Source organism: Phascolarctos cinereus, unplaced genomic scaffold (genome assembly GCF_003287225.1).
Source record: "Phascolarctos cinereus isolate Bilbo 61053 unplaced genomic scaffold, phaCin_HiC Scaffold_726;HRSCAF=1367, whole genome shotgun sequence".
Taxonomy (NCBI): domain Eukaryota; kingdom Metazoa; phylum Chordata; class Mammalia; order Diprotodontia; family Phascolarctidae; genus Phascolarctos; species Phascolarctos cinereus.
Window position 1 is genome coordinate 51,816,904 of NW_027556098.1, and position 144,179 is coordinate 51,961,082.

At 37.8% G+C, this 144,179-nt stretch overlaps 1 protein-coding gene across 3 annotated transcripts; it reads left to right on the top strand.

The window, feature by feature from the left end:
* Nucleotides 1-3,243: 3,243 nt before the first annotated feature.
* RCAN1 (regulator of calcineurin 1) lies at nucleotides 3,244-111,320 on the top strand. Of its 3 annotated transcripts, none has more exons than XM_020995890.2 (4): nucleotides 3,244-3,913; nucleotides 102,848-103,021; nucleotides 107,598-107,757; nucleotides 109,590-111,320. In XM_020995890.2, exons 1-4 carry the CDS (start codon nucleotides 3,629-3,631, stop codon nucleotides 109,760-109,762), a joined length of 792 nt encoding a protein of 263 aa, XP_020851549.1. In that variant the 5' UTR covers nucleotides 3,244-3,628; the 3' UTR covers nucleotides 109,763-111,320. The 3 variants fall into 3 exon arrangements, with proteins under 3 accessions (XP_020851549.1, XP_020851552.1, XP_020851551.1); XM_020995893.2 differs by lacking the exon at nucleotides 3,244-3,913 and adding an exon at nucleotides 46,534-46,622; XM_020995892.2 differs by lacking the exon at nucleotides 3,244-3,913 and adding an exon at nucleotides 95,006-95,309.
* Nucleotides 111,321-144,179: the final 32,859 nt, after the last annotated feature.

The following is a 144,179-nucleotide window of genomic DNA, read 5'->3' on the forward strand; positions in this document are numbered from 1 at the left end:
ACCTAGCATAGTGCCTAGTCTAGCACTCGGATGACATGTAATAAATGCTTGTTGATTGAGAGTCAAATTCACCTCTACCTCTTTGATGAGGTACTGAGTAGGACTGTATGGAGATGCTTAATAAAAGCTTTTTTTTAAAAAAAAGTTCTTTTTTTTAATGTCTGAAATGCAAGAAGGTTAGGAGGGAAAGTCTTCCAGATATTTTTGGTGATAGAGTGGCTCCCCAATTTTAGATATAAGTCAACTACTTTAGAGCATACTTCCTATGCTCTGTTCTTTCTTCTCTTTTCTCTATATTTCCCTTCCCTTCCAGCTCAAACCTAAACTGAATGTCTGTAAGGGGTGGGGTACAGCTGGGGGAAAATAGAAGCATTTATGTTTTATTTATCCCATGTCATATACTGCTCTGTATAGCTGAACAGGGAACACTTCATCCTAATTCTTAAGTAGCTAATCTATTTTGCAGGCTATCTTTAGAGTTTCAAGAGAGATGGCCTCCTTTCCTCTAGCTCTTATCTTCTCCCCTATTTCCCAGGCTAGCTTGACCTTATTTTTAGTAAACTTGGTTGTAGAAGATAAATAAAAATGTAGTTCAGTCATGTCTGACTCTTTGTGACCCCTTTTAGGGTTTTCTTGGCAAAGGTACTGGAGCGGTTTGCCATTTCCTTCTCTAACTCATTTTATAATGAGGAAACTGAGGAAAAGAGTGTTACGTGACTTGCCCAGGGTCACACAGCTAGGACATAGCTGAGGTTGAATTTGAACTGAGGCCTTCCTGCCCAAAAAAATAGAAATAATTCTGTATTATTTGTTTTGACAGGTTTTTTTTGCTATTGCCAATAATTTACTGGTATATTTTTATGTTTGCTATCACTATATCCTTATCATTTATATTTGAGCCTTCCCTTGTTTATCCTCTCCAACAACTGGCCTTCAGTAGATGAATGTACAATCTTAAGGATGATTATGCTTTTGATTTATCATTACTACATGTTTGGTTTGGAACTACTTTTCTAATCATGAGTTGCATTTGTTTTGATTCCAACTCATACTATCTTGTCTTCTCTCCACTATTAACAATATATATTTTCAAAATGGCTCACTGAAATTAAATTGTTATTATTGCTATCAAATACTAGCAGTGACTAATAGGGAACACCCCCCCACCTCACCCCCACGACTAACTTTGGCCTTTCTAACTCTATGCATGACTTAACCTTCTCTGCTAGACCAATAATGATAGCTGCTGCCTGATTCATCTAGGTTGTAATGTGTATCCCCCCCCCAACGGCACATCAGAAATGTATTTTTGGCATTTGGCTTTATCCAAATTAGCACTTTATTATAACTCGTACTGTATGTTCTACCACAGCCTTAAATCTGACTTTCATTACATGTGTTTGTTCATCCTCTTCATCACTTAGCATAGTGCCCATTCCATCGCAAACACTTAAATACTTGGAATCATAGAACTTTCTGAGAAATGTCATAATGTATGTAAAAACATTTTGAAAAACTGGCTACAAGTAGAATTATCATGGTGATTTAGTTCAAAGCCTCTCCCATTGTCATTTTCAAATGAGAAAACTGAGCCCTAAGCAATGGCAGTTCCCCATCTGAATCCCCAGTCACACAGTTTTTGTAATAAGTCTGGGAATCAGTACATAGCAAACCTATCTCCTTGCTTCTGAATGAATAAAACAGAGATTTTAAATACAAAAGTCAGGGAATTCTCGAGGAATCACATCTTGAAGAGGAAGGAAGGGGGCCTGATCACTGAGGGTCAAAGATAGGAGGCCAAACTGCTGTCAGAAAAATGTATTAACATGATATAGAAGACTGTTTGCTGACAGCAGTTTCAGCTTCGAGGATATAGGTTTTTTAAACTTTTCAGGCTCACTTAAGAGTATACAGACAAATCAGCAGCATTCTGTAGCAGCTTAGGATAGAAAAATTAACAATTCTCAAGTGAGAGAGAAGAAAAAAGGAGAATCAGCTAAGGTAAAAGAGGGGTTTTGGAAGAATATTTGCCATGAAGCTGGCAAGATTTGTTATCAGAATGAGAAAACATTCCTTTTGAAGGGCAGGGTTCTGAGGAGGTGACCAACTACTTACATAATTGTTAAGGAAGTCCACTTAGACAAAACTCAGGTGTCTCTTATCCAAAGACAACAAATATTTGTCACAACAGTGACCAAGACTATTTGCTTTACATTGTCCTTGCAATTCTTTGTTATATTTTATTTCTCCTTCAGTAGTGGTTGAAGAATTTCTACTATCAGGCCACCAGGTTGGGGGGGGGGTGTTCCACATTGCTAGTCCATCAATGTTTTGAAATGATTGTGGGTGCTATTTTTCCCCTCATACCAAACAATGTATCAGGAAGAAGTGTTAGAGATCACCTGGTCCAACTTCCTCATTTAGACCTGAGGTCCAGAGAAGTTAAGTCACTTGCCTCAGGACACACTAGTGACAGGACACAGAGAGAGACAGGATCTGAATCCCCGTGCAGCTCTTCCCACCATGCCCGTCTGCTTAGTATAGCTGAATTTCCCGCAGCTTGTTATCACGGTGTATTTTACAAGTTAACGTACAAATAGTACAACTATTCTTACAAGGATAATCTCTGCAAGAATTTTTCCGAATTAAAAATCAGTCCTCATAACTTAGTACCAGTCAAGTTGGGATCTAGAGCCAGGAAGTCAATTGTTAAATTGTATGTACATTTACACCTCCTAAAACTACAAACCAAGGTTTGGTTTATTATACCGTTTATTATCTAGACTTAAGAAAGTAATAAAGAAAGTATTAGTAATGCAAATTAAATCTAAGATTGTGAGTGTGCAATTCCCACCCCACCCTCCACGAAAAGAGTGGGTTGTTGAAACGTTTACCAGCACACCGCTGAGCCAGGGTCTCTTGCCCACTTTCACACCTCGGCTCACTATCTAACTCTAGGGCTTGTGGCATGGAAGAACTCGGAAATCTGAGGACGCGAGTGAAATAGAGCAAGGGCAGTCAGAAGCAGCGTCACCTCCCCACCGCGCCCGGTCTCTGTCCAGCGTTCTTCAGAGGGACCATTAGCACCTTTGCCGAGACTCCAATAAGAGGCCTCCGCCCAAATCCAACATGGCAGCGCCAGCGGCTTCACAGAAGCGGCGCGAGTTCTCTGTCACGTGACGAGAACCTTTGTATCTTATTGGCTCTCGGTGGGGAACGGCCTAGAAGAAAGCGTTAACTCCCGCCCTGACTTAAAGAATCCGCAAGCAAATTCGCCGTTCTCGGGCTTCGGGGAAGGGGATGGCCCGGGCTCCGGGAAAGCTGGAGTGACTGCGCTCGGGAGGCAGCTTGTTCTCGGGAACGAGGGGGTTAACGGCGAGCCGGCCTGAGGCGGTAACCGTGGGAAGGAACCGGAGCTCGGAGCGGCGCTCGCGCCCTGCCTGAATGTCTAGGTGCGGAGGCTCGCGCTCGCCAGCCTCCGTCCTCCCCCCGCCCCCAGCTCTCGAGCCGGGCTCGCATCCTCCGCTCCCCGCGCTCCTGCTCGCCAGCCTCCGCTCCCCCCTACTTGGGGAGGACTCGCCGCGGCCCCGCCTCGTCCTGCCCGGCTTGGCGTCCCGGTCTGCCCGAGATGGAGGGCGGCGTGCTGGGGTCCCGGAGCGAGGCGGCGGTTGTTACCGTCGCCGGCGCGGCGTCGGTGGAAGGGGAGGAGGCAGGGGAGGAGGCGGTGCCACCGGGCTTGGAGGCGACGCGGCAGCGCTTCTCCCCGTTCGAGGGGGCGGAGGCCCGGGACGAGGGCGGGGGGGACTGGAGCTTCATTGACTGTGAGATGGAGGAGATCGACCTGCAGGACCTGCCCAGCGCCATCATCGCCTGCCACCTGGACCCGCGCGTCTTTGTGGACAGCCCGTGCCGGGTGAGGCTCGAGCGGGGCACCCGCGGGGGCTGGGAGGGCGTCGGGCCGCCTGCGCCCCTCGGGCCGCACGCTCCGCAGCCCCTCTGGCCGGGCTCCCGGAGGGATGGCGGCCGCAGCTGGCCGCGCAGGGGCGGGGCCGGGAGGGACACTTGTTGCCCTGCGGCCTCGGGGTGACGGGACCCGGGAGCACCGGGTGCGGTCGGGGCGACGGGCTTGGCTGGGCTGGGGCGGGTGAGGAGCGCAGAGAGCGGGAGGATGGGGCGGGGGGAGCCTCCGACCGGCTAGTGAACGATGCCACCGGGGGGGCGGGGGTCCCTGGTTTGTCCGGGGGGCTTTCAGTGGCACCTCCGCAAGCCTTGCAAATCTGGGTCCGAGCAGGAAGCTGTCCAGGGGCTTGCGCTTCTTCCCGGTTCGGCTCTAGGGCCGCTAGCCGCTTCCCACGTCTGATCGTACGGGGCCCGAAACCGTGCTGGTTAAAGACGCTCAGGGAGCCGCCCGCCTGTTGCTGTCCAGCCCAGGACCCGGGCACACCCAAAGCGGGGTTACCTGGACAGCCACAGGAGCTTTTTATAATATGACAGGAGGCCTCATCAATAAGAAACGAGCGTTCCTCTATTGAGGGGACACACGCTACTGGAAATGTTAGGAAATCGGCTAATCAGCTGTCCATAAATATTAATTAAGCTTTCACTAGGTGTGGGGTCTGTGCTAAGACCTGAAAGAGATAAACAAACTCTGCCCTCAAAGAACTTGTGTTCTAATGGGGAAATCAACTTGTGTAAAGGTAATAATAATAGCTCACATTTGTGTGTCATTTTAAGACCTTCAGAATGCTTTCCTTACCACAGTCCAATGAGTTAGTGCAAATATTATCTCCATTTTACAGATGAGGTAAGAATCTCAAGAAAGTGACTTTTCCAGGATTATCTACCTAATATGTGCTACCAGAACAAAAAGAATCATGATAATGAGCTAGTATTTATTTATGGCGGTTTCATATGTTATATTATTTGAGGACCATTGTGAAATTTGTTATGGAACTCTTTTCCAAATTTACATACAAGGAAAGCAAGTCTTGAACAGTTTAAGGAACCTGTGGTCAAACAATGGTTGAGCAAGAACTCAACAGGTCTTCTGATATTCTTTCCACTCTTTCCACTGATAAAAATCACAAGATGGTTCTCTGCCTTCTTTTAGTGCTAAGTGGCAGTGGATACAGTGCCTTAAGAAGACTTGAAATCAAATCTAGCCTCAAAAGCTTACTAGCTGTGCAACCCTGGGCAAGTCACTTAACCTCTTTCTGTTTAAGTTTCCTCAGCTGTAAAATAAGAATAATAATAGAGCCTATCTGCCTGGGTTGTTGTGAAGATAAAATGAGATATTTGTAAAGTACTTTGCAAACCTTAAAGGGCTATGTAAATGCTAGCTATTATTATTAGTGCCATATTGTCCTGTAAAGTGTGTTTGTCTAATAATTTGTGTAATCTTTCTCCTTATGGAATAGGCAATTATTTTTATTGGTCAGGAAACTGAGGCCCTGGGCAGTAAAGTGATTGTTGATGAGAAAAACAGCTCACATTTGTATTGCACTTTAAGAGTTGCAAATGCTTTCCCTGCAACAATGATATGAGGTAGACTGTGAAAGTATTATTTTTATTTTACAGATGAGAAAACTGAGGGTCAAAAATGATAGCTGACTTGTCCATGGCCACATTAAATCAGATTGGAGCTCAAATCTAGTTATCTGGTTTGGTTGACTGGGTGGAAAGAAGCAAATTTCTAAAATGCTTTTGTATTTAGTCTATTCAGGAACTAATCCTAGGGAACTAATTACTGTGTTAGAGTGATGTCAGTAACAAGCAGAATACTGAGAAAATTGATTGTGGTACTTAATATATCAGAACTTCATTTTAAAAAACCCTGCCACCAATGGGGAGAAAAGGAGGTTTTAATAATGAATGGTACTAGTTAATTTTTCATCTAAAATTTGCATCTACATGTATTCTGCTAGATAGAATTCAGGCACTAGAATTCTGTAATCGGCATTGTAGAAAGAAATTTGCCTTTGGGACTTTTTCTTTTAAAAGTGCTGGAGTTTTGTCAGCATGGATTTTAGATTACATTAACTATCCAGAGTTTATATCTGAAGGTTGCTTTCTAATATATACCCATGGAATACCTTTTATTCCATCTATACTCTGAATTTTTAGAGTAAGTCATCAATGCTTAACTTCTGTTGGCCCCATAGGTGTCTTGCTACATGAGCAAAATCGTGCTTTGCACAATGGATTTTACAATGTAGATAGCCTATGATAGACCACAAAAGCATTGCCCTTTTCCCAGCGAGAGAGAAGACACACCTAGAATCTCATCGTGATGAGTCATGAAAATGCCAGTTACCCATCCTGTGTAAATTAAGGAAGTTAGACTAAAGAATCTTTGAGGTATTTTTCAGTTCTGACATTCCATGAAAGATGAAATTGCCTTGTCCCTTTTGTAAAGGCAGTCCCACCTCCTCAGTTCTGGCTTTAGTCAAAATTAACAAGATCTTCAGAATCTCTCAGAATGGAATACTAGAACCTTTTACCCCAGTGTGTAGAGCTTATCCATTGGCTAAAATCACCATGGGCAGTCCCATGGCTTTTGTTTGTTTCAAAATTGGAGATCCTGGGTGTGGGTATCAGTCAGTGTAAGGTAGGTGTGTGTGTGTGGGTATAACTAATCCTCTCTGTTTGGGTAATGTATTTTAGGTAATTAAAGCTAACAGATCCAGTTTTAGATGGTATAAATGTAGTATGATTACATGAAGAAACTGTAAAGTCAGCAAGCATTTATTGAGTTCCTACTATGTGCCAAGCACTGTGTTAAGCACTTAAGAAAGAAAAGTCTCTGTTCTCAAAGAGCTCAGGAGGGAGAGAGTTTTAGGCGTGCCTGGGGTTGGGAGGTGAGTGACTTGTCCAAGGAACAGCAAGGAGGCAAGTGTCACTGGATGGCAAAGTAAATAGAGGGGAATAAGGTGTAAGAAGACTAGAAAGGTAGAAAAGGACAAGATTATGATGGGCTTTAAAAGCCAAACTAGAAGGTTTTATATTTGATTCTGGAGGTAATAGGAAAGCTCTGGATTTTATTGAATAAAGGACTGAGGTTTACATGGTCAGACTTGTGCTTTAGGAAGATCTATTTAACAGCTAATTGGAGGATGGACTGGAGTGAGGAGAAATTCAAGGCAGGAAGACCAACCAGAAGATTATTGCCATAGGCCAGGCATGGTAACGAGGGCCCATTTCAGAGAGACATTGAGAGTTGAAGATAGAAGAGTTGAGGTTAGAGGATGACACTTAGGTTTTGAGCCTGGAAGACTCAGAGGATAATGGTACTCTCATTAGTACTAGGGAAGTATGGAAGAGGGGAGAGTTTGGGAGACAAAATTAAGATTTTTATTTTGAATTTAAGGTGTCTACAGGACAACCCGTTTGAGATGTCCAATAGACAGTTGAAGATTTGAGACTGGAGGTCAGGAGAGAGGTTAGGGAAGGTGAGACAATAAATATTAGGTGCTTACTATGGGCCAGGTACTCAGCAAAGTGCTGAGGGTACAAAAAGGAACTCTTTGCCTTCAAGGAGTTTACATTCTAATGGAGGAAAACAACACATGAAAGGGAATTGAAAAGAAGTGGGAGGAGAAAAGTACCTGAAAGCCAGCTGTTAAAGTCTGGAAAGTCCAAAACAGAGTTAGAAGAATGAAAGTTGTCCAGCCTACATAACTCCCCAAAAAGGAGGCCTTGGGAAGGAACTTAACAATGGTTAAAAGAGGCCAGCATCATGGGGAGATGTTCCAGGGCAAGAAGACCTCAGGAGAAGATGAATGTTCCAGGGTCAAGGGATCCTAGGCATTAAGGGAAGTTCCAGAAAGAGAATATAGCTGAGGCATGGTATTGAAGTCCAGAAAGTCAGAAGCAGAGTTGGGAGTGGAATGAAGGTTGGCTGGCTTGGGCCTCTCCCCAAAAAGGAGGCCCGAGAAGTGAAGATGGGAGGGGATGCTTGAAGAGGGATACAAAGGTTTGGAAAAGGTGCAGTGGTCAGTGGAGCAGTGACTTGAATAAGGATCGCCTTGCCCCAGCACAGGCCCAGTTGAGATTATGTACCATACATTTGTAGTGGGTCCACCCACTCAACGGTTTTGTGATTTTCTTCAGCTTTATTCAGCAGCAGGTGAGTAGGAGTAAAAGCATGGACGGTGGGAGTAATCTAATGCTGAAACTTGGTAGGGTGAGATCTGAATTTGTCTGAGTCTTAAAACATAGGCCGCCAACAGTGTTAGTTTGAGGCCTAACATTGTCCACCTGTTGTTTAAGTCTTCCAATTGTTTTTCCTGTATATTGGTCCTTTGTACTGTACAATGAAACCAATCAATTAAAAAGAATTTATTAAACACATATAATGTTCTAATAGTACATACTGGGGATACAACTATAAGACCATCCCTGTCCTCAAGGAGCTTATATACCAATAGAAATGTATGGAATATGTCAACTCCTTCCTCCCCGCACCCTTTTTTCCATTGATTGTATCCTCTAATTTTAGCTGTGAAGGAAAGAAGAGCCTTGGTTTGAATTTCTCATTCATTTAAGCATTTTAAAGGTATGAATGAGTTTTGTAACTGTAACAGTTTAGCCCCAATGTAAAATCTCATTTTTCTTTATTGCCTGAATCCTAGATAGAGGATTCTAGCTAGGTGGTACAGTTGATAGATTTGCTGGGCTTGGAGTCAGGAAAGCCTTAGTTAGAATCTGGTCTCAGGCTAGCTAGTTACTAGCTATATAACTCTGGGCAAGTCATCTAGGTTTGCAACAAATATAGTAATTAAACACAGTTATATAAATGATTATATAAAAGCCATCCATTTAAAATGATTCAATTTTATTGACTTGTAACATAAATTAAGAAAAAATTAATTCCTGTCTGGACAAATACTTTATGCATATTCTATAATTGCATCTTATTGTTCACAATGATACTTAGAAAAGGAAAAAATACCAACCAATGTATTTTAAAATAAACAAATGGTTGCCTACATCTCTTAGTAAAGATTGATTATCTTTCCTAGAATTAGCAAGTAGTGTATAACTATTTGGTCACCCTTAATTAGAAAGACTAAATAACTCTGTAAATCAAAATCACATTAACTTTCTATGCCTTAGATGCATGTTAGAAGCTTATTTTTTCTTGACTAGAACATAAATTATTATATTTTACTAGTATAATTGTAGTGGTTAAATAAAAAAAATCTTGCTTTCTGACAGAATATTGAAATTTTTTAATTAATAAGAAAAGAATGCATACATTAACTTGGGAATTCTTAGAACTAAATTAGGTAAACAAAATGTTAAAATACCAAATAAGTTATAATAAATAAAGGCGTGTGGGGGGTGTTAAGGTAGGATTAGCACCTCTGGTGTGAGGGCTTGCTGAGTTCTTTTCAGGGCTGCTCATCCACCTTTGGAGTCCACCTTCACCCAGCTCTCAGCTGTGGCTCCAAGAATCTGTAGCACTTACAGTGGTCCCACCCAGGTAGAACTGTCTCAGCAGGTGGACTAGGTTGAAGGTAATCAATAGGCCTCATACCTATTGGTGAATTAGGGGGTTGTCTACCCCAAGCATATAAAGACTTCCCCCAGTGAAATGGGCAGATGAAAACAATTTGTTCCAGCATCGTGAAATCGGCTGAAGCAAGAGCTGTGGAGTTCACAGAGCTTGGTCATACATCAAAGATGCAAAGGTCATCCACCACTGCATCCCAGGCCATTGCCAGTCATGCTGACTTTTGTCTTGCCACTAGACTTCAACGACTAGAAAAAGAGAGTTAGGCTGATATTTGTGCAACTCTGCCTCATTTAAATTCAGTTCATCCACAAGTCAAGACATCACCCCATAATGTCATTGGTCCTCTTCAGAATGAATGAAAAACAGTAAATACAACAGTATAAATACAAATCCCGACCCTTAACATTTTAAGCTCTGTAATCATTTCCCAGGTTTCCTCTCCATTCAATCTTACCTATTCAATAGTGACCCTTGATAGAACAGCTGTCCAAACCTCTGCCCTGGGGCAAATGATGCTATAAGAACAGTATTAAGCTTGACTACCTTCTGATATTGATCTGTCTTTTCATTTAGCATGCAAGATGAAATGAGTATCAACATCTAATAACCATCAATGTACACTGCTCACTGAACCAAAATTCAGTACATTTATTTGCTTACCACAACTTTTGGGGGAAAGAATTGAAACTATTTCATTGTTTTCCTGCTGGGAAGAATTTTGAGATACAAAATAACATGATTAACATAATAAATACATAATTCCAGTTTTATGAGCTCTTTTATAGCTGCTTTCTATCTATGCATGTTACAATTAAATTTGTGACATAAAATCCTGAAATTCTAGTAGCATGTTACAGTTGAGTTATATTATGGTGCAAAATCCAGACATTCTTAGATTATTTTTACTTTATACCTAGGTATCATAAACACATGGGTTATGAGGCCCAGATTATGTATGAAATATCTAGAAGATGCTAGTTTTCCTCCTACACTTTTTATTTGGGGAAAATAGGTAGAAAAGATAAAAGTGTGTTCTTTCCCATTATCATAGGGCTCCAGAATTCAGCTGAAAATTTACAGTATCTTTCACATTAAAGTCTACATATAGAGGTACCTGCTTTCATACCATTGTTGTGAGGATCAAATGAAATGACCATTATGGAAAGTACTCTGGACACCTTAAAACACCAAAGAAATATTGAGTTATTATTGTTATTACCTAATTTCAAAATTTCTTAGTGAAGAAGTAAAATGTTCTTTTCTTTCATGAATTTTTCCCCTTCCTAAATATTGTTTCATTTTTTGGCATATCCTGCTTCTGCAATAAATAGATTAATACATTAAAAAAGAAACAAGAAAGTAGCAGTGGCTTAATATGTTGTTGGCTATCATTAGGCTGTCTGAGTGCTAAGACAATTATAAAGGGAAACAAAAAGTAGTCTGAAAAGACTGAAAAGTCAAATACAATAGCTAAAGCAGAGGATGTTGATTCCAGTGTTTATATTTCTGGCTGTATTTTTTTTTAATGTAGTCAAATGACACACTTTACACTCTTTTTCTCACACATCATTGAGGAGCCTGTTCTCCTGCCCTTTAAATGTGTCACTGAGTACAGTAATTGTCATTATGTGTATATCAGTGGAAGCAAAATAGACCCTTTGGTGTACAATTTTTATGCTTGTTTGTGTAGAAAGCATGTTAAGTGACAGGGATAGTGCCAGACACTTGAAATGTATTTTATATGTGAAAATGAAGAATTACCTTCAGTTTTTTTCTTTATAAATACTAATAACCATCAATACAGGGAGGCTGTTGCTTAATGAGATAGTAAATGCTCTCTGCTGTGGTCCTTGAATAGGGCATATGGTAGGGATAGAAAATAAAAATAGCTTTTTATGCCCTTCCTAGCAAGAAAGAAGCATTTTTTCTTTCAAAATATCATATCACCAGGACAACATTAATTAACTTTAAGACAAGTTTTGACATTGTCAAAGACCAAAATTATATTCCTTGGGTAATATTTTATTGAGAAATTACAATGTATTTTTAAAGTACTTTTATCTACATTGTTTTCTCTTTCCTCTTCCCTGAATCCTGATTGAAATTAATGTTAGATTGACTACATCATAGTTAAAATGCCGTTAGCTTTTTCATTGAAATTTATAATTTGATGATTAGCATTTTTGCTTCAGACCCAAGTTTTCTTCATGAACTTATTTTCCATTTCTTTTTAGTATTTAATTTTCAGGCTGTTCTAAAGAAATCAAGTGTTGTGCTGAAATTGCAGAGAAAGTATCTAATTTTCATGAAGATAGTCTCCCAATCTGGGATCTTACAGGCTTCAGCTCACTAAGGGTAATATGTTTAAAGCACTATCCAGTAGCATTTATGGACAGTTAGACTGTACCTAAAGTAATAAAGCTACCAGAAAGGATTGTAGGAAATGTATGTCAAAGCAACAAAAAGCAAATTTTGAAATTTGAGCCTTGAACAAGCCTAATATTTTTCTGTAGTGATTTCAGCAGATACAGTATGATATTCCCATGTAGAATCATTTTCTAAAGTCACTTTTACAATAGGAAAGGAAGTATTGAAACTAAGCAGTGCTTTCACATTTAAGGATTTCTTCCTCCTGCAGAGGTTATTTTGTTCCCTTTGTGATTGTAGATATATTTAGACTATTAAGACTGAAGTTAAGTTTTGTTTGGTTAAACTAACAGTCATTTAATTCAAATAACTCATTTGGAGTTTTCTTGACAAAAATACTGGAGTGGTTTGCCATTTCTTTCTTTAGCTCATTTTACAGATGAGGAAACTGGGCAAACAGGGTTAAGTGACTTGGCCAGGGTCACATAGCTAGTAAGTGTCTTGGGACAGATTTGAACTCAGGTAGAGGAATCTTCCTGACTCCAGGCCTGGTGCTCTATCCGCTGCACCTCCTAGAGGCCCTGAATTTATGATCAACATAAGAACTTCGCACTTCCTCTTTTATTATAGATTTATTTTTCCAACTGATAAATTCATAAAATATTAAGAGCTAGAGGGAATCTCAGGCAGCATCCAATTCAACTCCTTTAAATTATGGGTGAGTAAACTAGAGAGCTAAAATAATAATCCCAACAATAACATTTGCTTTAAGCACTGTAAGTTTTAAAAATGCAGTTTTTGATCTGTTCTGTCACCCTGGGAGATAGATACTAGAAGCAAGAAATTTAAGGCAAAGAGAAATACAGATTAAAATTGAAAAGATTAAGGAACATATCATACAACAGCCAGCTCAAGAAAGGCAGATATGGCAGCTGTGATATCCAGTCAAGTCGAATTTAGTCTGGGAAAACATTGAAAGAAATAAACAATGTTATTTATATCGTGATAAAAGGAATTTAAAAAATAATGAAAATCAAATACTGAATTTATATGCCCTAAATAATTAATACTTAAACTAATCAAAGAAAAACTGACAGAAATCTAGTAATGAATTATAATAGATATTAATACTTCATTATCAGAATATGATACATTAAGCAAAAAGATAATCTGTTGAATTCTGTGATTTTTTAATGGTTTATTTAGCAAGTGAAATGAACAGATATTTGAGTTAAATAACTTTTTTGAGCTTCTTTAATAGGGCAATTATTTTTTAAAATGTATTTGAATGATAAGACTCTGTGTGTATGTACATTTATCTGGACCTATTGGGACAAATTTCCCATTGAGAAACTCCCTCTTGAAGTATAGATTGGCACCTGATCTATAATATATAATCTTAGTTGCCCGAGGCACTAAGAGGTTAAGTGGTTTGCCCAGGGTCACATATACAGCCAGTTTATGGCAAAGGAAAGACTTAAACTTTAGTCTTCCTGACTGAGGTCAGCACTGGATCCATTGTTCCGTATTGCTTCTTTGAGCGTGTTTGTGGTATGAGGACGCCCATGTGTCATTGTCAGACAAGAAAAACTTTGATGTATGGGCATCATCCTTTGAAATAGAGGCCCAGATTAGCGTTCTGGATCTAGTATAGTAAAAGGCAAGTCTACCCAATGCAAAATATCTCAATGTAAAGTTAAAGAAAATCAGTCAATTATCTGCATTTACCAAGTTATCCAGCTCATCTGGTCTCTTGCCAGCTGAACCTTAAGATGTTTCAATATGAATTTCATTTTTTTATCTATTGTTTTGGTGTTCTGTTGACATTTTATGTATCCATTTAGTGATCTAAAATGAGCTTGTATTCTAAACTAGTACCGTCCTTGGTTGTTATGTCTTTCTCTGTAGTAAGGCAAAACAAGAATCAGCCCTGTCTAAGGAGGTTGGAAATTTGACAAACATGACAGAGAAGGAAAGGAAGAAGGACCACTTCATCACTGCAGCAATAATACAGGGCTTCCTCCAATTGGGTGGAAGTGGGCTCTGTGAGAAGTAGCAGGAAGCAATTTCTCACATTCTTCAGAATAATAATAAAGATTCACCAGTGCCAACAAGACAGAAGTCATAGGAAAGATGAGCAGGTTCCTAGTCACATGGGCAATCCAGGTATGGAAAGCCTCCTAGATTTTGTCAAACTTGATGTTTCTTAAACAGCACTGAATAATTTTGATGATCATAGTTTGAAATCTAGCCCCACTTCCTTCCTACTTTTTTTAAATTTCTCTTGAGATTCTGATCTTTTGTTCATCCACAAAAGTAGTTATCAAAATTTTTGGTCTCAGGATCCCTTTTTACACTTAAAAATTATAGGAGGACACTCTGTCAAAGAGCCTTTGTTTATGTGGGTTATAGTTATCAATATATACCATATTCAAAAATAAAACATCTTAGTATAAAAATAATTTTAACTTAGAGGATCCTCTGAAAAAATCTTGGGGACCCTATGCTCCACATTCTGGAACACTTGCTCTCTATGAATTTTATTATTTAATAAACTTTTACATAATAACTTCAGCACAGTAGCAGGATATAAACAAACCCACAAAACCATCAGTCTTTCTGTATACTACTAACAAAACTGAGCAGGAAGAGAAAGAAAAATTCCATTCAAAACAATTAGAGAATATATAAAATATTTGGGAGCCCACCTACCAAGAAATACACACAAAAATCATATGAATACAACTACAAAACACTTTTTTGCTTTAATGGAGACCTAAACAATTGGAGATCTTAATCATTCATAGGTGGGCAATGTCAATATATAAATCAATATAAAAATGACAATGCTGCCTAAATCAAATTGTTCATTCATTGCCATGTCAGTCAGATTATCAAAGGATTACTTTATAGAGCTAAAATAATAATAATAATATCCTAATGCAAGGATAGCATAATCTTTGAGAATCTCCCCCAACAGTCTTTGAGCTAGAAGAGACTTCCTTCTCAGTAATGTAAGGAATAAGGTCACCTTATAGGTAGATACATCCATTTGTAGTTACCTTCCATTTGTACTGTATGCATCTTTTATGTACATAGTTATTTGCATGTTTTCTTCTTTTAAGAATATGAGCAGGGGCAGCACTGGCCTTGGAGTCAGGAGGACCTGAGTTCAAATCTGCTGTCAGACACTTGATACTTAACTAGCTGTGTGACCCTACACAAATCACTTAACCCCATTGCCTAGCACAAAAACAAAAAACAAAAACAAAAATAAAGAATGTGAGCATCTTAAGAACAGGGACTGTGTTTTTGCCTTTCTTTTAAAGTGCTTAGTACCTGACACATAATAAGCACTTGTCAAATGATTATTGCCTAACCTCTGAATTAAGCTTAAAACTTTTAGTCTGTATCTTTATTTGGTGTATGCTAAGAATTTTATACTTGTGGAGTCTAAATGGCATTTTGATTTCATTAGAGAAGGTTCCATAAGATGAAAGAGCTGCTTAATGTGTTTTCTGGGGGAGTCAGTATAGTTTGATGAACATCCATGTAATCAAGGTATTGATGAGATGTTTTATTTGACTCCCTCTTTATTTTGGAAGCCATACTTAGTGCTATTTAGGAGAGATGATAGTGCATTAAGACTAAGCGGAACCATGATAGGCTTAAATTATCTCTTTGAAAAATGGCATAATCTGCATTCTTTTCATACTTTACATTGATCACTAAATCAGACTCCTCTATATAACTTCTCTGTAGTTTCTGGTGGCAGAAACTGGTCCTGAATTGTTATCATAAATTCCTTTTCACCTTGTTTTCTACACATAACCTATATTCGAGCCAAATTGGACTGTTTCCCATTTCTTATAAATATTTCCTACTCTCCTAACTCTCTGTACCTCTCGTGCCACTTTTTGTGCTTGCACCCTTTTCTTCTCTTCTCCTTTGTTAAAATCTTGTACGTCCTTCAGGGCTCTGCTTAAGTGCCATCTCTTCCATGATCTCTCCATGTAGATACTACCTTCCTCCCCCTCAGTCTCTCCAATACCTATATAGTTCCTTTTTAGTACCATTTTTATGGCACTCATCACAAACTGCCTTATATTTTAGTAATTTGTGTATTTGCTTTTTTTTCCCTTTAGATTATAAGGTCCCTGTGTAATGGGGCCATGTCTTACTAATCCTTGTATCTCTTATAATGTCCATTTTCATTGAGATATTTAACACAGAAGGCACTTAGCAAAAATTTGTTGAATGAAGCAAAAAGAACTAGGTTATATGTTACCATATAAGGTTATATATAGTAACAAATTAAGGGCCCCCAAAGGACCAACTTAATTACTTTTCTCCATTTTTTCTAACCTTTCCTCTCTAATGTGCATATTCTTTAAGAGTCTTTTTCCAACATATGGCACAAATGATTTGCTCTCTAATTACGCCTTCTTTCATTGTCCTGTTAGAAGTATAGATTATTAATGCAAAACAGGTCCTGTCACAAGTATTCAGCATTAGCTCCAATTGATTATAGCCCCCTGAGTTGAAGAAACTGTATAGAAATTCAGTCCTGTAGCTCCTGTTTTCCCTGTACAGATGGTGCATATCCCTTGCTTCCTCCTGCTTCCCAGTTACTATAGACAGAAGCTATATTCATGGATTGAGGTCCTTGGTGGCTATAATAGTCACACAGGTTAGAAACTTGTACTCTGAAGCTTGACTATTGGGAGTTTAGGAACTCAGGGAATGAACAGGAATCATCTTGTCTTCTTTATGCTTGATGCCACATCTGATGCCAGAGAACTTACAGTCTAGTCGAGGAGATTGAAAATTTAAATACTAATGTGAAAGACGTACATTTAAGTACAACAGCAAGAGGGATATTATAAAACAATGTTCATTGCCAAATGAATACTGATGCTGATATCTTACATTTATATAGTTCTTTTTTTTTTCCTAAGTCAGTTGGGGTTAAGTGACTTGCCCAGGGTCACACAGCTAGTAAGTGTCAGGTGTTTGGTCTGAGGCTGGATTTGAACTGAGAACCTCCTGACTTCAGGGCCAGTGCTCTATCCACTGCCCCACCTCACTCCCCCCACATTTGCACAGTTCTTTATGGTTTATAAGTATTTCATATATCTTGTTTTATGTAGTAATCCTTTGAGGTTGGAAGTATAAGTACAATTATCCCCATTTTATGTGAGGGGGGCAGCTGGATGGCACAGTGGATAGACTACTGGGCCTAGAGTAAGGATGGCCTGAGTTCAAAGCAGGCCTCAAATACTTACTAGTTATGTGACCCTGGGTAAGTCATTTAGCCTCTTTTGCCTCAGTTTCCTTATCTGTAAAATGATAATAATAGTACCTACCTATTAGGGTGGTTGTAAAGATCAAATGAAATAATATCTGTAATGGCACAGTGCCTGGAACATAGTAAGTTCTACATAAACATGAACTCAGATTTCAGAATGAAATCCTGGAGACATATATCCCTCCCTTTCCCCAAAGAAAATAAAAGAAAAATTGTGATGTAGAAAAGAATAGAATCCCATTCTACTGTGTTGAATGTTTATGAATTATGAGTTACTACTGGTAGTTTAGTAAAAACATGAAATGTTAGAACTGCGAGGAACCTTAGAAAACAACTAATCTAAACCTCTAAGTTTGCAGTATTGAGTATGAAGAGGTAGAAGCGACTTGTCCAAGGTTATACAGCTAGTTAATTGCAGAGACTAGACAATAATCCAGACCTCCTGGATTCTGTTCTGCTTTTGTCACTGTATCACCCTTCCTTTTATTTACTATATGCAAAATCATGCTTCCCCTTCTCTCAAAAAGTGAAACAGCAAAAAATGATAAACACCTACCTGCAACAGTAAAAAGCAAAAAAAAAAGTTATGGAACATTGTTAGTGTTTAAGATGAGGGTTAGGCCTATTCCCCAAAACCAGTATTAAGGAATACCACTGTGTCTGACTATTATACATCCCTATCATACATCAAGTACTTTTATAAAATTACAAATAGCTTCCAAGTTAGTGGCCAAACCATATTATCAGTATGGCCATGGGAAAGTCACTTAACTCTGGGTATTAATTTCCTCATTTGTAAAATGGCTTACATGACCTCTAAGGTCCCTTTCAGTAGTAAATATATGATCTTATGCTTTAGTCCATTTATTTCTTGGGGGGGGTGGAGGGGAGAGAGAAGAGAGATGAATAAGAATGAAAGGTCAGCAGTCACCACTAGGGGGCAAAGTAACTTCATTTATGTTCAGTCCTGAGTCCAGTCTGGTAAATGACGTTGATTTTACTTCACCTGGTAGGGAAGAAAAGTATATTTTTGGATGTTAAAGTTATATGGAAGTATGCTCCAAGCAAAGATGTTATCAAAATCTGCTTACAGGTAGAGCTTCAAATTATGTAAGAACCAAAAAGTTAGTGATATGTCAGGAAAAAGGATTCTTCTGAGTTGGGTAGGCTACTCTGTCTGAGGGGATCTAATAAGGGAAAGAATTCTCATGATACTAACAGTGTTGTTAGAAAAGTGAAAGATAAGGTAGTTTCATATATTTAAAAGGAAAGCAAGATAACTAATCTGACTCCAAATATGCCCATGTATAAATTTGTATTCTATTTACTCAGATGTAGTTTTGGTTGTTCTGTGATTTAAATAATTAATTTAGAAAAAAATAAAAGTTCAGATAGAATGAACTCATCTGGTGGAGCAAATACTTTATTCAGGGATAATGAGATTTCCCACAGAAAACCTTTAGGAATTAATCAGGTTTCTACATAGATTGATTTTAAAAGCAAAAAGAACCCCCTTCCTCCAAACAAAACAAAACAAACTAAACTAAACTGCAGGGGCAACGGATTGTAGAGAAACAGTAGGCATTGGTGGAAAGTTTTCTCTCACATGGGAGTCTCTGCCCTCAAATAGTACTGGCATTAACTACTTTCCAGGGCTGCATGCTGTCAATATTTCTCTTTTCTGGAGCCAAGATTCTGGTGAACTAATACAGCTCACCACCACTGTTGTTAGACATCCACTTTTCCAGTAGTTAGTCCAGCCTGTGGCCCTCTAGTGGCAATTGAGTCCTTTTAAGACTTAAGTCAGCAGATAATGTTGCAGCTCTAAAACTAGACTAACCTTTGGAACATTTAACTGGGTTACTGTTCAGGAACTGACCTTAGAAAACCTTTTTTTCTTTTTTAGTTTAGTTTTAGAAGTTATTCAGTCCATATCTATATGTATATATGGAGGCTGTATGGAGTAGTAGAGTCAAAACTGACCTTGAAGCCATAAAGACCTGAGTTCAAGTCACACCTGTAACACATGTTCGCTCTGTGACTTTGGGCACCCTCTTTATGCTCTAGACATCCTTCTAAGGCTTTAAGTTGCAGAGAAGTTCATTGATAGAGGGAGTTTCCTCCTTTGAGTGTTCCCTTTATCATTGAAATTACAAGTCTGCTTCCAACACACTCACACACACATGTCTTGGAACAGATGTATCTTGATCAAATCTTTATTGAACTCAATCAGTTGTATTACTCTATTTACAGAATGACCTTGCTTTGGGAACCAACCATAAACCTGTAGGAAAATACTTCATAAATTTGCCAGGCAGCCATACTTAATTTTTTCCTGTATCCTTCTTCTGCCATCTGTCCAGTTAATCTTCCTTTACATGTACAGCAATACTGTTTATATATCATATGTTATGTATTTGCTTTGGCGGAAATCTGTAGTTTCATTGGTATAGAACAGAGGTATCAAACTCCCCTCCCATGGGCCAGCAGGCAAAACTCCCAAGTGAGATTAAGATGTAATTAGAAAATTCTTAATAAAATAAAAATACAATAAAACATAGACATTTGTTTGACACCACTGGACTATAAAATAACTCTTGGGTAAGGAAATTCTCTCTACCAATGTAGATCAGCAATTGTTATCTAAGTTTATAATTTTAGAGAGTTGCCTGATCCATTGAGACATTAAATGATTTTCTTAAGGTGACATCACATAACGAAGGAGGAAGTTTAACTTTGGTCATTCACACACCAAGGCCGGCTCTTTATCCACTATGCCTTGCTGCCTTTCACTTGTTACCTCATGATTTCTTATTCTTTAATTGCATTTTAGGTATTCTGTTCTGTAAAGCGAGCTATGTCTTTCAGTAGTTTGAATCTATATTTATGTATATTGTATATGTGCATATACATATGTGTATACATACATACATATATGTGTGTGTGTGTGTGTGTGTGTATACACACACACACACACACACACACACACCCCAATAATACTTATCATTGATATGGCACTTATTATGTGCCAGGTACTTTACAAATATTCTCTCATTTAATCCTCACAGCAATCCTGAGAGGTAGGTGTTGATATTATTATCCCTATTTTACAGTTGAGGAAATTGAGGCAAACAAAGGTTAGGGTTTTGTCCAAGTTCACATAACTAATAAGTGTCTGAGGCTGGGTTTGAACCCAGATTTCCTAACCCAGCACTCTATCCACTGCACCTAATTGAATGTGTGTGTGTGTGTGTGTGTGTGTGTGTGTGTGTGTATTTGCAGTGGAAAGGATGGTTGCCATTTTAACTTGCCTTTTAATATCAGTTTCCTTTTAGTAGCCAACATTGCTTATACAGAGTAGAGAGGTCAATTTCTGATTGAGCATTTTTCCTAATTCTTTCTTTTGATAATATGATCTTTGCTCTGTAGCTAGCTCTGTTAGGTCACAGGAACCACACTGACAGTGCTAAATAGCCTTTCTTGCTACAAGTACACAGTGACTAGCAAAATTAGTAGTACTGATACTAATATTATTTATATCTGAAGCCTGATCAAGAAAAAAAGACCAATATGCATGCATAAATAAATGCATATCTTTTTTCCCAAAAAAATGGATCCAAATATTTGACTCAGCTGGAGATTCCATACATTAAAATTCAGATTAAAATAAGCAACATCAAAATAGAAGTGTTGTTTTAAATCTGATCATATTTTCCTAGAAGCAAATAAGGCTTCTTTTAAAGCTATACAAACTCTTTTGGGCCATTAGAATTATATGTTGTCCATTGGCATTGTTTTGTGGAATCTAAGGTCATCTCTTTGACATAAGATATTGGGGTAGGGCTTATTTGAGTTAAACTTTCTTGTAGTTGGCAAGGGTATCTTTTTATTTATTTTGTATATGTGTTGTATGTATATGTAGATATATATACATATGTATATTTATGCGTATGTGATAAAAATGTATATATATGTGTTTGTGGATAGACACGCTTCTCTCTTCAGAATGTAAACTCCTTGAGGGCAGGTACTGTTTTCCTTTTGTCTTTGTGTCCCCAGTGCAAGACACACATAGTAGACAACTAATAAATGAATGCTGATTGATTAAAAAAGAGTCTGTTTCATTGTTGTTTGTCCTCTTTTCCCTTTCCTCCTCCACTTTTGCATTGTGTTTAGGATTCCTTCAAGTGAGAAACAAGTACTTTCATTAGTACTTGGAGATCTGTTAGATGCCTGACATTCTCTGCCTTATCTGGGTAGATCCTTATCTTCTCATCACTTAATGGTACTCTAGTTTTCCATTAGATTGTGCCAGGAAAGATGATCCCCCTCTTGGCTATTCATACTGTCTAGTTCCCTTGGAAATGGCCTGCTGTGCTTTTATTTAAATAAACCCGTTAACAAATCTAGATTTCTACCTCCACTTATTTGTTTTCCAAGTCCAACCAAATAAGAAATAATAAGTAATGGGGCTTTACAGTAGGAATGAGAAATGCTGTGGCATAGTAGATAGAAAGCTGACTTCAAAGTTAACAAGACCTGGATTCAAGTCCATCTGATACATACTGTCCACGTGACCTTTTCACCTCTTAGTATAACAGTGGCTGATCTGCATTGGTAGAGGACATTTCCTAACAGGAGGCTCCCTGTACTAATGAGATCACAATTCTGAACCAAAATCAAAACAAAACAAAAAATGTTGTAGGGATAGGAGTTGAAGGAGGCCAGGACTGGTTTAGTATCTAGGTTCAAGATTAGAATGAATTGAGATATTTATTATCCATCTAATAATAGTTGAAAAGGGGAATAGAATGGAAACATTTATACCATATCTACTATGTACCAGGTGCTGTACAAAGTGCTTTACAAGTATCTCATTTGATCCTCACATCAATTCTACAAGAGAGATATTATTATCCCCATTTCATAGTTGAAGAAACTAAGGCAAACAGGTTAGTTGACTTGCCCAGGTTCACACAGTAAGTGTCTGAGGCTGGATTTGAACTCAAGTCTTCTTGATTCCAGGCCCAGCTCTCTATATGCTCCACCATCTGCCTCAACAGGAGATTTACTTACCATGATAGCACAGAAAAGAAGCATACAGCACTGATGGAGCTAAACACAACATCCCTTCCTATTTGTTGCACATAATGGTTCTCTGTTCAAACCTTGGACCTAGCTACAGCTTCTCCTGGCTTTGTTCTCTGATGACCAGGAAACTATGTAGGCAGCTCCATCATTACCTACCCTCCTCCCCCCACTTCCTCCAAGTCAATTAAGTTCCAAGCACAGTTTCAATGTCTTACCCCTATGGCAGGGGCCCGTCGTAGATATTTTCCACCATAGCGATAAAGAATTTTAGTATCTTCTGATTTTATAAGGTCAGGCTATGTCTTTTTAGAGTAGGACCAGTGACTCATTTCTGGAGAGTACCTTGTTAAGCTCTTGTCATCTTTCACATCAAAAAGACTTACTCATTAGAAAGTATGACTCTACCCAAGTAATACTCTCCAGTTCTGCTTATCTTTGTTATGTTACCAAAGTGAATTTTTACTGGCATTAGGGAAAAATTCTAACATTTCTTGTCTGTTAGAGAATCTGGATTGTTATATGATGTTTAATCTTCCGCCTAGTTCCCTGGTTGAATATCACCATGCTAGCTATTATTATTTTCTTAGTGTAGATATGGACATTCACAGATGGACTCCAAATTAATCTTTTAATTTGTTTTAAGTTCAAGCAGAACATAATATTATATTGATTATCAGTAAACAAGCAAAAAATGAATAGGTCTTCAACATGATTTGAACTTTATTGCTATTGAAGCCTTTTAGAAAGGGATTCAAAAGGGAACTCTGAAGGAGTAAAATCACTACATTATACAGTAGAGTCCCTTGATATATATAACATATCTTCTCCTTAGAACACATTCTATTTCAGTCACAGTTGAGATACCCTTTGGTATCTGTCTGTCTCTGTGTTTTTGCTGTTAGGTGTTCAAATAGTTGGTGGCTTCAGCTCTTTGTAGTGGCCAGAAAGGAATTATTATTTCCTTTATTTTGTGGTTCTGGGGAGTTCTTAAGAGAGAGAACCAAAAGATCAATAACAGATGGGCCTAAGGGACACTTTTAAAGGCTCTCTTTTTCTCAAGAGACAAAATAGAGGAAGAATGATTTCTTGCTTGCTCAATATGACAGCCTGTCTATGCTTTGATTTCCTATATGATGTGTGCTCTGTGGCTGCAGTTATTTATGAGAACACAAGGCACCTTGTTTCAGTTCCATAATGCCTAACAAATGTTTACACTTTTGGTAAAAGTGAATGAGGAGTAAGTACAAAGTGAACAACATACAGAATATATTCTTGTTTTTCTTGTGAGTGCTCAGATCAGTCTGAATAGAGACAGTCTTGATACATTACTTCTTTAGTGCCTACAACTGAGTCCTCTTTTTCTGTTCATGGAGGGATCTTTTGTGTAATAAGAACTTTAGCAAATCTTGTTAGTTTTTTTATTTTTTATTTTTAACATATGTTTTTAAAACTTTGGGTTACAGGTGTTCTCCCTTCCTCCCTCCCCACCCACCCTTATTGAAATGGCAAGTATCTCAATACAGGTTATAGATGTGTAGTCATGCAAAACACTTCCATAGTAGTCCTGTTGCGAAAAACTAAATATATTTCCCTTCATCCTATCCTACCCCCCATTTATTCTATTTTATTCTATTCTCTCTTTTGACCCTGTCCCTCCTCAGAAGTGTTTGCTTTTGATTACCCCTCCCCCAATCTGCCCTCCCCTCTATCAACCCCCTGCTCTCTTGTCTCCTTCCCCCCTTATTTTCCTGTAGGGTAAGACAGATTTCCATACCCCATGCGTACGTTATTCCCTTCTTAAGCCAAATCCTATGAGAATAAGATTCCCTCATTCCCTCTCACCTTCCCCCCTTTCCCCTCCACTGTAAGAGCCTTTCCTTTTCTGTTTTTTTTGTGAGATAATTTACCCCATTCTACTTCTCCCTTTCTCCTTCTCCCAGTATAATCCTCTCTCACCCCTTAATTTTATTCTCCAGATATGACCCCTTCATCTTCAACTCACCCCGTGCCCTCTATCTGTCTATGTATACATACATATAATTTTTTCCCTCCCTCTACCCTAATACTGACAAAGGACTCATGAGCTACAAATATCATCCTTCCCTGCAAGAATGTAAACAGTTCAACCTTAATAAGTCTCTTATGATTTCTCTTTCCTGTTTACCTCTTCCATGTTTCACTTGAGTCTTGTATTTGAAAGTCAAATTTTATATTCAGCTCTGGTCTTTTCCTCAGGAATGCTTGAAAGTCTCCTATTTCATTGAATGACCATTTTTTTACCCTGAAGGATTATACTCAGTTTTGCTGGGTAGGTGATTCTTGGTTGTAGTCCTATCTCCTTTGCCCTCCAGAATATCATACTCCATGCCCTGCAGACCCTTAATGTAGAAACTGCTAAATCTTGTGTTATCCTGATTGTGTTTCCACAATACTTGAATTGTTTCTTTCTGGCTGCTTGCAATATTTTCACCTTGACCTGGGAATTCTGGAATTTGGCTACAGTATTCCTAGGAGTTTTCCTTTGGGGATCTCTTTCAGGAGGTGATCGGTGGATTCTTTCAATTTCTATTTTGCCCTCTGGTTCTAAAATATCAGGGCAATTTTCCTTGATAATTTCTTGAAAGATGATTTCTAGGCTCTTCTTTTGATCATGGCTTTCAGAGAGTCCAGTAATTAATAAATATTTATTAAGCTGCTACTATGTGCCAGGCACTGTGCTAAGTACTAGGGAAACAAAAAGAGGCAAAAGACATTTCCTACTCTCAAATAGCTTATATATTAATGGAGGAGACATAACAAGTATATACAAACTGTATACAGGATTAATAGGAAATAATTGATAACTAAATTTTTCCTAGGTATGATGTATCCCATACCTTGCTCTCTTCTCTGGTACCAGAATTACACTCTTCAAAACTGTCTTCTGTGTTGACTGACTCCTTTGTAAGAATATCTCTCTTTTTGCTTTTAGTTTTGTTACTCTTTTTTGGTCATAGAAGAAATTTGATAGGACCCCTTTTCCTATTTTTCAAACAACTTTTGTAGTGTTAGAATTAATTTTTATTTAAATAGAATAAATAGTATAGATAGAATTCATTTTAATCCATTTAGGCTTAGGATTTTATTTCTTTGGGAGTTCATTTGCGGCTTAAGTTTTTTGTTTTGAGATTGGATTATTTAAGCCCTCTATTTCATGTTTTGTTAATCTGAGTATTTTATATTTTTGTAAATATGCATCTTTTTCATTTAGTCGATAATGTAAGGGGTAGAGTGTGGGTGCAGTATTGTTTTGTTTTTACTTATGTAAGTTGTGTGTTCATGGTTCTGTCTAGATATGAGTGGAAAGGAGGCAAGAAAAGATATGTCCAGCACCTCCTTCCCCACACTTCTCCAAGGAAAGCTTTGATTCCTGCCAGGAGGAAAAGTAGGAGATTGGGGCTGGAGGTTAGCTACTCCTCTCTCATCAGAGTGAGGGGGTACCAGGCTAGAATTTTATTTATCTGCTCCCTTAAATATTGTTAGTCTAAGGAAAGTAATTTTTAGGTTCAAGGTACATTGTGATCACTATTCTTTAATGGGAAAGCAGAGTCCCAAGCTACATATTCAAAGTTTGACTCTCTTCTCACAGCAAGTAGCAAATAAGTCCATTTGTCCAAATAGCAAACAGAAATCAAAGAAAGCATACATAAGAGAATATAAGCCAAAAATTTTAGGTTGAATGAGCTTTCCCTTTGAGAGCCAAAATAACTCAACAAAAAGAGAGCCTCAGATCTCACCCAGTGGGAAATTTCCTAGTGTCTAGTGTAGCAACTTGAAAATAGGGACATGATAGAGGTTTCCACCTTTTCTACATGTCAGCTTCTTTATAGTCTTTCTCCCTTCATGGGCCTGAAGAGAGGTTGGAATTTCTTGTCTTCTGTCTTGGTGCTGGAAGCCCAGACACACAGACTCTCCCCCTCTCCTTTTCTTTCCCTAACTTTGCTCTGGGCATCAAATAATCTCCACCAATGAAGTTCCAATAATTTGCCCTTGAGCCAAGGGTTACACTAATAATTTATTTTATTTCTTTTTTCATTGGTGGTATAGTCACCTTTTTCTCATTTTTGATACTGGTAATATATTTTTCTTTCTGAAAAGCAAATTAGCTAATCAGTTTTATTAAGTCCCTGCTCCCAAAAAAAAAAAGCTCCTAGTTTTATTTATTAATTGTATGGATTTTTTTTTACTTTAAATTTTTAGGAAAAAAATGTCTCTTCTTTGACCATAGGAGGAATTTGTGGGTTTTTTTTTTTAAGCTACCAGGATCATGGCCAATCCCTGGCCTACCAAAGGTTAGCTCTCCCCTAGTTCCATCAATTTTGATTAGAGCTTCTTCATACTTTATAAAGTGGTAATGAAGTATAAACCCTTCTTATTGTACTTCATTTAAGGCCTTAATACTTCATTGTTTCTGTTACCTTCTCCTTTCTGTAATTATAGAAAATGGGGACAATAGGAATCTACTGGGAAGGAAACCAATTGATATAGTGCCAAGATCAACTTCTTCACTACCACCAGTACACAAACAAACAAAAAAATTGGCCATTACCTCATATGGTATCAGTAAGAAGCTTCTCTGATAAAATACCAGTTAATTCTAGTACTATGCAGTTGGCAAACATATGGTTCAGATTCACTGTCAGAAGCAATGGTTTTGGGTAATCTGAATGTTGCACAAAAGTGGCAGAGAGCTCTATCTATTGCAGCATAAGTTTAAAAGGAACTGGGAGCATTCTGAGGAGGGGTCTACCATAATCCTTGGAGCGATCCTGCAAAGTTTACAGAATTTTGAGCTGGGCTTCTTTTTGATCTTATCCAACAAACATTTATTAAGCACCTATTATGTGCCAGGCACTGTGCTAAACTCTAGAGATACAGTGAATAAAAAGAATTATGGTCCCTGCCCTCAAGGAGCTCACAATCAAGAGGGGGGGGAACACCCACCAGGTGAGTACCTGGCACAGGGGCATCTTGTTTTGTGGAGTTGAAACCAATAAGAGCAATAAATGCTAAGTGGGGTAAGCCAAAAAGTCCAGTTTCTGCCCTCTATAAAGGAAGGCATCAGAAGGATTTTGGTATTACAGTCTTCAGCTTTCCAGAGGGGAGGGCAGACTGAGGAAGGTGGTGTCATTTGAGGCTTGAGGTAGCAGAATGGTGATGAGATTAGAAGAGAAGAGCTTATCCTGGGAGGGGCATACCAAGGGGAGTAAGCCACTTTGTTGGGTTATACTGTGTAGTCTGGTTTGTAATAAATGTACTTAGTATCTTTTCAAGTCATTTCCAGGGAACCAGATCATTTCTTGGCTGTGCATTCTTACAAATTTAATTCCTGGATTCTGCATGCAAGTATGTCTAAAATAATGTGATTTTTCTAGGAAAGGAATTTTTTTAAAAATTGAGCACAACATATGCTAATAGCTTATAAGTGGCTTTAATTCCACAGGTATCCCTATTGAACACCCTCTCCACTCTTAGTTCTAGGTAAAAGTGTAGGGTTCTGTCTAATTAATCATGTAATTTGTCATCCTAAGGAATGGGGTCAGGAGGATCTTCTAACCCAGGGGAAAGGAGCCTGTGTCATCCTTGAGGTTACATGTGGCCCTCTAGGTCCTTGGGTACGGCCTTTTGACTGAATTAAGGGGATTTGTTCTGTGAAGTTTGGATTCAGTCGAAGGGCTGGCCCCACTTGAGGACCTAGAGGGCCACATGTTTGTCTTGAGGCTGAATGTTCCCTACCCCTGTTCTAACCCTAAAACTTCTACAAGATTTCAGTGGCACCACATAATCTAGGATCTATAGTGACACTTCCTCTCCCCCCACCCCAAAGAAAAGGTGTATTCTCTAGCTTTTAGGTGATTTGGTACTAAAGGCTAGATCCAAATGTAATAATTGACTCATCCTTATAAGGTCCAAGTTAATTGAAAAATATCCCAGGAAAGCTGTTGATACCTTCTTTAGTAAGACTATTCTAATCAATCAACCAATCAACAAAAACTAACTGTGGACCTACTATGTGCCAGACTGGGGATGCAAGTACATATAAAAATGTAATGGGGGTCTGAAATATGTCTTGATGCCCTGAGATGGCATTTCTCTGCATGGGAGAGAGTAGAGAACTGGTTCCAGAAAATCATTATGATATAGACAGACTGTGGAGCATGCACAGACATTCTGTAACTGATTTCAGTTGGCTAACCGTGTGTTGAAGAGCAGGCTTTTTGATTGTAACGGCATTCAGAAAGTTCTTTCAGCTTCAGTTGTAGTTTCTTGGCCTTAGTACCCCTGGGGAAGCTTAACAACTAGAAAAGGGAGGGGAACCTATAACTGTGTGAGTTCAAAAGGTCCAGAGGACTTCTCAGCACCTCTGTTCCAGAATTCAGTTTTGCTGCATTAATGCCCTTGTTCTCCAGCAAGGAGAAGCTTTTGGAAATGACCATTAGGAGCCCAGCCCTAACCCAGCTGGATTCAAACTTTATGGGACCAATGCTGTGTAACAACTAAGTTAAATTTTGATACTAAATTCCCTTCTCCTCAGCCCCAGACCTAGGTGGTGTAGTGGAAATTATGCCCCTAAAATCTTGGGGAAAATGTTTGTGTGTTTGTGTTTGCATTACCTTTGAAGTAAATATATCTTTGTAAAAGCTAATCTGACCTAAAGTGGTTAAAAGGAAGTAAAGGCCATGGTCACTAGACTAACAAATAGGGTGGGGAACATAGCAAGTGGGGGCTTGAGCCAGCAGCAGACACTTAAGCCAACAGCTGGCAGAAGAGAAACCTCCCAACCTCAGAAAACCCGGAGGGGAAGATATAATAGGCCTGGGTAGAAGAGAGCGGGGCCAGAGTTAGTCAGGTACCCAAATATATGTAGGCATAAATATAAAGTGAATGCAAATTTAGGCAAAGCAGTTAAATATAAGGTAGTTTGGGAAAGTGTACTAGCAGCTAGGGGACCAGGAAAGGCTTTCCTGGGTCATAGAGTAGGTAGAGGAAAGTAAAGTATAAGAAAATTAAAAAGATAGGAAGGTGCCAGGCTGTAGAAGGTTTTAAAAGTCAAACAAGATTTTGTATTTGATCCTGCAAGTAATAGAGAGCTGCTGGAGTTTTTTTTAATGCGGGTAGTCCAATTAAGGCAAATCATCAAGGGTTTTTATTTTTTCCCTTTATGATCTATCATCTGTAATCAACAATCATAAAACTGTGCATAAAATTAGCAAGTTATGTCAAAAAATCTAGCGGGAACTAGACAAGTTATCCAAGATCTATAGGAAGCCAAGTTGACATTGATGTATTTAGCATATATATAACTGACTTACTTTGGGCCAGTAACAAATTCTTTGCCTTTTAGGCACTTAATTCTAATGATTTTAACAGTATTAGGGACAAGTACTTATATCTAAGAAGTTTAATTATATTGTTTTTTTAAGAATATAGGCCCTCAAAGGTGGGGAACCTGAGGCCTCAAGGCCACATGTGAACTTCTAAGTCCTCTAGTGCAGCCCTTTAAATCCAAGGTTTACAGAACAAATCCCCCCCTTTTTTTTCTTTTTTGCAAGGCAGTCAGGGTTAAGTGACTTGCCCAGGGTCACATAGCTAGTGAGTATCATCTGTCTGAGGCCTGATTTGAACTCAGGCCCTTCTGACTCCAAGGCCGGTGCTCTATACACTGTACCACCTAGATTCCCCTCAAATCCCGTTAATAAAAGTATTTGTTCTAAAAAACTTGGACTCAGTCAAAAGGCCACACCCAAGGACCTAGAAGGCCACATGTGGCCTCAAGGCTGCAGGTTCCACACCCCTGGTAGGGTCAGGAATGAGAGACTGCATATGCTTATATGCAGTTTTTTTCCTGGTAGCCTATACATTGGTCACTGAATTAGTTTTCTGATAACAGTTGTAATAAAAAGCAGTACCCTCCCCCAAGATATAATTGCTTGCCCACGGGTATTTATATTCATACAGATAAGAAACAGGAGCATGATGAGTGATTCTTGAGTTTTATAAAAATCTTTTTAAGCACAGCAGATCTCAAACATTTTTGGCAAATTCATATGAGAGTACTGTTGGACAGCATTGTGAATTTGTCACAAAATGTTGAAGTAACTTCACTTTTGTGTGTTGTGTTCTGGTATGATTAGAGAGCCATGTGCAAGTACAGGCTCAAACTATGTTCTTGTGTCTCAGGCTATCAGGTGCTTCAGAATGTCTCAATGTTAAACAAGCTTGCCAAGTGTCTAAGCAACATTGTGTCCCAGAATTTAAGTTAAGTCTTTGTTTCAATTTCAGTATTTTTCTGTTATTCTGCCCTTTTTTAGGCCTTCCTTTACTTTTTCTTTTCTCCTGCTTTCCTATTTAACAAACTTTGTTTAAAAAAAAAAAGGTGATGGCATCTTTGGAGGTCTACATTAACAGCTGAACTTAACAAATGAAAGTAGATGGAACCTTCTCCACTTACATGGATAATGCAGAAATTTGAGTGTTAGACTCCAACTTTGGGATTAATAGCAGAAAAGGCCTAGTTCCTAACCCAGTGTCTTGTATTTAGTAGGTTCTAAATAAAAATTGAATTCTATACCTCATTTGTGTTGGCTCTATTACTTAATTAATGATAGCTTCCAGGACGTGATGCATTCCAACGTAAACAAAAAATGCTTTCATTATTTGCCACTGTCAGTTTGGCAGGATATGTAGGGCTTTTTAGAACTGGTACACTTTTAAGCTATTAAATCTTTTGGGACTTTTTGGACACCCTGTATTATACTCCCCTACAAATAATGAATGGTATCTGTACAGCATTACTTTTTGTTTGGGGATTAATTTAATTATTTCAGCCTTGTTAGCTGTGAAATCAGACTAATGGTTAATAAAATAACTGTTAGGAATTACTTGATCTAACTGGTATAATAGGCCAGATCTCCCCCTAATTACTGGATCTTCAAGTCCTTTATGCTGATAAACTCTTTTTTAAAAAATTATTTTTTCCCAATCACACACAAAAAAAATTTAAGCATATTTTTTAAAGTTTTGAGCTCCAGATTCCATCCTTCTCTCCCTTCTCCCCTCCCTGAGATGGTAAGCAATCTGATTTGGTTATACATGTGCAATCATATAAAACGTTTCCATATTGGTTATTTTGTGCAAGAAGGAAAAGAAAGGAAGAAAAAAATTAGATTAAAATAGTATGCCCCAGTCTCTGTCTAGGCATCAGTTCTTTCTCTGGAGGCAGATAGCACTTTTCATCATGAACCCTTTGGGATTGTCTTGATCATTGCATTGCTGAAAATAGCTAAGGCATCCACAGTTCTTCATCATATAATGTTGCTGTTACCGTATACAATGTTCTCCTGCTTCTGCATACTTCACTTTGTATCAGTTCATGTAAGTCTTTCCAGGCTTTTCTGAAATCATCCTACTTGTCATTTCTTATAGCCCAATAACATTCCGTTACAATCATACACCGCAACTTGTTCAACCATTCCCCAACTGATGGGCATCCTCTCAATTTCCAATTCTTAGCCACCATAAAGTGGTATTGCTGGATAGGTATGTACAGTTTTATAGCCCTTTGGGCATAGTTCCAGATTGCTCTCCAGAATGACTGGATCAAGTCACAACTCCACCAACAGTACATTAGTGTCCTAGTTTTCCCACATCCCCTCCAACATTTATAATTTCCTTTTTTTTGTCATGTTGATAAATTCATTAAACCTCATAGCAACCAAAAGGTATTCAAAGAGCCCTAGTTCTTGAAATATCAACTTAGTTGATAAAAATTCCCTTTGCAATAGATTTGGAGGTGACGGAATTATTTATTTTGAGAGCTATGTTTGTGCTAAGAAAAACAGACTTGGATTTAGTGGCCCTTTCCTCCTTTCTTCACTGCATCAGACCAACCGCTTTCATAAGACTTTACCAGATAGTCCAGCCTAGATCTAGTCATTCCAATCACTCCATCGCCTATATACTATTGGTTAGTTAAGGCAGGGTTTACTGAATATGTTTCTGGTTCAGGAATGCCTTATGCAAAACTATACAAACACTTTCTGGCTATGATTTTGTGAGTTTAAGTACTTCTACTATCAATGCAGTTCACAGACTTTCAGTGTCTTAGTGCATAGTTCCATGAGTTGCTATGCCCCTGCCCCCCACCTCAGAAAACAACCCTACGTTTTCACTCCTTTCCTTCTCACCATTAAAAAAAAAAATCATCGCCTAGTCACAAATCTTCTGGTGATAACTATCCCAAACTTTGCTAGGCTGGCCATCAGAGTAAAAACATAGTCTCTAGCCTCTTCTCTGAAAACCTTTCCAGTGTTTCTGTACTTGATAGCTTAAGTCTTCTGGCACAGCCTTGAAGAAGTAGGTTCATCCCCATGCCTTAAAGAGACAGTGGAGGAAGACTTCAGTAGATGATAAAAGGTTTTCATGAATCAAATCATATTCTTAATGAACATACATTATAATTTCTTAACTACTTTTATTTTCATTTTTGGTTGACCTTGAATTGTCTACATCCATAACACTCTGACTTTCAGTAACTCTGCTTCCTCTAACTCCAGTAGTTATTATTTATAAACAAACACTTAAGTATATAATAATTTTCTTGGTATATCCATATAACAGTATTAAAAAGGTATTGTTTTCAGTGTCATTAAATGGAATTGCAATTAAATAAATATTCCCCTTTCTTCTGGGACTCATTTAATTTATTTATTCTTGGTTTTCAACATTCACTTTCACAAGATTTTGAGTTCCAAATTTTGTCCCCTCCCCACACCCCAAGACAGTGAATTCTGAATACCCCTTCCCCTAATTTACCCTTCCTTCTATCACCTCTCCCCCCTTCTCTTATCCACTTCCCTTTCTATTTTCCTGTGAGGCAGGATAGATTTCTATACCCCATTGCCTATATATCTTATTTCTCAGTTGCATGTGGAAACAATTTTTAAAGTTTGTTTTTGAAGCTTTGGGTTCCAAAGTTTCTCCCTTCCTTCTTCCCACCCACCCTCATTGAGAACTCAAGCAACTCCAAACAGGTTATACATATGTAGTCACGCAAAACACTTCCATTGTAGTCATGTTGTGAAAAACTAACTATATTTGCCTTCATCCTATCCCGCCCCCCCATTTATTTTCTCTTTTAATCCTGTCCCTCCTCAGAAGTGTTTGCTTCTGATTACCCCCTCCCCAAGTCTGCTCTCCCTTCTATCATCCTCCCCTCTCTTATCCCCTACCTCCCTATTTTCCTGTATGGTAAGATAGATTTCCATACCCAATTTAGTGTGTATGTTATTCCCTCCTTAAGCCAAATCAGATGAGAATGAGACTCACTCATTCCCTCTCACCTTCCCCCTCTTCACCTTCACTGTAAAAGCTTTTTCTTGTCTGTTTTATGTGAGATAATTTACCCTATTCTACCTCTCCCTTTCTACTTTTTCCAGTATAATCCTCTCTCACCCCTTAATTTTATTTTTAGATATCACTCCTTCATCTTCAACTCACTCTGTGCCATCTATCTATCTATCTATCTATCTATCTATCTATCTATCTATCTATCTATATCTATCCATGTCTATCTATACATACATACATACATATAATTTTTCCCCTCCAACTACCCTAATACTGACAAAGTTCTCATGAGTTACAAATATCATCCTTCCCTGCAAGAATGTAAACAGTTCAACCTTAATAAGTCTCTTATGATTTCTCTTTCCTGTTTACCTCTTCATGTTCACTTGAGTCTTGTATTTGAAAGTCAAATTTTATATTTAGCTCTGGTCTTTTCATCAAGAATGCTTTAAAGTCCTCTATCTCATTGAATTTCCATTTTTTTCCCTGAAAGATTATACTCAGTTTTGCTGGGTAGGTGATTCTTGGTTTTAATCCTAGCTCCTTTGCCCTCTGGAATATCATACTCCATGCCTTCCAGACCCTTAATGTAGAAACTGCTAAATCTTGTGTTATCCTGATTGTGTTTCCACAATACTTGAATTCTTTTTGGCTGCTTGCAATATTTTCACCTTGACCTGGGAACTCTGGAATTTGGCTATAATATTCCTAGGAGTTTTCCTTTGGTGATCTCTTTCAGGAGGTGATCAGTGGATTCTTTCCATTTCTGTTTTGCCCTCTGGTTCTAGAATATCAGGGCAGTTTTCCTTGATAATTTCTAGAAAGATGATGTCTAAGCTCTTATTTTGATCATGGCTTTCAGATAGTCCAATAATTTTTAAATTCTTTCTCCTGGATCTATTTTCCAGGTTAGTTGTTTTTCCAGTGAGATATTTCACATTGTCTTCTATTTTTTTTTCATACTTTTGGTTTTATTTTACAATTTCTTGATTTCTCATAAAGTCATTAGCTTCCATTTGCTCCATTCTAATTTTTAAGGATATATTTTCTTTAGTGAGCTTTTGGACTTCCTTTTCCATTTGGCCAATTCTGCTTTTGAAGGCATTCTTCTCTTCATTGGCTTTTTGGACCTCTTTTGCCATTTGAATTTTTCATGATTTTCTTGTATCACACTCATTTCTTTTCCCAGTTTTTCTTCCACTTCTCTTACTTGAATTTCAAAATCCCTTTTGAGCTCTTCCATGGCCTGGGACTAATCCATATTTTTCTTGGAGGCTTTGGATGTAGGAACTTTGACTTTGTTGTCTTCTTCTGGTTGTATGTTTTCATCTTCTTTGTCACCAAAGTAAGATTCTGTGGTCTGGCTTTTTTTTTGCACTGTTTGCTCATGTTCCCAGCCAATTACTTGAGTTTTAAAGTCTTTGTTAAAGTAGAGGTCTGCTTCCAGTATGGAGAAGCTTCAGGGGTTTTGTGCAGCTGTTTTCAGAGATACTTCTAGGGACCTGTAAATTTTCAGTTCTTTCAAGGTGGTGTGATCAGAGGCAAGGTGTTTATTCCTTTCCTGGTCTATGAGTGACCACAAGCACTGTTTTCTGCCTTGGAACTGTGAGGAGGATTCTCTCTTCACCATCACAAGCTTCACCACATCAGTGCTCCTCCTTGCCACAGGACTGCCACTCAGTACTACGACCCAGATCCAAGCCCAGGCAAAGCAAGAGAATCTTGCCTCAGCACCAGCAAAGAGATCCCTGCAATCCCCCTCTGATCAGATGCTTGATTCCCCCTCAGTCTGTGGGCCTAGAGCTCAGGAAGCAGCTGCCACCCCAAGGCTGCACCCAGAGGGGGACGGAGACCAAGCTCCTCTCTCACTACAGTCCAACAGACCTTTCCTACTGACCTTCTAAGTTGTCTTTGGTGTTTGTGGGTTGAGAAGTCTGGAAACTACCATAGCTTCCCTTGATTCAGTCCCCTGGGCGTGCTCCAGGTTCACTGAGGCCCTGTCTTTGCCTGCATGGCCCACGCTGAACTGTTCTCCTCTCCCAGCCCAGCACAATAGACCTTTCCACTCAACCATTCAGGTTCTCTTGAGCTGGAAATTTGTTTCACTCTGTCTTTTTGTGAGTTCTGCTGCTCTAGAATTTCATTAGAGCCATTTTTTAAAGGTGTTTGGAGGGGTTTGGGGGAGACCTCAAGCAAGTCACTGCTTTTACTCAGCCATCTTGGCTCTGCCCCCCTGGGACTCATTTATTAAGAGCTCCCCCTCTCCCCCAAGTTTGCCCCCCCAAAATATTTCATTTATCTTTTTAAATATTTCTGTCCCTTTGGGATACCCCCCCCACTTCCTTCCCCAAAGTATCCTCCCCTGTAACAAAAAAGTATAGCTAATGGAAACAAATCAACACATTGGCCATGTCTGACAGTTTATGCCCAATTTTGCACATTACTGTTGAGAGGCCTTAGGTGGGTGTCCTTGTGAGCCCTCTGAAGTTAGAGCTTCCTTTTTTGTATTCAAGTCCAGCCTTGTGTTGGATCCCTTTTTCAGCTGATGTGTCAAGTATTACACTTTCCTCACCAGAGGCAATTTGGTATAGTGGGGAAAGTCCTGGATTTAGAATCAGGAAGACCTGGGTTTAAATAATACTTTAGACTCTTAATAGCTATATGATTCTGGACTTATCTTTTCTCAGCCTTAGTTTCCTCATCTCTAAAATGGAGATGTTACCCTCACTTAGAAGGTATCACCTGTCTCTCAGTGTCTTGAAGAACAAATGAGTTAAAGTTCTATGCAAACCATAAAAGTTACGTAATTATAAACTAGTATGACTGTCATTATCCACATTGTACACTGACACTGGCCTCTGGCTTTTTCACAAACAAGATATTCCATCTCTCAGCTCCAAGGCATTTTCTCTGGTTGTCTCCAATGCCTGGAACATTCTCTCTCCTCTACTCCAACTACTGACCTTTCTGGCTTCTTTTACATCCCAACTAAACTCACACCTTCTACAGAAAGTATTCCCCAATTCCTTTTAATTCCAGAACTTTTCCTCTCTCCATTATTTCCTATTTATATCTTGTTTGTACATATATGTTTATATGTTGTCTCTTCCATTAGATCATAAGCTCCTTTAGGGCAGGGACTGTCTTTTGCCTTTTTTAGTATCCCCAGAACTTAGCACAGTTCCTGAAACATAGTAGGCATTTGATAAATGTTTATTGACTGACTACTCACCCCCTTTCCTGATTTACTTCCACAAAGGAATATATCATTAATTCTCTCCCATGTTCCATTGTCTTCTTCCTGTCACTATTCCTGAATCGGGGGACAGCCACATACTTCCATGTTAGGAGTATGCTGGTAACAGAACTGGGGATTGTGTCTCTGTTTTTATTTTCCCTCATCTACATTAGTAGTAAGAATGATGATACTTCAGGTTGAGAAATTTTGCTTTGTATTTGGGCAATGGGGCAAGGGCAAGTGAGGAAGTAGTGCACTTCACCTCCCAAGTTCTCTATTTCTTCTATAAAGTGAGGAAATTGAGCTAGATCTCCTTTCATCTCCCAATCTTGTGACTATGCTGTTGTGCCAACAATAAGATAAACTCTTTGTAGTAATCTCTATAAGGAATTAAAATCTTTTTTTAAAGCCTTCATCTGGGCTTCAAACCTTTCTGAAGTGTAGTTTTATTAGCTCAAAAAGAGAAAGTTTTGTTGTTGTTTTTAATAAAGGAAGTATTCTAAATTGTTTTGATCAGGATAAATGAAACTGTGGACATTTTTAAAAAATGGTATTTATAGGCATGCTCCTTAAACATTCTGAGATTAAATACTTAACCAAACATACTTCTATAAGTAATTCCAGTTTTTATTTTTACTATTTGATGCCACACATTTAGATCACTCCTATCATGTCATCATGCACTTAATTTGGGAATTTAAATTCATGATGCTTTCATAAGATTTAGTATGACAGAATTCCCCCCCCCAAAGGTGGGTCTAGAAAAGAAAATTCATTGGGGGTGATGGAAGAAGATAGAAGAGGCTCAGTTATCAAGAAAGCAGGTATCTATCTGTATAACATACATGATCAAAATACCATGTTAGCTTTTATTTCTTTGATTGTACACGACCCATATTTAAATACTTAGGATTTTTCTAGCACTTATATTCCCAACTGACATTCTTTGCATCATTTCTAATTTCTTTCCTGGATACCCCTAATTATATCATCTCACCTAGCAATTTGATGAAAGCCATAATAGATGTTAATACTGGAAGGATTGTATTTCTTTAGTGAAATGAAATTTTCCACTGTAGTCATCAAAAGAAAGAGTAGGTAGGTAAGAGAAAATATTTTAAAAGGACATGTTTCAGAGCAAAAGGAAAAATTGTAATTGTGAATTTATAGTTTTTCTTATTTTTAAAGTATAATTATTTTTCTAAAGTAATAATCAGTCTGCTTCTAAAATCCAGAGAGGAAATGTATTTTTATTATCATTTCACATTCTATTTTTAAATCATAGTTTGGGGTTATATATTAATTTTTTTCTAGGATAACTGAGTTTCTATATGCCTTTGGATTATTAAAATCATCTGGGAGCTAAAGAGGAAAATTGGCAGAGGGGAGTACACTAATTGCTTGAAATAAACCATGTCATTTTTCTGCTACTACATACAAATTTATAGTTAATAATAGAATATTTCCAAGAACACAAGCAATTTCCAAGAACATGGGCAAAAGCTTCAAGCCAACAAATGAATCCTTGTAAGTCTATCCTGAAGAGTAACTTAGTCTGATCACCATTCTAAATCAGTGTTCGTCCTGCCTCAGGAAATTCAAATCTGAGCAAGCATTTTCCATGTCCTTAATGGAGTAGGTTCATGGAAGCAAAGTTTCTCTGATTAACAGAAGTAAATGTGATCATCTTTTTCAGGAATTTAATTTGCCTAATCAGTCAACAGGTATTTATTAAGTGCTTACTATGTGCCAGGCATGTGCCCCTAGGTATTAAGGCTAGAAATTCAAAAATCAGATTGAATACAACATATTCACAGCTATATACAAAATAGATATCCAGTAACTGGGGTGAAAGGGGGGGGGATATGGGCATTAACAACTTGAGCTTGAGGAACGACCTTTTGAAAGAGGTGGCACTTGAGCTGAGCCTTAAAGGGGGATGGAGTGCCAAGAGGCTGAGGTGATGAGAAAGAATATTCCAACCTGGGCAAAAGCACTGATGAAGGTGTTGGGGCCAGGAGCAGCAGAATATTGGATATGGGGAACAGCAAGAAGGCCAATGTGGCTAGAATAGAGTGTGCTAGGGGAAATAATAGCTAAATCAGCCTAGGAAGATTAACTAGAGCAAGCTTATGAAGAGCCTCAAATGCTAAATAGAAATTGGCATTTTATCCTACAGTCAATGAGGAGCCACAGAAACTTCTTGAGTAGGTGAGAGACATTATCAGACTTATGATTAGGAATCATAAGAAGACAGAGACTGGATCAGGGGAACTAATTAGGATGACTTTGTGATAGTCAGGGTAAGAGGTTAAGAGGGCCTATGCAAGGAGAGGGTAGAGAGGAAAGGGACAGGTATGAATGATATTGGGGAGGGAAAATCAACAAAATTTTACAATGAATTGGATAGGAAGAACAAGACAAAATGAAGAGTCAAGGATGACTCCTAGGTTCTGAACCTTGCTTCCTAGAAGAATGGCAGTGATCTTGACAGGTATAAGGAAATTAGGAAGGAGTTAGTTTAAGGGGAAAGCTAATGAGTTCTGTTTTGTAGATGTTGAATTTGAGATTCTTATGGGAGATGTCTAGGCAACTGGACATGTGGAATTGGAGCTCAGGAAAGAGACTAGGGCTATATTTATGGGAATCATCTGCATAGAGATGGCAGTTGACTCCATTGTCAGTGATGAGGTCAGCGAGAGAAGATAGAGAAGAAAGAGAAGAAGGCTGAAGACAGAGCCCCCACACATAGGGAGCAGAGCATCTGTGAGGATCCTGCAACGGAGAACCAGAAAGTCTGACAGGTAGGAGGAGAATCATGACAGAGAAATTTCATAAAATTTCAGGGAAGAGAGAGTACCTAAAAGGAGGAGGTGGACAATATTGTCAAATACTTCAGAGAAGTTTTTTTTGGTAACCTTGGAGAGAACAGTTTTCTTCTGGTGGTGGGGACAAAAGCAGCATTGGAACAGGAGTCACATTGCAAAGGAGTGAGATGGTTGGTAAGTGAGAAGGAGGAGGCAATACGAGCATTAACTTTCCCCCCCCCAGACATTTGACTGTGAAAGGAAAAATCTAGAGGATGATTGTTTGAATGGGAGATAAAATTAATGAAAGTTTAAGGATGGGGGACTTCTGAGCATGTTCACAGGCAGCCTGGAAACAGCCAGTGGATAAAAAGAGCATGAACATTAGAAAGAGAGAAGATGATAGAAGGAGCAAGCTCCTCTGGAAAACATGAGGAGGTGGGATCAAGGGCACAAATAGAGGGGTTGGTGTTTACAGGAGGAAGGGCGCTTTCTTCTTCAGAACTAGAGACCATGGGAGAGGGACGAAATTATGCTGAGGTAATTTTAAGTTTGGAATTGAGGAGAGGGAGTTTAGGACAAATGACCTCATTTTTTTTTCAGTGAAGCATAAGGCAGTCATCTGCTTGGAGAAAGGGGGGGAATAGTCGTGTGGGTGACTTAAGAGAAGAGAAAGTTTGAAACAGCCACTGCAAGGAATGCAATGGTCAATCAGAGAACAGTAAGAGGATTGATATGCAACAATGAGAACCAAATTTGGACACTGGAGAGTAGAAATTTGTAGTGGATCCAGTTAGCATTGTCATATGCCTTCCTCCAGTGATATTCAGCAGCACATAAGCAGGAAAGGATGGTGGGAGTAATTTAGGATCAGGGTTTGGAAGGGAAAAAGCAGGCAACAGGACGAGTAGAGAAGAATGTAAAGCTGAACTTTCTAGGAAAAGATTTAAGATTTTGAAGGGAAAAAGTTGAAGCCAGAGCAAAAATGTTAATATGGGAAAGTACTATATCGAGTGAAACAAGAATAGTGAGTGTAGAGGTTAGGGTTTAGAAGGGGTGAGGCAGGGACAGCTAGGTGGCGCAGTGGATAGAACACCAGCCCTGCAGTCAAGAGGACCTGAGTTCAAATCCGGCCTCAGACCAAGCACTTATTAGCTGTGTGACCCTGGCCAAGTCACTTAACCCCAAGTGCCTAAAAAAAAAGAGGAGTGAGGCACAGGGACAACTAGAAGGATAGAAGTTTAATTATGTAGAGGAATTTCAAAGCTATGGATTGTATATGTTGAACACTTGTAAGTGATGAGAAGATTGTAATAAAACCCCCCTATGTGTGGCTGAAGTGAAGATGCAAATGGTACGAGTTGAGGAGACTGATGAAATGGGATATAAAGGCATTTGTTACCTTTAACATATAAGTTAGAAGTCCACAAATGGAAAGGCAGGGTTTGGGATGGAAAGACTGTGAGCCACTGAACTTCTTGAAAAAGGAGGGAGAATGGCACATGAGCTGAGAGCTTGCCTAATTCCTTTCCTCCCCCCATGATGTATTTAGAAATAAACTAACACCACCACAACATTCATTGATTTTACAGGAAACACAGTTCTATTTTATATATAGCCATGACCTTGGAAAATATGAGTGTCTTCATTATACTCCAAATTAAAGCACTGTATTTTTTGTTATTGTTGTTTTCTTTTATTTTGTTTTAATGAGATAGTTCAGAGTAAAGTACAATAGATTGATTCAGTTTGGAAGTCATTTCGGTTTTTTATTTCAGGATGTCAGCACTACTCCTCCTCTTCACTCTACCCTTCATCTACTAGGACTCCAAGAATAGTTGACATTCTCGGAGCAAAACGTATGCTTCTGGGAAAGTATGACCAAGTGAGATAATAGAATAAAAACAGAATTTGGAGTAATGGTTGAAATTTCAGCTCTGAGACTAACTAGCTTTGTGTCCATGGGCCAATCACTTTACCTCTTTAAGGCTGTTTTCTGCATCTGTAAAATGGGTTATAGTGAAGAAAGTGCTTTGTGAACTTTATCATCTCAGTTGAGAACCTTTCCTCTTATTTCACTGAAAAGAAATGACACCATTCACTGAGAGCACCCTCTTTTCCCCTCCTGTACATTTCACATTACTCAGATGCTTTCTACTATGACCCCTTCCTTCATTTTTATCTGACATAAAAAGGTAGCCCTTCTCCTTGCCAAGGCAAACCTTTCAACCATGCACAAGTGATCCCAATTCGTCTAGTCTTTTCCACAGTTGCCCCCCATCATCCCCACTCTGTCCCACTAACCTTTAGTTTCTCCCCTGGCTACTTCACTGCCACCTACATACATCCCCATGCCTCCCCCATTCTGAAAAAATTCTCACTTGATCCATCCACCCCAGTAGCTATTTTGATATCTCTCCTTATTTTCCTAGTTAAATTCCTTAAGAAGACTTCTATAATTTGTGCCTCCACTTCCTTTTCACTTCTTAAATCTCTGTAGTCATGCTTCTGATTTCATCATTCAAATGAAACTACTTTCTCCAAAGTTTCCAATGATCTTCATCTAATGGTCTTTTCTCAATCCTCATCCTTCATGTCCCCCTGGCATCTTTTGAAACTATAAGTCTCCTTCTTCATTGTCAATCATTCTGTTCTTGACACCTTCTCTCTCATTTTTGGTACTCTGTTCTCTTCTGGTTCTCCTCCTTACCTATCTGATCCTTTCTTCTCAGGCTCCTTTGCTGTATCTATCCAGGTCATGACCACTAATTACTGGGTGTCCCCCAAGGCTCTATCCTGGCCTGTCTTCCCTTTTTCCTCTATGTTATTTTGCTTGGTGATCTCATCAGTCATCATGGATTTAGTTAGCATCTCTATGCAGTTGATCTATTTGACTAGCCCTAACCTCTCTCCTTATTCCAGTCTCACATCTCCAACTACCTGCTGGACTTCTCAAACTGAATGTCCCATAAACATCTTAAACTCAATTTGTCCAAAATTGAACTCATTGTCTTTCCCTAATAAATCCTTCCCTCTTCCAAATTTCCCTAATACTGCTAAGAGCACCACCATCCTCCCAATCACACATGTTCTCAACCTAGGTGTCATGCTCAACTTCTCATTCTCTTTTCTTCCCATATGTGATCTGTTTCCAAGTACTGTTTTTTCATAACATCTCTTGTATATACTGCCTTCTTTCTTTTACCACTGCAGCCATGATGCCAGGTCCTTATCACCTCACTCCTAGACTATTGCAATAGGCTACATATTGTTCTCCCTGACTCAAGTCTCTCTCCACTCAGTTATCAAAATAATCTTCTTAATGTGCAGGTCTGATCATATCATCCCCATTCAGAAATTTCAAGTGGCTCTCTATTACTTGCAAAATCAAATATAAAATTTGACTTTTTAATCCCTTCCTTAAACTAGTCTGTCCTTCTCAAACCTCTTAAATCTTACTCCTCTCCAAAGAGTTGTATATCCAGTGACACTGGCTTCTTTGCTACTCCTTAACACAAGACACTTCATCCCCATGCCTGAAATTCTCTTCCCCCTAATCTTTACCTCCTAACTTCCCCAGCTTTCTTCACATCTCACTTAAAATCTTGCTAGTGACTTCCCTCTGTTATTATTTCCCATTTGTCTTTTTTTTTTGTTCATAGTTTGAACATCATCTGCCCCATTATAATGTGAGCTTTTTGATAGCAAGGACAACTTTTTGCCTTTCTTTGTATCCTCAGTGCATAGCACATAGTAGCTTCGTAATAAATGCTTGTTGACTTCACTTCATTATAAATTAAGTTGTTATTATTTATTTGTCCAAATCCAACCTCAGTTCTTTCTCTTTGATCCCTGAACTAGGGAAAGCTAGAGTCTAGTGGAAAGAACACTAAATTTGGAGTCAAAGGAACTGAGCCCTAATTCTGGTTTTGCTTCATGTGTAACCTTGGGCAAGTCATTTTACCTCTCAAGGCCTCAGTTTATTCACCTGTAAAATGAAAGCTTTGGGGATTAGTTGAGGTCTAAAATCTCTATTAGCTCCAAATACTATGGTCCTATTTCCTGGTTTCTAATCTTGACTCTGCTCCTTGTGTAACCTAGAGGCAATACCACAGATATATTTTTACCCTCATAGATTGAAGTAGGCAATTCTACTAATTAACTTGAAAATAAATACAGAATGTTTTACACTGTCTTCTGACTGCAGATCTAAATCCATGATTTTATTCAAGGAAATGACTGTCACACAGAAAAAATCTTGCAACACCACCTCTTAAAAATAAAGTCATTGACTTCTTCATTCACCCATGACATTCCTTCAAAAATGGTTTTGCAAAAAATAATTTTAGAAATCTAGTATTTCTGACTTATTCAGAATAAACTATTAACAGAATAAATAGGGGAGAACTAATTTGCAAGGTTAGGTGAAGCCAGTCCCTGTTTTGCCTAACAGGGTTATGCACTATTTGTTGTCCTCCACAGTATCTTGATTACAAGTCAGAACTGAGAACTGCTGACTGAGAAAAGGTCACATGATTCTTTGACCTACATAGAAAATGTCTCCTTTCCAAGAATTCTAGAGAACCTCAGCAGAAGACCTTAGCACTGCTTACTCAGTGAAAGTTTAGGCTACTTCCTAACTTTTTATACTTTTCAGCAATATTTTGTTTTTTTACATTTTTAGTTAAAAGTTTGCATGTCAAGAACATAGATGTTGTAATTCAGGAAAATGCCACTTTAGAAAATATGGTTTCAGACTTTGATGATGATGTAGGATCTTTCGGTTTTGATTGTTTTCAAAGCTTGTCAGAAAGGAAACTCTTTCTTTTTTTCTTTTCCCTTTCAAAATAGTTGTACCTACTTTTTGAGAATTAGCTCTGTTTTGATCACTTGATGGGAATGAATAATATTAACAAAAGAAAATGAGAGACTTCTATAGAACATTTTTTTGAAAGAAACATTCTAAATTCTTAGTTTGTCAGGACAAACTGTTTTACTGTTTGTCAGCTCAAAAAATCACAGAGTTACAACATCATCCAAAGATAAAGTCATTTATTTATTCTTTTATTTGTTCAACAAGTCTTTAATTTCAACCTCTCTTAGATTAGTGATCCCCAAACTTTTTTTGATTGCATATCCTTGTCAGTAAAAAAATTTGAGTCCACACCTCCAAATATATATTTATTTATAAATTATATACAAGAGCTACTGTATATTTAAAAACCAATACATGATAGAAATTTAAAAGGATGAGACAAAAATGAAGTAAACATCATTTAAAATATTTTTCATTTTACTAATGTTAAAAATTTCTTTTTGTTTCTACTAAAAAATTATAATAGTTTTAACCAGAGCAGTGTAATTGAATATGCTTTGTTATTTTTGAAAACCTTCATTTAATACTTTATGAAATAATTATTTGAAGGTCCAGTTCTTAATTCAGTTTATTTCAGTACTTGGTTTTAAAAACCATCTTAGCTGAAATGATATGTCACAAAGATACGTAGATCCAAATGGAGAAATATATCATTGCCTGTGCATAATAAATCAAGATATTCATTTTTCAAGCCCATCCATCAATTATGCAAAGGTTTTTGTTTAAATATAGCTATTAAATTTCCATCTTCTCTGATGTTGAATGTGAGGAAGGACATTGGTTCCTAGAGGTCAGGTCCCAGTCCCAAAAGGTGGCTAGTCTAGGTGGGTTGAAGGTTGCTACAGTATAATCTCCAGGCAGACCCTGATTTCCTTAATCTTTGCCATGATGTTGTTGATTTGTCTTTCTGCTTGCTTAAAATTTGTGTCTAGAGCAGCTGGGATCATGATTGGTGAAGGTCTGCCCAAAACTAGTAGTTTTAGGAGTGTTTCACTGCTGCAAACAAAGCAGGTATTTCCAGAAAATGGAATTAGTTTCCTAAATCAGAATGGGAGAGATGTCTCAAGTTTTCCCCAAGCATTCCCAGAAAAGCTTCCCACCCCAACACCTGTGTTTATCTCTCATCTTTTCCCGAGAATAAGAAAAAATAAAAGCCATTTTTACCTTAAACATACATCTTTTTCCACAGCAGCTTTGAGTTTCCTACAGCTTGTAGCACAAACAAAACTCTAATCAAGTGGCAGTACCTTTCCTTTGAATGTTATAAACTGTCAAGTTGTTTTTTTTCCCCCTGCACTGAATCAAAATCTAAATAAAACTCAAATAGTCCCTCCTCCCCTTCCTCCACCAAAGGAGGTAGATGACCTTCATTTGCTTCTAAGCTATTGGATTAGTTAAGGAAAAAGAGGATGATATTAGAAGAGTTGTGGAGCTGAGAGACATCTTGATAGTTGAGCCCAAGTTCATTGCCACAGCAGCCTCTGCCCTCTATACCTATTGTTTGCTTAGGCATCTTGCTGTTGGGCTCTCTGCCAGTCCTATTCCTGCTCTCCCAACCTCTCCTATTGCTACAACTGTGTGTGCTCTTCTCTGCCTTTTTGCAGCCAGGAAAGAGACAGCCTGCATAAGCAGGACCTCAGAAAATATTTCCTTCCGGGCTTCCTTCACCATAGGATTTCCCCATATGCCCTCAGTCTATCCTAGGTCGTAAGCATACATCCCATCCATCCTTCCATAAAGTGGAATCTCTGCAAGGGTACCCGCTTTTTGGGAAGCAAGGTCTGCCTGACTGTTGTAGCTTCCTCTTCTCACTCCCTTCCCCAACCCAAGTAGTATGTAGAGCTCCAGTATAGGGACACAGGAAGTGTTCTGCTGCTGCTGTTGTGAGCAGTGTTGGGGGCAAGAGGGAGGGGAGGGAGCATGGAGAGAGATGAGATCAGGTGGAAATGACTACTTGCTTGGGGAGAAGCATATATAATTGACCATCTAGCACAATTTGCACTGGCCAAGGCTGAATGAAAGCAGGAGAGGCAAGTAGTGGCTAAAGCCAGGGAATGGCTATATTGTTCTCAGTTCTGATATTTTCTTTGCATGCCCTGATGGATTGTCTTGTGAAATATACTTTGGAGACCACTGCCCTAAATATTTAAGTTTCTCTTCTAAGTCTACTTTGATGATATTCCTTAATGCTCACTAGCAAGGCTCTCTTAAAAAAAACCTCATTGTTATTTAAGGCTTGAATATTGTGGTATTATTTTTTTTCCATGTCAAATTAACTCTATTGCTGTTTCTTTTTTTCTCTTATGTGTAGTTTGTTTGGTTTTTTCCAAGTACATACTCAATTCAACACATTCATTTCAAAGCTGTCTCATTTGTCATAATTCAGGGAAAGAATGGTGGATTAGAAGTCAGATGACCTGAATTCTAATCCTGGCTCTGTCATTTGCTATTTCCATGAACTTGATTCAGGCACAACTTCTCAGGGCTTCAGTTTCCTTAACTACAAAATGAAACAGATTGATCCTCATTATTTCTGAGTTCTCTTCCAGCTCTAACTTTATGTCCCTATGATCCCTCTAAATTGTCTCCTGATCTCTTAATTTTCTTTCATTGATGCCATTTTTTCCTTTTATTTTTTTTTGGCATTGCTATCACTAGCACCAGGTTCCCCCAAAATTCTCTGCCCCTGCAAACTAAGCGTATTTTTGTAACAAATCAATATAGTAAAGCAAAACAAATCTGAACATTAGCCATATCCAAAAACCTGTCTCTTTGGCACCTCTAATATGTTGCTGCTCCATCAAGAGTTTGGAAGCATGTTTAATCATTAGTTCCCTGGAGTCATAGTTGGTCATTGCATTGATCAGAGTTTTTAAATCTTGCAAGGTGTTTTTCTTTACAGTATTGTAGTCATTGTATAAATTATTCTTATTGTTCTACTCACTTCACTCTATAACAAATCATAGAAGTCCTTCTAGATTTCCCTGACTCTATCATTTCTTACATCAAAATAATATCCTATTATATTTATCTGGATATATTCATTTCATTTATAATTTTTGTTGTGTAATTAAGCTAAATAGTTTCTAATAATGTCCTTTATTTTCTCTTAATTTATGAATTCTCTTTTTAAATTTCTGAGATAGGTAATTTGGTTTTATTCACTCTTTAAAAATTAGACTACCTAAGGATTTATTCCATACTTCCCCCCCAAAAAAAAGCCAACTAGTTCCCAGTTTTATTTTTTAGTTAAATATTTTGTTGTTTGTTTTGCTTTCAGTTTTGTTCATCTGTTATTGGATTTTCAAGATTTCTTTTTTTTGTATTTAGTTTGGGTTTTTTAATTTGTTGCTTTTCTACTTTATTTTAATTGCATGCCCAGTTCATTGAACTATTCTTTCTGTCTCGTTGATGAAGTAATTTGTTATGTATTTTTCTGAGAACTGTTTTTATTCCACATGAAAAGTTTCATTATATTGTTCTTGCAAGTTTTTTATGTTGTTTATGCAAAAAGATCTTATTATGTTGTAATTGTTGTCTTTAGTGAAATTATCCATTGTTTCTATGATTTATTCTTTGATCGACCAGTTTCTTAGGATTAAGTAGCCACTTAAGTTTGAATGTTTTCTTCAAAGGCCCTTTATTTTTAAAAAATTTGTAGTTAGTAAAAACATTTAATATTCATTTATTTGCATTTGGTTATGAGTTTGTGACCCAGTACATGGTTATTTTTTGTAAAGGTGCCATGCAGAGATGATTTGTATTTGTGCGTGTTCCTTTAATTAATAACTAGAGATTTATCATACTATGAATCATCTTACTTTTCTAAAGTTCTGTTCTGATCCTTAACTTCCTCCTTGTTTATCTTTTTGTTAGATTTGTCTGGATCTGAGAAGAATTCATCAAAACCCCAAACTATTATAATTTCATTATCTATCTCTCCTTGTAATTTTATTATTTTTTCCTTCAAGTATTTAAATGCTATGCTATTGAGTGCATATGTGTTAATTGCTGATTTATTTTCATAGCCTGTGGTGCTTTAAAGCATAAGATACTTTCCTATTTATCCCTTTTAATCATGTCTGGTTTTACCATTTCCTTGTCATGTTTGCTACCCAGATTCTTTAAATTCATTTAAACATAATAAATTCTACTTCAGCCTCTCACTTTAGCTCCATGTGAGTGTTTATGTTTTTAATATGTTTCTGGTAAACAATTTATTGTTGGATTCCACTTTAAAATTAAGTTTGGTATCCCCTTCCATTTTATAGTTAAACTTATCCCATTCATATGTGATGTTAATTATATTTTTCCTTCTGTCATCCTTATATACTTTCCTTTGCTCTCCCACCCCCACTCTATCCCCCTCTTTACAAAGAAAAGATGATGGTGAAGGAGAAAGAATGTGATCAATTCTAATCCTTTGTAATTGAACCAATCTGTTCCACTCCATTGAACCTCCTATTTTCTCCTTTCCCAGACCACATCACTGGTTCTTATACTTTCATTTAATCTGCACTTTATGATTCACCTAGTTTTATTTTGATTGTGAATGGCCCTTTCCTCTTAAACTCTTCTTACCCTCTTTCCTATCCGTACCTACTTCTCTGTTGAGTGTTCTTACACCACCACATCTTTGTGTGGGTATATAGGTGTGAGAGTGTTCAGCCATCCTTTGTGCTTAGGTAGAAGTGAGGTTCATGTGTTGCCCATTTACCTCATCTTTTCTTCCATGTGTGTATATTCCACCTCCTTCCACCTCTTCATCTCTTCCCCAGTGTTTTTTCCCCTCCATTTTCCTTCTCATCTCAAGACCACCAAACAGTATACCATTGCTAGTCCCTCCATTTGTCTTATTTAATTCCTTCTGTGACTCTTAAAGATCTTAGAATTTTGAAGGAACCCTTGTCTTTTCTCCCTTCCTCTCCCCATTAGAGTGTACCTGCTGCATTATAGCCCCTTCTGTTTGCTCCAATGTAGTCACAATTTTAGGTTTCTCTTGACTCCTGTTGTTTGCAGTTAGAAGTAAGTTTCTACTTAGGTCTGGTCTTCTGAGGCTGAGGGGATACTCCTTATCCCAGCTCTGCTGGTATTCCATATTGTTTCCCTAAGTAAGTGCTGAGGGGGCAGCTAGGTGGTGCAGTAGATAGACCTTCAGCCTTGGAGTCAGGAGGATCTGAGTTCAAATCTAGTCTCAAACACTTACTTACTTACTAGTACTTACTAGCTGTGTGACCCTGGGCAAGTCACTTAACCCCGATTGCCCACCAAAAAGAAAAAAAAACCTACACTAAGTAAAACTGGCTTTATTGGCTGGCTGGCTACCTCTTCCAATGATTGTGGCTTTTGACTGTCTTTTTGTGTAGTCCTAGGCTGGATAGAGAAGCTTGCCAGTGCTTTTTGTGGGGGTTTTTTTCTGGTTTTCTTGATCATTATTTGATCTGGTGCCTTTTTAAGATCATATGTGGGAGAGCTGGGCTCCTCTGTGACCTTTCACAGTTCAATCTTAATTGGATCCCTTCTGTGGTATTATTTAAACAGTCCAGCCTGCCAAACATTTATAGTTGGGCTTCTAGAAAAAGAATGAGTAATTTGGGTCTAATGCTGGTAAGAATGAAGATGCCCAGTCACTGGTCTGTGAATATTCGTTTCTGAACCCTACCTTGTTCATATAAGAGAAATAATATTAATAGTGTGGCATAAAGCCATACTAACATCTAGCCTACTTGTAACAATTATTTTCCCTATCCCAATAGTCTTTTAAAGCAGTGTATATTTAGCTGCACTGGGGTGCAACATATGTAATTCCCAAAGCTGCAAGGACATGACTGGATAATAACTTGTCAAGTGAGCTGCAGTGATATTTTAACATGAGCCCTGATCTGATTATTCTTTCAGTCATATAACCCCAGGCAAGAATGGATTCATATTTTCCACTGCCGGCAGCACTAGCCAGTTTACATATCAGCCTGGAACCTCAGCAAGATGGAAGGAAGGCCACATCATTCTTTCCATTAGAACTGACCCTTCTTGCTTAGTATCAAGCCCAAGTGCCAGCAGCCTTAACCAAAGGAAAGCAGCTGGTCTGACTGTGCAGATCAACCTCTTTTTTCAGCTCACAGGAGTTTGGCTCTTGCTTTTTTTCAAAGCTGAACTCTCACACTCATGAAAATAAGCAAGGCCTACTTCCTCCTGAGCCCTAGTGCCAGATTCTCTTTCAGAAAATTGTAGCATGTAGAGGGAGTCCTAGAAATCATCTAGTCCAATGACCTCCCTCATTTTGCAGATGAAGAAAATGAAGCCCAGAGAGATAAAGCAATTTGTTCAGGGTTACCCAGCTAGCAAGTGGTGGAGCTGAGCCTCAAAACAAAGTCTTATGAAATTAAGTCCAGCATTCTTTCCACCATGCTGCCTTGTTTTATTTTGAGCTGTTGACATAAATGTAGTGTAAACATTTGGGGTCTGAGGGTAAAATTATCTTTGTGTCACCATCATCCTCTTGGTCCTAGTAGCATTGGCACATGGAACTGTCAGACTCCATATCGACAGGGAGTTTGGTGTAGTTATTCTGGCCAACATCCTAAAGAAGCTGATCAGTTGTCATCACACCGATTTTACAAAGAAGGAAACCAAAGTTAAGGTCATATGCCCCTGTCCATTGCCTCCTTTCTCCTATTTTAGGAATATTTCCGACAGATTAGACCCCACTTTTGGGAATTGAGAAAGGACCTACTTTGGAACCTATAATTCATTTGTTTTGTCCTGTAATTATTCATTAGCAAGTGAATAATGTCTAAGTAATAAAATTGGACTGTGTCTTGGTATTTGGAACCACAGTGCATTGTTCATTACCATTTGTTAAAGAAGCATATTTAGAGAGTCAGAAAATTTTAGAGATTAATTGGACTTCAAGAATTACCTAGTACAACCTTGATCTCTCCCTCCCCACTTTGTTTTCCTTTGACAAATCAGGAAATTGAAATCCAAAACAGTCAGATAACTTGTGCAAAAGTCACACTGCTTGTTAGGGCAAACTCAGCACCAAAACCCGTCTGGGTTTTTAGATACCTTTCAAGATACCTTGGGATACTAACCCAATCTGGATTGTCTGCGTAAGAGGAGGTATGAACTCCCTGATACTGGTCTTGTGCATTGCTCTCCAGCTCAGGAGACTGGACTAGGACTGGTCTAGGCACCCCACTTGGGCCACAACAAATCTTGTGCTTTCATATTTATGAAACTTTATTACTCTTATAGAATTGGTAGCACAATGTAGTTACCAAGTAACATAATGAACAATCAAAACCTAACCTCATCGAAAAAAAAATAAGGCACACATATATAATTTATGAAGTAGCTTTTGAAGAATTATGCCCATTTGCTGACTCGTAAAATTAACTTATTTTATCATGTTTTCTATTGTATCAATTAGCTAGATTCCTTATAAGTTGTCTTCAAAACATTTTCTTTTATTCTCCAAACTTCAGAGCCCTTGCCAGTCTGAGTTAATTGTAAATATGTACCATTCTCAATTTACTGTGTAGTTTCGTAATATAGTCAACAAATTATTTTCATACAAAAGTCTTCTTTCTTCTCCTTTAGTTTGAGAATACTTAAAGGCCACTCAGTTTGATATTAAATGAAATTATTCCTTTTAAAGAACTTCCTCATGCCAGCTACTTACCTATCAACAAAGGTTTTTTTTTGTTAGAAAGTTAGGTAGTTGGTTAGGAGCCTTGGTTGGAAGAGTTTTGAAACCCTACCTTTGTATGTTCCATCTCCCTCTCCTCATATAATCAGGAAACCAGAAGAATGGCATCATACAAGAATGAACCTGCAAAATACCTGGAGTTTGTTATTTTATTCACCTGCCAGATGACACTTCAACTTGCAGCTCTCATGTAGAAGAATTGGAAAGGCCATTGTAATTGTAAAATCATAGAACTTCAGAGCTGAAAGGGACTTTAAAGATCCTCTAAAGTAAATTCCATCTTAGTTCTTTTCTTTCCCCCATCTCTGGCTCTCATTCCCTACCCATTCTCCCCAGCTTTAATGTCTCTTCATTGGCCCAGGAAGATACAGTGGAGTGGTACAGGGGAATGACCTCTGGACTTTGAGTCAGGAAATCTTCTTACTTTAAGTCCTTGATCTTGTCATTGACCAGCTGTGTGCTGTCACTGAATATTGGAGCCTCAAGTGTCTCATCCGTAGAATGGGAAGAAGACTACGCTGGTTAGCCCACTGGGTTATTGTTGTGAGGATGAAATGGGACACGGAGCCATAAAGACTTTTGCAATAGTAAATTGCATAAATGGCAATTTGCTTCTAGGCTAGCCAGCAGCAAACCCTGGCATGGACTGTGATTCCCAAACTTCTGGTGGATTATCATTTTGATCTTTTAAAGCTCACAAGGTTGTACCTGTCACTATTACTCCAGCCAGAGCAGGAAAAAATAAATAAGTGAAGCAACAGCAGGGCCATGTGCCATGGGGCCACATCATGGTATAACTGTTGGGGAGATAGAAAAACAGACCTGAGACCTCTCTCCCTACCAAGGACGGATGACACCTAATCAGGAATGAGGGAGTGCTGCTGTACCCCAGGTGTTATCCATCTCTTCAACATATGGTTAGCAGGCCAGACCCATTTATAGATTGCGTCCACCAAATTAGAGAGCAGAGCCCTTCCATGATAGTCGTTCATCCTTTCTGGTAGCAGTTTCTCGAGCCTCTTCCACATGGGGATTGCATCATCCAATTTGTTGCACCAGTCTCTCCATTCCATATATTTGCATTTTTAATGTTTAGTGCTCCTCTACTTCCCCTTTTATGTAGTCTTTTCTTTTTGAATAAAATATACTCTTCCACAGCCATATTCTAGTTTTGAGTCACATTTTTTCCCTTCATTCTGCTTTTCAATTAAAGCCCTCTTTAAAAAAAAGGGGGGGGGGTTATTCATTTTGAACTTAAATACAAAAAGACCAGAAAAAAAAGAACATTTCCATATACATAGCACAACATAAAAAGAGAACTCAATAAAAAAACCATGAATTTCCATTTTACATTCTTTACTAAAAAACAACCTAATAAATACTACACATTGTTTTCAAAGCTACCCTTCTTTTCTGTGCTTCCTTCTAAGTTTTCTTTTGTTCTCTGCTGTGTACTTTTTTTTTTCTGTTTCCCCATGACACCCTAGAGAATGCTACCGTTAGACATAAATATATATGTATATGTAAAACCATATTATATATACTTCTATGTAGCAGTTCATTCTCTGGAGATGGATAGCATATTCCTTCATAGGTCCTTTGTAGTTTATTTGAGTATTTGTAAAACTCAAAATGACTTAGTTGTTCAAAGAACAGTATTGCTGTTAATGTGTACAACATTCTCTTGGTTCTGCTCATTTCATTCTTCATTATTTCATGCAAGTTGTTCCATGTTTTCTAAAATCAACCTGTTCAGCATTCATTATAGCACAGTAGTATTCCATCACAATCATATACCACAGCTTGTTTAGCCATTCCCCAATTGATAGGCATCCCCTCGATTTCTATTTCTTTGCTGCCACAAAGAAAGCCACTATAAATATTTTAGAACATATAGGTTCTTTTCCTTTTTTGCTAATTAGCTTGGGAAATAGACCTAGTAGTGGTATTGCTGGGTCAAAGGGTATACACAGTATTATAGCTCTTTGGGCATAATTCCAGATTGCTCTCCAAAATGGTTGGATCCATTCACAGTTCCACCAAGAGTGAATTAGTGTCCCAAATTTTCCACGTGCCCACATTTATCATTTTCCCCTTCTATCATTTTAGTCAGTCTGATAGGTATGAGATGATATCTCAAAGTTGTTTAATTTGCATTTCTCTAATCAATAGCAATTTATACAATTTTTTCATATGACCATATATAGTTTTGAATATATGGTTTCAGCTTCCCCTACTCAGCTGTCTGACCCCCACACTGACCTTGAGGTAAAGTTCCTGAAGTTGAGGCTTCTGTGGATCCAGCTGCCTCTAGGGCTTATTGTTGTTGGAGGTATTTGCTCTTCAGTCTGTCCAAACCTCCACTCTTGGAGTATTTCCTAAAGTCCTCTCAAGTTGTCTTTGGAGGACAACTGCTTTACTATGCCTTTTAATTATTTCTGCTGCTCAAAGTCCATTTTTAAGTGATATTTTACCTTGTTTGTGGGAGAATTTTGGAGAGCCCCATATTTCCTGTCTTGATCTGCCATCTACCCAGAATCCTCTCCAATTTAAAGCCCTCTTAATCAGATTTGCAAGTATTTAGGCAATCCTATTTTTATTAGCTTTGTTAGGTTTACTCTATTTCTGGCCCCAAACCTATCATTCCTGTATCAAATCCTAATCTCAAGACCATTTTCTTAACCAACCATTCACTTTCCAAGTCTTCCTTTCTTTTCAAGATTCTGTTTTCCATTGGCAGCAGTAATAAGAATACTACCTGTGCCATTAAGACCTACAGTTTCTTCCCAGTCCCTCACAAAGTTATCTAGATTCCTCTAGAGGTATCCTTTTTTTCTTACTCAAATCACACACACACACACACACACACACACACACACACACACACACACACAAAATGGATAGTGTTTGTTAGGTTGCAAAACTTTCTTGAGGGTCTCTTTCACATCCCAGATGCATACCACTGGAAGCCTTCTGGGACAGCTAGTGACAAGTGAAGGGTGAAGGTAGAAGAATCAGATAAAACTGTTAGGACTGATTTTCCCTTCTCATCCCCTGCTGGTTACACAGTTTCATAACTGATCTTGTAGGCAATAGTTTGAGCTGAGCCTTAACTCCTGACCACAACTCACATTCTTGTGATGAAATTGCTAGGAGACTCACTGGTTCTGGGTGTTCCTCTGAAATGTGGATGTCTTAAATAATTTCTTTGTCTACCCAAACACTGAATCAGTCAGTGATCTAACATGTATTCAGAGATGAGCTCTTTCCCTACCGAGTCTAAATGGAAGAAGAAAGGGGTGGGAGAATGGTGTGGAGAAGCAGGAAGTTTTGTTGTTGTTATTATTGTTTTAATCCCCTGACCGTTCTTCATTATTGTTAACTAAAAATACCCATGAGAACATCAAAAAACTATTTTCCCATCAGAGTCAAGAGAGTAAGGAAGAATATTTATATAATACTATGTAGCTTGTAAAGTTATGTACCCTACAACAACCTTCTTAGCTAGGTAGTATAGGTATTTTTATCCTCATTTTTCAGTTAAGGAAACTGAGGCCCAGAATGACTAAATGACTAGTCCATGGATTCACAGTTCACATAAGTCAGGAACTGAACTCAGATCTTCTAACTCTAAATCCACCATTGTGCATTCTGTTCTGCAGTGGTAGAGAGAACAGATAGTAATGGATTGCAGTAGTTCATGGCAGGAGAAAGGGTAAAACAGCAAATAACCTGGAGCAATGAAGAGAAGAGAAGCCCAGACAGAAATGTCATAAGTTGCACCTTCAGGAAACCTTTGGTCGCCACAGCTTCTTATTCTCTGCCTACTTATGCCTCCACTGAGACAAACAACATTGTCTTGAACTAAAATATCCCGAGTCTTCTTGGGAAGGAAATAATATATCTGCAATCTCGAATGTAAAGATTATCTATCCAAAACTCTCCTTCTTGAATACCCTAATATTGCAGAGATATACTTGAAAATTGGTGGGGTTTTTTTGTTTTAGGTTGTAAAAATAATCAGGTTTTACTAACTATATGGTTGAGCAGTCCTTTCTAAGTCACACTAGTTTCTTGGTGATAATTTCTGCGTGGTTGAATATGTTGATAATCTGTTATATTGCTAAGTATTTATCATAAGAATTACAGCTAATACAAAATGTATGGATATTGCATCCCTGGACTACTCATTCTTAGCAAATTAGTCCAGAGTACACTGTGGGAGAGCATCCATGTTATTTTTTTTCCCTTTACTTTTAAGCAGACCTAGACTGCTTATCTTACCATGATGAGTTTAGAAAGCTTAACTGAAACTCTTATGGACTGTAGGTCTGATGAGGTCTAGAGGTTTAGGGGTGCTGAAACCCCAAAATCATGACACACAGGTCCTGCCCAAATGAATTTGACCCAAGCTCTCTTTCAGCCAAAGACAAGGTTTATTACAACATCCGCCATATTGGCCAGACCCCTAAGGAATCTGAACATTATCGAGCTATTGGCTAGGTTATAAGAATTTGAGCTTTGGGCTGGACTCTTAAGAATCTGAGCAGTGGCTAGATTTTGAGAATCTGAGCACCTTAATGGAGACAAGATGGACCTTATATACAGAAAGACTGTGGGAGAGATGTAGGAGTGGCCAAGTAGTCTGCAGGGACTGTGAGGTAATAGAATGCCAGGGACCACGTGGCCAAGGGAGAATTGAGCCTAGCTGGGATTGAGGGCAGGAAGTGGCTGGGGGGCCATAGGGAGGTAAGACAGTGGAAGGATAGCTAGGTTAAGGGCCACAGAGAATTGGGAGATTGGGCATAGCCACAGTGAAAGGCCAGTTGATGAAATTATAGACTCAGGCAAACCAGAGATTTGACCAGATTTGGAGAGTCCAGCGTTTTTCCTTTTTGGGGTCCAGATCCCATCCTCATCAGATCCACAGGATAAGATTTGTGCAATAACCTACAAACTCTAATCGACCTCAAATGCTTAGTCCCTTTTTGTGATCCCTACATTTCTGTGATCGTTCTGAGTCTGAAGGATGAATTTGTATCTCCAGTTGGATTTCCTGTGTGTTTCAAGAATTCCTAGAGAAATTTTAGATGCTGTATATGCTACACGAACCCAAGGGGGAAGGCTTAACCTCAAGGACTGAACCAGACCTATATATGTAAGTCTATAGTAGTGGGGCACATTAATGGGAGTAGGAAAGGGAGAGGGTGAGCACTGTAGCCCTCCCTGAGCCTACCAAGTCTGTGCTGCTTGTACAGAAGCACCAAGTAGCTGAAAAGAATTTGTATTTTATTAATCAGGATACCATCTACTTCTCTCTGAAATCTAGTAATAGATATGTGTAAGACATTAGTCAGAAAAGCAATCTACAAAAATTCTATAAAAGAAATGTCTGCTTATTTATATGTCATAATTTCCTGAGAAAATAAAGGCCATTGCCAATGGCCTCCTTCTTTTCCTATATACTTACTATATGGCCTCTTGATATCCTCCTCCATTCTCTTTTCCTTTATTAAATAAAGTCTCTGACACTGAAGTGGTCCTTCTCCTCCTCAAGGTCAATATATGTACTTGTATACTTAATCCCATCCTTTCCCAACTATTCTAATCTCATGTGGCAGATTAGCCCATGATCCATTTCCCCCTCAACCTTTAATCAGTTTCTCCATATCTACTGGCTCATTCTCTGCTACCTACTAACATGTCCTTCATCTTTAAATGCCTCCCCCCAAAAAAAACCTATCTTCCTATATTTCTCATCTCTTTCACAGACAAACACCTTACAAAAAACATGTATGAATAAATAAATATATATATATATATATATATATATATATATATATATATACATATATATATATGTAAATAGAAAAGCAAGACAGTCCCTGCTCTTGAGATCACATGTGAAACAACACATTTGGAGGACTCCACTTCAGGACAGATATCTAGGCTCTGTGGTCCTTAGGGGGCAGCAGTGAGGTGACAAAGTTTCTAGTTTATCCCTTTGCCTATTAAGAAGTACACATTGCTCAGCCCCTCGTAAATAGGAAGGTGAAGCTTCATCAATATGGGCTTTGCGAAATGTAAAAGGATCGAGGTGCAGCACCAGCCCTGCAGAGCAGTGACTCCCACAGCCTTGTACAGGTACAGAGCAGATCTTAGATGGAGAAGGCTATTTCTGCAGCAGTTGCTGTCTTCCCCTGAGTGGGAGGTAGTGTCAGGGACAGCTGAGAAGGAGGAAGAAGAAAAATGATTGTAACTGGCAAACAGTCTGCACCATCACTGCTCTTGCTGTAGTGGTTCCCCACCTCCTACAAGTAGGATGGCAGGGTACTAGGTTCCCAGTAGCTATCATTTGAAATACTCTTTGATGGGTAATAATTGTTTGTGATTTTGCTGAAACGTATTGATAAGCCTAATTAGGTTTCCTGACCCTAAGGCTCAGCTCTTCCTCCCATCAACCACAGTTTCTTAAGGTAACTACACTCATTGCTTCCACTCCCTCTCCTCTCACTTCTTGTAATAAACTTACTCAGTATTCTGTTAGATGTGGATACTTTGGAAATATGGATAAAGACCTGCTCATTTCCAAAGTATCCACATCTAACAGAATACACGAGCAACTTCACATAGCCCTGAGACCTCTTCCCCTTACAGCATTGTCTCTCAATGGATGCTACCATTAAAAAGAGTCCAGCTATGAGCTGAGCAGCCAAAAGGACTGAGGCAAGAGAGAGATGGTGGAAGCCCACTAAGGCCAGAGCTTACTAGTAACCATGTGGTTACCAGACTGGAATCAGTTACCAAATGTCCATATGTGGTCCTCAGTCTTTCAAATGTACTTCCCTTATGTGTCATCACAACTGTCCTGGAAGCAAGTTTCTCAAGTTTCTCCGTGTGGAGAGATACCATAAAAAGCACGTTGCATATGCCAGACTCCCAATACATAGGCACATGTAATGTGTCTGAATGAACCCTTGTTCTATTGTTGGAGATATATCAAGCCATGGGAGCAGTTACTTAGACAAATGACTCCTTTTTAAGAAAAACGTCTCTTGCTATGTGGCAATATGTGGTTGTCTCAGCATTGATCTATAGAAATCTCTATTAGGTAGATAAGAATTAAATGTGTCAGGCAATGTTAACACTACATTGCCATCTTTAGCCTCTGTAGTTTCTGGTCAGGCAAGTTAACCTTTTTAGCTTCTTAATTACAACTTACTCTGAGTCTGGTAAACTGTAATCTCAGAGTTAATGAAGGAAGCAGAGGGTATTTAAGGTCAGGATGTATAACCTAGTCTTAATTAGAATTATAGTTCTTATATAGCAGGATCTTTTGATGTATTTAAAGGAGGGGAAAATAGGGAACTACATCAGATATGTTATGCCTTTAGTTTTGTTTTCATAACCAGTGGAAAAGTATAAAAGGTGTCTAGATTCCAAGATTGAAATCTGATGCGAAGTGACTGACTTATCATAGAACAAGTAGCTCTTAAGTACTGAAGTAAAAGTACTTTCCAGTATGTGTGTAGAGATTATTTTTTATGTGGCGGTTCAACACTCATAAAGTCAAGGGTCTAAAAGCACTGACTAGATCTCTAATATATCCCAGTCTAAATTGTTATGCATGCTTCTCTACATAGACAGATCTGCCAATATCCTTGCTATTCCCAGCTTTGGGACAAAGACTACCAATCTGGTGGAATTTGGTGAATTTGTGTAAACTGAATGCCTAAGGGACTCAATGGACACAGTTAATTCATGTTCCCTGGGCTCTGTGTTAACAGATAAGGTCTTCCATTCTGAATTGCAGTAGGCTGGCCTATAGTTCCAGACTTTCTCCTGGCTTAATATCATTTAACAAAAAAATAGGAGAATAAAAAGACTAAGCCTGAACTCACACTCTCTCTCGCTCTCTCTCTCTCTCACGCGCACGTGCGCGCACACACACACACACACACACACACACACACACACAAAATTAACAAGCATTGTTTAATCTGGCCCTCCCCCTTACCACATCCCCCTTGCTGGAGGAAAAAAAATGAAAATTTAAGCCCTCAATTCATAGCCGCATAGTCCAGCAAAACAAATTCCCACGTTGGCCTTGTCTGAAAAATGTATGTCTCTTTCTGCACTTTAAGTTCATCATTTATCAAGAGGTGGGTAGCATGTTTCATCTTCATTCTTTTGGACTCATGGTTTATCATTGTGTTAATTAGGGTTCTGAATTCTTTCAAACTTTTTTTTAACGTCATCATTGTTTAAATTACCCTATTTCTGCTCATTTATCTCAGCATTAATTCATAAAGGTCTTCACACTTTCCTCAGAAATTATCCATTTCATCATTTCTTTGTCTTTTTCTTTCTTTTGGAGGCAGTCAAGGTTAAGTGATTTGCCTAAGATCACACAGCTAGTAAGTGTCTGAGTACTGATTTGAACTCAAGTCCTCTATTCACTGCACTACCACTGCCCCACATCATTTCTTATGTCACAATAATATTCCATTATATTCATAGCTGAGGAAGCTAGATGGTATAGTAGATCAAGTGTGAGAGTTGGGATCTGCACAACCTGAGTTTGAATCTTACTTCACTTAATAGTCGTATGACCAAGGCAAGTCACTTAACCTGGTTCAGCTTCATTCCTCGTCTATAAAATGGGGATGATCATGGAGTTGTTATGAGAATAAAATGAAATAATATACAGGTAGTACTTTGCAAATCTCAAAGTGCTGTATAAATATTTATTATTATTATTATTATTATTACATACTGTAATTTGGTTTTTATTTCCTAATAGGATATCCCTTTAGTTTCCAATATTTGGCTACCACAGAAAAAGCTACTTTAAATATTTTTGAACATAGAAACTCTTTTCCTTTGCCTTTGATTTTTTGGAGGATATGATATATATTTTTTAAAGATTTCGGTATGTGTGTATACATTATATACATGGTGTACACATCCTATAGAAGCTGCCTATATGTGTTGCTTATTTTTAAACTACCCAACTAATGTTGCTATGCCACATCCACTATAAATCTCCTCCATTCCTCTTCTCCTTTCACTTTTTGAAAAGTTCTAAGGGATGGAAAGTTCCTGGCACTAGCTTTAAATTAATTTTCTAAATAATATAAATTCCAAGCTATTATTTTTTAAAGTTGATATATTTAAGAACATTTTAGAAGTAGGTCTATAGGAAACCTTAGAGTTTGCCATTGGTGTTTTCCGGGCCAGTAAGTAAAGCTTAAGGTTTAAATCTCAAAGTTGATTTTCAACAGTCTCACAAATAGTTGTGGTTAATTTCAGGAAGGAAATTGTATTATTTCATGAATGTCTAATGTTTCTTTTGAGTTTTTAGTAACTTAAATTTGGTAGCTTTCTTACTTTGGAATACTTAGTTTGTGACTACATGTTTCATGATTGGTGATTCATATGACCAAAAATATAATTTTTTAAAAGTCCCTGAAGATCAATTATGATAGAATTTTTGTAGGTATATCTATGCTTCCTTCTAGTTTTAAAGTTCTGTGTTCTCTGTGACAGTTCCAGATTTAAACATTTCATTCAGAAAATTCTCAGAGAAGGCTTTCAGAGAAGTATTCATTCATCCTTGAGTCCTCTTTCTAATTTACAAGGTTGGAATGCTTTTATTTAAGCCACTTTGATAATCCTAGCATTTTTTCCATTACATACCACCATTATGCCTTATCTTTTAAGAATTTTTGTGGTATTGAACAAACATTTTTATAGCACTTACCTTTATGTGAGGCATTGTGCTCTGTGCTGGTGATAGAAACACACCACACACACACACACACACACACACACACCACACACACACACACACACACACACACACGAAAGCTGATTATATCCAAACCAGGAGTTGGGCTGACATGGGGATGTCTTTTTTTGTTTTTGAGAAGTGAAATAAAACAGCATGAAGTAGTCCTGTTCTGAAAACTTAATTCATTATGTGGCTAGAACATTTTTCAATTTCTGTTTTGAATGGTGGTTTGATTGTAGTAGATTTTATTTAAAAAGTGACTGACTTTCTGGGATACACAATATTATCCTGCCTACCTCATGTTTCTTGTGAGCACCAAATTAGATAATAAATAGAAAATAACTTTGAAAATTATAAAATGTTATTCATCTAAAAAGTATCATCATGCTATGTTTATGAAGATTTAAGGAAGCACCTTAGAGCCACTAAAGTTCATGTGAACTGTTACTAGTTGTTTACCAAAGGGCTGTAACAAGGCCTCTGATTGACCTGACAGCTCAGATTCAAAATTAAAACAAAAAGAAATACTCATACATAATTTAAAACTTAACAATAAGAGATTTAATCAGCTATAGATAACAACAAAGGAATGTTCAGCCAAGACACATTGATTCAGCTGAGAATAACCTTTTCTGCCCTAAGCTGTCCATGCTGGTCTGCCAGTCTGAAGCTTGAGGGAAGAACTGGTGATTCCTGTACTCTCCCTTTTTTATAATTTGGCAACCAGAAAGTTATATTGATGACTTGGAGCCTAGTTCCTTGAACCAATTAGGTCTCAAAGATGGTTTCAGTACCTTTTAAGGAAAAAAAAATATCCTAACCTTTATGGGGTAGGGCCTTAGGATATTACTTCTACCACAAAGACCAATAGGTTACGGGCAGTGCATGCCAGTGGAGGCTGTCATGTGGGGTCTGATGCTTTACCTTAGAATAGAGGGGAAGAAGAATAGAGAATTTGGAAGGATAAAGGTACTAGGAAATTATAGTTGTTTTTGTTGTTGTCTTTTCAGTCATGTCTGACTCTCCATTACCGAATTTGGGGTTTTCTTGTGGCAAAGATACTAGAGTGGTTTGCCATTTCCTTCTCCAGTTCATTTTACAAATGAGGAACTGAGACAAACAGGGTTAAGTGACTTGCCCAGGGGCATACAGCTATTAAGTCTGAGGCTGAATTTGAATTCAGATCCAGCTGACTCTAGGGCCAGCACTGTATCCTCTGTACCACTTAGCTGCCCCAACCAAAAAAAAAAAAAGGCCTAGAAAAGTATAGTAGGTTTCTTATTTTGACATTTTGTTTCTTTACCCCTATCCACCATGCCATGCTGTGATGCAGAATATAATCTTCCTTCAAATTGTTGTCAATGTATATGTCAAGTACACAAACAACTTGGATCTACCAGCCTTACTAAAGGGCTAATGAAATAACCAGCTGCAGTATGGATTGAGGTTGGATATTTATTGAATATCCTGAGCTTGAATATTTATTGTGTGACCTATTGTGTGCCTATGCAAGTCACTTAACCTCTCTGAGCTTCAGTTTCCTGTAAAATGGGAATAATAATTCCTGTGCTAGGAGTTGTGAGGAAATTAGTTCCTAACTGACAAGAACTATAAAAATGTGAATTGAGTAGTACTGATTAGCAGCAGCTGCTTGGGTGACAGGCTGTAGGAAGTGCCGCCCATCCACTGTAGAAGTTAATAGGAGTATTGAGTGACAGTTGATTTACATGACAAGTCCAAGTTGAATTTTAATTGGAATTTTAATGTGGAATTTTAATATGGAAAAGTTTGAGTCAGCATTTGTACTAGGTTAACTCTTACCCCTACAAGATACAGTCTTTCTCTTATTTCTGATTATCAAAGTTTTCTATGAAGTGAGGGAGTGTAAAGGAAAAAAGCACTATATTTGGAATCAGAAAACCTGGGTTCAAATTCCAACTCTAAGGTTGACTGGAACAAGCATTTATTAAGCCTCTGCTACGTGCCAAGCACTATGAGAGGTGCAGGGATACACAGACCAAAATGCAAGTCCCTGCCACCAAGAATCCTACATTCTACCAAGAGAAAGGAGGCGTGCACAAGTAAGTACAGAATATATTCAAGGGAAATACAATGTAAGAAGGGGGTGGCGGGAGGGGAGGCAAGAGATACTCTGTGCCTCTCATAGGAGCTGGGATTTGAGCTGAGCTTTGAAGGGAAGTAGAGAATCTAATAGTGAGAGATGAAGGGAAAGTCCTCAGAGCATGGGAGTCAGCTGGTACCAAGGCACAGAGATGGGGCATGGATTGTGGTGTATGAAGAGCAGCAAGTGGGCCAGATTGTCTGGAACCTATAATCAATTAAAGAATTAATGAATAATAAACCTGAAAAGGTAGACCGAAACTAGAATGGAACGGGCTTTACATGTGTAACAAGATTTGTATTTTAAGCTCTTGGTCACTGAAGCTTTTTGAGCAATAGAGTAACACTGGTCACACTGATACTTTAGGAATATCCCTATCCTATTCATTATGACATGCAGGTGACCCTGGGTTCTCAGAAACCGGTCAGTGAAACACAGACTTGCAGATGGGGTTTTTTTCTAAGGACCAGCTTAGCTAAGTTCGGATACCCTTAATAAACACCAAAGCATTTGGCCACTAACTAATGAATTATTTTTGCTGCAGCAGCTCATTAAACTGGGCTCCTAAGGCATAATGGGATTGTGATTTGTGTCAGTGGAACCAAATTGATGCAGCCCCATATCATTTAAAGTATGGAGAAAAGATGAGGATGGTGACAGGTCACATAGGTGCAGAAGGGTGATCTGGAATTAGAATTAATGATTTGCATAAAGAGACACTGGTGAGTTCTTTTCCCACGTTTATCACAGAGACATATATAAGACAACTTCCTCATCTAGAAAATGAGCAAATTGGTCTAAAAATGTCCTCTGAGGTTTTCATAGGATCAATGTGTTCAATAAGCCTGAATTCTGGGGACAGCAGAAGTTTGACATGAAAAATTAGTGTCCTTTTTTGATGATGAATGGTAACATTATTCATCTTGTTACATTTATCCTTTGGATTGGCTTGAACTTATGTTGATGGAAAACAAGATGCCCTTTGGTCGTCCTATAGAACCTGCTGGGAAACAAAGGTTTCCCTCAAAAACAGAAGAACAGATAGTGGAGTGAATCAAGTCAGAGCAGTTTATCTGGAATTTCCAAGAAACACAATGTTCATGCCAGAAGGAACTGAAACTGATATCATTGAAGAGCAATAATCACTTGATAAGCCTTTTGTTGAAGTGGAAATTTAGCCAAAATGTATTTTAGAGTACTCTTGAGAGACATAAATCAAATAATGTCTAATGTGAGTTCATAATGGAAACTAAGGCAAAAGTCAGGTTTTGTTGAGGTGTTTTCTCTGCATGACTTAACAGAAAACACGAGGCAAGGCTGGAAGGCCTTAAAACAACCCATACTGAAAAGAGAATTTAGAAGTGGAAAAAACCTTAGATACCATTTCATCCAACATACCTTTACCACAACCCCACCCTTAGTTTTATAGATGAGCCAGCCCTGGCCTTGACTGATAAATCTGGAACTGGAATAAAAACAGACTTAATCCTCTAAATGAATCCTTGGATTAAAGGGTAAAGTTCAAGAAACCTTGCCCATTCAAGGTGGGATTGCATTCCATAGGTAATCCACAGATACAATACTGTTGAGAAAGGTTTTTAGTAAGGGAATGAACTCTTTAGAGAATATTAATGGAGAAATTGTGATCTATCCTCTGGTTCTTGATTTAATTAATCAGTTACTAGAGCTATAAAGTACTAGTAAGTAGGAATAAGGCCCTTCGACTCTGTCTGCCTTTGGCTGAGAGCCTGGATTAGTCAGCTCCAAGTATAAAAATGACAAACTTGATTTTGAAGGTTTCCAGAATGTCAGTTCTCTTTAGCCTAATTTTCTATGTATAGATTATTTAGAAAACTGACTTTTTGAAGAAGAAACTTAAGAAGTATCAACTCCAAGAAAATTCTTTGGAAATACCTAAATAATCAAACCAAGCAAAAGAGAGTAAATTAAATATTTAAATTTAATTTAATTTTCATTGTGCTATGGGGGAAAGTAAAATTACTTTAACTGTATTCATGTTTATAGTATGTTGAAGTGGCTTGTAAAGCAAAGGAAGTATGTAAATCAATCTAGCTGATATCATTCTTGTGATTATTTATCTTGATGCTAAAAAATTTAACATTTCACAGTAACTTGACCATTGTGTTTCCTAATACAAAAAAGAAAGAAAGAAAGAAAAAAAGAACCTGTAGTTTCCAGTTTTAGCTGATAATGTTTCCTGGATAATTTTAAATTTTCTTAACTATATCCAAAGCCACTTTTCTGGAGCTTTCTTGTCTAGGAAGACAGCCCTAGCTATTTATTTTCTTATTTTTTCCCCACTAGTCAACACCTTAGTCACCCCTATACTCTCATTGTGCTCCCTAAACTGATCCATCATTCTTCTTCTTCTTCTTTAAATTAATTAATTAATTTTTAGTTTTCAACATTTACTTCCATAAGCTTTTGAGTTTTAAATTTTCTCCACCCTCTCCCCCTCAAGACAACGTGCAATCTGATATAGTTTCTACGTATCCAATCTTATTAAACATATTTTCACATTAGTCGTGTTGTAAAGCAGAATTAGAATGAATGGGGAGGAGCCACAAGAAAGAAGAAGCAAAATAAAAAAGAGAGAGAGAGGGAGAGCACCAATACTATGCTTCCATCTGCATTCAGACACCATAGTTCTTTCTCTGGATGTGGATAGCATTTTCCATGTTGAGTCTTTTGGAGTTGTCTTAGATCCTTGCATTGCTAAGAAGAGCTAAGTCTATCAAAGTCAGTTGTCGTGCGATGTAGCTGTTACTGTGTACAGTGTTCTCCTGGCTCTGCTCACTTTACTCAACATCAGTTCATATAAGTCCTTCCAGGCTTTTCTGAATGTCTACCTGCTCATCATTTTTTAGAGCACAATAGTATTCCATTACATTCATCTGCCACGGTTTGTTCAGCCATTCTCCAATTGATGGGCATCCTCTCAGTTTCCAATTTTTGGCCATCATAAATAGAGCTGCTATGAATATTTTTGTACATGTGGGTCTTTTTCCCATGAATCATTCTTCATACAGAAAGACAAATGTCATCACATTTTGCAAGGCAATTTCATGAATATTAGCTTATTTGATGCAAGAAACAATCCTCTGAGTTGGGTAGCATGGATATTTGAGAAATAGCTGTTTGAGAAATGAGAAAATGTGAGGCCTGAAGAGAATAAGCAACTGAGCCAAAATCCCTGTAAGTGGTAGAACCAAGACTGTTTGGAATCTGTCTGTTGTCCAGCAGCCTTGGTATTGCTTCCTTCTCTCCCTTTTCAGTCTTCATTTTACATGTTTTCTTACCTCATTAGAATGTAAACTTCTTACAAACTAGGATTGTTTTTCTTTCTACTTATTTTTGCATTCCTAGTGCTTAGCACAGTTCCTGGCAATAGTACATGCACTTAGTGATTACTTATTTACTTTTAAGATTTCTTGAAATATGATGTCTAGGCTCATTTTTTGTTGTTGTTAGGTTTTTTGTTTGGTTGGTTTTTAGTCGTGGCATTCATATAGTCCAATCTGTTTTCTAGATCAGTTGTATTTGCATGTAAGATACCTTACATTTTTCTTATTTCTTAGTCCTTTTATTGTCTTTTAATATTTCTTGTAGCTTCATAGGGTCATTGGCTTCTATTTGAATTTTCAAGGAGTTTGTTGCTTGGACAAGATTTTAAACCTCTTATGCCAAGCTATTTTCTTTCCTAGTTTTTCTTACATAACTCTCATTTCTTTTCCATTTTTTTTCTTCAGGTACTATCATTCCTTTATAAAAACATTTTTTTAACTCATGGTTCATCTTTTCCATGAATTCTAGTTAAGTTTGTGCCTAAGCTGTATTTTTCTCTGAGGCTTTTCTTGTTGGTTGATTGGAGTCCATCTCCTTAGGCTTGTGTCTTGAGCTTTCCTGCCATCATAATATCTCCTTATGATGGAATCATTTATTTGTTTGTTTTTGGCCTATTCGTCTAGCCTACTAATCTGACTTTAGACTTGATGTTAAGGTTGGGCTCTGTGGCACTTCTGAAGGAAAAAAAATCTGGGCTGGTCTTGTTTCTGTTTTGTTGGGATGTTGAGTATTGTATTATTCCAGGATCTTAGGAACAGGCTGGGAACCTGCAAGTTTTCAGTGCTCTCAAAGTCATCTGATCTGGGACGAAGTCTGTATGCTGCCCCTAGTCTGAGCTCTTCAAATATGTGAGCTGGGTTTTGGTCTGAACAGCAATAGATGCCTCTGGATCCAGCCCCCTGTCAGCTAGCTAGAAAGCTCTATTGGCTTGGTGGTGGAATTGTAGGCTCCCCACTGGTCTACTATTGCTGCGCTGGTTATTCTTCTGCAAGCTGGTCCAGATGTTGGATCAGAGACCCTGTTCAGCAACTGTAGTGTGAGCCATACCATTGCTGCTTGCTTCTGAATTTCCTGCTTTCTTGGTAGCCCAGGCTACCTCCTTGCCCAAGAACACCACTTCATGCTCAGGTCCCATTCTCAGTGTATCCTGAATCTGTGACCCAGAATTGAGTAGTAGGCAGCAAAGTTGGGACAGATGTGCCTTTATAGTATATCATATAGTATGGGTCTGGAGGTGCTCCACTTTGAGTCTACAATATCTTCTTGCCCTGGTGTAGGCCCTCTTCTAGGGTACTGGAGTGCTCTGGGCATACTTATGGCCCAACGTGTCGTCAGTATCCACAACCTTCTCTTTCTGTTTCTCTCTGTTGAGCTGGGCTGGACAAATTACATGTGATTTTTTTTTTCTCAATTCTTGATCAGGATTCAATCTGGAGTTTTGTGGATGGGAACTTAATTATACTGCTTCCTGCATCCATCTTTAGACTATAGAATTGACTGATGTTAAGTATTACAGTTATCTGTTTGCATCTTATTCTCCTATTAGACATTCTGAGGGCAGCAAACTTGTGATGGTAAAATTTTATCTCTCCCCAGATGTTAAGAGATGGCAGACCCAGGATGTGTACAGGGCTTTTCATTAAATTAGGCACTTCATAAATGAATATTGAATGTGCAATTTGTGAATTAAAATCTTTGGTCTCTTTTGTTAGGTTTGATTAGTATATTATATATACAATTTTTGATTGCCACATGTAGTTGCTCCTCCTTACACTCCTTTTCCCTATCCCTCAATGCCTTCTTTTGTTTCTGGATGGTCAAGGTTTGTGGTTCATCAACAGAGAGGTGGTTTTACTTCTGGAGCTGTTTTGGAAGCCTAGAAAACTAGAAAACTATATTTTAGTCTAGATTAAAAGTTCCTAGGGTCTGCGAACTTAAAAAAAATTTTTGATAGCTATATTTCAGCTTAACCGGTTTCCTTTGTAATCTTATATATTTGTGCATTTAAAAACATTCTGAGAAGGGATTCATAGGCTTCACCAGACTGCCAAAGTGCTCTATGGCACCAAACAATGATTTAAGAGCCCTTAATCTAGATGGTCAAGATTTTACTATAGTTCTGGTTTGTAACTTATTACATATCATTTTCCCCCACCAAACTCATGAACCTTGCTTATTGTAAATTTAATTCTTGTGTTTCTGTGCTACCCATGAAAAGCAGAAAACAATAGCATTCTGTTTTCAAGTATGGCAATGTGATATGTTGATTTTTTTAAATGATTACAAAATTATTTTAAAATAACTCAAAAATTTAAAATGCCACCATGAAATACTTGTTAATTTGCATCTTAATGTATGGCCTGATTTGGTATTTTCTATAGACTTGGGAAGGGAGCACATTGGGGTAGTCCTAGCTGAACACTGGAAGTCAGAATTCTTCTGTTGGGTTTTATTTCTAGCTGTGCTGCTGTTACTCTGATGACTTTGGGCATATCACATGATTCCTTTCAGTCTTTTCATCAGTTAAGTGATAACTGAACAGTTACCACCTTGTAACCTACTGGTATTAGTTTGCTGTATGTATTGCCCTGTAGATTACATTCTGTGGAGAGGTCTTATAAAGGACATTAAATTTAAAGTAATGAAAGTTGATGATGATTTCAGAAGATGCTATCTAGGTAAAGTAAAAGCTCTGTCAGTATAAGGATATGAAAGTTTTATCAGCAATAAACACATACTTCTCAACATGGCCCTTGCACCCTTCATGTAATATTGAGTATGCCTTGTAATTAGAGCTTTTGACATTTGTAATATTTCTAATAATGTTCACTGTCATTCCCTGGAACTGTTACAAGTGTGTATTTAGGTAATGCTTGTTCATCCGGTGAGGGCAAGTTGATGTGTTTCTCTAGAAATAATTTGAGGGGCAGCTAGGTGGTGCAGTAGATAGAGCACTGGCCCTGAAGTCAGGAGGACCTGAGTTCAAATCCGGCCTCAGACCAACACTTGACACTTACTAGCTGTGTGACTCTGGGCAAGTCACTTAACCCCAGTTGCCTAAAAGCAAAAAAAAAAAAGAAAGAAGGAAAGAAAGAATTTGAAAACGCTTTGTAAATTTTCCAGGATGTTTTGCCAACCACCATCATAAGAAGTAAACATTTCCAAGAGAGATCATTTGAATTCGTGTAATATTGGAGTATATTGTGTGTCACCAGAGGCCTTAATCATTTCAAAAATCAGAATTAAATTGCATTTTCTCTGTTAATCTGAATGAAATGAGTAATCAAATCAGCTTCTCACCCTCCTTATTACTTTCATAAGAAAGTATAAAATGTTAAGTTATTTTTACTTTGTGATGTTTGGTGTGTATTGTGTAGCATTTCTCAGCGTTGTTTTTCTTTTTTATGACAGTTCTTTTTTCCCTATCATTGTTCCTTTTTTTTAAATTGTTTTCTAAAATATTGTATTTCTTTTCTTTTCTTTTTACCAATTAATAATTCATTGGAGTCAGGAGGACGTGAGTTCAAATCCAGTCTCAGATGCATAACACTTACTAGCTATGTGACCCTGGGCAAGTCACTTAACCCCAATCGCCTCACCAAAAAACAAAAACAAAAACACCAATAATAATTCAAAAAACAAATAAAATTGGACAATGATCTCTAATTAGAATATAGAACCCAGAAATAAAGACTCATTTTGTTCATCTAAATCCTATGCATTACTTAATATTTATCTAGGGCTTAGGTTTAAGAATCCAAAAGTGCCCCAGAACTTTTATCATCTGTACATTTTATATATGGAATAAACTTCATCAGAATTATTCCAGACAGCGAAGAAAGAAGGATATGGTCATGAGTCACATATGGAAAACTACACCATGGAGTGAATTAGTCAGAAGTGTTTCAGTGATCAGCATAAGCTGTCTGCTGTCAGGAAATTGTCACCTACCGTGATTTTTTTTTTTATACTGGAAATCATATGAGTAACAAACTGGAAACCCAGATTTTTATTTGCTTTTTTTAATTTTTCACTCAAGATAAGTATACTGTGGAACGAGAATTCCCAAGTTCCTTTTAGTAATTTAGCATCACTAATGTGCAGTTTTAATTTTACTGCTACTGCGTGGTCATCTTTAAGGAGTTAGAATTCATCAGGGACTCTCTCTTGAGCCTTAGTAAATTTTGAGAAACAAAATCATCAGTACAGAGGGGCAGTATTTGCCTGTACTGTTACAAATGTTTACAAAAGTGTTTACCTTCTCTGATACTTGAAGCTTGTTAAAAAGCTCCAAACAGAGAACTGTAGATTGCTAAGTTTTTAGAAAGGTTTTTATCTATGTGGAATTACAGGCAGCATCATATGTATACTGGAGAAAGTAGCTGACTAAGATTCCAGAGTCCTGGGTTCCAGTTTTGTCACTAACTATATGTGTAATCTCAGGCTTAGTTTCTTCATCTGTTAAATAAGGGTGTTGTGCCCCAAACCTCTCCGAATACCTGTAAAAAAAATGACTCTAAACAAATTCAAAAGCAGCAAATAAGGGGGTTGTCCTAGATTATGTCTAATGGACTTATCAGCTGTAATATTATATTACCCTTTGACTCTAATAGTCCAGACTTGGAGAGAACTTTCCAATTTAATTTAATAGTTTTGTAATTATTTAGGTGTAGATCGGTTATTTTATTTTCTCAATCATAAAGGTATCTGATTTTTTTCTACTTCTTTTAAATTGGTGATCTCGCTTAATAATTTTCAACATTTGAATGTATTCTTTCCTTTTTATTAAATTAATGCAGTTTCATAGTTGCTTATCAAGTCAGTGCCCTTTAAAAAACTTTTTATCATTTCAGTTATTTTCATAATTTCCATTTTATTAATCTCTGCTCTGATCTTTTCCCTCCCTCTTTTGGTGTTTTCTATCCATGTCTTGTTTTATTCTTCTGCTAAAGTACTAAAATACAGGCTTAACCTAATTTAATGCAACAAGTACTTGTAAATCACTCACTACATATGTAAGGCATTGGGGACACAAATGTAATGTGGATGGACTGGCCCATACGGGCTATTCCTTGGAGTGTGGGGTGGCCTATTTCTGACCACACGTGACTGAGCAATTAAGAGTTAATGGTTTAGGGTGTTGCAATGGGAGATCATGAAGGTTCTCTGTCTGCTGGAATTCAATGGTTATAGAAAAAGTGGCACCTCCATCACTCCCTTCCTTTTGGTTGAAAGGCACAAAGGCTTTAATCTGCCTTCTAAGAACCTATAAAGGAAGGGCACTTTACCCCATTTCCCCACCTAGCTGCCATGTGGCTATGAACCTGTAGCTTTCTCATTCTCTTGGTGTTTGTTCTTTCCTGACTTCGGACAAATGAGTATACCAAGATTAGAGTTTTCGGGAAACCTGGTGGGCATCTAAAGGTCCACAGATGCTGAGCAGCCTGTGATGTGGCAGCTGTAGTGTTCCAAGAAGGACTGTTGCAAATAGCCAGGGAAGGATCTGTATTAGGGGCAGAGAGACATCCTAAGCACAGATGGATAAAGAAAGAGACCACTTCAGGGAACGTGGCCCACTGATTTAGAGAAAAGTACTGACTCTAGATTCAAGAAAGGAACCAAATCTGTGAGGCAAATTGGCAGAGAGCTATATCCAAAGAAGCTGATGTATCCTCCATGAAGGAAGAAATGACTTCCAGGAGCAGAGGTTGCCACACGTTTCCCATATTTGTGCTTCACTACCTTGTTTGAGCCCCGTCCCATGGACACTATATTTGAAGAGAGGGTAGGCCTCAAGCTTTGGAGGTAAGTGTCTTATGCCAACTATTCCTTTAGCAAATCTCTTTGCTAAAAGCTAATTGAGTCTACTGGTTAATTTGTGGCAACTGAGGAGCTACAGTGGCAGAAGTAGCCACCCATACCATTACAACTAGAATTTGAGGAAGCAACCACCCTCTGGGGACCACCAAACCAAACATGCAAGTGTATGTTTGAGGAAGTAGCCCCAGAGAGGGCACTACACAAAGATAAAATTAAAATAGCCCCTATCCTCAAGGAGTTTAGATTCTGTGGGAGGGTACAGCATGAATAAGTTAATACAAATTCATTTCACAAAGCAGAGAGTACTAACAACCCTGACCTTGTATAGGAGGTGGTGAGTTGTGCTTGATCCTGAGCAGTGAAGGTTAGGAGAAAGGGCATACCGGATATGAGGAACAACCTAGGCAGACATGGAATGGAGGTGGAAAGTGTAATTTTGTATACGGAGAACAGCTAATGAGACTAGTTTGACTAAAACAAATATTTGAAGGGGAGTAGGTTGGAATCATATCTTCAGAAGATTGATATAAAACATGCTTCTGATCTCTTGGAAGAGAGACCCAGTCATTTTATTGATTTGTTCTATTATATTTGTTCCTAGGGAAGGCTTCTTTTGGCAGCCTGAGGAATGGGGAATGAGTAGTAATAATAATGCCCAAAAAAAAGTGTCAGTGAAAACTTTAGAATACAAAGATGAAAATAGAAAGAAATTCAGTAGGTGACTTAGACAAGTAGGAGAGTCATGCTACTATAATGTTAAACTTAAAGTATACTTTTTTAAATGGTATATAATAATAGTTAACTTCATATACAGTCTTCCTTTCTGTTCTTTGTTTATTGAAATATTCATGTTTAAGTTCATAGCTTAAAAAAAGAAAATTCAAAAAAATGAACAAAGTTGATGGGAGGCATATTTTGTATGAATTTGAATCCCGGGCTAAGAGGTTTGTATTTTACCCTAGAGGCAGTGGGGAGCCAACAAAGATTTTTGAGTGGGTAAATTATATGGTCAAATCTGGATTAGGGATATATATTTGTTAGATTTGGGAAGGAAGATACTGGAAGTATCCTCTCACATCAATATATGTATTCAACACTATAAACTTGCCTCTAAGTATTGTTTTTGCTGTTTCCATGAGGTATTGATTTGTGGAATCTGCATAGTCGTTATTGTTGAGGTTATCTAGTATTGTGAAGGTTTGTCCTTTTAACTAAGGCGTTACTTTTTTTTCTTATTGGAATGAAACTTTTACTTACAGATAGGCACTTTTCTTCAGGATCCCTTTTTTTACATTTAGGAGAACAACAGAGGAATGAAGAGCTAATGTTTGGGCTCTCAGACTAAATCCATGATAGAGTCATAGCTAGGAGTGGTCCCTAAACTTTGCAATCCACTCTAGTAGAATGGGGTGTTTTATCTGCTGTCTCAGACTTTTCCACTCTCTTGAAAAGATGTGATACTTCAGAGAATTATATAATCTTCGAGTTGTAAAGGACCTCAAAGGCCATTTAGTTCAATCCATACCTTCCAAAAAAATTCCTTCTAGGACATCCTTCAACAAGTGGTTATCTGTCCTCTGCTTGAAGATCTCTAGCAAAGGGGAGTTCCCTACCACCTAAGACAGCTCATTTCATTTTTATATAATTCTACCAAGATTTTCCTTATAAAACACCACAGTCCGTTTCTCTGCAATGTCCACCCATCATTCCTGATATTTCCATGTAGGATCAAACAGAATAAGTCTAATCTTTCTTCCATTAAAAACAAAAAACAAAAAAAGCTTCAAATCTTTACCCTTTGCCGCTTATCCTGATTTTTCACTTTTACAGTGAAATAGATGTCCAGTTTAGCTCCAATACATCTAGTATTTTAAGGTTAAAAAATACCTTCATGTAGGTTCACTGAAAAATCTTCCCTGCCTTCCTGCTTCTTCTAGAAGGTAAAAGGGACCTTAGAGACTATCTGGTAGATCTACCCTTCAGATTATACACAAAGTAGACTTATCAGTCAGTCAGTAAGAATTTATTAAGTACTTACTATGCTGACACTATGCTGAGTGCTGGAGATACAAAGAAATGTAGGGAAAAAATCAAAAATCCCTCCTCTCAAGGAGCTCACAATCAAATAAATGAAGAAGACAATATGCAAACAACCTTGTACATACAAGATATATACATACACACACATATGATAAATTGAGAATTGTCTCAGAGGGAAGGCACTAAAATTAAGGAGGACTGGGAAAGGCTTCTTTCAGAAGATGGAGCTTTTAGCTGAGTCTTGAAGGACACCAGGAAATGGAGAGGAAGAGGGAGAGCATTCCAGGCATGGGGGACAGCAGTGACAATGCAGAGTTGGGAGATGGAGTGTTTTGTAGGAAGAATAGCAAGGGGGCCAATATCACTGGTTGTAGAGTACTTGGAGAGGAGTAAGGTATAAAAGGCCTAGAAAGGTATGAAGAGGCCAGGTTATGAAGGGCTATAAAAGCTAAACAGAGGATTTTATATTTGATCCTGGAGGCAATAGAGGGAGCCCTTGGAGTCGATTGAATAGGAAGGCGCTTTGGTCAGACTTGCACTTTAGGAAGATCAATTTGACACCTGAGTGAAGAATGGACTGGAGTGGGGAGAGGAGATGAGGCAGGGAGACCAGTCATCAGGCTATTTAGTGCAGTAGTCCAGATTGTGCATTGATAGGATCTGCACCAGGGTGGGAGTAGTGTCAGAAAATAGAAAAGACTGCATTTGGGAGTTGTGTTAAAAAAAAAAAAGAAAAGAAAAAAAAAGGTATGACAACTGATTAGATATGGGGTATAAGAGTGAGACAGAAATTGAGGATGGCACTTAAGTTGTGAGCCTGTGTGACTGGAGAGATAGTGCTGCTCTCCGCAATAATAGGAAAGTTAAGAAAAGGGGAGAGTTGGGGGGGGGAGATAATTGATTTTAACATGTCTGTGAAACATCCAGTTTTAGATATCCAGTAGGCAACTGGGGATGTGAGACTGAAGTTCAGGAGAGAAGTTGGGACCAAGGATCATTTGCATAGAGATGATAACTGAATCCATGGGAGCTGATGAAATCACCAAGCAAAATGGTCCAGAAGGAAAAAGAAGAGGACCCTAGGACAGAGCTCTGTGGCCACAGAGTTAGTGGGCTTGATTTTGATAAAGATCCCTCAAACAAAACTGAAGAAGGGTAAACAAGGAGGAGGAAAACCAGGAGAGAGAGTAGTGCCGTGAAAACCTGGTAAGAATAGAGTATCTCATCTGAGACTCACACCTTTATGTGATAGCTAGTGTTCATTTCATTCTGTAAATGAGAGAAATTAAGCTGATGAAGATTAAATGATTTTTTTCCCAGGGTCATAAAGGAAGTAGCAGAGCTAAAGCTCAAACCAGTATTCCTATTTGTAGGCCATTACTCTTTCCACCACACCTTATCTTCTCTCAGCATAGCTTTTGTGTACTTTTCCCTACTTTCTAAATACAAGTAGTTTATAAGTTTTCAAAAGTAATGTTGAGATATAAAAGGGCAAAATGCTAATGGTTTCAGGAGTCCAGCTAAAAAAAAGTCAAAAGGAGTTGAATCAGAGTAGCTCAGGGAAAAAATTCAACAGTTTATATATGTTGAGAATCAAAGGGTATAGAGAGACTAGCGATTCAGCCTCAGAGTCAGAAGGACCTGGTTTCAAGCCCCACCTTTTACAAGTATTAACCATAGGCCCCTAAGCAAATCATTTAACCTCTCAGTGCCCAAAGTAGCTGTCTTAAAATTATAAATTGTTGAGTAGATGCTGATCTGCATTGGGAGAGAGGAGATTTCCTCAAAGAAACTTCCCTATTCCAATAAAAGAACAGTCTAGAACCCCAAAAGTATATAGAATTGCAAGAATGTAGTTTTGGGTTTTTTTCTGCCAGTTCAACAAACTGAGTTTTGTGATGTTTAAAGAATTTTAAGCCAGAGAGAAAGGACACCCTGTCTTTGCCTTTACTGTTCTCTTAAGAAATAAGTTAATTCTCTAGTTGGTTATTTCATTACTGAAGAATTTTCAAACAGCAAATGCACATCATTACTTTAAAAATCATAGGGGAGATGATTCAGCATTTGTCATGGTTTGTATTTTTTTTCCTAAGGAAGAAACTAGTATAGGCATTTTCTGGAATGGTAAATTTGCATGTATTTTCCTTTTAGAAGATAACCAGCAGAAATGAAGTAGAATATATTCTCTATTTGAAGAGGAACATTTTTGATGTATGGTTAGGAATATAATGGACTGACTGCTAGGTTTCTGGCATTTTTGTGATGGATTTCTCATACTATAATGAGCTCTTTTGAAAGCTTTTTCAGCTATTTTTAAGGCCTTTTTTTTCTTTAAAGAAAAAGAAATACTGCCAAGAATTCTGTATTTAAAAAGCCCATATTAATCAATGTCAAAGAGCTATTTACCTTGCTTTATTTTATTATGCATAATATAATATTATGTTACTATATCCAGTGTATGTAGTGCCATATATATGTGAACAGGGTACTCGTAACTTGTTATTATAATAGCAGGTCATTACTCTGGTATGTGGGGCTCCCTTTAAACATACTTTGTACCATAAGCACATACTTGGAGATGGAAATAGTCTTGAAGTAGCAACTTAGGTCATAGTTCAGTGAACTGGAACTATCATTAAACTAGCCTCATGGTTTCTTCCAAATACTCCTCTTTAAAACCCTCAAGGCAAACTGTAATTATACAGTTCTGCTTTTGCTAGGATTATGCATGTATTTTTTTAGTAGTAAGAGTATTAGCTGAGGGAGGCCACCTTTGTCTTATAGCCCTTTTCCTGGTGACTGAATCAGGATCAAAGAAATCACTTAGCAAATGTCAAAGGTATACCCTTGTCAGACCAAAACCATTTTGCAATTCTTACCCTTTTTATAAAAAGCTGCACCCACTCCTTCATCTAATGAGAGAAGAAATGAGAGAGCTTGAGTTTATCTGTGTCTGGCATTGTAGCAATAATAGCACAGTTACAACTTTCCTCTAAAAGGAAGCCTTCATTCCAGAAAACTGATTAAAATGACTTTTCTGAATAGCCACACATTTTGTAAATGAAAGTTGATCCAGGTGAGGCTGTGAACTAGAGCATAGTTTCCTTACTCCTTAATGTATTTTAACTCATTCTCCTCATCTTCATCTCCTGGAATCTTTAGCTTCCTTGAAAGCCCAGCCTAAGTGCCACCTCCTTCCTACATTCAGGCTTTCCTAATTTTCCCAGATGTTAGTGCTTCTTGCCCATAAAATTATTTTGTATTTTTTAATGTACTTTATATTTACTTTTCTATATACATGTTGTCCTACTTCCCCATCCCACCCCAGAAGAATATAAGCTTCTTAAGGACAGAGACTATTTCATTTTTTTTGTCTTGTTTTGTTTTGTCCTCAGGGCCTAGTACATCACAGATTTAAATGTAAAAGTTAATTACTTTTACAGAGAAAATTTAAAAAGAATTGTGGAGGAGTCTTTTTTAAAAGACATTTTTTTGGCTAAGAAATAGAGTCATGGATCAGTGGAATAGGTTAAGTATTCAAGATACGGGAGTCAATGACTATAGTAATCTATTATTTGATAAACCCAAAGACCCTAGCTTCTGGGATAAGAACCTCTCTTTGATAAAAACTGCTGGGAAAACTGGAAAAGAGTATGGCAGAAACTAGGCATAGATCAAAATCTCACACCATATACCAAAATAAAGTCAAAATGGGTTCATGATTTAGATATAAAGGCTGATATTGTAAGCAAACTGGGAGAGCAAGGAATAGTTTACCTATCAGATTTATGGAGAACAGAAGAATTCATGACTGAACAGGAGATAGAGGACATTACAAAAAGCAAAATGGATAACTTTGATTATATTAAGTTGAAAAGTTTTTGCACAAACAAAACCAATACAACCAAGATTAGAAGGAAAGTAGAAAATTGGGAAAGAATTTTTACAATCACTATCTCTGATAAGGGCCTCATTTCTAAAATATATAGAGAATTAAGTCAAATTTGTAAGAATACAAGTCATTCCCCAATTAATAAATGGTCAAAGGATATGAACAGGCAGTTCTCAGATGAAGAAATTAAAGCCATCTATAGTCATATGAAAAAATGCTCTAAATTACTATTGATTAGAGAAATGCAAATCAACACAACTCTGAGGTGCCATATCACCCCTATCAAATTGGCCAACATGACAAAACAAGAAAATGATAAGTGCTAGAGAAGATGTGGGAAAATTGGAACACTAATGCATTGTTGGTGGAGTTGTGAAATGATCCAACCATTTTGGAGAGCAATTTGGAACTATGCCCAAAGGGCTGTAAAAATGTGCATACCCTTTGACCCAGCAATAGGACTTCTAGGGCTATATCCCAAAGAGATCATACAAATGGGAAAAGGACCCACATGCACAAAAATATTTATAGCAGCTCTTTTTGTGGTGGCAAAGAATTGGAAATTGAGAGGATGCCCATCAGTTGGGGAATGGCTGAACAGGTTGTGGTATATGAATATAATAGAATACTATTGTGCTGTAAGAAATGATGAACTAGCTGACTTCAGAAAAACCTGGAAAGACCTGTATGGTCTGACGTTGAGTGAAGTGAGCAGAACCAGGAGAATGTTGTACACAATAACAGCCACATTTGTGATGACTAATATTGATAAACTTAACCCTTCCCAGCAATACAAGGCATCTAAGACAACTCCAAAGGCCTCGTGATGGAAAATGCTATCCACATCCAAAGAAAAAAATATGGAGTTTGAATGTGAATCGAAGCATACCATTTACTATTTTTTTTTCTTTGGTTGAGTTTTGTTTCCTCTTTCTGGTGGTTCCTCCTATTGGTTCTAATTCTTACTTACAACATCACTAATGTGAAAATATGTTTAATAGGAATGTATATGTATAGCCTATATCAGATTGTGCACCATCTTAGGGAGGGTAGTTGGGAGGGAGGGGGAGAAAAATTTTAAACTCAAAAGCATATGGAAGTGATTGTTGATAAATCAAAGTAAATTAATTTAATAAAAGGACATTTTTTTAAAAGGACATATTTCATTTCTTAGATTCTGAACCACCAAGGCACTCTTAAACCTCTATACAGTGTATGCATGTGTGAATTGCTATGATTACTATTGCTTGTTAGTCTTATGAGATATTTACACTGTCTTTTTTAAAAGCTTTAAATGCCACCATAACAGAAATATCTCTAAAAGAAGGTAATATATGAAATAAGGCCATCTTGGGTGTTAGACAAATGGTTTATGAGCCATATTGACTTTTTTTCTGGTCCTATTTCAGTTGTAATTTATTGACTGAGACTTGTAAAGTTCTTACAAAAAGGTTCTTACTGAAAGCAGTATGGGTATGACACCATGAAGTCTGTTTCAGAGTAACTTGTAAAGGTTGTTGCAATATACTTCGTAACATATTTGTGGAATACAGACAGAGAGGCAAAAGTTATTATTTGCTGTTTAGTGAATGTTCAAACTTGAACAGAAAGATTAGTTTGTTCGTGATCACACCATAGGCCCGTGGCAGAACAAGGACTACAAATGTTTTCCTGCTTTCTGGATTATTATTCTTTTTGCAACAATGCATCATTCTATTCCTTTTAACCTTCTGAAATATGCTTGCATTAACACCAAAATGTTGGACTTTATCATCTTTATATGTTATTTCACTCAGATTAAAGCACAAAGACATTGCATAGTAGAAAGAAAACTGTATTTGGAGTCAGGAGACCTAAGCTTAAATATCAGCTCTGCCTTTATTACCTGCGTGATCCTGAGCAAGTTACAATCTTACTGTACCTGTACCTTCATTTGTAAAATAAAGACTTTTGATTCAATGGACTCTATGGTCCATTGATTCTTCAACCAATGTTTACTCAAGTCTCAATACTCCAAGTGGTGAGTAATACCAAATAGTGAAAATCTGAAGTGAAAGGGAAATGTCTGTTCTGCAGTCTCACAAAGTATTTCAAGCAGGGGTTGTGCTGGAGCCAACTCAAACTTTTGTTGATGTTGTTTAGTTGTTTCAGTTGTGTCTGATTCTTTGTGACCCCATTTGGGGTTTACTTGGCAAAGATACTGAAATGTTTTGCAATTTGCTTCTCCAGCTCATTTTACAGATGAGTAAACTGAGGCAAACAGGGTTAAGTGACTTGCCCAGGGTCACACAGCTAGTACGTGTCAAGTGTTTGGTCTGAGGCTAGATATGAACTCAGGTCCTCCTGACTTCAGGGCCAGTGCTCCATCCACTGTGCCACCTAGCTACCCCATATTCACTTTTTTTTAAGATAGAGCCAGTTATTAAATATTTACCAGCACACCACTGGTTTCAAGTGTTTAAACATGTGTGTGTGTGTGTGTGTGTGTGTGTGTGTATGTATGTATGTATGTATGTATGTATGTATGAGGCTCCTAGGAGAGCATAAAGTATGATGGATTACTGTCCCATGCTTTAAGTATTTGTCACTGTGCAGTTATGATTTTTTTTGTATTTTAAACATTTCTTTTATATGATGGAAGAAATAAATAGCTGTTCTATGCCTAATCTATTTTGTATCCTGTTGATGCCTTTTGGGGAGATCTTGGGCATAAGCCATTCCTAAGCTTTATTTGAAGCTTTATTTATTTGTTTTTCCCTAGGGTTACACTCTAGGATGGGATCATAATGAGCCAGAGAGCCTGAGACTTCTCTTTCTAAAATGGGACTAAACTCAGTCTACTTGAGTTCAGACCCCTCCCCCAGCCCTCCTTAATGGGAGCAGAAGGTCCCAACACACTTACAATTTTCTCCACTCTTTTTTTTCCTTTCCGAGTAGTACATTTAAATTAAGAACTTCTAGTGGATAAAACTACATACACCTTTCCTATTTCCCTTCTCAAAAGGAAAAACACAATTATTCCATGCAACATTGCATTGTTGGGTTTTTTTTTTTACATCTGAAATGGAATTATACAGTTTCTTGTGAAGTGTATTCCTCAGGGAATATTCCATTGTTGTAACTAAATTGTTCTTATTACAGTTTTACCCTCTGACTTCTAATACTGGATTTAGATGTATTTTTTTCTTTAAAGCCATTTTATTTTTGCCTTGAGGACTTCTAAAGTAGAAAAAATAAAATAAAATAAAAATCTCATTTTAGGCTAGGTAATTATTTTTATTTTCCCTGGACAGCATTCTTGAGCTAGCATTTACAACAGATTAAAAATAAAAGCCTCATAAAGGGCCACTCTTTTTACTAAATGTGTATATATATCTGTTAGTAAATTTAAGCTTTATATGTAAGGGCATCTTTTGTAGTTATTTTATTTTAATTGAAATTTAATTAACTGCCTTTTAAAGTAAATAAAAATACTGTGATTCTACAAATATCGGTAACATTTTTCTAGTACTTTTTTAGTTTACATTTTTTCGTTGCTGGGAAGCAGCATTCATAGTGTGGCAGCAGTTCTCAAAACTTTTAGAGTCAGGACCCCTTTATTCTTTTAAAAATTATTGTGGAACATCCCCTTCTCAAGGGCTTTTGCTTATGAGTTATAGCTTATCAATGTTTACTGTGACAATTTTAAAATCATTAATTTATGTTAAAAATAATAAACCTATTATATATAGTTGTAGTCAATGGATATAGTGTTCTTTTGGTTCTGTTTTTATCTTTCTAAATTTCTTTATAATTCTCTTTTTATCTTAATTTTAGTGGGTAACATTCTATTACATTGTTATATCAAATTTTATTCAACCAGTCACCAACTTTTGGATATTTAGGTTACTTTCTAGTTCTTCGAAATTACAAATAATGTTCTATTATCAGGAACATGTAGTAATATATAGGTACCTAGTATCCTCATATCTTTACTCTGTTTCATACCTTCCCCCATATTCAGTCTGTTATCAAGTCCTATTGTTTTTACCTTCATGACATTTCTCATATATACCCCTTCTGTCTTCTGAAGTGCCACCCCGCTGGTGAAGGCCCTCATCACCTCACTCCTAGACCATAGTAGTAGCCTGCTCATTCATCTCCCTACTTCAGCGTCTTCCCACTACAGTCCGTTCTCTTACTAGAGCTGAAGTTTAACTATGTCGCCCTGGACTCAGAAAACTCCAGTGGTTCCTTATTACCCCCAGATTAAATATAAATTCTCTGGCATCCAAAGTCCTTAATAACCTGCTCCTCTTCCCCCACATTTCCAGTCTTCTTATGCAATGTACTCCGGTGACATTGGCCTCATTGCTGCCCCTCACACAGGCTGCTCTATCTTCCAAGTCTGGGCATTTTCACTTGCTGTCTCCCATTCCTGGAATTCTCTCCTTATCTCTGCTTGGCTTCACTGACTTTCTTCAAGTCTCAGCTAAAATCCTGCTTCTCATAGAGGCTTCTTCTTATTTCCCTTAATATGAGTGCTTCCCCTCTGTTGATTATCTCCAGCTTCCCCTATATATATTGTGTTTATATATAGTTATTTGTATATTGTGTCTCCTGTTTCGATCCCTTAAGAGCAGGGACTTTTTTTTTCCCTGCCTTTGTATCCCAACCAGTTAACACAATGCTTAATACATGCTTGATAAGTAGGCACTTAATAAATTCTTGCTTATTAACTAGATATCTTTATATTGATACATGAGCTAATTTTGTTCAGTACATTCTGAAATATCAGAGGCTGTAATAGTGACTAATATAACGGTTGTAATATTTTTTATACTATTTCTGATGATTAATACAAGGTACTAAATTTGGGAATCATGAGACCTAGGTTCAAATCCCAATTCAACATTTAAAACTGTCTAGCCATGGAAGGGTCTTATCTTGAACCTGAGTCTGTATCCTCATCTGTAAAATGGGAATAATATTTGCACTACTTAATATACAGGGCAGTTGGAAGGAAAGCATTTCATAAAACTTAAAGGAAGTTATTGTAGTATGTCATTACTATTCATAAGGCTTTGGGTGATCCTAATTTCCTACATTGGTTATTTTATTTCATTAGGCAATCTAAATATTTCACAGCATCTGAGAGGTCAAGTGGACCTTGGATGCCAACTACTCCAAAACATAACTGACCAGAAGTCCTCCCTACCTTATAATTAACAAGTGGCAGTTATTCCAGCCCTTACTCAAAGGCTTCCAGTCAGGAGGAACCCATTTCCTGTAGAGACATCCCTTTGCACTTTTCAATAAATCTAATATTTGAGAATTTTTCCTTACATCAAACCTAAATGTGTTCCTTTGTGCCTTTCTCCCTTTACTTCTAATGCTTGGGATCAAGTAGAACAAGTGTATTTCCTCTTCTGTGTTACGGCTTTTCAAATATTTGAAAACAACTATCAGGTTCCCTCCCTAAATCTTCTCTTCTCCGGATGAAACATCTCCCTTCCTTCAATTGATCCTTATATGTCATGACCTTGACATCACCTAATTTCACAACTGCAAAAGAACCAGTGAACACCATTATGATGGTTTCCCTCTGAGTAAGAAGGGCAGTCCCAAGCCCTCCTGATTCACTGGCTGATGGAAAGACTTAAGGAGAAAGAATATAGTCAATCATGACTTTCTTGATAGTTCTTGTCATCAGTGAGCATGCCTAAATATTAACAGCAGTGTCTATATTTTCTAAAGAAAAAACAATAAAAGTCTCCTTGAACAGACAATATTTAAACACTCTCAGAATTTAAAAAACAATCCTCGCTTTCTGTAAGCTTGGAGCTTAGTCTTCAGATAAGTTTTGGTTTCGTTTCCCAGTGACAGCCACCACTAATCCTCAGAGTGGGCGTGATTATTTTGTAAATTATTGGAAAGAATGAATTACTTCTGATCTGTGTCAATTGTCTGCCAGATGTTATCATAATTCCTTTCCTAGAGTTTAAAGGTTAATCCAAAGTGTGATGTGTTTGTTTTGTGTTTACATTTTATTTTATGTCTTTTATGTTTTGGCAGAAAATATACTGATTTTTTTTGTGTAATTTGTAAGCAGAATTGAATAAAAGCACCTGTGGATGTAATAAAAATGCTACCTGTACATTTGTGATCTAGCAGAAACAGTTTGAGAGCCTCAAAAAATGGTTGTGGGTGCAAGTTATCCTTAGCAGAGTTAATGAATGCAAGCTCCTTAAAGCCGGGGATTCTTCTATTTGGGTCTTGGTACCATCTGAAACTAGTACTGCACCTGTCATATGCGAGACACTCATTACTCTTTGCTGGATGTGATTCAGTTTTTTAAAAGGGTTTCATTTAGATTCCAGATCTGACAAAAGGCTTACGTCCTATTTTGCTTTCCTTGCCTCACTGCCTTCTATTATAATTAATTTTTAGCTTTTAGTGTCCTATCAATTTGTGCCCAGGCATGTTTTAGACAATAGGAAATACCAAATGAGAATGAGACAGCCTCCGCTCTCCAGGAGCTTCCAGACTGATTGCTACCGTTTTGGTTGTTTAATGTTCACTCAGAGACAGATACAAAGCTTTTATGCCTGTAATGTTGTCCTCTGCTTGCTGAATCCTACCGATATTTTGACCCCTGACTCAAATGCTACATCTTTCTAAACTTTCTCTGATCTCCTTTCCCTCTTTCACCACAGTTCCTATTTCACTTTTCACCACTTTGGACCTCATCTCACTTTCCACCTCTTTTATGTACTTGTTATAGAATTGTTTTGTTATAGTTATCTGTGTGTAGGTCATATCCCCTCCTAGACTGTGAGCCCTACAAAGGCAAAGACTTGGTCTTGTCTTAACTTTGGATCTCACCTAGCTTCTAGCACAGTACTTTAAGATTCAAGTTTGGGCTAGCTTTAACCTGGAAAACAGACCATCAGGCTTAAATCTAAGGGAAGTGACTTAACCTGTGAATGAGTCAGTTTGGGTTTGTCAGAACTCTCCAGGTGCTTCATGTTTCATGAGACTCAAACCAAGAGCAAATGCCAAGTGTAGTTGAACAAGACTGCCTAGTGAATCCATTGTCCCATCTTCTCATCACCTTAATGCTAATAGTGGTGTAATGGGAAAAGAATAGCATTGGATCTGGAGCTATTGCCTGGGTTTGAATCCCAGCTTTACAACTCATACTGCCAGTGGGAGGAGGCAGCGGGTGGAAAAAAATAGAAAAAGCCCTGGATCTGAATCCCAGCTGATGTTTATTACTTATGTAACCTTGGATAAATCACATCACCTCTTTGGACTTTAGTCCCCCAGTCCACAAAATGAAGAAGTGGCTGGATCCACTAACTAACAAGGCTACAATAGTTTAAGCAGACAGAGCAGAGTGACTCCAGGAAGGGATATGCTAAAAAGAGCAAACAGCCAGGCCCAAGTTAGGGTTGCTTTGGCCCAGGTCATCTCTGAGTAAATATATTTCTGTTGCTTCACTTTTTTTTCCCCCAGATGTAACAGGGTTAAACAGGATTGGCCAACACCACTATATGACCCATTCCATGTCTTATGGGCCAGGCCTAAACTAGGCCAGTCCAGCAATTCAGGTTCAAGATTTAAAATGCAGTGAGGCATTGTGGATCATAAAATAAAATTAAAATTAGTTTTTCTAGTAGGAAATTAAAAAGAAATTTAAAACAAGACTGAATCATGATATAATACTACCTTCTTCCTCTAGGATAAGCATAGCAAATAGCTAGATCAGGAAGGCATTTCCCAGAGGGCACGAAGAATTCAGGTAAAGTTTCTAACACCAGTTTCTCCCCAGGCTGAGCCCTTTATACTTGAAGAAGCATTTTAAAAATCCAAGTGCCTCCCTTCTTGCACAGGACCAGCCTAATTCATCTGTTCCTTGAATTATTGGCACATATATAGAATCAGAGACAGGGCTACCCATAGAAAAGAGATAAGAAGGAGCAAGGGGGCAGGATTGAAAGAGAAGAGAAGAAGAATAAAGGACTATGGAAGTTGTCCCAAAGGGGCTACAAACATGACCCCACCACAGCATTGCACACCACAGGCTGGGCACAACAGCCCAGTGCATCCTCACCAAGTGATGATATGCAGTACCCCACGCACTATTTACACAAAACCAACACAGCTCCTACCACAACAATATTTTTGTCTTCTCATCCCCAGTTTAAGGTAATCCAGGGGTATATTTTTTTATATATATCCCCACTAATTAATAAAATTTCAACATTTCTCAATCAGCTGAGCCCAGAGTCCCTAACAGTTGATGACATTTATTTAATAAACAGAAAAGTCCCTTAATCTTCTTGGATTAAATATACTGAAGCTACTGAATAAACCATTTATCAACAATTAAATCAATAGTAGAACAAAAACAGGTAATTATTTACAATGATTTAACTGAGAGAATAGGCAACTAGGTGGAACAGTAGATAAAGTACTGGGCTTGGAATCAGGAAGACTCGATCTTCTGAGTTCAAATCTATCCTCGGATACTTACTAGCTGTGTGACCCTGGACTTAACCCTCAGCTTAACCGTGTTTGCCTCAGTTCCTCATCTCCAAAATGAGCTAGAGAAGGAAATCATAAACCTTTCCAGTATCTTTGCCAAGAACACCCCAAATGAGGTCACAAAGAGTCAGACATGACTGAAACAGCCCATAAGAACAACAGAGAGTCACCGCCAGTCCCCTCTGACCATCCCTGTTGTGACTCAAGACTTCACTTCTAGAAATGTAGCTCTGCACCATTCAGTTCATTCAGGATAACAAACAAGTTTTCTTTGCAAGGTGAAGATTAGATCAGTTCCATCAAGAAAAAAAGGCTTCTCCATCTTCTTTCTCTCTGTTTTTCTCCAGCTTCTTTCAAGATGTAAAATAATCTTTTCAACTTTTCTCCATCCATCAGTCTGAACAGTCTCCCAACTGACAATGAAAAGCTCCCATTTCCACAGCATAGCATGTTAATGTTTCCACATTTGGCTATTAAAGCTACCGTAACTATAACTGTAAGCATCTGTAGAAAGAGGCTTTTGAAGTAGATCTTACACAAGTATGCTCACTTTCTAGTTTCAGAATCATTAATTATCCTTATGATTTGCTTTTGGCTATTTTTTTCCTCTTAAACATTCCATGGCTAGTTGGTTCCAATAAGTTACAGGAGAGTGGGTAACCTTTGCCAACTAAGGAAAGGTTGAGATAATAAGGAAGCTTGAAAACAGGAATGCAAAGTATGATTAATGGAATTAGAAATGCACAAAGAATTTAACAAATAAGGTAGAATCTTAAAGGTTATCCAAGGGTGTCCAGCCTTAAGGTAGAAATTAGTCCCTTTTTTTAATGGAGAAAAAATGTAATTTAGCTCCTTTATTGATGAAATTGTATTTTTAACTTTTTCCATTGGTCATTTGCTTATATCTTTGATTTGTTCTACTATACCATGAACTATTCAACACTATTAGTGCTCAGTTTATACCACTGTATTTTTGACCTTATGAGAAAAAGAGTTATGACACAAAATATTTCTTTTGTATGATCTCAGCAGTGGGGAGAATGCTGCCTTACCTAATAATGGAAGAACATACTAAATAACAACATTGCCCTATTAACTCAGAGAAAGTTCACATAAAATTGGACTTAGCTTAGGGGTGTAACAGGTGATACCTTTTTTATTAATGTGACGTGACCGTGACCTCAGACAACTCAGTCTTAGATTAGAGGTGGCGAAGAGAGCAAGAACAGAAAAGATTGCTTCATTCTCTGTCCAGCTTAAGTTTGCACATCGAAGTCAAAAATCTTTTTTTTCTTTCTGGTCAATTAATTTGTGCATATGTTCTCAGCCCACAGCATATTTTTTGAGGTAGAGTTACAAACTCCTTGTACTTTAAAATGGAAGAGCTGAGGTAACCTTAATTGGGTTGTAGGAATGCTGTAATAGGAATGATGGAGTTCAACATAAACCTCAGTTTTTCCTTGTTGCTATCCTGAAAATAACCTCCCAAAACTTCTTAATGAAAATATATGTGAAATGACATTTTGCAAGTGCAAGAAAGTGCAAGAAAGTTATTTGTGATTTTTATAATCTCAATGGAAAAAAAACCACACTAAACTTCCAGTTTTTTTCCCTAAAACCTTAAGCTAACTTTAAGGGGTACTTGTTATTGTTTCGAGGTTTGTTTGGGGGTGGGGGAAGAGAGTGGCAGTTAGCCTTGGCTTTTTTTTGTTTGTTTCCACTCTTCTGAGAACATATTTAATATGCGGCTCCAAAAAGTTGCAATGACATGGTTCTATTACTGTGGAAACTCCCATTCTCAAGTTATTTAAATCATACTTGCAAACAAGAACAAAGCATTTACCTGACTGGCTGGCTGCCAGGAGGCAATGGACATAGACTGGACTTGTTAGGAGGATCAGGGCTCTCACAGGAAGGTCTTCAGCTACAGGGAGCTCAGGCAAGGCTGGCTACACACAGTTGAACTTAATACTCACATTCCTTCATGAGGCAGATCTAGTACAGCAAATTGAGATCGTGCTTTCTACCCCAAACCTTCATTTCTTGTCCAGCACCAAAACATTAAGGCTTTAGCTTCATCTCATCTCCAGACCCTATTAGCCTTACTTATTACCTACTTATTATTAGCCTTACCAGCTCCTTGTTAAACCTTTTTGTGATTCCTGTTTCGGACCCTACTTTTCTTTCAGACACTGCACCTTGCCTCTGACCTTTACAATTCATTAACTTGTCTGCTTGGACCCACTAAGGTCCTTACATCTAAATACCACAGAAACTTCTTGTTAGTCTCCATTCCTCCAATAGGTATGATTAACATCATGGACCCTAATAAATCATACCCCTTGGTTCCATGACCAGCCCTTTGTCAGGGTGCAGGGAAAGCAGATCAGGGAAAACAGTACAATTATTTTACAAATAATAGAATCAGAGTCATCTTTAGAACTGAATCAGTGTCAGTGATGATACAAGGTACCTTAGAGATCATCTTATCCAACCTCCTCCTTTTTACTTGTACTTCTTTCTTCATAGGCTAGTGAATACTTGACAAGCTACTTCAAAGCTGGTGTCTAAAAGCTAAGGAATAAGCCATCAGGAAAGAGAACTGACAGACTATAAATTGAAAGTGATTATTCACACAGATCACCATTGTGGGGGCTGTAGCAGTATCAAAGAATTACGGAGTAAATGAACCAGAGGGGGACTTTAATAAACAACTAGGCCAAATTCCTTATTTTATAGAGGAGAAAATTGAGCCCCAGAAAGGTTGAGTGACTTAATCCTTTCAGACAGCTAGTCAGTGACTCTGCCTCGACTAAAGCTTCATCCTCCTGACTCCCAGAGTTTCCCATTATGGAATTGTAGTGGGAGGCATTGGATTAGAGTACATCATCTCTGCTCAACATTTTCGCTGCCTGGAATGCTCTTCCTCTTCATCTCAGCTTCCTCGCTTCCTCTAGGTTTCAGCCAAAGTCCTACCTTCTGCAAGAAGCCTTTCCCAGTCCTCCATAATCTTAGTGCCTTCCCTTTGAAATTATATACAATTGACCTCATATATGTCTTGTTTGTATGTAGTTGTTTGTGTGTCATCTCCCTCAACAGACTATGAGCTCCTTGAGAACAGGGGCTATTTTTTTGTCTTTCTTTGTAACCCCAGCTCAGTGAGCACTTAATAAATGTTTGCTGACTTGACTTCAGACTTTTTGCCTGTAGGGAAGGGAAAGGAAGAGAATAAGGGTTTGCATAGTACCTATTGTGTGCCAGGTACTGTGCTCAGCACTTTTTACAGATATTATATCATTGGATCCTCACAAAAACTCTTCCAGGAAGGTGCTATTATTATCCCCATTTTACACTTGAGGAAACTGAAGCAAACAGAAGTTAAGTGACTTTTTCAGGGTCACAAAGCTAATAAGTGTCTGGAGCTAGATTTGAACTCAGGTCTTCCTGAATCCAGGCCTAGCCCTAACCCCAAAGCCCCAGAGAAATCTCTTAAATAACCCTTAGTTGTATGGCTTATGTCTGGGGTCTCTCCCAAAAGAGGAACAGGGTCTCTTCAAAAAGATACTAACTGAACTAAGAATATTTTTGAGACAACCATTTATTTTCTCTACCACAAAAGAAGCTCTTAAAGCAAAAAAAAAACTTAAGTGCACATTAGCAAGCACTTAAAACATAACACTTTTATTTATACTCCATTATTAGTATATTAATGCTAAAACACAATACTTTTAATACTCTTTTATAATACTCCACTATATTCTTCCAGAAAGTCAATACTTAAAAACATGAAATACTAGGGGCAGCTAGGTGGTGCAGAGGATAGAGCACCGGCCCTGAAGTCAGGAGGACCTGAGTTCAAATCCGGCCTCAGACCAAACACTTGACACTTACTAGCTGTGTGACCCTGGGCAAGTCACTTAGCCCAATTGCCCTAAAAAAAAAAAAACATGAAATACTATGGGACCGCTGAACAAGTATCTTACTTTCACCTCAGATTGTACTGACTTATCCAAGGTACATATCACTTGTCTATCCAGGAATGCATGACTTAATATGTGGCTCCAAAAGGTTTTAATGACATGGTTCTGTTACTGTGGAGATCTTCCTGCTGGTGATCCAGTCATCTTCTGAAGAGGGTATCATTGTAGGATCTCTCAAGCCACCAAGACTGGAAACATCCATCTCTTAGGACAGCACTGTTCCATCACCTGTGCCCCAGAAAAGAAATACTGAGCAGAAGAGGCAGCTAAGGACTTGGGAGCCAGTTGCCAGCTCCCCTAGGGAAGCTCAAGTTCTCACTGACATGTGCATGCAGCCACAGTAGCTGCTGCTAGGGACCCAGAAAAGGAAAATCCTCTCCCTTCCTTGTTGGAAGTCCAAAAGAGAGATGGCAGGCCTAGTGACACACTCAGAAGAAACAGGGACTGCTGGATCCTTCCAGATCCTGGTGCCTTCCCTCTGTTGATTATTTCCAGTTTATCCTGAATGTGACTTGTTTGAACATAGTTGTTTGCCTGTTGTCTCCGTCATCATATTGTGTGCTCTTTGACAGCAGGGAATGTCTTTTACCTTTTTTTTTTTTTGTATCTTTAGCTCTTAACACAGTGCCTGGCATGTTGTAGGCACTTAATAAATCTTTACTGATTGATCGACTGATTTCATCTTCTTCCTGGCTCAGTTACCAGTCATCTTTGCCACAATCTGTAGTCACAGGGAACCAGTCACCAACCATAGGCCTCTGGTGGAGCATGTCCTTTAGCGAGAATCCAGAGCACAACGGAAGGGGCCTTGCCCCGTGGGAAGTGTTCTAATCCAACCCCCAACCACAAGATCATTGTATTAAGTTTTTTCAGTGATTCTTTGCAGACAATTTGTGGCCCACCAGAACTAGTAATTGAAAGCTAGAGTTTTAAATGGCAAAAATTCACCTAAAAATGGAAGCTAACCACCCCACTAAACTCAATTTAAATGAAACCTTGGATCAAAGGCTGGCCTGGATTGAAAGGTTTTTGGTTAGCTCCAGGGGAGCCTTATTTAAAAAGTGTGCCCTTTCTTTATAGAATGATAATTATAAAATCATAAAGTACCAAATAATTTCACTTATTTTATCTATGTCATCAAACAAATGGTAACTAAACTAAAACATAACTAAAAACAAGTTGATTGTTGTTGCTTTAAGTGATCTTCCTCAGGCTTACTTATGTATTAACTTTGCTCAGAAGAAGAAAAAAGGTAGAATTTTCTCTTCCTCCTTATTCTTCTCATATACATTTCTTGTTCTCTGACCATCAACCCTGACTACCTTTTACCTCCTATCTCCATCTGACAATGTAGTACAGTGGATAGAAAACTGGATTAGAGATAGAATTTGACACGTGCCAGCTTTGCTTTGTGACCTTGTGAATGTCACTTCACATCTCTTGGACATCACTTCCTTCACCTGCAAATGAGGCATTTGGACCAGAAAATCCTTTTTTGGCTTTTAATGTTTTATATTTCCCCACATAACAGGAAGAGAGAAAGAAGAAAGAGAGGAGATGGTAGAGTGGGTGGAGGACATTCCAGAGCCATTTCCACCCAATCAGAAAGGGTGGAATGAAATTAAAGGCTTCCAAAAAAAGAACTGGAATGCCTTTCCACCTCCTTCCACCCCACCCCAAGTCCTAAATCTATGTCCAGGTTAAGCAGCTGAAATCTTGGCAATGGAATGGCAAGTTCTTCAGTAAGAGGCAATCTAATAAGCTGTCCCCAGCAACCTCGAAGAACAACATTGACTGGGGGGATTAGGGTGTCCTTTATTTTTTCAGCAGCTTTTAGAATATGTACTTTTAGATCTTTTCAGATTGAAAATGATGGTTAATTGGCATAGCAAACCCTATATAATGTACACATTTGTCAACCAATCAAATTGCATCACAAATAAACATTTGTTTAGTAAGATTATGTTTGACTTTTTGGGATGAGATACATTTGCTGTCAACTTTTTGTCCTGCTTAGCTTTTAAACCACTCACAAAGTTTTAAGAATTCTTCAAAATTCATTTTTGAACTTACATTCTGATTGCTACCACCACCCCTTTACTTTGAAAGCTCAAATGTTGTTTTATGCTTCACTAGAAAAAGCTTTTTAAAATAATCTGTTCGCACATAGGTTGTAAAAGGAAATTGGAGTGACTGTTAAGGGCCCAGGAAGGGAAGTACTTTGTTAGGACTTTGAATTGGCAAAATATTTAGCATTTTGACAAGAGTTTCAGGCTTTTGAAGTGGAAAGCAACAAAGAATCTAACTATCCTAGTATGTTCACCGAGGCTTGTGTGTAATCTTACATGAAAAAAAATTCACCTGAACTTTGGTCTTCAGTAAGGCTGTGCATTCTGTCTCTCTGCTCTCCCTTTCAAAACACTGATTCCCGTGCAACTTAAGAAAGAAGTCTCATATTGTGTGATTTAAATATATATAACATATATACAAATGTGTGTGTGTATGTGTGTGTGTGTGTTTGTAAGTCTCCAGGAGCAGCATTCTTTTAGATTTCAGACAATCAGAACAGTCAAGCTTAAGGTTTTCAAAATAAATTCTTAGGGTTCCTTGTAGAAATAAAAACTGAGCGACCCTTTTTTCTTAATAAAGCATTGAAACACAACATAATGAATAGTAATTGGGACATTCATCCAATCAAAAGTTAAATTAGAAAAATTATGTTTCAAAATTAATTTTTCACTGTTAGATTTATCGATCAAGACAGATTTCAAAATCTTTTCTCTAATCTTCTAATTTGAAACTTTCATCAAGTTTTTCAGAAATCACAAGGATCAAAAATGCTAAGAGATTTGTTTCCAAGTTTCCAAGAGCCTTGAAATTTCCCTAAGGGTAATTACTGTTTACTGTTCTAGACCTTCCTCCTTTTCTGCTGTAACATTTTCCATCTTAGGGAGAGCCATCCCATTCAAGTGAGGAGCATGTTGTCTGAGCACTGAATGGAATTACTACCAATGGAAACTATGCTGCAAGAGGAGTTGATAAAGCAGCTGCTGTGCAAACCTCAGCTGTTTTTTCCATCCTCCCAAAGCAAAGTTAATTAGCATAGGGAAAGTGACTAATATGCTGACGTCACCTCTTTCCAGTAGAAGCTTACATTTTGCCCCTGATTGCCTGTAAGCATGCAGGACTTTATTCAGGAATTTGCTGTCCCATACAGGATACTCTGAAAGCTACTCTTTTTTCCCCAAGGGGCTGGACTGCTTTCCTTTATAAATGCTCTCTACCGCAAGAACTTGTAGCTTCTTTAAAAAGTACTCCACTCAGGACTTTACAACTCTTCACTCTAGCTACTATTAGCAGTTAAAAAAAAAAGCAAGATGCATTTTAGAAATTTTAACTACAGTTTTAGCTCCTTGATTGCCTGTGTTGCGCACAGTGATGTCTTCTGCGAAAGTGAAACCAGGGTAAGGCTTCCAAAATTAATGTCATTTAAAAGGTTAGCTCTGGGACTTTTAGCAAAAAGGTGTTGGTTGAGTGTCATTGTTACCTTGTGGATTTTAAGAGTTTAAATTTTGAAAATTACAACCTATGGCACATTGAAAGAGACTTTTTGGGATATATGTATTCTCTTTGGCTTGAATCAAAACAGAAGTTAGCATTGTGTCTGTGGATCTATTATAAAAGACAGTAAACTTAACTCAAAAATTTGTTGTTTGATGGGGGGCGGGATAGGGCTCTGATATGAAATAGTATAGACAATCTAAAAAGAGCAAATTATTTGCATTTTTTGTGGAAATTTTGTGGTTTACATGATCAGTGTTTTGTTTTGTCTTGTCTTAAAGACTCAGCTTCTATCTCTAGGTTGTAAGAAGGAAGAAATAAGAATAAAATCTAAAAATGCAATAAATCATTGAAGTGTGGAGTCTCAGTGCCTTCCTAAAAAGCACAGCTTGCTAGTGAATAAAGGGATGCTAATTAATGAAATGCAGAGAAATGGTTCACCAAATGAAACCTAGGCAATTTTTGTCACCTTATAGTTTGTTTTTTTCCATTCTAGTTTGCCTGGTAACATTTCTTAGGATCTAGGTAGCTGTCCTTTAATATGTTAGTATTATATATGAATCCTGATGGGCTAATTTAATTTTGCCTCTCAATAAAGATAATAAGCACTTTACTGAATGGCAACATTTTTAATAGCAACTACAACAATAAAAAATTATTCTTCACTTATTTTCTGGTCACTGTGCTAGGAGCTGGGGGTACAAAGGCAAAAATAGAAAGCCCCCTGACCAGAAGGAGGTTACAGTCTCTATATATTTGAGAGATGAGGTCTTTATCAGAGAAACTTGCTTCAAAATTTTTTTCACAGTTATGATTGCTAACTCTCTTTCCCTCCATCCTATTTCCCCTCTGTTTAGTCTATTTGACCTCTTCTTTCACCCTCTCCCTCCTCAAAAGTATTTTACTTCTGGCTATTGCCATCCCCCAATCCATCCTACCCTCTATGAGCACCACACCTTATCCCCCTTCCCTTCCTACTTACTTATAGGGTAAGATAGATTTCTATACCCAAGTTAGTGTGTATGTTATTCCCTCTTTGAGCCAATTCCAGTGAGAGTAAGGTTCATACATTCTCTGCCACTTCCCCCATTATCCCCTCTACTGTAATAGCTCTTTCTTGCCTCTTTTATGTGAGATAATTTACCCTATTTTATCTCTCCCTCTCTCTTTCTCCCAGTGCATTCATTCCTCTTTCTCACCCCTTAATTTTATTTTTAAAGATATCATATTGAATTCACACCTGTGCCCTCTGTATGTATTCCTTCTAACTGCCCTAATAATAAGAAAGTTCTTATAAATTACAAGTATCATCTTCCCATGTAAGAATATAAACAGCTTAACCTTATTAATTCCCTTGTAATTTTGATTTCCTATTTACCTTTTTGTGTTTCTCTTGAGTCTTGTATTTGGAAGTCAGATTTTCTATTTGCTCTGGTCTTTTCATCAGGAATGCTTGAAAGTCCTCTATTTCATTGAATATCTATTTTTTTCCCTGGAAGGATTATACTCAGTTTTGCTGGGTAGGTGATTCTTGGTTGTAATCCTAGCTCCTTTGCCCTCCAGAATATCGTCTTCCAAGCCCTCCAATCCATTAATGTAGAAGCTGCTAAATCTTGTGTTATCCTGACCGTGGCTCCGTGATACTTGAATTGTTTTTTTCTGGCTGCCCGCAATATTTCCTCCTGGACCTAGGAGTTCTGGAATTTGGCTATAATATTCCTGGAAGGTTTTGTTTTGGGATCTCTTTCAGGAGGTGATTGATGAATTCTTTCAATTTGTGTTTTATCGTCTGGTTCTAAAATATCAAGGCAGTTTTCCTTGATAATTTCTTGAAAGATGATGTGTAGGCTTTTTAAAAAATTATAGCATTCAGGAAATCCACTAATTTTTAAATTATCTCTCCTGGATCTGTTTTCCAGGTCAGTTACTTTTCTAATATGATATTTCACATTATCTTATTTTTTCATTCTTTTGGTTTTTATTGTTTCTTGATGTCTCATAGAGTCATTAGCTTCCATTTGCTGAATTCTAATTTTTAATGAATTATTTTCTTCAATGAGGTTTTCTACCTCCTTTTCCATTTGGTCAATTCTGCTTTTTAAGGAGTTCTTTTCTTCAGTGAATGTTTGTGCCTTTTTTTCCCCATTTGAGCCATTCTGCTTTTTAAGGCATTCTCCTCCTGTATGGCTTTTTGTACCTCTCTTACCACTTGGCCTATTCTTTTTTTAAGGTATTATTTTCTTTAGTATTTTTTTTGTCTCCTTTACCAAGCTGTTGACTCTTTTTTCATGATTTTCTTGCATCACTCTTGTCTTCCCAATTTTTCCTCTACCTCTCTTACTTGATTTTTAAAATCCTTTTTGAGCTACTCCATAGCCTGAATTAATATTTTTCTTAAAGGCTTTGAATGTTGAAATTTTGACTTTACTGTCTTCTTCTGAGTATGTATTTTGACCTTCCTTGTCACCATAGTAGCTTTCTATGGTCAGAATTTTTTTCTGTTGTTTGTTTATCTTCCCAGCTTATTTCTTTACTTTTAACTCTTTGCTAAAGTGGGACTCTGCTTCCAGGGTGGAGGGTGCACTGTCCCAAACTTCAGGGGTTTTGTACAGTTATTTTCAGAGATACTTCTAGTGACCTGTAAGTTGTCAGTTCTTCCAAGGGGGTATGACCTAAGAAGAGGTGCATTTGCTACTTTTCTGGCCTGTACTCTAGTCTATGAGTGACCATAAGCACTCTTTTCAGCCTTGGAACTGTGATGAGGGTCCCTGTTCCATTGCAGCTGCAATCTCTGATGTGCTAATGCTCCTCTTCACCCTGGGACTGCCACCCAGGAGTGTAACCTGGATCTGAAGACGGGTAAAGCAACGAAGTTCTGCCCCTAACACCAATAAAGAAGAGACCACTGTAATCTCCTTCTGATCAGTTGTTTGATTCTCTTACCATCTGTGGGCTGAGAGCTATGGAAACAGCCATCACAGCTGTTGATTCATTTACTCTCATGGCCAGCTCCTGGTTTGCTGGGACCTGGTCAGCACTGGTGTGGCCTGTACTGCACTGCACTCCACTCTCACCCCTATGCACCAGACCTTTCCTACCAAACTTTTAAGTTGTTGGGCTAGAAAATTGTTTCACCCCATCCTTATGTGGGTCCTGTCACTCCAGGATTTGTTTTAGGGAATTATTTAAAGGTCTTTGGAGGGGTTTAAGGGAGAGCTCAAGGGAGTCCCTGCCTTCTCTCTACTATCTTGGCTCCATCCCCTCCAGATGCTATAATAGTCTAACCTAATTTGTATAAGTACTAATTAATATTTCAGTGTTAGAAATATGAAACTGTAACAGAGGGTTCCACAATGTTTATCTGCTTGGAAAGCCCTAGGACTGAAACTGGAAGCTAAGCCCCTTCCCCTAGAAGATAGAGAGAATAGTTGAGGCAAGGAAGGCAGCTTGCCAGCTTTTCCCTCCCAAAGCCTCCACCTCCAGCAAGGCGTCTTGGAGGGCCAAGAACTCCTGAGTTTCCTCCCCTACTCTCCAGTACACTTTCTCATTCTCTCTGATATTATCCCTTCCCCAAGATATGTTTCCTGAACTTCCCTCCCTTACAGCGAGTATAGACTGAGTCTAAGAGCTTTCCAAGAAGACAAACATGGGTTAACCTCCAGCTATATGAGTAAATCAATCACGTAGTTTTTGATTGCTTAAAAAGTGATGGCTTGAGAAAGCATAGTAATATATAATCTTGTTCATGCTTTGCAAGAATTGTCATGACATCTGTGAGAAAAATCTTCGTTGGTTGTATTTAAGGGAATAGTGATTATAAGGCATTATCAATACAGGGATTTATCATTTCCTTTTCTATGTCTGTTTTATTGTTTCTTCTAATTCTTTTAATAAGTCACCTCTTCTTAATTATAAATTCAATAATAGTTGAACAGTCATGATATCTGTTGTGAAATTACAGATCAGTTAAGCCCAACTTTCCACATGAATTTTGCCCATGTTTCAGTAGAAAAAAAGACTTAGCAATACATATGCAGCTGAAACACTTTTATCATCTAACCTAAACATATGTATATGAATTTTAAATATAGAAATAAAAGAAAGACATAGGATAGCATTGAGCAAAGCAACAGTTTGTATCATTGTCCTTACTCTGCAGTAAACACATATAATAAACACTCTATACCAAAATTCCTCAGTGTATAGATGACAGCTGCTAATTTATCCCTTGTTCATTATGAAAGTAAACTAGTAAGCTCTAAGCCAAATATATGACCTGCTTTTCTTTTCTATCTATTCTTTGGACATAATCCCCCTAATCCAGGAGGGGAGTAAACATTACTACAGAGACAATGGATTCTTGTTTTTTATTGACTTGAGTATTTAAAGTCAATCCAATCCTTCTTTTTAGGTGATTTTTTTTTCATATCTCTTCCCTAGCACTAATATAATTCTGTATTTTAATAGCCATGTCCATTAATATAATTAATTTCTGGAGATTCAAAATAAAAAATGAAAGTGTCATCAAGGAGTTTACATCCTTCTGTGTGGGTGGGGATTTGACATGTACACAAATTAGAATAATATGAGATATTATCCTGTGATGGAAGCAACAGAGCTTTATCTGACACTTTGAGAGTCTATATGTCTTTTTCTGTTAGCCTGAACCAGTTTTGTCTGTTTTGGACAGAAATCTCTTAGGAGATAGAAGATAGACAATAGATAGATGGATGGATGGATAGATATAATTTTTCTTACAGTCAGTTTCAACAGCCTCTCACGTGGAGATATTGCTACTTCAATAGGGAAGAGATTCTTGTGGAGAGCTAGCAATTAACTGCAGTACAAGGAGACCAAATTACTAAATTTAAACTGCTGTTTCCTAAAAATAAAAATTGCAAGTTAGTTGTCACCTTGTGACAGAATTGGGATCAATAGAAGTTAATGATCATTCTTGTGGAAGATTGGGATTGAAGGAATTAACCATCATCTGTTAAAAGTCTGTTCAAGAACTAAGAGAGTTTAACTGTTGTTATTCTTATGAGAGATTGGGACTGAAGTCAAGAGTCAATTCAAAGACTAGGAGAGTTTAACTGTTGTTTTGTGAGAGAACCTGAAGAGATACTATGGGAGACCTGAGTTTAACTCTTATTTAGAGGAGACACCTTGAAGAGAATTCCTGAAAGGCTTGGTTATTGATTACTGTCCTGAGAGAACTGTGTTTTGAGTTGAGAAGAATTCAGTGGCAGTACTGGTGAGAGTATTTTTATCATACTCTTCCTTCTGCTTTTGAAGAACCCAGACTGTGAACTTTTCTCACTGTCAATGCATTATACTTATTTGTGTTTTTGTATAGTTATTTGCTACTGAAATAAATTATATGACCAGTAACATTGATTGTTGTTTTAGACTATAATAGCAGGGGTTTGGGATAGAGGAGCAAAAGCATATGAGAAAAAAGATTTTCCTTGTTTACTTATTAACTAGGGTGGAGGCTTGAAGCTAAGTGATTAGTGAGAAATAATGTGCATTTCTGTTAATTTATTAGGAATTATCAAAACATGCTTCTTGATTGCCTTAGAACTCTGATAGAGAATTAATAAGAAAATGATCCAGTAGCAGTGAGAGAGGGTAAAGATTAGTGTCTTGTAGACTGATACATGTACACAGCCCACCAATCGTAACTGGTCTACTTATCGGAAGTCTTGCTCTCTTACTTGTTATATTTCTATAATGTAAACCAAACAGTGTGAGTCAGTGAGGTGCCTGGACTTTTATTGCTGATGTTGATTCTAATCTTATCAGCAAAAAATAAGAGGGTCAGGCTAGATGTTCTCTAACACTATGAATTTACAACAATTTATATAACTTTCTTAAGAATATTTGGGGAGAAATATGAACAGATATAAATAGAAGTCACCTTATCATGGTACAGTGCATAGAATGCTGGGCTTGAAGACAAGAAGAGGGGAGTTTGAATCCCTTCTCAGATCTTTGACTTCCCAACCTTGGTTTCCTCATCTGTAAAGTTGAAATGATAACAGTATCTACCCGAGGAGCTTGGGGGAGGATCAAATGAAATAACAAATGTAAAGCATTTTGCAAACCTCAAAGCACTATAGAGGTGCACCTGTTACTGTTGTAAATAATATAATATAAGGGTTCTACAAATACTTTTAAAGCAAGATACTGTGCTATGTGCTGGGGATGCAAAGGCAAAAATGACATCAGTGTCCTCAAGGAGCTTACGTTCTTGGAGGGGGGGCAATATCACATGTAAGTAAAGCAGTGTAGTATAAGGCAGAGTGAGAAAGAAGTAAGGGAAAGAACCGAGTATTCTGGGAATACGAGAAAAAGGGAAGAACACCATTAAGTGAAGGGATTGGGGTCACACTGGGTATCTTTTATATACCTTCTAGCTCATTTTTCCTTGATTTATTTCTTTATAGCTGCATAGTATCTTTTATTTTCTCCTCACATTAGATTATGATAAATTGCTTTTTGGGGTAATTACATGCTGCCAAATTTAGATGAGCTTTTAATAGTGGATTTATAATGAGAACATGATGATATCTGCTTTTAAATGAAATACTGTGGTCTGTATTCTGTCTATAAAGTTCTAATAATAAATAAAATAAGTTTTTATTTCTAACATCTCATACCATTTCACAATAATTATCCATCCACATAACAGCTCAGAGATGCAAAAATGTATAAGTATTCTAAAACCAATATGTCAAAAAAACCCAACTATTTGTTTTACATTATTTTAACCTCCTATTATTTTGTTAATAATGAGTGAAAGGGAAAAAAATTTTTTAAAATTTAATATCCTCCATTGAATTAAAAATAGCTTCATTAACTTGTTTTTAACTTTCCACCAAAATGGATTTTAGATTGGCATTATTGTTTTTTAAGACTTGCATAAAATGGTTTTCTACATTTGGGTAGTACCAATCTATAAGTGGTGGTTTCAGCAAATACTTGTTCTACATATTTCCACAAAAATAAGTAGAAGTGAGCCTTAAACATGTGTTTTTTATTCAACCAAGTACAGTTAGAGAATACATTCTGAAAGTCAATAAACTTAAGCTACATCAAATTAAGGAAATTAGAGAATTTCAGGACTGAGATTAGAAAATACCTTGTTCCTGATTCCCCAGGTTCCCCAGAGGAGTCAGGGTGGGGTGAGAGAGACCAATCACAAAATAAAAGGTTACATATCAATTCTTATTGGGGGGCTGTATTATAATGTTTTATCTGAATGGGAAGGCTGAATTTCTGTCCTTACATTATTGAAGGAAATAAAAATTTGTCAGTTCCTAAAATAATTGGAAACAGCTCAACCTAGCTGAATTCCTCTATCTATAGTCAGTCATCTAAGGAAGAGACCCTAAAAAACTTGCTGAGATGTAGTAACTGCTGTTTTTGTTATTTTCAGGCCAAATTTGAATCTCTCTTTAAAGCATATGACAAGGACATCACATTTCAGTATTTTAAGAGCTTCAAACGAGTACGAATAAACTTCAGTAACCCATTGTCTGCAGCAGATGCTCGACTGCAACTTCATAAGAGCGAGTTTCTTGGGAAAGAAATGAAATTATATTTTGCTCAGGTAAGTTGAAATAAGTACAAGGTATTCTTCTAAAATATGATCTCTTTCTATACACCCTCTACACACACACACACACACACACACACACACACACACACACACACACACACACACACATACCTGCTATTACCAGGTGTTCTGCTACTGCAACTTATGAATTAATTTAAAAATCCAAACTTAATACTGTCAAATTTGGTGATGACTAATTGATGTCACATTTTAATAGCATCTAAGATGGACAGGTCACATTTTATTTTGTTTACAAGAAACATAAAAGTACAGGTAGTTAGAATATATTGAAGTATATGGGAAATTAGCCGTGGAAATCAGTAGACATAAATAAATAAATAAATGGCTGTGTGTAGTGATAATTTATAGAAGGAAGTAGAAAGTAATACCAATTTTGTTCATTCATTTTTTTCCTTTAAATCTTTTCTTATATAAACTTGATAACTTTCAATAAACACAAACTTTCAGGTTCACAAACAAAAGCCAAACGAACATCATACATTAAATCATAAACTTTTCAACATTTATAGTGTATCCTAAATATGCAAATTGACATTAAGAAAGAAATGTCAGATTTGTCTTATTTGTTTACATGCACCCTTATTTTTTTTAATGTTTTTTAGATGTTCCTATTGTATTAATTTCACATGTAGGGAGTACCATGATTTGGTTGCTTATGGAAAGTAGGGCAAAGGCATTTTCTCAGCCAGAGCCACCCTGCCCTTTTCAGTCCTTCTACTGAGTTGATTTGCGTGGCAACCTGGAGGATAAGGAAGAGATGAAAAACTTCTCATTCCAGCTCCACCCAGCTCCTTTACAATTTGCTAATAAGTGCAGTACAATTTGAAAGGGATTCAGGCTAGCATCCAAGTTTCGAAGGAAATAGAGAGGAACTTCAGATCATGACTGAAAAGAGTTTATGCCAAGCAGCCCTAAGCAGCCACAGGAGTTAAAGGATAGGCCCAAACATGGCTAAGGCTTTCTGTTTCTAGCTATTTTGGCTTGTTTGGCTAAGGTTTGCATCTCAAAAAAAGCTAAAGATAGCTAGGACTGTGAAGCTGAAGGACTGGCCAGCCCTATGGATTCTATGTGGAGGAAACTGTCACACCTGAAGGTCAGTCAGTCCAGCAAAGAGCACTAGCAGCCAAGTTAAGAAGCTTCACCACTGGGAAAACACACGAAGAAGCCACATTAGGGCTGACCATCAGCAGAGCACACCAGCAGCTCAGCAAAGACACCCATGTGAGAGCAGGGCGAGGATGTTACACAAGAGGAAGCCATCCACTTTTCCAGAGATAGAAATTGTGGATCCCTCTGTGTGGGTTCTCTGGTCATGCATATTGTGGTATAGTCATTTGTTCGAGGAAGGCACATGCAGAATGCAGATGGCTCACACCTGACACTGCAGAGCCACCTACATGCTCTGTTGACATTATCACCCTATTTTCTAAGCTTTTTTTGCTGAACAACTGCTGCCCTCTGCTGACAGATCAACTAAGGAGAAAGACTGGGGCCAAGTGGAATCGGGAACCTTTGCCCTACTCTCCACCAACAACCAAAATCTACACACTCATCTCTTCATAGTCGTAATTTGTGCATAGTCATGCTTTTTAGTCTATTTTCTTCACTCTATTTCATTTAAATCTTGCCACATTTCTTTATAGTCTTCATCTTTGCTATTTCTTATGATATAATAGAGAAGCTAGGTGGAGGGCTTGGAGTCAAGAAGACTCATCTTCCTGAGTTCAAACCTGGCCTCGGAGATTTACTAGCTGTGTGACCCTGAACAAGTCACTTGATCCTGTTTGCCTCAGTTCCTAATCTGTAAAATGAGCTGTGGAAGGAAAAAACAAACCACTCCATTATCTTTGCCAAGAAAACCCCAAATGGAGTCATGAAGAGTTGGACACTACTGAAAAACAACACACCAATATGATGCAATAATATTACATTATATTCATATACCACAATTTATTCAGTTATTCCCCAATGATTAGACATCTAAGTTGTTTCCAATTCTTTTGCAACTACAAGAATGCTGCTTAAATCATTTTTGCATAGATCATTTGGGGGCTATTAATAACATCCTTTAATTATAGTCCAAATAATAATTCCATTGAATCCTAGGGTGTTAAGCAGCATTGATTTTTTTCTTACTCTGCATCCTCAGGAAGAAAACTGTTCCAACAGCCGTGAGATGGAAAATAATATTATGTTCATTTACATAAGTTGTCTAGGCCTGGCAGATATATACATATGTGTGTATATTTTTACATATATATCTACACCCAGATATGGACACACATGTATGGTTTTTGTATTGTAATTTGCTCAAAGGTAGAGACTATAGGTTTGCTCCATGTTAGCCTCAAATGGTACCTAGTTCTGTGTTCTGCTCACAGCAGGTTATAAATACTCGCATCAGAAAGTTTAACTAATAGCTCTAGTTTCAATCTTTAAAGCCAACTGGTCTAACCATGAAAAGGGTTATACCCAAAATAAGTAGTATATTTTTAATAAATGTTTAATTTTGCTGCATAGCACACTATTCTGGAGTAGGAATGTGAGCTCCCCATTTACTACCATCAGGAACTTTGTCATTAAGACATGGATAAGCACAAGAAGGACTAATAACTAAGTCATAAACTAATTTCTTAATTTGTAAGTCTTTTATAAATTACAATGTATTTTTTACATATACTATTATCTCTTTTAGGCTTCATATGTCATGAGTTAGTGTTATTATTGTAACCTGAGACTTAAAGAATTTAAGTGACTTGCCCAAAGTCATGTAAGTTAAGTGGAGGCACTATCATCAAACCTTTTCTATTTGTTTATAGATCTTGCCCATTTTCCCTCCTCTTCTATTTGCTAGTTTCTGAAAAAGTCCTTCTGTCTATATGAGTCACCAGCATAGACCCCAGTTTGTCTGATATCTAGTCCAATGCTCTTTCCTGTGCTATTTCCTGTGCTGTTAATAGTAATATATTGAGAGTAGTCCCAAGGGGCCAAGGAAAGGAAGTCATAAGGGAACAAGTTTTGGAAATGTTACTGCTAAGTTGAAGGAAAGAATTTTAGTATAAGTTTTCCATCTTCCTAATAGCGTCAGTTATTTCAGTATGGTGGGATGTATTTCAATGGGTGTTCAAGAAATGGATTTTTAGTAGAGGATTGTTACCTAATTAAAACAAAGCTTTAAAATGTCAAGTCTCTTCAGACATAATGCTAGTGATACTTTCATGTCATCAAATTAGGAGTCACTCTCTACCTCTTGGCCCAAGGTTACCAAAGACCTTAGTCTTTTGCTGTCAAGTTATTCCTCTCTCATCATCTTTTAGCCACCTCACCCTATGCCCATTACCCCCTTATCATCTTATTTGGTGAAACCTCACATTCAGTTTTTGTGGATATTTATTTAAACATTTGCCAACTTGTTCTTTTTCCATTCTTGTTCTTCTAGGAAGTGGACTTTTCAAAAGTCCGCCTGCCAAAATCTTTAACAGATTTTTCACATTTACCAGGAATATAACTTAAAGATATTATTAATAGCCAGAAAAAGATCTATTTGTGCAAATATTATTTTAGCAACATTCTTTATAATAATGTAATAGATAAATAGCAGTAAACCTCAGTGACCTGAAACACAGAGCCAATGTTACATAGGTAGCATGGATTTGATGAGAAGATTAGACTGAAACTGAAGAAGAAGGACTTCTAGTCCCAACTCTGCAACTAAGGCCTTATGGGATCTTGAACAAACCTCAGGTTCTTCATCTATAAATTTATCTCTAAAAAAACCAAAATGTTTAAGATGGCTACATAATTTCAGCATGATTATTAAAGCTTCTCCAGGGGCAGTTAACCTAGAGTGCACTAGGTCTATGGATAGAGTTCAGGGGATCCATGAACTTAATGGACCTAGAAAAATATGTTTATTTTCACTAACTTCTAACTAAAATTTAACATTTTCTTCAATTATGAATGTAGTCAACAAAAATCTTATTCTGAGAAAGAGTCTATAGGCTTCCCCAGATTGCCAAAGGGCACAAAAAAGGTTAAGAGCTCCTGATGTATACCTGTGAGCTTTACTGCTCTAAATGTAGAACAATTATTTTTTAAAAGATTGTATATATTTAGTAATGTGATTACATAGTATTGACATACGTTATCTTATATACCCACAATAAACCTTTGGGGAAGGTAATGCAGGTATTTTTATCATCATTTATTATCATCCCCATATCTCTGAGCCCAAGATTTGGAAACTGGGACCCAGAGAGTTTCAGTGGTATGTCCAAGGTCTGACAGCTAATTAGGCAATATGACTTGTTTAAGGATCTTTTTCCCTGACCATAGTAAGATCACTTTAGAATTATCACTAGATTCACAAGGGGTTTTGTGCCTGAGCATTTTTTTTTCAGTTTCACAACTGTCTTTTTGAGCATTTCAGTTATATTTAATAGTTTATGGTACAATAGATTATCATACAATGAGAGAACCTTGTTCATGTGCTTTAACTTCTTGCTGAAGAATCCTTCTGAAAATGTTGATGTTCTTTTCCCTTTAGACTTTGCACATAGGAAGCTCCCACCTGGCTCCGCCTAATCCAGACAAACAGTTTTTGATTTCTCCTCCTGCCTCTCCCCCTGTTGGCTGGAAACAAGTGGAAGATGCTACTCCAGTCATTAATTATGATCTTTTATACGCTATCTCCAAGCTAGGGCCAGGTAAGGACTATTCTTATAACAATGTAACAATATTATTAATAGCCAGAAAAAGATCTATTTGTGCAAATATGATTTTAGCAACATTCTTTGTAATAATGTAATAAATAGCAGTAAACCTCAGTGACCTAAAACACAGAGCCAATGTTACATAGGTAGCATGGGTTTGATGATAAGATTAGACTGAAACTGAAGAAGGACTTCTAGTCCTAGCTCTGCAACTAAGCCTTATGGATCTTGAACAAACCTCAGGTTCTTCATCTATAAATTTAGAAGGTTAGACTGTGATATCTCTGATATCTCTAAAAAATCTCAAATGTTTAAGATGGTGGAAGTAACAATGGTAGAAGTCTGTAGAGAGAAGCAAAAGAATGTGAGAGGAGGAGGAGGTTGTGAAGATGTTAACATTCAACGATAGCCTTCTTCCCCATCGCCTTCTTCATTTCATACAATTTAAACCAAGTACATTTTTATTCTTCTTCCTCAGAGCTATTTTTGTTTTGTTTCACTCTGAATTCAATTCAGTTTAACAAGTTTTTGTTACAGGCTTAATGTCTTTCTTTTTCAGTAAAAAGCTTTGGGAGGAAGGAGGTAGGAGAGAGAAAAAAATAAAAAATTTTAATTGGAAAAACATTTTAAGTCCCTCACACACACACACACACACACACACACACACACACACACACACACACACACAGAGCACTGTGCCAGGTACTGGATCCTCCACTGAAGTTCACTGTTGCCTCATTGTAACAGGCAGGTAACCCTGCAATTTCCAGGTTATCTCAGTGGAATACAAGTTCTGATCTGATCTACTAATGGACTATCATGTCTGAGGACAAACCTCCCTAAATTTAAAAACTGCTCGTTAGCAGGCCGGCTGCAGGAAGATTGAAGACAAAGCAAGTCAGGGAAGCTGTCTGTTATAGCAGGGGTAGATAATTGCCCATCTTTTTCAAGGCGGAAAACACACTGATACATAGATAAGTCCTCAAAGTATTAAAGTGTTGACTTGTTTCACAAACACACTTGAGTAATAAGAATGAAATGTTCTTTGTGTTGAAAATGCTCAGCACCAAGATGAAATTGGTAGTCACCTAGAGTATGTCAACTTGCCTTAGGGTACAAAATAGACCTCTCAATAGGTCTGTTGTCAATTTTTTTTCCCAGTCATTACATCATTACAAATGAGCTTTGAATTTCTTTTTATTTCAAAAGAATTGGGTGCTATGGGAATAGTTTTTTTTTATTCTTGTTTTTTAGGAATGAGCTACCAAATACTGGAAATTGCAGAATCTGTGTACAGAGATTCTTAACCAAGGGTTCATGAATTTGTTTTTAAAAAGTTTAGATTGAAATAAACATATTTCAGCATAATTGGTTTCCTTCATAATCTATATATTTTATTTTATACATTTAGAAATATTCTGAAGGGGCAGCTAGGTGGCACGGTAGAGTTCTGGCCTTGGAGTCAGGAGGACCTGAGTTCAAATGTAGCCTCAGACACTTGACACTTACTAGCTGTGTGACCCTAGGCAAGTCACTTAACCCTGATTGCCTCACCAAAAAGCAAAAACAAAAATTAAATATTCTGAGAAGGTATCTATATAGCTCTTCAGAGGGTTCACTACACCCAAAAACGTCTAAGAATCCCTGTCTAGCCAGGACGAATACTGGTCTTCCTAAATTTATTCATTTTTCCTTGGCAAGTTACTCAAACTGATGTGTGCTCTAGCCACTTGCATTTCCATTTACCACTTCTTGGTTTTATTTTCAAATTTGTTAGGGGCATTTCTAAGGTGTCCTGTGATTCTGTGATTGTTTTCCACTCGCAGGTGAAAAATATGAATTGCATGCAGCAACCGACACCACTCCCAGTGTGGTGGTCCATGTATGTGAGAGCGATCAGGAAAACGAAGAGGATGATGAGGCTGAAGGCATGAAGAAACCCAAACCTAAAATTATTCAGACAAGAAGACCCGAGTACACACCTATTCATTTAAGCTGAACTGGCATGATGGCGTAGATGAATTCCAAACCACTGTTCATTCGTAGGGAGTAATCTTTTACTGTGGAAATGTCAGGTCACGGTTTTTGTGGTGGCAGCAAAGATGAGTAGCTGTGGCCAGATTTCCAGTTCATGTTGCTCAGAAAAGAATCAGGGAGCTGCCTGTCTCCTTGTTCTCAGTGCTGCCCATCAGTTAGTGTTCATGGAGCCCTAGGAAGGCCTTATGCCCATCACTGATTTCATGATGATCAGACATTTGGGAAAGAATTGAAAAAGCCAATAAGTGACACTTGTACTTGTTCTTTTCAGGTGGGCTGTTTTGGTTTGGTATTGTTTTTGTTTTGTTTCAGAGAAAAGATGATCACAGGTATGGGGAGAGCCTTATGTTATTATACAATCTACAGTGATAGAATTCATCATCTGATGGTGGGCTACAGTCTTTGTGTGGAATACATAGTATAGTAGCATTGTTTAAAGAAAACATACAATGTGGGAATTTTGAAATGTTTTCTTTTTCCTTATGTTTTCTTATTTTGTGCATGTGTAGTTACTGATTTTCCAAACTAACTTTTGTGTCGGTCTCTTATTGAATTTCTTTGTTGTTTTACATTTTGAGAAAGCCTTTAATATTTATTGCCCTTCCAGATCCTAGCCCTTTGTTTTTGGTAACATTCAATTTACAGCTGGAATGCATTCACTGACATCTTACTTGATCTGGATTTTAACATTCATATGTGGGATTTAGCCTGAAGAATTAAAAAATTATCATTTTTATTGCACAATTTAGCAAGTGGATAGTCTTAGTTTAGGTTTTTTTGTTGGGATTAGGGTTTATTTAATGTTTGTTAAAATATGAATGCTAGCTGTAGACCTACTTGGAGAATGTTGGCGCAAATATTTTGATTTTTTTTTTCCACTGAAATATGAAAATAAACTTAAACTTGTAAATAAAGCTATTAAAGTATATTCATAGCTGTGTATAGCTGGGTGAAAGTATGACAATGGGAGACTATTGCAAAGCGTAATTACTTATGTATCTGTATGTTGTAGAAGATGCTGTTAAAACATTTTTAACAGAGTTTGGGTTCCAAGCATGTGAAGTGGATAGTAAATGTGTGATTATAGAAGAGGGATGCAGTGCCTTTCCCCAAATTTCAAGTGGAATTCTACTATCTGTATGTGTTGGTTTTTTTTCCTAATTGCAATGTGTATGTCCAGTAAATAAGTATTACGTTTTGGATTTACATGCAGTAGCAGAGTGTTTCATGTTGAAGTACTTAATGCCAAATAACAATGCATGCCTCAGAAATTTGAAATATGGTTTCCCTGAAGGAACAGTTAAGTTTGGAAGCTATTCTTTAGTTACTCTGATCAAGAATGTAGTCGAATGCTCTCAGAATTCTGTTTACAACACACCAGGAGAAAAAAACCACCATTATGTAGCTGTACAAGTGTTTCCAGTTATGTGGTTTTTAATTGGAGAACCTAACCTTGAAACATCATTTTTTTTAACTGCATTCTATAATAAATTGGCACAATATGCTCTTTGTGCAAACAATTTCTACTTTCTGTTTTCTTTGCAGCATCAATCTTGAGCTCTAAACACATTGTAAATGAAAGTGGGTTTTCAGTGCAACTAGTCCTTCTTAGTTTAGAACTAGCAGCTCCCGAGTCCTCACTAGGGATCACGTAGTATGCATAATATGCTTGATGAAGAAATGAAAAAAAAATCAGATTCAGGAGTTAGCACTTCCTGTGTACATGAAGGTTGGCACAAAATAATTACATTTAGTTCCACTAAAAAAAGAAGAGATACCTGTGACTTTTCTATCAAGAAGTGTCTAAATGTATACAGATAAGCATTGACATTATAAATAGGCTTTGTTGCAAAAATTTATTTAGAACTTGTAAGAATTTTTTTACCATAGAACCATTTTGTTGATTTAAGGGGTCCAGCCAATTCATAAAAACCTATGTAGTCAACTTGGGGTTTTAGAATCGAAGAGGAAGAAAACAGAATTAGATAAACTTTCTCCTTTCCTTCCTAGGTCAGTCCTGGGCAAAATTTTGAAACAGGTGAAGTTCTTCCCACCTCCCTTTCTATACCTTCTCCCAACCCCAAGTTTCTCCCTCACCTTATTCCAATGTCTTCATGCTAGCTAAGTTTTAGGAATTAAAATCTGATCCATCTAATTCACATCATGATGAAACTCATTGTTAACTTCTTAATCTTCCCAAAGTTATTTGCAGTTTTTAAAAGAAAGTACTTACTAATGCAAATGACTCTTTAAAGCAGGAATTCTTAACCTTTCTTGTGTAATAATCTGGTAAAGCCTATGAACCCTTTCTTAGAATAATGTTTTTAAAGCCAAAAACTAGAAGTACAGTTATCTTTTTTTTTTTCAGTTTTCAAAGCCCAGGTTTAGAGCCCCTACTCTAAATGGTAGAATTTCCTACAGCATAATAAAATTAAAAATTCAGATGTGTGGTAGTATTTGGGAGTCAATATTCCACTTTTAAGCTGTCAGAATTCCTAGAATCCCACCCCAAAAATGTCCTTTAAAATATTCCAGATTTTTAAAGATTTTTCCTCCCTCCACTTCTGAACTCACTTTTATTCATATTTTACATATGGACACATGTGTACATGTATAACATATATGTGTGTTTTGTGGAAAATTTGCATTTTATAGTTTTCCCTTCTTTGTTATTAGCAGTCAGATCCTGATCTGACTCCTTCAGCGTTTCTTAAAGATGCTTGATCATTTTGAAATCACAATATATGGATTCACTTAGGTTTGTGGGTTTACATACATTGAAATCTTCACATTTCTATCTAGTAAATTGAATCTGAATACCAGAATAATTAAAAGTAATCTTCATTTTACCAGTATGGGGATTAATACTTCTAACAGAGTAATGGTATCCTTTATGTACAACATGACTCCATACAATTAGGAACACCAAAGCATTAACAGTGGGTTTAATAAAAAATAAAAGCCAATTTTGTTGTTCAGCCATTTCAGTTATATCTGACTCTTCATAACCTCATTTGAGGTTTTCTTGGCAGAGATACTATGGTTGTTTGCCATTTCTTTCTCCAGTCACTTTTACAAGTGAGGAAACTGAGGTAAACAAGGTTAAGTGACTCAGGAACATGAGTCTTTCTGACTCCCGGCCTGGCACTCTATGCACTATAGCTCCACCTAACTGCCCCAAAAGCCAAACAGCATGCAAAAATATACCAAATGCATGACTTTTTGTTAAGGATTTTAATTCCAATGTTTATCGAAATAGTTCTTGGTAGGATACTTTTTTATTCTGATATTGATCTGTTGGATACATTCAGATAATCTATTCTTGAAAATGATATTAAATGGAAGTCAAGGATGATGAAAGGGAAACAGAATATCCCACACAATTATTTCTTCTAGTTGCAAACATTAATTTACCGCAGAAAATATTTAAGAAGGCTTTACATATATTTTATATGAATTAATAATCACAGGAAATTTGAGGTTTCCATAACAGCCTTCAACTTTGACAAGACTAAATGGCCATAAGTTCAACTTAATAAAAACTAAAGCCTTTCATGTAGATACTGTGACTAAACTCTGAGGGGAATAGTTTCCACAGGTTATGTCTGTTGATGAATATTAAACTATTGCTGAACATTACCCATTGATACATACATGAAATAAACATTTAGGAATTATATCTATGTAATATAGTCACTTCTGTAATTTTCCCTTTTTTCATGCTATCTTGACTCTAAAAGGTAAAAGGAAGATTATCAAAGCATTGGGCCCCAGTCTTCTGTAACCTTCCTTAATATTCCAGATTCTCACCCTTATTTCCTAAAGGTAAAAGTCTCTCGGTCCATCACCAACTTTCATTAAGTGCATGTTGTGTGACAGACTCACCAAAGATTAGTTACACAGCAATTAGTAGAAAAATTAATTAGACTCTAGTTCTTTATGTGACTGCTTATGAAAGCCGGATAGCAAAGATTTGCAAATGAGTGGAAAGTTGCATACTTTTTAGGATCTTTTTTCTCCTGAATTTTAAGTCTGGAAATATAGCACTTTCCATCCCCCACCCCCATTCCATACAGAAAATGGCCAAGTAGCTGCTGCTCCCAGTGCTCACAGCTAGCAATTCCAACGGAGTGCCTGCTGTAGTAGAGGCCTGTATCCCTGAAGGCTCCAAGCCCAGGGTAGATAAATGGCCAGAAGAAAAAGGACCCAGTGTGCAGGGGTGGAAAGCAACTGGATGAGGACAAAGAAATGAACAATGAACAGCTCTTAACTCTCCCACAATCAAGTCACCCCTTTGTCCTAACTACCACAAAACGCTACCTGTTCTGAGAAGGCAGAAGCTGCTTTTTCAAAGCAAAAACACATGTGAATGCTGTAGATCAGGATTATGTGGGATAAACTTTCTACTTGAACTTTCCTCCAAATGGGGGTGAAAAATATGTAAAGCAGAGGAGCAACCTCGTGAATTGACATGGCACATTCAACAATAGCAATAACCATCATTTACATAGCACTTCCGCACAACACTGCAACATCGGCTCTATTTTTACCCTCATTTTATAGATGAGAAAGCACAGGGAGATGGAGGTTAAGTGATTTGCCTGTGATCACACACCCAAGTGTTCAAGTCTGGATATCAACTGAGGTCTTCTTGACTCCAGACCTGTCATTCTATCCACTTTGCCACTTTGCTACCTTGAACGAGTGCTTTAGCCACCTTCCTGGCTTGTGACTCCAAATAAGCTGTAGCATGCACAGCAGCCAGGCCCCAGTAAAAAACTATCTCAGCAGATTGCTAAACTAGGCTCAGGGTAATTGACGGGCCTCGAACCTATTGGTGAGTAAGGAGGATGTCTATCCCAAGAATGTGTAGACTTTCCCCAGCAGAATGGGTGGATGAGAACAATTTATTCTAGCAGCCATGAAGGCCAATGAAGCAGGGGGTTATGGGATGCTTAGAGCTTGGCCAAGTTCATACTGGTCCTAAGAGGATTCAGTCCAGTGGGGGCTCTTTCCTCTACAGTACACCACCATGTAGTGTACTGCATCCATCAGTGTTTTTTCTTTTCAGAATTTAGAATCTATCTTTCCAAAATTTCAATGTGCAGAATGTTTCTTTATCCATCAAATGAGTGCCTTTCTGCCTCATGAACATTGACTATCTCTCTCTCTCTCTCTCTCTCTCTCTCTCTCTCTCTCTCTCTCTCTCTCTCTCTCTCTCTCTCACACACACACACACACATTAGGTACAATGGGAAGCTAATTCCATTTTTAATTACTTTAACTATTAAACTATACTTTCAATAAAAACAAAAATATAAAGCTGCCATGTAATTATAAAGATCAAGAAATTTGGCCATAGGGGCAGCTAGGTGGTACAATGGATAGAGTACCAGCCCTGGATTCAGGAGGATGTGAGTTCAAATTCAGCATCAGACATATAACACTTACTAGCTGTGTGCCTCTGGGCAAGTCACTTAACCCCATTGCCTAGAAAAAAAAAAAGAAAAAAAAAGAAATTTGGCCATGGAGAAGAGTTGAGATAATGTACCTTTTTTCCTTCTTTGCATAAGTGTAGGCCTATGTTGTAGGATACTGCACACATTGTCAGATTCAGCTGAAGTACTATGGCTATGGCTGAGCTTTTTTTCTTTTTTTAATCCTGTGCTATAGGGGATGGCTCACTAGGTACAGGAGAAGGAGGGATATATTTAGAGATGAAAGTGAAGTAAAAACAATACCAATATATATTTTTTTAAATCTATACTTTCAAAGACAACTGTGATTTCCCAGCATTCTCCAGACACACATACACAAATTCCTTCAGCTTCAGTTTCCCTGATTCAGTTTCCTGATCTATGGGCAATAAAAAGCCTCGGTTATGCATAGTCTGGCCTTCTCATCTAAGTGTCTTAGAACACATTAGTCACCATATCCTATAAACCTGCTGATCAGAGTTTCCTGGAGAAGGTAAGAGAAATGCATCTACTAAAAGCGAAGTTAAGAGCCATAGTGTCTTTGCTGTGTATCCTTGCTGTGTTTGGCTAAAGTAAAACTACTTTGTTAAATGAATTATGATTGCCTCATTTTGTCCCAAAACTGAGCTTGAACTAAGAGAGTGCTGGCATTAGAGCCATACCTACCACAGCAACCTAAGCAAAGCAGAACTTAGGATTTTCTATAGTAATCCATGAGTTTATATGTCTTAATAAAGAAAAATTACTTTTGCAAAATCACTTTTTTCCCTTATTGCTTAAAAATTGTCTCTCATAGCAACAATCTTTCCACTCCCTGTAGAAAGAAAAATAGTTTACACCCATATTTGTCACATAGGATAAGCTCTAACCATTAAGTAAAAAACAAACAAACAAAAAAACAAAAAAACACCTTTTATTTTACATGTGTCTATCCATTCCAAAATCAGATATGCTTTCATGAGATTTTTTTTTCCTAAATAAAAATAAAATCTAAATTTTAAAAATGGCTCCACTAACTAGGCTCATCTGCAACAATGATTTTAATCTAACATAGAAAAGTAACAATAGTTTCATTTGACTTTGTCTTCTTTGTGTCAATCCTTTGTGGAAGTTCTAGGCATTTTTTTTAAGCTCCTGGGACTTAGATTCTTCACTATAGGCAATAAAGAATAAGAGCATGGAAGGTAAACAAAATTGTAGGTATCAGGTGCTTTTTTAAAAAAAATATTGATACTTCTTGTTGTTCAGCCATGTCCAAATCATCATGATCCCATGTACTTGTCCATGGGGTTTTCTTGGCAAAGATACTTGGATGGTTTTCCGTGTCCTTCTCCAGTATGTCCCCATTTTATAGATGAGGAACGGAGGCAAGTAGGGATTAAGTCACTTGCCCAGGGTATACAGCTAGTAAGTATCTGAGGCCAAATTTGATCTGAAGTCTTCCCAACTCCAGGCCAGTGTTCTATCCACTGTACTAGCTAGCTGCTCCCAATATACTTAAATGCATCAATGTGAAATGTTATCTGTGAAAATAAAATAAGCTCTCCCAAGTTAACAATCTAACATTCCCTCTGGCTCACTGCCCCAAATTGTACTTGGAGGGTTAGAGTCCCCAAAAGGGGGTTGCTACTTTCTCTTTCAGATTTTTCCACTTGTATGCTATGAGAAGAACAATGGTAATGAGGTGTATTTATTGAAAACACATGTGGCAAAACTCCATTGGAGGAGTTTGCTTTTTCTCTTCTTCCTTCGTAGAATCTTCATGAAGTTGGGCAGTTTGCTGTTGGCCACACATTGATGCCATGGTATCCCTAACATGTTTGAAAGTATAAAGATGAAACACAATTGCAGCAGGTCCCCTTGAAGGTAGTTAGGTATGATTCTTGACATCTTGATGTCAGACAAAGCTAAAATTTCTTTGAACAATGTGCTTTCCAAGTCTCTACCATGGTCCAAATGGATCCTGGAAGAAAGACCAAAGATTGAAAAACAATTTCCCCACAACACTTAAGCAGTCATTGAAACTTTCTGGCTCTTTGGTTGCATATGCCTGTGAATACTTTGTGATATGCTCAGTCAACCATCAATATGTAGCTCATGTTCTTAATATTATCTTCTGGAAATAGGAAGTCAATGAGGCTAAGTTCTTAATGTTTGCCAGCACTCATATTCTATCAATATGCAGCACTCTTTAGTAGTGCTTTTCTTTGCATGTAAGGGGCATATGTTTCGTACTTCTTGTTGACATCTGTAGGCATCTTGAGCCATTAAAATCTGTTTCTTACTAGGTCTAAGGTTCTCTCCTGACACATAAATCCAAAGTCTTCATGTAAAGATATCATAGCCATGGAACAAAATCAATAAACTATTATTTAATAAGTGACTCCTATGTTCCAGGCTAGCTAAGTAGCTGCAACAGCTTCCTGATACCATGTGTGGGATCAGTGACTGTTCATTAAAATGTCCTGTTGCAACTTTTTTTGCCTGTAACTGTCACAACTTTTGCCATTGTCTAAACAGCAAGATGCATTCTGGGGTCCAAAGTTCCATTCCTTTGGAATCACTTCCTTCTTGGCTTGTAACATTTCCAGTGGTCTTTCTCAGCCATCTCTCTGCCAGTCATCTACAAATCACTTCCTTCTTGGCTTGTAACATTTCCAGTGGTCTTTCTCAGCCATCTTCTCTCTGCCAGTCATCTACAGACAATTGAGGCAAAGAAAGCTGGTCCAACTAAGTCAGATTCATATATAATGTTGACATGCTGTCTGATGGGAGTCTCAAACTTCAGCTATATTGTCATTTGCTTGCAGCCCAGTCATACATGGTCTTCACTCCTCCTTAAGTATCACAATAATTTAGTGTCAAATGGCCTCCAAGACAGGGCATCTATATCCACATTAATCTTCCCTGTCCAGTTGCATATGCAGAATTCATATTTGGCTAGTGCTTCTGGCTATCTCTAACAAGTAGCATCTAACTTGGCATTGGTCAGAATATGTCAGTAGATTTTGTAAGTTGATACTTGCAATTTTTCTCCATACATATAGTTAGCAACACTGTATTTGGGGATCTTACTGCAGCCCTTTCAAAACCAGACAAATCTAACAAAAACATAAACAAGAAAGAAGGAACAAAACAGAACTTTAGAAAAGTAAATATAATAGTTCTCTGTAGATTATTGAATGAGAGTAATAAGTAATATACATATTTCTCATATGTACATGACAATTTTATGAAAATTGATCTTTTAACAGGGCATAAAATTTCATAAACAAATACAGAAAGGCAGAAATCTTAAACACATCTTTTACCAACCAAAATGCAATAAAATTATAATTAACAAAGGGCTTTTGAATAAAATATTCAAACTTAAATGGAGACCAAAGAATTAATCCTAAAAAAATGGATGAATCAATGAACAAATTGTAGAAACAATAAATAATATCGTGGCAAACTATTACAATATCTCTGCCAAGAAAACCCCAAATAGGGTCATGAAGAGTCAGACATGACTGAAACAACTGAACAGCAATTGTATTGTGAATGCAATGGACTATTATTGTGCTCTAAGAAATGATAGAAGGGATGGATTCAGAGAAATATGATGAAATTTATATTAACTGATGCAGAGTCAAGGGTACAGAACCACAAAGACAATAAATGACTATGACACTGTAATGGAAAATGACTTTGAAAGATGTAAAAACTCTGATCAATTCAATGAACAACCACAGCTCCAGAAGTATGTTGATTAATCATGCTTCCTACCTTGTGACAGAGAAGTGATGGACTTCTTTTGTGCATTGTCTTCCCCCATTAGATTGTAAGCTCCTTGAGGATAGGGACTGTCTTTCTTTTTTCTATTTGTATCTCCAGTGCCTGGCACATAGGAGGTGCTTAATAAATGTTTATTGACTATGATCTATTGAATAGAGATATAAAGTAAGCCATTTTCAGATACAGTTCAAATAATTGAAGTGCCTTACACTAATATGTATAGGTCTATTTACATACATATATACATATATGTGTGCTCATGTATGCAGATAGATACACACACACACACACACACACACACACACACACACACACACCACCCCTTGTTCCAAGCTTAGGATTTATTTCCTGAAGTTTTTATCTATTTCTTCTGTCTGTCTAGGTGGTCTATAGTATATCTGATATAAACTGATAACAATATTGTCCCTATTTTTGCCTCTATTGTTCTTCACCCAAATACATATATTCCCCTCTCTGGTGTGATTACTCACATCAGTATATCTTGTTACCTATGTTATTTAATTTGCATCAGGAAAGGGCTTAATTCCTCTATGTCCAGTGATACTTATAAGATCAAATTTGTCACTTGTAGTAGGATGTCTAGATCACCCTGTTTGTTACACATACTTTGTTCATTTGTATATGGAATGGATTTTATCATTGGCCCCTTTCTTCAATTTTGGCTCCTGTAAGCATCAGGGTGTCTCTTTTACATTCACCTTCTTCTATCATATCGCCTCCGTGTAGTATAGTATTTAGTTTTCTCCATCTTCACCTCTTCCTTTTCAATTTAATGCTTGTGTTCACTGAACTCCAACTGTGGCCTGTCATTTTTTATTTTTAGGTCATCTAGAAATATAAAACTCATTCCTGGAGATTTTTTTTTCATTTTTTTAAATTATGGACTAGAAAATTATATTAAAAAAAACCCCATGAACATTTTCACATACCATGAAGGCCAGAAAAAGAAGATAATATATGAAACCATGAATCTGTTACATGTAGCACATAATATATATGCAAGTAGACTCATTATCTTTGACCTTAACTGCCTCTCCCTGCCTCACCATCTTCCCAGTCCCTTAGGCTCGCAACCTAGGAGTTACCCTGGATTCCTCACTCATCCCCCCCCATATCTATTCTGTTTCCAAGGCCTCTCCTTTTCACCTTTGCAAAATCTCTTAAAAAGCCTTCTCTTCCTTGACACTGCCACTTCTCAAGTGCAAATCTTCATCACTTCATGCCTGAACTATTATAATAGCCAGCTGGTGGATCTGCCTGCCTCAGATCTCTCCTTTTGCTCATCTTCCATTCAAAGTGATTTTTCCTAAAGTGCAAGTAAGATCATGTCACCCCTCTAAACAGTAAACTCTAGTGGCTCCATATTGCCTTCAGAACCAAATATAAAATGTTCTGTTTGGCATTCAAAGCCCTTTATAACCTAGCCCCCTCCTACCTTTCTAGGCTTTTTAAACCTTACTCCCCCGACACATACTCTTTAATAAGTCATTCTATCTCTGGGCTCCAGGCATTTTCACTGGCTATCTCCCATGCCTGGGACATGCTCCCTTCTCAACTCTACTTACTGACCTCACTGGCTTCAAGTTCCAACCAAAATCCCCTCTTTTACAGGAAGGCTTCCTCAAGCCCCCTTACTTGTTGTGCCTTCCCTCTGTTATTTCCAATTTATCCTGTATATAGCTTGCTTTGCATATATTTGTTTGCATGTTGTTATCCCCCCCCTTAGACTGTAAACTCTTTGAGGGCAGGAAATGTCTTTTGCCTGTTTTTCTATCCATGGTGCTTAGTACAGTGTTAGGACAGGGGCACTTAATAAATGTTTGTTGATTGACATATTAAATTCAATGTGGTAACATGAACATTGCCATCTTTTCTGCTTCCTTTTTAAAAAACTGTCTTGTTCCCCTGTATAGTTTTCAAATGTTTCCTTCTTTTTACTTTTATTGTATCATGACTCCTCTCCGCTTTCCCCCACAGCTTCTCCCTCCTTTCTTATAACAAATAAGTATAGTCAAACCATATGAATTTGTATTGCATGTGGAGGCATCTGTAAATATAAATCTCACTCTAAATCAACAATCTATGATCACTTCCCACCAAGAGCGGGGCAGAATGCTCCTGGTCATTGAATTGATCACAGTTCTTAAGTCTTTCAAAGTTGTTTTCCTTTTACAATGCTGTGGTCATTGCACAAATATTTCTATTTCTGCTCGGTTCACTCTGTTTCTGTTCATCTAAGTATTCTCAGATTTCTTTAAATCTGTTCCATTCATAATTTTTTTAATATAAATTTATTTTTAGTTTTCAACATTTACTTCCACAAGATTTTGAGTTCCAAATTTTCACCCCATCTCACCCCTTCCCCCACCCCAAGATGGCATGCATTCTGAATATCCCTTCCCCTAGTCTTCCCTCTCTTCTATCTCTCCCTCCCTTCTCTTGTCCCCTTCCCCTTCTATTTTCCTGTAGGGCAGGATATACTTCTGTACCCCATTTCCTGTATTTCTTATTTCCCAGTTGCATGTGAAAGCATTTTTTTAAACATATGTTTTTAAAACTTTGGGTTCCAGATTTTCTCCCTTGCTCCCTCCCCACCCACCCTCATTGAAAAGGCAAGCAACTCAATATAGGTTGTACATGTGCAGTTATGCAAAATACTTCCATAGTAGACGTATTATGAAAAACTAACTCTACTTCCCTTAATTCTATCCTGCCCTCCCATTTATTCTATTCTTTCTTTTCACCCTGTCCCTCCTCAGAAGTATTTGCTTCTGATTACCCCCTTTCCCAATCTGCCCTCCTCTCTATCATCCCCTTCTTGTCCCTTCTCCCTAATTAATAATGTGTATGTTATTCCTCCCCAAATCCTATGAGAATAAGATTCTCTCACCTTCCCCCTTTCCCCTCCACTGTAAGAGCTTTTCTTTTCTGTTTTTTTTTGTGAGATAATTTACCTTATTTTACCTCTCCCTTGCTTCTTCTAGTATAATCCTCTCTCATCCCTTAATTTTATTCTCCAGATAAGACCCCTTAATCTTCAACTCATCCTGTGCCCTCTGTCTATCTATCTATCATCATCATATATCATACATACATATAATTTTTTCCTCCAACTACCCTAATACTGACAAAGGTCTCATGAGTTATAAATATCATCTTTCCATGCAGGAATGTAAACAGTTCAACTTAATAAGTCTCTTATGATTTCTCTTTCCTGTTTATCTCTTCATGTTCCACTTGAGTCTGTATTTGAAAGTCAAATTTTCTATTCAGCTCTGGTCTTTTCATCAAGAATGCTTGAAAGTCCTCTATTTCACTGAATGACCATTTTTTCCCCTGAAGGATTATACTCAGTTTTGCTGGGTAGGTGATTCTTGGTTGTAATCCTATCTCCTTTGCCCTCGGAATATTATATTCCATGCCCTGTGGTCCTTTAACTGCTAAATCTTGTGTTATCCTGATTGTGTTTCCACAGTACTTGAATTGTTTCTTCTGGCAGCTTGTAATATTTTCTCCTTGACCTGGGAACTCTGGAATTTGGCTACAATATTCCTAGGAGTTTTCCTTTGGGGATCTCTTTCAGGAGGAGATCTGTGGATTCTTTCAATTTCTATTTTGCCCTCTGGTTCTAAATATCAGGGCAGTTTTCCTTGATAATTTCTTGAAAGATGATGTCTAGGCTCTTTTTTTGATCATGGCTTTCAGATAGTCCAATAATTTTTAAATTCTCTCTCCTGGATCTATTTTCCAGGTCAGTTGTTTTTCCAATGAGATATTTCACATTGTTTTCTAATTTTTCATTCTTTTGGATTTGTTTTACAGTGTCTTGATTTCTCATAAAGTCACTAGCTTCCAATTGCTCTATTCTAATTTTTAAGGAAGTATTTTCTTCAGTAATCTTTTGGACTTCCTTTTCCATTTGGCCAATTTTTCTTTTTAGGGCATTTTCTCCTCATTGGCTTTTTGGACCTCTTTTGCCATTTGGGTTAGGCTATTTTTTAAGGTGTTATTTTCTTCAGTATTTTTTGGGTCTCCTTTAGCAAGCTGTTGACTTGTTTTTCATGATTTTCTTGCATCACTCTCATTTCTCTTCCCAGTTTTTCCTCTACTTCTCTTACTTGCTTCTCAAAATCCCTTTTGAGCTCTTCCAAGGCCTGGGACTGATTCATATTTTTCTTGGAGGCTTTGGATGTAGGAGCTTTGACTTTGTTGTCTTCTTCTGGTTGTATATTTTGATCTTCTTCACCAAAGTAAGATAATATAGTCTGACTCTTTTTGTGCTGCTTGCTCATGATCCCGGCCAATTACTTGAGTTTTAAACTCTTTGTTAAGGTAAGAGCCTGTTTCCAATGTGGAGAATGTACTGTCCCAAGCTTTGGGGATTTGTACAGCTGTTTTCAGAGACACCTGTAGGGACCTGTAAATTTTCAGTTCTTTCAAGGTGGTATGATAAGGGGCGTGTGCTCTGGTCACTTAGTGACCACAAGCACTCCTTTCTGTGCTGGAACTGTGAGGAGGGTTTCCTCTCACAGCCACTACAAGCTCCACCACACCAGAGCTCCTCCTCATCCCAGGACCGCTGCCCAGAACTGTGACCCAGATCCAAGCACGGGCAAAGCAAGAGATTCCTGCCTCAGCACTGGCAAAAAGATCCCTGCAATCCCTCTCTGATCAGCCACTGGATTCCCCCTCAGTCTGTGGGCCAGAAGCTCAGAAGGCAGCTGCCCCTCCCAGGGCCACGATCTTGGTGAATGGACTGAGACCCTGTGCCCTCTCTCAGCACCTCAGAAACAGACTTTTCCCACTGACCTTCTAAGTTGTCTTTGGCATTCATGGGTTGAGAAGTCTGGAAACCACCACAGCTGCCTGTGATTCAGTCCTCTTGGCCTGCTCCAGGTTCCCTGTGGCCTGCGCACCTATGGTACACTGCACTCCTCTCACTGCCCAACACAATATACCTTTCTGATCAATCATCCAGGTTGTCTTGGGCTGGAAATTTGTTTCATTCTGTCTTTTTGTGGGTTCTGCTGCTTTAGAATTTGTTTAGAGCCATTTTTTATAGGTATTTGGAGGAGTTTGGGGAAGAGCTCAAGCAAGTCACTGCTTTCACTCTGCCATCTTGGCTCCACCCTCCATTCATAATTTCTTATGGAGCAATAATATTCCATTACATTCATAAACCATAGTTTGTTTAGCAATTTCCCAAATGGAGGCTGTCTAGTTCTTTGCTACAACATAAAATAAAATAAAATAAAATAAAATAAAATAAAATAAAATAAAATAAAATAAATAAAATAAAATAGTGCTGCTATACATATTTTTGTGAATTGATGTTCTCCTTTTATCTGATCTTTTAGGGGTCTATGGGGTAGCTCGGTGATGCAGTGAATAGAGTGCTGGGCCTGGAGTCAAGAAGATTTATTTTCCTGAGTTTAAATCTGGCCTTGGATATTTATTAGCTATGTGACTCTGGGCAAGTCACTTAACTCTGCCTCAGTTTCCTCATCTGTAAAATGATCTGAAGAAGAAAATGGCAAACCACTCCAGTATCTTTGCCAAGGAAACCCCAAATGAGGTCACAAAAAGTTGAACATAATTAAAAAAATGACTAAACAACAACAACAAACTTCCCACTTCCAGGCCCAGTGTATCTAGCTGCCTAGAACTAACTACTAACTACTACTACCTTGAATTCATATCTTCTGATTACAAAACCAATGCTCTATCCACTAAATCCCATGACTTCTATCAACATCTGTTATAAGGATGGCAGTTAGTCTAGAAGTTAATGGAGAATTGGACCACCTCAGAGTAATGTTTTATCAATGGAAGGTCAAAGCACAATAGAGGTGGCTTAATAACAAAACCAAGTTGAGAAGCATGACATATTTGGTGTAAGTGATGAAATCTTTCACCTTCAGACTCGAATGCCACAAAAATAAAAACAAAACAAAACAAACAAAAAACCTCAGTGCTCAGTTAAGTAGTTTTAAAGACATAGTTATGCAATCAATGGGAACAGTTATGTTTATGCAATCAATGGGAAAATGCTGCCTCCAAACCACATGGTAGGTCAATGTAGGATGTCTACACATGCTTACCAGTTTTCTCAGCTCCTGGAAGCAGATCCCCCAGTGTCTTCCATGTGGATACATCATCTTAGTCAGTGACATAGGTCAAAGATTTAGGGGAAATACACTAGTTGTCTTCAAGTGTTGGACGGGTTGTCATGTGGAAGAGAGGTTAGATTCATTTTCCTTAGCCCCTTAGGACAACTAGGAACTATGGGTAGAAGCAATATAGGGAGACAGACACTGTTCTAGATTTGGAATAAGAACTCTTGGATTCAAAGTCTTGCTCTGCTACTTAGTAACCATGTGCCCTTAAAAAACCAGCTTAACCTCTTGAAGCCTCAGTTTCCTCATCTTTAAAATTATGGGCCAGGAATGGATGACTTCTGTCTCTTTTAACACTCAATTCTGTGATAGTTAGATGGCAGAGAAGCAGCTTTTGATTTAATATAAGGAACATCTTCCTAACAATTAGAGTTATCTACACATGGAATGGGCTACTTCAAAAAATTGAAAAAATCAGGAGTTCTTCATTACTGAAGAATTTCAAGGACAGGCTGTATGACCACTTGCAAGGGATTTCTGTTCCCATATAGGTTGGACTAAACCCTCTGTGATCTATCTTCTATATCTGAGATTTTGAGATTCTATACATAATGAAAGTGCTATCAAATCATCTGTCATTAACTTATATCACTTTAATTTCAGCCCTGGAATTAAAGCCCTAGATCCTTTTCACTTCATGTTTGTTAGGAGAGAATAATAGACAATAGGCACTCAATAAATATTTGTTGATAGAAGGAATTCATATGTTGAGGAAGACATAGTAAGGTCAGTCTGTGACTTGGAGTGTCCTTTCTGAATAACAGAACAAGGTGAGATCATATCACTGTAAGTAAGAGGCAAAATTTACGTGAGTTCCAGACAACAGGGACTTTATACTATACAATTAGCCTTGGACTATACAGTAGCAGGAAAAAATTGAGTAGGGAGACAACAAAACCAGTCCATACAGATTCCATTTTGGTTCATGACATTACTTTACTCTTCTTTGTTCAATCTGGAGGAAATTTTTTCCACAGGAAGATACAACCATATCTAAGATCAACAACCTCTCCCACTCTCCCTCAAGGGCAAGAAGCTACCTGACTCAATATTCCATTTATACTACTACCCAGGACCAGCATTTATATGGCTTCTCACTGATACTTGAAATGGCATGCCTACCAGTTCCTTCTTTAATTACGAATATTATATGAAACAAAATATACTTTTGCAAACTTTTAGGATAGAGTTGCAGTAGAAAGCATGCCAGAATTAGAGCACCTGAGTTTGAATACCGGCTTTTCTACTTACTGTCTGTGTGACCTTGACAGTTTGGTTATCTTCTCCAGGCCCCTGAGCCCCAGTGAGGCCCAAGAAGGTTAAATAACTTGCCCAAGATCACACAGGCAGTGAGCATCAGAGGCAAAATCTGAACCAAGTCCTTTGGACTCTGGCATCAGTTCTCTTTCTCCTGTATCATACTCATCTCTAAGTTCCCTTACAGCTCAAAATCAATTGTTAAGGAATTAAGGCAAAAGTGTTTTCAAATCAATCTTTTAGCATTTACTAGGACAATGAAAGTTCATTTTTTCCAAACCTCAAATAGTAAGTGATGTGTTTTTAATGCTGTGCCATTTGACTTCGATTTTATATTAACCAATTTCTTAGAAGTTGCCATCATATCCATCAGTTTCCAGTGGTATGACTCTGAATTAGTTCATATGAAACTCTGATTATATTGGTTTTAAGTGATTTACCCATCTATGAGCCTGATAAGTTCTTCCCTTTACCTTCTTCTTCCTCTGTTATCTCTCTTCTTCCTGAAAGGGCTTAAAAATATAACCTGTCTACCCTTGAAGTTACCCTGGGGTAGCCAGGCTGCAAGTCTAGTATTACCTTGTCACTAGAAACCTTAAACCAACTACTTTAAAACTTGACTATTCCCAAAAAGCTTTTAAGAATGCTCGTAACAATGGGGCAGCTTGGTTGGCACAGTCAATAGAGTACCAGCTCTGGAGTCAGGAGGACCTGAGTTCAAATCTGGCCTCAGACCAAACATTTGACACCAGCTGTGTGACCCTGGGCAAGTCACTTAACCCCAATCCCCTAAAAAAAATGTTCACAACATAGGTAATTTCTTTGGAGTAAAAGTCTAGGTTACATGTTGTGAAAGATAAAAGGTTAACATGCTGCTGGCAAAACTCAAAGATCATTTGTTTTCAGTCTGGAATTACTCATAAATATGAAGACAAATTATGACAGGCAGCCTTATATTGTGGGTTTAGCCCTGAAGGTCAGGACTAAATTTTCATTCCTTCAGGAATTTTGTAAGACTGTAAATAAAAGTTGTCAGATTAGCTTTGGTATGGAGTCTTTTAATCTAAGGAGTTCCTATCCTGGTGGGTAGGAATGCTAAGCCAAAATCAAAGAGAGACAGAGACAAATACAGAGGCACAGAGAAGAGATAGACATAAAGACACAGACCCAAGAGACAGAGACTGAGACAAAGAGACACAGAGAGGCAGAGAAGAAAAATACAGACATAGAGACAGAGATAAACATAGACAGAGACAGACACAGACAAAGAGATAGAGATAAACACAGAGACAACAAAGGAGACAAAGACAAAAAGGCAGGCAGACAAACTGATCGAAATGCTGGCTTTTTCAGTCTTTATATGTACAGATCCCCTTGTGTCAATAACGACCACACACACACACACACACACACACACACACACACACACACACACACACACCTCACAAAGCACATTGTTCTTTAATTCTCCAATGCAGAAGTTTCCAATCTTCTCTGGCTGTGCACCCTTATCAGACAAAAACAAAACTAAACAACTTGAACATAAACCTCCAATAAGAGTATATTTACTGATTTGTAAATTGTATAATGTTCTGCTGTACTATTAATTATTTACATTGTAAGGCACAAAAATAGGCATTAAAACAAGATAAAGATAAAATTGTATTTGATTTCAGAGTCAACAGGAACTGTTGGGGTTTATTTAGTGGGAGGAGGTAACATGGTTGGATCTGTACTTTTGGAAAATTCCTTTCTCAGATGTATGAAGGACTGATGGGCAGAGGTGGGGTGTGGGGAAGGGGGAGAGAGCGAAGGTAGAAAAAAAGCTATTGCAATAGTCCAGGTAAGACGCTTATAATATAATAATAAAGTATATAATAATATATCATCAATTATAGAATACAAATAAATATAATAAAAAATAAATTAGTGATACATAAATAAATATAAATAATATAGTGAAAATAGATAAATAATAAATAAAATAATAAAGGCTTAGACTTGTGTCAGTAGAGAGAATGGGCAGATAGTGGAAAAGTGAAGGTAGAGTCAACAAGATTTGTTAGTTAATTAGATTTGTGGAGTGAAGGAAAGTGAAGAGTCCAAGAAGACCATGAAGCTAGGAAAACCTGGGTGGCTGGAAGGGTACTGGCAACCTTGAGGTTCAGAAGAGGAGCAGGTTTGTCAGCAAAGACAATGTAATGATGTGCCTGTTCATTTGTTCATTCTGTGACTCACTCTGTTCTAAACAATATGAAAAGGAAAATGGTAAGGGCTCTTACTGTCTGATCACTGCCATCTGAGAGCAGAACTCACACTTCTGGACCTGATCCAAGTCAGTAACTGAGACATTCATAGTTTATTCAGCCATTAACAAAATGAGATTTACTTAGCCATGACAAAAGTAGGATATTTAATAAGGACAGACACTGAGGTCACCTAGACCTGATTCAGCTGAGCACACTCCCTTGCCTGACCTCATTGTTTCCCACAAGTCAAGTATCAGAAAGACACCTTGAGTTTCTCATGGCTGTTTTGTACTCAAATGACAAGAAAGTGATATAAGCAGTCTGAGTCTTTAGTCCAGGGATAGGGAACCTGCAGCCTTGAGGCCACATGTGGCCCTCTAGGTCCTCAAGCGCAGCCCTTTGACTGGGTCCAAACTTCACAGAACAAATCCCCTTAATAAAAGGACTTGTTCTGTAAACCTTGGACCCAGGCAAAAGGCTTCATCCAAGGACCTAGAAGGCCACATGTGGCCTCACAGCCACAGGTTCTCCACCCCTACTTTAGTTCCTTATACCAAGTAAGTCCCAAGGATGCTGTCAATACCTTTTAAGAAAAAATTAGCCTAACTTGAACAGAGGCAGGGCTTACAATATTGCTTTTACCACAGATGGGTAGAAGCCAGGGGCATAATTTTAATAATGATAATAATAATAATAGGCAGCTGGGTGGTACAATAGATGAATCATTCCACTCAGTAGAATAAAACCTCTTCTAATGGACTCTCTTACAACAAGGTATTTCCTATTCACGTACAAAAATTATTCAGGAGTTCTTGGAAGATGTAACAACAGAAAAAAACCCTGTTCAACAACCCTCTGATAATAAACATTGAGTAAGGTGAAAGTGTTCATCACTGTGGTGAAGATCCATTGGAGAGTTCAGATCAGCAGGCATGTTAATAGAATAGGCCACAAGATTAAGATAAACAATGGACTAGACCCAGAGTTGAAAAGATCAAAGACAGATTGACTAGATTCCTTTAAGGAAATTGTAAAGAACTTTTACTAACCCCAAACATCCCATATCAGCAAAGGCTCATCTTTTCAATACAAGCATTTTGCCAGTGTTGCTGTATGGCAACAAGACCTGGAATACTACTACCCCACATAATTAATGATGTGCATCACGTAGAGATCAATGAAAAATGCATGGTGGAGCTATTTGTGGGATGTTGGGGAGTAATGTAGGGCTTCACATCACAGGCTCTGGTCCAGCTCTGGCTCTGGCTCTGGCTCCCTTCCCTTTTCTCCTGCTCCTCCTCCTGGCCAGCACTTGGGATGCCTGCACTGTCTTCTCTAGTATTATTACTGTGTGACCCTGGCTTGCCTAGACCTAGGTGCTCTTCTGCCATCTTCCTCCTCCAGCATATTTAGGAAAGGAATGGCAGCATTCAGCATGGTTCACGTGGGGATTTGCATCTTTTCCATCTCCCTGCTTCCCCTTATTTACCTAAATTTAAAGTAGTGCAAATAGGAGTTAGGCAGTCTCAGCTGCCTCTTGAAACTCCTGTGCTTTCTGAAGTACCTGTCCTGATTGTTCCTGCACCTGGAGGTCTTCCTTGACCTTACTGGAAACTCTTGACAAAAAGCAGAAATGGCAATGGTGTCATCTGTGGATTTTAAAATTTGTACGAATCAGACATGTAAAGATCCTGAAGAATTTTTCAATATTTACCCTATCTATAAAAGAAGAAGGATGCTTACTAGATTGTACCTGGACAGCTACACTTTGATTTGGAATGAAAATGCTTTTTCTAGACAAGATGCCCTGAATGAATTTTTGGAGATGTTGCTCTTAGCAACAAGATTCAGATCAATGTGTTAGATTGCCAACCTATTCATGAGCAAGCCACTGAGAGCCAAACAACCATTCTCATTCTGACCTGTGAGACTGAAAAGTTTAATGGAAGTAAATAGAACTTCCTGTTGACAGAACAAGCTATGCCCACAAACACAGTATGGAAGATAGTAAGTCAATTTAATCTGAGAATGTATGCAGTGTCTCACTCCCATAGTTCCATACTTCAACAAAGAAGGGCGAGAAGTACATTTTCATGCCTCTTCTTCAAGTCCAAACACGAATGTTATAATTACACAGTATTTGGATTCTTTTTTTTTTTGCTTTCTGTTTACATTTCTGTCATTGTGTTTGTTAAACAAAAGTAAAAGTGCATGGTGGGTATAAACAAACTATACCATGTAAACTCAAGGAACTCTGAAGAAGTATAGGAGTATAGAATATCATCAAGGAATTGTTGGACAGAAAGAGAAGATGGGCTGATCACAAGATCAAGGGGTAACAGATTGGTCAAAGTACTTCACTGCCAACTTTGCAAGTCAGTAGAAATTGAGGAAGACCTCTGGCACATTGGGTGGACCATTTTCAGCAGAACATGGAGAATTGCAGAGAAAGATGGGGAAGCATGAATGGGTTAATAATGTTTGCATCATTGGAAGGAACTCGTAAGTCAATGAGATCACAGATCCATTTGAATAATAATTATATTTAAATTTAAATGTTTAATTTCAATTTAATTTAAAATTTATATTTAAAAGTAAAAATTATATTTCACTTTTTCATAGAACTTCCCATTCTCTATGTATTCGATTTATCTTCACAACAATCTTGTGAGGGAGACAGAGCAGCTTATTATTATTATTATCATCATCATTATTATTCTACAGATGTGCAGAGAGATTAAGTGACTTGTATGTGACAAAAACAGACAAATTAATAGCAGCATCAGAATTAAAACCCTTCTCTCCTGATATCCAGCATTTTGCTCTTGTACGTTGATTTTTTGAGTCACATAGCAAAAAACAAGAACTATGTTGTCATAAAATTAGAAAGAAAAATCGATAACTTCTGTCCACATAAATTCAAATTCAGGCTTTGTTAGTCTCTATATTGAAAGGGTTCCTAAGAAGTAAATTGTCAAAAGATAGGAATAGTTTTCAAAAGAAAAAAGTCACACAATGAACAAAAATATGAAAAATGCTCCAAATGACTTCTACTGAGAGGTGCAAATTAAAACAACTCTGAGATTGTACCTTCTACTCATCAGAGTAGCAAAGGCAACAAAAAGAGAACATGAGAGCCATTGGAGAGAATATGGAAGGACAAACTCTAATACCCTGTTGCTGGAACGGTGAATTGCTCCAGCCATTTGGGAAAGCAACTTGGAACTGTACCCTCAAAAGTCTAAATTATGCATATCCTTTTACACAGAAATACCACAAGTAGGCCTATACCCAAGGAGATCAAAGAAAGAAAAAAAGGATCCATAAATGCAAAAATATTTAGAGCAGCTCTTTGTGTTGTGGCAAAGAATTTAAAACTAGGGAGGTTCCCACTAATAGAGGAATGCCTGAACAAATTACAATGTATGAAAGGAATAGAATCTGAGAAATCTGAAAGACTTACATGAACTGATGCAGTGTGAAATGAGCTGAACCAGAGCAATAATTTATACAAGAATTTTTTCTTTTTGTTAATTCATTTTAAACTTAAATATATGATAAGAAAAGAAAACAGAAACATATTATAAACTTAAATTCTAGAACTTAAATACAAAATAAGAAAAGGAAAAATAAAGCATTGCCATGTGCACAGCATAATGTAAGAGAAGATTCAAAATATACAGCAATAAATTTCCATTTCAAGAAAGCCCATATAATAAGTACTACACATTGTGTTCAGAGCTATCCATCTTTCTTTGCTTCCTTGTAAGTTTTCTTTTTTTTTCTGCTGCGCATTTTTTACTTCATTCTTTTTTCCTACTTCCTCCCTTCCTCCCCCAAGAAGGCTACAATTAAATGTGGATATTCTAACACATCAGGATAATTTTTAAAATTATTGTGTCAAGATTCTTTTTTTGGTCATAACTTTTATATAGTCCAATTTTTCTTATGTTTCATCTTCTTAATCTGTTCTCCAGATCAGTTGTTTTTCTTGTGAGATGTTTCACATTCTCTTCTATTTTTTCATTTTATATTTTGTTTTGTTATTTCTTGGTCTCTTATAACTTCACTGCCTCCCTCTTGCACAATTCTAATTTTCAAGGAGTCATTTTCTTCCTTAAGATTATGGGTCTCCCTTTCCAGTTGGTTAGCTTTCTTTTCATAATCTTCTTATTTTTCTTGGATTGTTCTATTTTTAAAAATTTTTCCTCAATCTCTCTCATTTGATTTTTAAAGTCTTTTTAAAGTTCTTCTATGAATTCTCTTTGGGCAGGTGACCACTTGACATTACACTTTGGGGAGGAGAGGCTATTGTTTTGCTTTAGTATCCTTCTCTGAAGACAACCCAGGTCTTCTCTATTCCCATAGTAGCTTTCTATAGCTGGATTCTTTCTCCTTTGCCTGCTCGTTTTTCACACTTTTTTTTATATAGCAACTTGTAATCACTTGTAGTCTTGGGGCATGGGGGATGGTGCCTCTGGCCTCAAGTTCTCCTTCAGTTCTCCCCTCTGGCCTAGAACTGAAACCAAGACCTCCAGCCTCCTGTAAGTGCCCACAGTCAGTACAGTCCCCTTCTCCTTCCCCCTCCCCACCCCACTTCTGTCCTCACTGGACGTGTTCTGGTTTCTTCATCTCAACAGTACAGGTGGGCCTGGCATCCTTTACTAGCAGAGGTCCCCTCAGTCTTCCCCCTCAGTTGCCAAACTCCCCACACTGTCTAGGAGGTAAAAATTCTTGTGGCTGGGGCTGAGGCTACCTCCCAACCCAGTTTGACCCAGGACTGGGCTTGCCTGTTTGCTGTTTCAGTAGAACTAGCCTGAAGGTGTTTACACTTCACAGGGACCAAACCTTAGTCCTGGCTGGGATTTCTCTTCCATTCTTCTCCTATTGTGGGGAGGAGGGGGGGCGGGTGAAGCAAGGGACTACTGTTCTGCCTCAACTCTTCTTTATCTTTACCTGCTTTATATTAACTCTGGAAGGCACTATTTTGTCTTGTTTATGGGGGAAATGTGGAGAGGCTGGAATTTTCTGACCTATTCTGCCATCTTTCCAAAATCCTGTCTACACAATAATTTGTAAAAATTAACAACTTTGAAAGACTTCAGAACTCTGATCAATGCAGTAACCAAGCACGATTCCAGAAGACCAATGATGAAGTATGCAAATGAAAACACATTGTTTTTGACATGGCCAATAAGGGATTTTTTCTTCCTTGGCTATGCATATTTTTACAAGGGTTTTTTTTCTTTTTCATTTATGGAGAGGGAGAGTAAATAAATGTTTACTAATTTTTAAAAGAAAGGAAAATTCTAAAAAGAAAAAAATCGCTCTAACAAAAGTTATTTTGAAGTTAAAATTTCTGTATTTCTGAACAAAGAAAATTTCAAAGGTTATGAGTTTAGGTAATAGTTCAGTTAACAATTTGCTTCATCAAACAGAACAACAGTCAGTTAAAATGTCAGTGCATGCTAACGAATTCAAACTTGATTAATGTATTGCACATTCTGTCTGCTTACCATCCTTCATCCATTTTCTGGAGCTTTAAAATTTGTGCTTAATGTTTTGTAGTTTCCTAACAGAAAGTATTAGGACTTAGGTTTGGATAAAAGGGGAAAAGGAAACCATAGCTATTTAGAAATCTGATTAAATACTAGTGAGGTTTCCTTTATTCAGGTAGGTCTGCAAAGGACTTTACACCAGAGAAATATTTCTCTCTTACTTTCTTTTTTAAAAAATAAACTTTATTCATACTTTTAAAAACATTACCCAAATTTCTTTGATCATCTGATACCCTCCCCTCTTCCAGAGAGCCATTCCTTATAAAAACTAATATGGGGGGAGGGGCAAGGCAATTGGGGTTAAGTGACTTGCCCAGAGTCACACAGTTAGTAAGTGTTATGTGTCTGAGGCTGAATTTGAATTTAAGTCCTCCTGACTCCAGGGCCAGTGCTCTATTCACTGTACCACCTAGTCACCCCAACAACTAATATTGTTAAAGAAAAAAAATTAAAAGAGGAAAGAGAATGAAGTCAGCAAAACCAATCAATACATCCAAAACAAGTCTGAAGATATATGCAATGTTTCACTCCCATGGACCTCCTACCTCTGCAAAGGAATGAGATATGGGTTTCTTCTGTTTCTTCTTCAGGGCTATATTTATACGTTTTACATTTGCAACATTTGCTTTGGATTATTTTTTGGTTGTTCTTTTACTTTACAATACATTGCAATGACAATAGTTTTCTTGACTATGCTTACTTCACTTTGCACCCTGACCACATAGATCTTTCCATGCTTCTCTGTATTCATCATATTTACAGAGTCTTACTGCAATTTGTTTAGTCATTCCCAAATTAATGAATACCTACTTTGTTTCCAGTTCTTTGCTACCACAAAAAGTGCTCATATAAATATTTTAGTGTACATGGGACCTTTTTTTTTAAATCAATGACAACCTTAAATTCTTAAATTCTTAATGCTTTTTGTTAAGAAAAATGAGGCTGCAATATGCTTCCATTTGGGTGACCTCTATTCCTGGCCCTATTTCCATTTCTTGGTGCTCAGTACTTGAAATTCAGTCAATCATTTAGCAGTTTTACTTAGTTCTGCTTTGGTTTAGGTATCACTCATGTGTCCAAACAGGCCCTGGTTGTAGCTATGTTCTGCTTGTATCATGCAATGGTGGTTTCCATTCTCTTGGTCCTTTATCTTTCCAAATATGTTTTTGTCCTTTGTTGCATGTCTCAGTAGGTTTTTTATAAGTGCCTTCCTTGAATGGTTCCTGTGTCTACAGTGAGGTAAGAATGGAGCCCCTGGGCACCAGCGAAGAAACAGTATACAAATCAAACTCCTCTTCTTGACTAGTAAGAGAAGCCATGAGTGTATTGTTACACTCAGGATCATTATTACCTATGAATCCCATCATAAGTGAGAGTTCTTTCTTTTACTGAGGAAATGCAATAAAGAATTAAATAAAAACACTTTTTTTCTCCATGTGTTGAATCTCTACCAATCTTTTAAAAGCCACTTTATCCGGGAGGCTTTCTCTAATCTCCCAGGTGGGAACTACCTTTCTCCTCTTGAACTTCACATAGGGATTGAATATATACTTCCATTGGCACAGGAAAATTACAGATTAGGAAACTCCTTCCCTGTAATTTAGTCTTAGAGAGTTGCCTATAGCACTAAAAGGGTAGGTGACTTGCCCAGAATCACTTATCCAGTGGGTATTAGAGGTGGGACTGAACTCAGGTCTTCCTGGCTCCAAGGGCAGCTTTCTATTCATGATATTACACTTTCTCTCTCATGGACTTGATATGCCACTTTGTTTTGTACCACTCTTATGCACTTATGTTTTATTTTATATTATAGTTGTTCATGTATAGATTATGTCTCCTCACTAGATTGTAAACTGTAAGAAGTGGGGAACCACATCTTACTTAAACTTCATATCTGCCTCAGCACCTACCATAGTGCTCTAAACACTATATGTTTCTCTGTTGAATTGAAACTAGGCATGGTGGTGACAATAGCTATCCTATTTTCCTGACCAAAGTAGAATGGGGCCAGCAGTAATTGCCAATCCTTTCCCATCAGGTTTTTTTCCCCTCAGAAGACAACTGAGGATTGAAAACAGAGGACCCTGGGGCTGGGCTGGGGGGAGGGGAGAAAAGAATGACCACTAAAGGAGCATGATGGTGGGGCATGGGAGAGATGTTGAATAGACACCATAAAGTAGATTGAATTCAACAGCAATGCAATCTAACAAACATTATTGAGAAGTCTGAAGTTTGAGAGTTTTTTGCACGGTTTTTAAATGAAGTGTCTATTATTCCTGCCAATTGGGAGTGACAGTGGAGACAGGGGAGACAGTTTAGGGAAGAAAAGAGTGTGTAAGCTTAAGGTCCCATATGCCATTTTCTTTATAGTTAGCATATCTTCTCCTTATAAACTTTTACAAGAAAAAACATTAATGAAAACAATAGAAAGATCAGTCATTACTGGAAGAAGTGAGGTTAGGGAGAAAAAGGAATGCATTTCAATCTGTCTATGTTTGATTTGTTTCTGCTAATGGTTAGTAAGAATGTGAAGTTTAATTTTAGTGGGACAGGATCACTGCCTCAACTCATTCTTCCTCCTCCCCCTATTTCTGCCTCTAGATGAGGCTTTCAACGAAAGGGTTGAGACAAAAGGATTCTTAAGAATATGGTAAGCACGCTGAGAGTGTTGCGGGAAATATATTTGGATTGCTTTCCTAGTACCACTACTGGCTGAAATCTGGGGGAAATTTCTTAACCTTTTGGAAGGTTGGTATTTCTATAAAAATATCATGTTTGTCAGCAGATTGGATTTATATACTGCACTGAATTTCCACCAGAGGGGAATATATGAATAAGAAAAATAATTCCTATTATCCAAGGATATCTGCACGAGAGAGTGAAGTGATATAGCAGCTCTTAATCTTCAGTGATCCCATTTGGATTCTGCAATGTCTTGCAAATTAGTCACTTAGTTAGTTTTTGAAATTAGATTTTAGATTTCCGGGTCCGACTGTACTGGCCATGGTTTCTAACGATATCTGGTCAGAGACCATGACAAAGCTGAAGCATTTTATTGACTGTTTCGTGCAGAAATGCAGTTTATACGGCTGGCTGTCAGTAGCCTGATTTGAGAGCTCTGGTAATCGAGTACTTTGCAAAAGCATCCCTGACCCTTTCTCACAAAGCATGCCTAGAATATTGCTCCAGGAGCCCAAAGCCAAAGAACAAGGTCCTGGGTAGGTCAAACCGAGGGTGAGAGGGAAAGGTGCGGGGGAGAAAAAGCCGCTTGGTCTGCCTGGGGCGGAACAGGATGGAGGAAGGTTGGGCAGGTGTGGTTCTAAGCAAGCGAAGCCGGAGACTTGATCTAGCAGAGCACGGTGGCGGGATCTCTCGGAAGATGCACTAACTGGACTGGGAGCCCAAAGCAAGCCCGCGTTTTAGTAGCTGGGCGGGGGCACCGAGGTCTGGAGTCCGGGAGGAGGCGGGAGCCTGCTGGATCCCTAGGAAGCCACTTCGGGGCGGGAACACCCTCCGAACACCTCCCCTTCACCTGCCAGAGGAAGGAGCGTGGCTAAAAAGGATTTGCTCCTTCTGGTCCTAGCTGCTCCGCTCGCAAGCTGCCCCTCACCTCAGTTCCCTTCTCCTGGGATATATTTAGGTAAGTAAGGAGTTTGTGCCTTTAGCCTGCGCTGGCAGACTTAAGTTGGGCCCCCAAATCTTACAACTTAATAAGAGAGAATGCATGAATGTGGAATTTCTGGTCCCTTGACAGAGACTAAGTTAACATTCACCTCTGTTTAGCCAAACCCACTTTTTTAAGATGGTGAAAATCCTTATCTAGATTTAAAGTTTGAAATCGTCTAATTTAAACTTTCCTTGTAAATTGATTTAGTTTCAGAAGCCTCAGCATACAGTAATACACTTTGTATTTATTAATTACAAACCATTCTTATCTGTTCACTAAAAGAGGCCCCCAATAACTTCTAGATAGCTTTGGAGGTGAGGTAGGGGTTAGTTTGAGTTGCCATATGGATACCTGAAGGTGTAACTTGTTTTCTTTTAAAATCTTCTGTGCTTTCTTTTATCAAAACAGACTCTTACACAGGTGTCCATTAATGATGCTTTATTGCATCATTTAAATCCAGAAGTGTGGGATACAGAAGAGAAAGAAGGAAAGTTGAAGGAAAGCCTCTGTGCCTTTGTCGTAGCCACAGTTCTCTTTGCACTGGCTGTTCCTTATGACTAGAAAGTTCTCTCTCCTCATCTCTATCTCTTAGTTTTCCTGGCTTTCTTCAAGACAACTCAAATTCTGCATTCTTCAACACATAGATGCCTACATACATGTGTATATGTAAACATATACACACGAACATATCTGCATGTATACACATGTATAATATATGTTATGTGTGCTTGGTTATTTGCATGTTGTCTCCTCCATTAGAATGTAGGCTCCTTGAGAGCAGGGAATGTTTGCCTTTTTCATATCCTCTGCTCTCAGCATAGTGCCTGGCACAGAATAAATTTAAGAAATACTTACTGGCTGACTGCCCTACTGACTGACTGGCTGACTGTGAGAGATTATACTTTCTCTTGAAGAGAATTCACCAGGTCAGAACTTCCCCTCTTGGGGAAGAAGAAAGCACCTTATGGTCTTTGTAGATCTCCCTGTAACATGTGTCGGCTGGAATCTAGTACTAGGGAGGTTGGCCAGAAACATCTCTGTATCCCTATCTTCACTTTACAATTTCAGGCACGTTAGAATAATTATCAGAACTTCAGTGGAAACCTTGCTTTCTGGGTCTGGAAAAAAAAATTCTTCTGACCCAGAAGATTGAACTTAGACACTCCTCTGACTCTGCCACAAAACTAGCTGTGTGATACTGAGCTATCTTCATCTCTCTGGTCAGTTTTGAAAAGAAGGGGATGGATTAGATGACATCAACTGCTCCTTTGAATTCCATCATCCTGATGATGACACTGGAAAAAATATTAGTTAGCTACAGAGTCAGAGGACCTACAGCTGAATGCTGGTTCTGCCACTTATTACCTCTGTGTAATTGGACAGATCATTTTTACCTTTCTTTACCTGTAGAGTTGAAAAGGTTGGACCAGATTTCCTTTGAGGTCAGTGGCCTGTAAATCTATAATCTGATAATAGCTGCAATTGCCTTAGCATTATTTAAAAAGTAGGTGAGACAGGGCATTGAAGGAGAAAATCTCTCATTTTCTTGTGATATTCCTTCCAGGCAATGCAGAAAGTTGGGGCTCTTGGGCTAGTTCCAGAAGCATTAAAGGAACTTGACATTCACTCATTTATCTGTTTGGCAAACATTTATTAAGCACTTACTGTGTACATAGTACCAGATTGAGAGCTGGCCTTCAAGTCAGGAATGTGTGTTCTAGTCCCACTTTTCTAAGCTACTATAATTTAAAACTGCATGAAAACTTGGGGGGGGTCTGTGAATGATCCTGAACAAGTCCCACTCAGTGATCCAGATAACTCTCTTAGATTAGAAGTTGTAGATCAGATGCCTGCCTACAGTGGTGGAAGGAGTTTCCCCACTAGGATTTCTCTACACTAATGACATCAAAGGTTGAGACCAAAATATATGTAGTAGGCAATACAAAGTAGGAAGCACAAAGAAGTCCCTGCAGTCATGGAACCCATATGATATAATAATAACAATGGGTTAAATTTAAATCCTATATCAACAGCCTAGATGTACAAAAGAGATATTACTATTTTGTTGTTTTTCAGTCATGTCCAACTCTTTGTGACCCCATCTGGGGTTTTCATGGCAAAGATACTGGGATGGTTTGCCATTTCCTTCTCCAGCTCGTTTGACAGATGAGAAACTGAGGCAAACAGGGTTAAGTGACTTGCCCAGTATCACACAGCTAGTAAGTGTCTGAGACTGTATTTGAACTCATGAAGATGTATCTTCCTGACTCAAGGCCTAGCGCTCTATCCATTGTGCCACCCAGCTGCTTGTATTATTATTTATGGCATATTTACTTAGACTTTCCAGAGTATTATATATGAATTGGCCAAATGTATATTTGAATCACTGTTAAGAAAAATGGATGGTTTAGTGGTTATTTTTCCAAACATTTATAACTGCCAAAATGCTAGGGAAATGATTTTCACTGTCAATGAACAATTACCTTAACTGGTGTATGGAGTCTGTATGGTAAAAAGAATAGACAGGCTTTCATCTCAGTGTATCCAATGTTAGGGAAAATAATTCCTTCTGTTTTCCTTTGGTCCATTCCATTTATATTGACTATGAACAGATGTAAGAATGTGATTGCAAGCATGACTTATTCTAAGTATAAATTTCAGAAGAAAGTAGTTTTGAAGATATCATGAAGAGATAAACCTTGCTTAAAGAAACACATGTGCTCTTGAATAGTTAAATGTGTGTCATTTGTATCCAAACATTGTTAAAGGTTATGAGGGAGGGGGCAGTTAGGTGGCACAGTAGATACAGCACCAGCCCTGGAGTCAGGAACACCTGAGTTCAAATCCAGCCTCAGACACCAGATACTCACTAGCTGTGAGACCCTGGGCAAGTCACTTAACCCCATTGCCTAGCCTCACCCCAAGAAAAAGGTTATGAGGGAATCCCTTATTGAAAGGTATCTGGGGCAGCTAGGTGGTGCAGTGAATAGATCACTGGCCCTGAAAGTCAGGAGGACCTGAATTCAAATTTGGCCTCAGACCAAACACTTGACACTTACTAGCTGTGTGACCCTGGGCAAGTCACTTAACCCCAATTGTCTAAAAGCAAAAAAAAAAAAAGGGATGATCTGCTTTTTTCGTGTAAATGATTACTGTAACATTTATTTTTGGTAATTTAAGATTTTTATACATGTGGTTTACTTAAAGAAAGATCTTACTTATTTTGAAAGCAGAACGAAGCATACTGCTTTCTACTTTTTTCTTCTGTTGGATTTTGTTTCCTCTTTCTGGTGGTTCCTCCTATTGATTCTAATTCTTACTTACAACATCACTAATGTGAAAATGTTTAATAGGAGTGTATATGTATAGCCTATATCAGATTGCACGCCATCTAGGGGAGGGAGGTGGGGAGGGAGGGAGAGAAAAATTTTAAACTCAAAAGCTTATGGAAGTGATTGTTGATAATTCAAAATAAATTAATAAAAAAATTCAAAAAAAAGAAGGATCATACTTATACAAAGTAACATTTTTTGTGGTTGTTGTTGAAAGATGTAACAGAAGAAATGTTTTTGTTTATATACATAAGAGTATCAGGCTTCATCAGACTCTATAAGATTTAGGATCTAAATCTTCTCATTGATGGGCACATAAAGACCAGAGAATTCCTCAGTCCTAAAATGAAGGATACCTCTTTTTCAGAGAGCTGGAAACAAATAAGAGGTCATCTGCTCTAACCTTTTGCCTATACTACAAGTGGGATTCAAACCCAGGTTTCCGATTTCCGGGTTCAACATTCTATCCACTATATCACAGTGCCTCTTTGTATTCTAGAAGATTATGAATGTTCATGAAGATTTGGAGCTAGAGCTACAATTTGCTTTTGACTCCTAATTGACCCTGATTTCTATTTACAAGGATCCTTAATTTCAGACTATAGCCTACTCAGGCTGATTTATGAGGCCACATCCCTGAAAAGTGGGCCTTTTTCATGGATACCTATAAAGTTGGGTTTTTTTCCCTCCTCTTTTTTTTCTTGAAGTTACCTCACCTTATCACCCACACAAAACCTCTTTAGTGATTCTGTTGTCATCTATTCACACAAAAAGAGCTTTATCTTTGCTCCAGATGCCAGGAGTCTTTATTATTCTGCCTACCAACTTCTCCCTCTTCTGCCCCTTGCTTACATTCTAGTGGATGTATACAACATGTACACAAATAAGTATGGTACAAGGAAAATTGTTCAGTTGCCTGAAGGAGAAGGAAACAGCAATCTTCTTCAGTGGTTTTCCCCAAATGGGATCATGAAGACTCAGAAACAACTGAAATGACTGAACAATAACAAGAAAGGAAAATTGAGGAGAGGTATAGCCCTGATAACTGAGAAATTCAGGGAAGGATTCCAAATGGAAGTATCACTTGCACTGAGAGCCTCAAGGGAAAACAAGGATTCCGAGAAACAAAGATAACAGCTAACAACAATAATGATGGCAAATTTTGACGTAGTATTTACCGTGCACCAGCCACTGTACTAAGTGCTTTACAATTGTTTCCTCATTTGAGTCTCACAGCAAATCTGGGACGTAGATGTCATTATTATCCTCATGTTACAAATGAGGAAACTGAGGCAAATAGAGATCACAGAGCTAGTGTCTGAGGTCAAATTTGAACTCAGTCTGCCTGGCTCCAGGGCAAGTACTCTATCAACTGTACTACCTAAATGCCCCTGATAAGATTGGAGCGCATTCCAAGCATGACAGACTGCTGGTTTGAATTTATGGTGATAAGAGGTAGAGTATTGAGTTTAGGGAATAGTATCTAGAGGACCAGCTGGATTGGGACATAGTATTCATAAAGACAAGTACAATTAATCCTCGACTTTCACAGGAATTATGTTCCTAGAAAATAGAGTGAAATTCAAAAACACAAGTGTTGATACATTGAACCTATGGGAAATAGGGAGTTAGATTCCCAGACCACTAAAACTGTAATCTTTTGCTGAGACTGCTGAAAATACCCTTTTCTGCCTACAATTCTTTATAACAAAATATTAATTCTGATAATGTACATGTTTTCTAACACAGTAACCGTGAAATAACCCATAAAAATGCAGTACATAAAATAAAATTGATAACATGAAAGACATTTTTTTCTCACTAGTAATTCCCTAGAATTCTGTGACCTTCTGTGCTAACATCAACAAAAAAGTTTATTTCAGACAATATTCACTTTTCATAACACATGAAATCTACAGTACCATAAATACTGCACAGCAAATGAAATTCTTAAGACTAAAACATTTTTTAACCTATATCTTACTTTCCACTGTGTCGGATGGTGGTGTGAGGCTGTTGTACTATATACTATATTGCTATAAACCTCTCAACATTGTCCGCCTTTTGAAAACCAAGGGAGAGGTTGCAGGGACTTCAGTTGCTGCTGCTGTTGGAAGATTGAAAATGGTGAGGTCTCAACATCACCTCTGACACTCTGTCCTCCACAGCTAGTGTATGGTGTTGAAGGTGGTGAAGAATGAACCAGCTTGAAATAATCGATCAGTTAAATCTGCTTCCTGCACTATTTGAGCTCCTTAAGGGTCTCAGAGTATGGGAACATAGCATAAGCAAATTGATATTTAACCTTGAGACTTCCACCAATGATGAGATTGACATCTTGAATGTCTCTAGCCAGCTGGTGAATTAGGCCAACAGCAGCTGCAGGCATTACAGCTCAAAGTTTATCTAACACCTTTATTTTCTCACTAAGCTATATCACTGACTTTGCACACTTCGGCTTAGAGTCCAAAGGACCTGTACTACACTTTGAGAGCATAATTGCAACACAAACTTGCAGTTTAAATGCAAACAATGAAAATATGAAATGAATGCCCAGGGAACTCTTTACAATAGTATGGTGAACAAGATCAGTGAAACACCTAGTAGGATGTCAGTCACTCCACAAACTTGTGAGCATCAAGGCTCTCATTTTTTTTCTCTACTGGGCATAGCCAGGAATGTGTGTAGTTGCCAATACAAAAGTGAAAATTAGGTTACCAACAAAATCACTCAAATGCTTGAAGTCATGAAGGGTAAATATACTTGAATGTTGAAGATTGACTGTAATATGAAATTAACTTAGATTACAGAGAGCTTTAAATTCTACACTAATAAATTGGTATTTTATTCTACATGCAATGAGTT

Excerpts from the sequence above, each read along its gene's own strand:
- RCAN1 (XM_020995890.2), top strand. The coding sequence starts at position 3,629 with ATGGAGGGCGGCGTGCTGGGGTCCCGGAGCGAGGCGGCGGTTGTTACC. Across the intron at positions 103,022-107,597 it reads TGAAATTATATTTTGCTCAG|ACTTTGCACATAGGAAGCTC; the intron begins GTAAGTTGAAAT and ends TTTTCCCTTTAG. Across the intron at positions 107,758-109,589 it reads TATCTCCAAGCTAGGGCCAG|GTGAAAAATATGAATTGCAT; the intron begins GTAAGGACTATT and ends TTCCACTCGCAG.